General features: G+C 44.9%; 2 protein-coding genes and 1 long non-coding RNA gene across 10 annotated transcripts; 1 reads left to right on the top strand and 2 right to left on the bottom strand.

The window, feature by feature from the left end:
* Nucleotides 1-49,753: 49,753 nt before the first annotated feature.
* FHL2 (four and a half LIM domains 2) lies at nt 49,754-116,390 on the top strand. Of its 5 annotated transcripts, XM_027621838.2 has the most exons (7): nt 50,029-50,048; nt 91,428-91,515; nt 94,112-94,291; nt 102,452-102,626; nt 109,709-109,878; nt 111,914-112,100; nt 115,734-116,390. In XM_027621838.2, exons 3-7 carry the CDS (start codon nt 94,136-94,138, stop codon nt 115,883-115,885), a joined length of 840 nt encoding a protein of 279 aa, XP_027477639.1. In that variant the 5' UTR covers nt 50,029-50,048; nt 91,428-91,515; nt 94,112-94,135; the 3' UTR covers nt 115,886-116,390. The 5 variants fall into 5 exon arrangements, with proteins under 5 accessions (XP_027477638.1, XP_027477639.1, XP_027477640.1 ...); XM_027621837.2 differs by lacking the exon at nt 91,428-91,515 and having other exon boundaries at nt 49,754-50,048; XM_027621839.1 differs by lacking the exons at nt 50,029-50,048; nt 91,428-91,515 and adding an exon at nt 82,957-83,085.
* LOC113937498 lies at nt 100,935-102,544 on the bottom strand. Its single transcript, XR_003524628.1, has 4 exons — nt 102,427-102,544; nt 102,089-102,152; nt 101,529-101,561; nt 100,935-101,104 (listed from the first exon to the last, which is right to left on the bottom strand). It is a non-coding gene; the product is annotated as an uncharacterized LOC113937498 (long non-coding RNA).
* Nucleotides 116,391-124,337: 7,947 nt separating the features above from the next.
* On the bottom strand, nt 124,338-138,282 carry C8H2orf49 (chromosome 8 C2orf49 homolog). Of its 4 annotated transcripts, XR_003524747.1 has the most exons (6): nt 138,021-138,282; nt 135,452-135,618; nt 131,882-132,257; nt 129,445-129,519; nt 125,324-125,535; nt 124,338-124,484 (listed from the first exon to the last, which is right to left on the bottom strand). XR_003524747.1 is itself a non-coding variant. In XM_027622746.1 (5 exons), exons 1-5 carry the CDS (start codon nt 138,117-138,119, stop codon nt 129,463-129,465), a joined length of 573 nt encoding a protein of 190 aa, XP_027478547.1. In that variant the 5' UTR covers nt 138,120-138,277; the 3' UTR covers nt 126,348-129,462. The 4 variants fall into 4 exon arrangements, 3 of the variants coding, with proteins under 3 accessions (XP_027478547.1, XP_027478546.1, XP_027478548.1); XM_027622746.1 differs by lacking the exons at nt 124,338-124,484; nt 125,324-125,535 and having other exon boundaries at nt 126,348-129,519; nt 131,882-132,004; nt 132,131-132,257; nt 138,021-138,277; XM_027622747.1 differs by lacking the exons at nt 124,338-124,484; nt 125,324-125,535 and having other exon boundaries at nt 129,490-129,519; nt 131,882-131,984; nt 132,131-132,257; nt 138,021-138,278.
* Between the last annotated feature and the right edge of the window lie 5,897 nt (nt 138,283-144,179).

The following is a 144,179-nucleotide window of genomic DNA, read 5'->3' as shown; positions in this document are numbered from 1 at the left end:
CTGGGTCTTGAGCAGTGCTCAGTCCGCACAGCAAGTCCTGGTGGTCCTGGTGAGACCAGAGGCTGGCCAGATGAGGGTGTTTTATACCTGCTCAGAAGTGAGAAGGGTAAGAGTGGTATCAAAATCTCAGGAAAACAATACCAATAACCACAACCAGCTACCTCTGAATGTAATCAGATTTAAAATCAACCTATTTGCTAGACTGTTCTAAATTATACTGTACTATCCTAATCTTGAGGTTGACTCTACATGTAGATGAGACTAACTACACACCGATAACAACTTTCTACTGAGTCAATATGTAATGTGAGGTGCCTTAGTCTCCCAAATGCTAGACACTCAGAAATTTGATGGCCATGTTTATTGTCCCTTGCCCAGGACTCATTCAGTGGTTCTATCATGAGGGGGAGAACAAGTGGAGTTAAGAGGGAGGTGGATAATAGGGAGTGGGTGGGAAATCAGAGGACAGAGGTGCTGACAGCTGAGAGGAGTTGGTGAGCATGCGTCAGGGGCAAGTGCAGACCACTCACACCTGTCTATTTTTATATGAACACTTAGCTGCCTGTGTCACTGAGCTTGGAGGGCATCGGCACCCAGCGTCCCAAAAGCCTATTTTAAGAGACTTCACTTCAGCGACTGATACCAACATCATGCAAATTCTGCAAAATGACTGACCAGAAAGAGGGTCTGCAACAGCTCTCATAACTGGAAAAGCAGAAATACTGCCTCACTACAAGTATGTAGACTTCAGGGGGAACTAGCAAGAAAATCATCAGAAAGAGGTCCCAGGGAGAAGGTTCATTGTGTCCTGTAATACATTTTATACCCTCCACTCCTTCCCCAACATGGCTTAAGTATCTTTGGTTTTTATTTTCCTGTTATCTTTTAAGCTTTTTAAAATAAGTGGTATGTCTCCTTTTGAGGCAAAGATTTTGTATTTGTAAGAACAAATAAAGGTGCTGGGGCGCCTGGGTGGCTCAGTCGTTAAATGTCTGCCTTCTGCTCAGGTCATGATCCCAGGGTCCTGGGACCAAGTCCCGCATCAGGCTCCCTGCTCAGCTGATGGCTGATGAGTTCTGAAGATTCACGGGGCTTGGAGGCGATTTGGTCAGCATAATGAAGAGGACACTGGATTCTCTTTCTGGAATAGGATACATGCCAAAATGTTCCTCTTATCACTAATACTTTCTCACATCCAATCACAAAACTGAGTTTGCCAGGCTCACTTTAGACTTGGAAACAGGGTACACTGCTTATCAAAGCACAAATGAAGCACAAGGGTGCCATTTCACTATCCTTCTGGCAGGTGCTGACTTTTGAGTGTTCTGCCCATGCAAGGTCTCTCCAATAATGATGATGTCTGATGCACGGTAGACGTTGAGGGTTAAGGGAAGCATTTGTGACCACACTGGAGAAGAACCACGGGACCGGTTGCCCTGAGTGACCAGTCAGGAGACTGAACAGTCTGGTTTCCCTCTCCAGGCCTCTACACGCTACACCAGGCAGATTCTCGGGATGAGTAAAGGGTGGTCCTAGCAGGTGGCCTCATAGGTGCTGAATGTCAAAGCAGTTGACTAGCATCTTCCCTCACTGGATGGCCTTCAAGGACAATGTCCCTGACCCTAAAAGGCTCTCCAGCCCTGCACAAAACCTGAGCGACTCAAACTGAATACTTGGAAAGAAAAGGGGAAAGTAAACAGGATTTAGATAACTGTGGTTAGAAAAATAGCTTCAGGATCATTTGGCCCGAGTGTTTAGAAGACTCAGAGGGCCTGAGGAATGCGGTGGATTCCGGGAAGATGGATAGGAACACACATTCCTTCACAACACCCAATTACCAAGCCTTCATTTGTTTTCTTGGAACCAATCATGTCTGAAGAGAGGTCATCCTCTCTGAGGCTGGGGAGCAAAAAAGGGCTCGAAGGTCCCAGTTAGACAAGACAAACAAGGGAATGGAAGAACATCAAATAATCATTTAGACTATCCAAATTTTAATTCTAAGGCAACAAGAGGCAATGCAATGAATACTCTACTGAAGGAATCTTCACAGGGACCCCACTAGATACCCAGCCCCACAGTAAGACTTAGGTACCACGGCAAGGTCTGACCCATAGCGTATAGCAGTGAAGCTAAACAGGTATAATAGGGAGTAGTGGGGAACCGAGGTGAGCTGGCAAGCACACGATCTGGCCCAAAGAGCAGCCCTCCTCAGCACCAGTGGCCGCAGGAATGTTCCAAGAAGGTCCACGGTTGCCAGATCTCCTGTTGTTTCAAGAGTCACTGAATCTACAATTTTAAGTAAAATCTCATAACATTGGCAAAACATTTTTTAGAATAATATTATTGAGACTAAAAACACATCCCCTGGCTGGATTCTGTCCACAGACCTCTGCTTTACAATGTCTGACCTATATAAATAATCTACAGAGAAAGAACAGCAAAACTAGAAGCATCACACTGATTTCAAGCTGTATTACAAAGCTGTAGTCATCAAAGCAGTATGGTATCGGCATAAAAACAGATGTGTAGATTCATGGAACAAAACAGAAAACGCAGAAACAAACCCATTCATATGTAGTCAATTACTTTACAGCAAAGGAAGCAAAAATATACAACAGGAAAAAGACAGTCTCTTCAATAAATGGTGTTGGAAAAACTGCAAAGCCACACACAAAAGAATGAAACTGGACCACTATCTACATCATACACAAAATTAACTCCAAGTGGATTAAAGACCTGAATGTAAGACCTGGAACCACACAACTAGAAGATAATATAGGTAGTGAGCTCCTTGACATCAGTCTAGGTGATGAGTTTTTTATTCTGACACTAGAAGCAAAGGCAACAAAAGCAAAAATTAACAAATGGGACTACATCAAACTGAAAAGCTTCTGTACAGCAAAGGAAACCTTCAATGAAATTGAAATGCAACCTACAGAATGGGAGAAAATATTTGCAAAGCATCTATCTGATAAGGGATTAATATCTAAAATATATAAAGAACTCATACAACTCAATAGTAAAAAATCTACAATCCAATTAAAAAATGAGAACTGCATGTTTTTCCAAAGAAAACATATATACATGGCCAACAGGTACATTTAAAAAATGCTCAACATCACTCATCATCGGGGAAATGCAAAGCAAAACCTCACACCTATTAGAATGGCCATTATCAAAAAGACAAGAAATAAGCGTTGGCCAGCACGTGGAGAAAGGAGAACCCTTGGGCACTGTTGGTGGGAGAGTAAATTGGTACAGCCACTCTGGAAAGCAGTATGGAGGTTCCTCAGAAAGTTAAAAATAGAACTACCCTATGATCCAGCAATTCCACTCCTGGGTATATACTGAAGGAAATGAAAACATTCACTCAAAAACATAGATGAACCAGTATGTTCACTGAAGCTTTGTATACAATAGCCAAGATATGGAAATAACCTAAGTGTCCATCAGTAGATGAATGGATAAAGAAAATGTGGTGTGTGTGTGTGTATACTTATATTATAATATATTTATAATATAATCTATATTATATATTAATATATAAATATATCTGATGTTTTATTGTATTATATATTACATTACATATTATATGTATATATTATATGCTATAATATATACATATATTTATTTATATATTATATATTTATTTTCTATTACATATTATATGTATATAATATATAATATATTATAATATGTAATATATATTATATATTTAGGTATACCACATATTCTTTATCAAATCATATATTACATATAATAACATATATTTATGTATCTTTATATACTTACATATAATGAAATATTATTCGACCATAAAAAAGAAATGAAATCTTGCCATTTGTAACAACATGGATGGACTTTGAGGGCACTACACTAAGTGAAATAAGTTAGCCAGAGAAAGGCAAATACCATATGATCTCACTTATACATGAAATCTAAGAACAAGCAAAAAAAACCCTCAACAACAACCACCCAAGCGCATAGAGACAGAAAACAGATGGTGATTGCCAGAGGCAGGGGGGGTGGTGGGGTGGGTCAAATGGGTGAAGGGAAATAAAAAGGTATAAAATACGTTTCAGTTATAAAATAAATAAGTCATAGGGATGCAACACATATTTGAAAGTTGCTAAAAGAGTAGATCTTAAAAGTTCTCTTTACAAGAAAAAGAAAATTCTGTAGGCGTGTGTGGTGATGGATGTCAACTGGACATAGTGTGGTGATCATTTGCAATAGACACAAATATTGAATTATTATGTTGCACGTCTGAAACTAGTAAAATGTTGGATGTCAATTATACCTCAATTAAAAAAATAATCCACAACCTATAACTTTATGAGACAACATATACATCCAAGAAATGAGGCACAAATGATTCAATTATAGCTTTTTTGGGAATGGAAAATTACTTAGGTTACCAAATCAATCCAATTTTTGAATGAGCAACACAGACCCCAGCAAATGGAGCAGGCACCATGTGAGTAGCTGGGGGCAAGATGAGAACTAAAAACTCCATCTTCTGTCCAGTGCTCCTTCCTCTACAGTAACCACCAGCCAGCACCCAAGACCTGAGAGCCTTTGCCCTTCTCTTCTCAAAACCAGCTGGTGGCTAAGCCCTTCATTCTATCCTTCATACTCGCTATATCTTCATTACGAAGGCAATGGTGGGATGGCGCTGACTGTTGAGAGAATAAGGAAGTTGGGAGGCTGTGGGCACCATTTCTGGCCAGAGGGACCAGCTCTTAGGCCGCATGATGCCCTTTCCTGCAATGCTATTAGACTGCACATTTGATCCCTACCCATGAACTCCAATTGGGCTCCACCTTTCCTAGGGAAGCCCTCAGACCACCCGGCTGAAAGTGATCTCCCCATCCTCTAAGTGCTCCAGATATTCTACAAACCAGTGATTTGGCACTACCTGTCCAACTAGTCGGTCATTCCCAGGCTGGCACTCCCAGCGCTTAGGCTTCACCCTCACCCAGTTAACTCAGACTCTCCGGCACCCTGGTTGTTCTAATGTGCAGCCAAGGTTGAAAACCTCTGACCTAATCTTTGAGCCATTTGAAGGTGAAAATGCCCAAGAGCAGGACCAGCTACATAATTTGCAGGACCCACTGAAAGCAGAAGCCCTAATTTTTTCTAGAGCAATCTGGTCATGGGTTTATCAATTTTAGAAATCTTTTCAAGATATGAGCTCATGGGGGGCACCTGGGTGGCTCAGTCAGTTAAGCATCTGCCTTCGGCTCTGGTCATGATCTTGGGGTCCTGGGATGGAGCCCCCACAATAAACCCCAGCACCAGGCTCCCTGTTTAATGGAGGGTCTTCTTCTCCCTCTCCCCCCTGCCCCTCCCCCCCAGCTCATGTGCATGCTCACTCTCTCAAATAAATAAATAAATAATTTTAAAAATATCTATATATCAGCTCTTGGCCTTGTTGCTTTTCTTTATTCATGTTTGTTTTACATTTCATTGATTTATGCTCTTTATAATTTTCTTCCAATTAGAGCATTGATTTTTTTTTAAGATTTTATTTATTTATTTGACAGAGAGAGACACAGAGAGAGAGGGAACACAAGCAGGGGGAGTGGGAGAGGGAGGGAGAAGCAGGCTTCCTGTGGAGCAGGGAGCCTGATGTGGGGCTCCATCCCAGGACTCTGGGACCATGACGTGAGCCAAAGGCAGACGCTTAACAACTGAGCCACCCAGGCGCCCCTAGAGCATTGATTTTTTGACATTTCTGCTTTTTAAATATATATATATATATATATATATATATATACATTCAATCCCAGGTATTTTGGATTTAAGTTTGATGTTTATGTCCAAGCTTCATGAGAGAAAGTGTTAGATGCTTGATTTTCAGACTTGGTTCTTTCTAATACATGCAGTTGTAGCTACATATTTTCATCTAAACACTGCTTTAGCTGAAATTCATAGGTTTTGATATGTCGTATTTTCCTTATGAGTCAGTTCAAAGTGTTTCTAATTTGCTTCCTAGTTCTTTTCTTTCCAAATATTTTGCTCCTTTTGAGTTGAGATTTCCTAGATTTTATTGTGCCCATGGGTTATTTAGAAACATGTTTCCTAACTCCAAATGTGTGTAGATCTTCCAGTTAACTTTTCTTTTTCTAATTTAATTCCACTGTGGTCAGAGAACATATTGTGTATGATTTCAGTCTTTTGAAATTTGTGGAGGCTTACTGGATGACTCATAGAATATGGTCTATGCTGGTATATGTTCTTTGTATCCATGAAAAAATATGTAGTCTGTCCAATCTTCTTTGTGTTATTATATGTAGATACCAAATAGATGAAATCATTTTTTGTATTGTTAATCCTTTGCATCCTTACTGATTTCTTGTCTGCTTTTAACAGTCCATGAGAGATGTGTGTTAAAATCTCCAGCTACGATTACGTGTTTCTCTATTTCTCCTTTCAATTCTGTCACCTTTTTTTTATATATTTTTAAGGTATTATTTGGTGCATAGAAATTTAAGATTGTTATATTTTCCTATTGATCTTTTTATCATTATGAAATAACTTCATTTCTAATAATATAGTTTTTTCTTAAACTTTACTTTATCTGTTGGCAATGTATGTTTACTAGCTTTAATTTTAGTGCTTGCTTGGTATCTGTTATAACCACTTACTTTCATTCTGTCTGTTTTTATACTTTAATGTGTCTTCTATAATCAATATATAATAATGCTTTTATTCCAATCTGCTATCTGTGTTTTTTCATTTAAGTATTAGTCCATTGATAATTAATGAAATTACGTTATATTTAGTTTTAAATCTATCATCTTGTTAATTTTTTCTATTTGTTCCCTCTCTATTTTTCCTTTATTGCTTTACTTATTAATCAAGAATTTTTATTATTCTATTTTAATCTATCAGCCTATTACTTATTCATTCTTTTATTATTATCTTAGTGATAATCCATGAGATTAAAAATACATCCTTGAATTAGTGTAATCTATCTTGATTTAGTACATTTGCCACGTCCTGAACAGTGCATAAACCTTAAAATAGTTTAACTTCATTTACACTGCTCCTATTCTGTTTTGTTTTCTTAATTTGGTGCTATTGTTCTCATATATGTTAACTATATTTTATTTTTTAAAGATTTATTTATTTATTTTATTTAGAGAGAGAGAGTATGAACAGGGGGAGAGGCAGAGAGAGAAGGAGAGAGAGAAGCCTCAAGCAGACTCTCTACCAAGTGTAGAGCCCCTCAGGGTCTCAATTCCATGACCCTAAAATCATGAGCTGAAATCAAGAGTCGGCCGCTCAACCGACTGAGCCAGCCAGGTGCCCCATCATTTATGTTAATTATATTTTAAACCCCATAATCCATTATTAATTTGTATCTACCTTCATATTTACCCTTTGGGGTGTTCATTTGTTTTTACGTATCTGTACTTCCATCTGAGATCATTTTCCTTCTTTTTGAGTAGTTCTTTTCAGTAGTTTTTTAATGAGAATTTCTCTGTGTCTCAAAGTGTCCTGTAAACATATTTCTTTCAACACCATACAGATGTCATACCATTGTCCTCTGGCTATTAAAAAGATCAGTCATCAGTCTTACTCTTGCCGCCTTGAACACAATACATCTTTTTATTCTGCTTGCTATTAAAATGTTCTCATCTTTCAATTTCAATTCTTTCACTGTGATGTGACTCAGCATGGATATCTTTGCATTTACCTGCTGACATTCTCTAACATTTTGAATCTATGGTTTGATGTCTTTTATTGTGTAAACAATATTTTAAAAAACAAGTACTTTCAAAAATATTGCTTCTGTCCCACTCTCTCTCTGTCCTCTTCTCTGGGGAATCCAATCCATACATTAAACCTTTATATCATGTGTCCTATCTTTTGTGCCCCTTTTATTATTTTCCATCCTTTTTTCCCATTCTGTACTTTAATCTGGATATTTGTATTGTCCTTTCTTTAGCTTACCAATCCTTTCTTCTGTTAAGTCTAATCTTATATTAAAACCATTCATTTAACTATTAATTTTACCTAGAGTACTTTTTTCAGTTTTAGAATAATCATTTGAGATATATGGAGATGGTATGCACACACACACACACACACACACACACACACACACACACGTAAAATTTTCTGTCTTTCCACAGTTTCCTTGAGGATGACAATCATAGTTATATTAAAATCTCTATCTGATCGAACCATGAGAGACGACGGACTCTGAAAAACAAACTGAGGGTTCTAGAGGGGAAGGGGTGGGGGGATGGGTTAGCCTGGTGATGGGTATTAAAGAGGGCACGTACTGCGTGGAGCACTGGGTGTTATGCACAAACAATGAATCATGGAACAATACATCAGAAACTGATGATGTAATGTATGGTGATTAACGTAACAATAAAAAATTTAAAAAAATCTCTGTCTGATAACTTAATATCTAAGTAACTCGTGAGACTTTTTATTTTGATACTTTTTTCTTAGTTTTCAGTCATTTGATCCTAATTTTAGTATGGCTTGTGGTTTATTTCAAGTTCTGGACATGGCCTATGAAAGACTCTGGAAGATGTTGTTTTCCTGCAAGTTGTATTGATGTTCCATCTGGCAGACAGAGAGCATGCGCACTGATCACCATGATCCTGTCATGGGCTGATTTTATGCTGTCAGGCTTGGTCTGTTTAAGCTTTGCCCTTTCTTCTGTGACATAGCCTTTATTCCTAAGACTAGGCTTTTCTAGGAGCTCAATCAATATTCTGTATTATTGACCAATGCCTCTCTTCTTTCATGGGTCTTAAACTCCAGTCTCTCTCTCCCCGGCGCCGTGGGGCTGCTGAAATCCCTAGTCATCTCTCTACATTCCAAGCTGCAACTTTCGGTTGGTTTCAGGTTTGCCTGGTGCATGCTCGCCTTAAGAGAGGGCAAATGTTTCCAGGGAAAAACGTGTGTAGAATTTTCGGTTCCTTTCTCTACAGGTCCTTTCTTTATGCAATCTTGCCTCTTAAGCATCCACTTTTGTAGCCCTGAACTCCAGCCTCTGTCTCCTCAACCCAGTGGGACACTCACTGAATGCTGTGACCCTGTCCACCCATGCAGAGAGCTAGCAGCTGCTATCAGGAAGGAGCAGGACAACTGTGGAACTCACCCTGATGTGCTCCCTTCTCTCAGGGACTGCCGCACATCTAGTCCTGCCTGCACTGATTGCATTCCAATGCCTTCAAACAGTTTATATATTTTTTCCAGCTTTTATTTTTTCAACAAGAGGGTTAGTCCATACTAGCCACTCTATTTATGGCTAGAAGTGGTGATATGCCTTCCCCCACCCCAAACCTCCCTAACACTTCAATTTAAATAGATATTTGTCATCGGTAATATTGTTTGTCTCCTTCTGAGACACTTCAGCTGCATATTCACAAAGAGAGGAAAGATGGGATCTTTCCTTCCTGATGTTTTTAAATTGACAATTATTTAATTTAAGGAAATCCTTAAAAATTGCATAGCCACAGTTTGCATCCCAAGAATTACTAATATCTGTACCTTTAGTGGGTAACAGTACATTCTCCCGCAATGGCGAACCAGGATGGTCCAGGCCCACACTACTTCTGATAAAAAAAAAGGCTGGAAAAAATATAGGAAAATGTATCTGGTGTCATTAGAGAACTGCTGAGAGTGAGGACTTGAAACAGCAAAATTCAGGGGCTGCGGGTGAAGGGGAGGGAAGCCAGATGGTGAGCCTGATGCTCTGTGCCACTTTGCCCTTGAAGCACATGCTGATTCCAAAGCGAACGGGCAGGACTCAGTAGCTGGTCCTTGTCAATCTTCACTGGAAAAAATTAACAAAACTTTAAGTACCAGCCTCTGGGACCCAAACTCCTGCCTCATGACTCACGTCATCAGATATCCAGAGCCCAAAGGATTTATTCTCTAATTCACTAAGAAAATATCTGGGGCTAGAAGATGGGACTTGCCTGGGCCTTGCCCAGCAATCCACAGTAAGGAGCAGCCCAATCAGAGACAAATGAGCTGTCGATACCGCCAAGGGAATCTGAGGGTGAGCTTTTACAGGGACTAAGCACAGACATCACAGCAGTAAATATAGTAGCTGTCATTGATCGTGTGCCCACTACCAACCCGGTGCTGGGGGAAGGGTCTTAGACCCACACTTCTCCAAGGGAAGGCCCCAGGTCAGCTTCACCAGCGTCACCAGGAAGCTGGCCAGACAAGGACAATCTCAGGTTTCACCTAGTGAGTCAGAACCTGCTTTCGCACAAGATCCCCAGGTGATTCATATACAAGTTAAAGTTGGAGAAATGGTGACCGAGACTCATTGTTTCTTTTTTTTTTTTTTATGTTATGTTAGTCACCATACAGTACATCATTCGTTTTTGATGTAGTGTTCCATGATTCATTGTTCGCGTATAACATCCAGTGCTCATTGCAGTACGTGCCCTCCTTAATACCCATCACCGGGCTAACCCATCCCCCCTCCCCTCTAGAACCTTCAGTTAGTTTTTTGGAGTCCATAGTCTCTCATGGTTCGTCTCCCCCTCCGATTTCTCTCCCCTTAATTTTTCCTTTCCTTCTTCTAATGTCCTCCATGATATTCCTTATGTTCCACAAATAAGTGAAACCATATGACAATTGACTTTTTCTGCTTGACTTATTTCACTTAGCATAATCTCCTCCAGTCCCATCTATGTTGATGCAAAAGTTGGGTATTCACCCTTTCTGATGGCTGAGTAATATTCCATTGTATATATGGACCGCATCTTCTTTATCCATTCGTCTGTTGAAGGGCATCTTGGCTCTACTGAGACTCACTGTTTCAACCCTCATAATGACTCTGTGAGGGAAATACTATTCTTGTCTCCATTTAATAGATGTGAAAACAGCTTCTCATGTGTTTCTCTTTGGCAGGCTATCCATCTGCCTGTGGCTAGCAAGAGTGGAGCCGGACCTTGCACCCAGGTCTGTCTGACACCTAAGTGACACACGTCACCATGACACACTTCCCACTGGCTCCTTCTACTCTTGGTGTCTGCTGGAGTCGGACATCATGGAGGTCCAGCATCCTTTGATTGTTAACATTGTTGTTAAAGTTTCCTTGCATCTAATTTTTTTTTCAAATTTTCATTTAAGTTCTAGTTAGTTCACATACAGTGTAGTATTGGTTTCTGGAGTGGAATTCAGTGATTCATCACTTACATACAACACCCAGTGCTCAACACAACAAGTGTCCTCCTTAATGCCCATCACCCATCTAGCCCATCCTGCGCCTACCTCCCTCCGGCAACCCTCAGTTTGTTCTCTATCATTAAGAGTCTCTTATGGTTTGTTTCCCTCTCTTTTTTTTTTCCTTCCCATATGTTCGTTTGTTTTGTTTCTTAAATTCCACATATGAGTGAAATCATACGGTATTTGTCTCTCTCTGGCTGACTTATTTCGCTTACCCTAAGACTCCCTAGCTCCATGGGCGCCTGGGTGGCTCAGTTGGTTAGGCGACTGCCTTCGGCTCAGGTCATGATCCTGGAGTCCCAGGATCGAGTCCCACAGTGGGCTCCCTGCTCAGCAGGGAGTCTGCTTCTCCCTCTGACCCTCTTCCCTCTCGTGCTATCTCTCATTCTCTCTCTCTCAAATAAATAAATAAAATCTTTAAAAAAAAAAAAGACTCCCTAGCTCCAACCACATCCTTGTATTTATATTTGAATTGTGTTATGGTCTGAATTGTCCGCCCCCCCACTCCAGATTCATATGTTGAACTCCTGACTTCAGTCCCAGTACCCCAGAATATGATTGTATTTGTGGATCGGGTCTTTAAAGAGGTCATGAAGGTTAAATGAGGTCTATTAGGTGGGTCCATAATCCAATATGACTAGAATCTGTGTAAAAAGAAAATAGGTGTTATGGACTGAATGTGTCTCCCCAGAATTCATATGTTGAAACCCACCCTCCAATGAAATGGTGTTAGGGGATGGGCCCTTTGGGAAGTAAGTAGGAATAGATGGGGTCATCAGGGTGAAGCCATCATGAATGGGATTAGTGTCCTTATAAGAGTCCCAAGAGATCAGGCTTCTGCTCTCGGCTCTTTCTGCCATGTGAAGACACAAGGGGAAGTTAGCTCTCTTCACCTGAAAGATGGCTCTCACCAGTGCATAACCACGCCAGCACCCTGACCTCAGACTTCCAGCCTCCACAACTGGGAGAAATAAGTTTCTGTTGTTAACAAGCCACCCAGTCTGTGCTACCTTGCTATGGCCGCCCTAGCAAACGAAATACAAATCAATGGATCTATTTCATGGCCCAAGCCTACTGATCTATTCTAATTCGCACAACCGATTTAGATCTAGTGATCCATTAGAGACAAACTTCAGGGTAAGTTTTGCTATGTCATGGTTACTGTAATTCTATATCCATATATAGACTCACAGGTTGATGAAAAATTCATTCATTCAAATCTCAGTATCTGGAGATCAAAAGATAGCTGTATGATTATATTACATACCAAATATGACGCATTTTTGCCTGATCGAGTTTCTGGGCTTTGCTGATCTAGACTTAAGAGGAAATGACAGACCTGCACCCATAAAGTATAGGCAGGAAGAAAATGTGGCTTTGGGGAGTGGGGCCCCAGAGACTACTCAGGACTTAAAACTAGCCTTTCCATAATAAATCACCTCTTCTAAGCATGGTGTGTGTGTGTTAAAAAGAAAGCATGTTCCATTATCTCAGGAAGCTAAAAGTTAAAAGGCTTAATTTAAACATTTTAAACATTTTAAACAATTTAAAAATTTTAAAACCTAATTAATGGCAACAAGACAAGTGTGGATTTGATGCAGAAAGAGCCGGCTCTGTAGACCAATTTGACATAAACGAACAGTGCAGATTCTTTAAACCCCAGTGTCATCATATGCAGTGTTCCAGATACAGTCACGTGAGTTTAGTGGGACAAATGCAGAAGTTCAGAGGCAAACTGGAGCATGAACCTTCCAGGTCTCAGGTAGTGCAGGAGGTGGCTTGGTTCCCATGATGGGCATGGGACCCCTCCAACTTCATCATCACTCAAGGCCAAGCCAGCAGAACAAAACTCAGCTCCATTGTGTTGTCTGGGTCACCTCCTGGGCTACGTTACCTCTCAGAGCCTCACCTCCCACAGTGACAGTGCCGGGGATATGACAGAGAGCTCTCACCAGGGGTTAACGCCCTTTGTTCTTAGGACGTTGGGAGGAACAAGAGGTAGACAGAGTACAAGTATGCACAGTCCTATAAATGCCCTGCCCTTTCGTGTGTGTGTCCTGCAATTCCTCACAGTATAGCAAAGGACTAGTTTCCCCTTGATCTGGCATTCTGGGTGCAGTGTTATTAATGATCCTCTCTGGAGGTGTGCCCTGAACAGGAAAGGGAGAGGGTTTTATCTCCAAAGCCACTCCTGAGGGAGGGCACCCACTCGATCTTGGGCAGTGAAAACTGATAATCCAGAGTCCACCAAAATGTGCTTGGTGTTGGGGTTACTGTGAAGTTTCTCCAGGCATGTAAATCACTAGCTAAGCTACCACTGTGTCCATTTTATTTTTAATTTTCTTTTCCTAGTTGTTTTTATCTCTTCATTCTATTTTCATCTATCATGTAAGTTTTGTTTCCATTTTTCTTGTTTATAAAACATGTTCCTAAGGTTCAAGTCACTGAACCTCAAAACCCAAGTAAAATGGCCGCCTCATTTAAAGCACATCCTGAGTTGTGCTTCTTTTAAAAGACAAAAGTGGGGAGTAACTGGAACCCTTGTGTATTGCTGCTGTGAGTGTAAAATGGCACAGCCTCCATGGAAAACAATATGGTGCGTCCTCAAAAAGTTAAACATAGAATTACCATATAAGCCAGTAATGCTGCTTTAGATATATGCTTCAAAGAATCAAAAGCAGGAATTCAAACAGATATGTGTATACCCATGTTCATAGCAGCATTATTCACGATAGCCAAAGATGGAAGCAACACAAATCTCCATCTGCAGATGAATGGACCAACAAAATGGTCTATCCTTTCAATGGAAAATTATTCAGTCTTAAAAAGCATGTTTTTATGCAAGCTGCAGCATGTATGAACTTTGAAGACGTTATGCTTGGCGACTAAGCCTGTCAGAAAAGGACAAACATTTGATATGATTCCTCTTGTATGAGGTACCTAAAGTTGTCAAGTTCATAATGACAGAAGGTAGAATGGGGGATGCCGGGGTTGAGGGGAGAGAAGTGGGGAGTTGTTGTTTAAAGGGTACAGACTTCCAGTTTTGTAAGATGAACAAGTTCTGGAGAAGGTTGCATGATACTTAATGCCACTAACTGTACACTTGGAGAGGTAAGTTTCATGTTATGTATATTTTACCATAATTTGGAAAAGGCACAAGTTGGAAGCCAACTGAGGCGGTTGTTTGATGAATGACACTCTCAGTTCAGATGGGACACAGATGTTTCTGTGGCTGTCATGGACGAGAGCTAGTACCACAGATGGATCTGGTGGGAAGTGTGTGTTCCTCTGAGCGCTCTTCACATCAAGCAAGCAAAGTAAAAAGGGCAATATATATTTTTCTTTCAGTTACTTAAAAATAGAGAAGTGAATCTAGGTCAATGTTCTTGATAGCTCTGTTTACTTTCCATCTCAAAGAATTCCTTCCTGTTCTGGGAGAAACTAATGAACGTTTTGCACGCATTTCCATGTTTTCGGAGCATGAAGAATGTGATTGATGAAGGCGAGGATGGAAACTGCCAAGTCCTTAGGAAAGGTATGTTTTGAAACTAAACCCCATCACTTAAAGTCCTTTTCCTCTGTCTGATACTCAGACATAACTTATTTTATTTTAAAGATCTTATTTATTTATGACAGAGAGAGAGCCCAAGAAGGGGGATGGGCAGAGGGAGAGGGAGAAGCAGGCTCCCCACTGAGCAAGAAGCCCAACGTGGGACTCAATCCCAGGACCCTGGGATCATGACCTGAGCCGAAGGCAGACACTTAACCAACTGAGCCACCCAGTTGCCCGGACATAACTAATTTTAACCAGCCAGAAATCGTCAAGGGCATTGTATGTATGTGTAGCTTGGTGGTTCTTTCACACCCCGCCCCATGTCAGGATTTCTATGTTCACACCCTGCAGTGACAGAGAACATTGACCATGATTCAATTTCAGCATGCTCTTTTCATGAAAGTTAAAATCTTGGACCACTTCAATGAACTTGAAGTCAGAGTTTCCATGCTAGGGCTTCAGAAAAAAAGTGTTTGGTGACCAAATATTATATGTGATTTTGTGCTCCAAATTTTACTCACAAGCCCTAAGAGCTATTTTCATCTCATTTTATTGATCCAAATGTGAATACTGGATGATAGAAAGGCACAGAGTATGGGTTGCTTCTGAACAACGGAAATGTCCTCGGGCTGCTTGGCCAAAATGCACAGTGAACAGAATTTTAGAATCATCTCCTTTTTGCTAGGTTCTAAAACTGGGAGTTCAAAGGCGCTTCTAATGGGAAGTAAAGCAGAGGGCCGGTTGCAGTCTGGGACGAGTTCAGGCAGGGCCCCTTGAGAAGAGTTAATGGGCCATCTGGTTTCACACAGGCTGCACTGAGTGTGGAACAGGGCAAGGTCATTGGGGGCAAGGAAGGCGGCCTACATGGACAAGAATGTTGAACAAGAGCTGTTATTCCCCTCGCCAGTGTAGACATTTGTGAACTCAGATTCTCTTGATTGCACTAAAGTGGCCTGTTAAAGCACCCCAGGGAATGGAACGGTTCACTGAAATGGCCACCCTTCATACTGGGGCCTGGGGACAGGCACCCAAGAGAAAGGGCAGATGGCAGAAACATTAAGAAACTGGGTTTCAGTCTCTGCCATGTATGATTGTGGGACTATTAACAAGTTCCTGGACTTCTCCAAGGCCAAGTTTCTTGATCTATAAAACAGGGACTGCCTACCTCATGAGCTCTTGGTCGGGATGGAATGAGATAAGGCAGGTAACACACAGTACACAGCAACTGGTGTGCAGTAAGGTGCGTGCTGGTTATTAGGTCCAGGTGTTCTTTCGGCTGCCATGGGCCACGGGCGAACCCCCTGTCAGCCAGGCAGCTGGCATTTACGGGGTACCTGTTGGTCACCCAGCACCCTGGGAGGTGCTGAGAGGTACATGCCTGGGAGACAGGTGACCCTGGACTCTACAGACCAAAGAAAGAAAGAAGACATCTATTTAAATGTGTGTTGTGATGAATTACATCAGCATTCAGAGAGGACTTGGAGCTGCACCTTTTTGGGGGGAGCCTCTGAGAGGGCGGGTAAGTCCCACTGGTCTGCCAAGCCTGTTCTTTCCTGGCCTCGTGCCTACAGGCCTCATCCAGACATGGCAGAGCAACTTTGACATCAGGACAAGTAGGGTCCACTTTAGGGTGAAGATCCCCGATCAGGAGGTGAGGACAGGGGCGCCTGAGAACAATTATTTCTTGGCTTGACATTGGGCCACTCTTGGGGCATAACCATGGAAGGGAACCTAGTCCAGTGGTTACTTTGTTGCCAAAGAAATGATGCTCAAGAACTGTGATCTTGTTCCTTCTGTTCCTTGTGGTTCGCTTGCTCTATATGTCCACGAATTCAGGTTGAATAAAAATTTGTACCCAAAAAGGTGACTTACTTTCTTCTTATGCCCAGCCTCCTATGAGGTATGTGTCCTTGTGTAGCATTGAGTTTTACATTCGGTGGGGTTGCCTTCCCCCTGTGCAGAGCATGTACACTGATGGGCCTGATCCAGACTCCAGAGAAGACGGGGGACTGGGCACACGAGGAACTGAGCCAGGCAGGGGGCAGGCAGGAAGAAGACAGCACTCTGAAGGAGGGTAATTTGCAGTGAGTTTAACAAAGGGACTCTTTTTAGAAGGATGTCCCGAAGGGACAGTGAAGTTCCTCAGGGCCAGCAACAAGGGAAAGCGCTCATCCCCCCAGGATTTGGCCGGGGGGGGGAGGGAAGAAATGGCCGCCAGCACCCAGAGAGAGAGCTGCTAGTGGCAAAGAAAGCCACCTGGCAGGAGCTGGGGTTTTCCATAAAGAAATACAGAATGAACAACAGCAACCTGGCAGGGAGAGGGAAATAAACACCACAATTTCACTCTCTCTGTTGTCCTGCCAGGGTTTCCCATTGGCCAAACCCAACTGGCAGCCAGGTTTATGGAGCCCATTGAGTCAGTCCACAAAGGCTGGCCTCCTGGATAAAGAACCGGCCGGGGACCAGGGGAGGCGGGGATCTGGAGGGAGAAAGGGAAAAGATTCAGCACAGGAAGCTTCTACACATTCTTCATTGCATGAACATGGTGCATGTATTCAGATTAAGAACTTGCCTCAAGTAGTATTTATTATGGAATAGAATTCCATATATAAATGGGCCCATCTTCACATCCAGTAAAGAATAAATGATGAGATATTCCTGAAATCCTTTAATTGTTCCCATTGGCTTCCATGAAAATGTATACAATGATTATGCATACGCAGTCTCTAAAATAAGTTTTTATTATATAAATAAGAAATACTCATTGTTAAAGAAAGGAAACCAGAAAAAATATTAAGATACAAATTAAATTACCTGCAACCTTATCATCCAAGGATGACATTTTTAAGAGCTTCCTGCAAATCTTTTCAGTCGCTTTTCTGCACACATGTGCAAGTGTTTTTATACAACAACCATGGGATTGTGCTCTGTGTCCATTTTCATCTCCAGCTTTTTCCACTTAATGTAACTGGCAAGCATATTCTTGTGTTCCTGGCCACATGGCTCCTATCTTAAGCGTGTATCGTAATTTACTTAGACATTTCCTATTATTGGATATCACTAAATGTCCAATTTAAGCTCTCTCCCATTTTTTGCTGTTGTAGTTAACCACCACGAGACTACGCGCAATTTTGAAAAACGTGAATCTGGCTTCTTAAGCTTGCTGCCCACACCCTCCGAAGTAGAGAAAGACACGGGTTTTAAATACATCTTAAAAGTACACAAAGCAAACAAGCATTTGCCGCTCGTTCATGGATTGTGGCCACATTATTCTCGCACGCGGATTAAAATGGGTGTCCTATCAAGAATCCTAGAATCTCTGTCTTCAGGGGTTCTCTGACACACAGCAGGGGAGGTGACCCTGGAAGGCCCGCGTCCCCACTGCCCCACAGGACAAATAAGCAGATGTGGACCCACCACAGAGCAACGGGTGAGTGGGTCACTGACCTGGGAGACCAAGCACTACCTTTCTAGTCACCACTGTGCTTGACCTTCACTGTCACTCTTAAAGCCAGGCTGCTGGGACAGGACCAACTTCTGCACACGATTACCAGCGACTGTGGGCACCCCCAAAACCCAAGGTGTAGGGCATCTTTGGGATGATCCCACAGACTCCCCCTCCAGCCACAGCTCATCAGTCTCCCTGCTTCTGTTTAAGCAGGTTGTCCTCTTGGCAAAGATTTAGAAACAATTTATGTTTGCTGGGGGGAGAGAGGAAAAGAACCAGAATCAAAATAGAACAGTTAGCACAAAAATTTTTTCCTACCGAGTGTTGTCTGACATTGGGTTATCTGGAATCCATCTACTCCCAAAAGAATTGTAAAAATGTCAGGGGGTCAGGAGGTGGGAGTTCAATTGGGGAAGTTTTCAAGTTTGATCCGAGGCAAGAGAACTTGCCTGCCATATGACAGAGGGCCAGCAAGGGGACACTTAATACTAGGTCCTGTGTGGAGTTCAGAAAGCACATCATAGACATGCTCCGGGGGTCACATGAAATCCTTCAGCCAACGCCATATGGCCACTTGGGCGAGTCTTAGTGATTCACCATCAAATAAGCCTCGGGCCCAGCATTCCGGTGCTTGGGGTCTGGTTGGCCTAGAGTCTTCACCACTATATAAACGAAGACATGCTACACCACATCAGAAAGGCCACGGAAAGTTATGTCCGGTGTTCAGAATGGGTCCAAAGGAGGGAGCAAGGGGTCATGTCTACCAACAGATGGGCCAGCCCTCCCGCCCCCCGCAGATGATCTGCCATCCCAGTCCTGGAAGGCAAGTGACAATGGTGTTGAGTATAAAGACTGTTAGCTGAGCACTTGCAGGTGCCATCACTGTGCTCACCCCAGCCAGGGTCCTGGGAAGCCAGCTAGGAGCTCAGGGCACGGGCTGAAGGAGGTGCTCCCCCACAGCTCACTCAAGGGCAAGGTTGGCACCTGAGGGGGGTGCCAATCCCCCTCACTGCTGCCCAGCATGCCCCCCGCCAGTCCTGCTAACACTGCATTCAGATGAGCACCTCTCAGCTGGTTATAAAGTGGCTGCTCGGGGCTCCTAGGTGGCTCAGTAGGTTGGACGGCTGCCTTCCGCCCAGGTCATGGTCCCAGGGTCCCGGGATCAAGTCCCGCATCAGGCATTCCACTCAGCGGGGAGTCTGCTTCTCCCTCTGCCCCTCCCCCTGCTTGTGTGCTCTCTCTCTCTCTGTCAAATAAATAAATAAAATCTTAAAACAAAACAAAACAAAAAAACTGGCTGCTCTGTTCACCCCCGTCTACGTGAGGAATCTGTAAGGATGGGTTAGTTGCTCATAACAAGCCCAGCTGGTATTGGCACCCAGGTCCTCTTCCTGCAGAGCTGGGCCACTGACCCGGCCTTCCCCCGCCCCCAGTCATGGGGTATTAGAGTGTCTTCCAGGCATGAAGAGGAGAACATTCCAGGCCTAAAGGGGGGACAGCAGCAGCTCCTATCCAGAGGCAGTAAACCTGTGGCTCGCAGCCCAAACCCAGCCTGCGGATGGCTTTGCTTCTGCTGGCAGAACATTTTTGAAAAATGTAGGCCTCTATTTAGAAATGAGTTTTCACATAACGCCCTAGATGTCCGGATTCTCTCGACACCTGAGAAGAGCTGGCAACATGGGGCCCGTGTGTCCACAAGGAAGAATCGGAAGGGAGGAGAGGATGCCTGCCCTGCTGCCCTCCGCCCCACCCCCCCACCCCGAGCGAGGTCTTGGCAGAGTCGTCCTACGTACTGCACCTAGATAGTGTGGGCGCACTTCTGACCAGGGAGGGGGGTGCAGGCCTGAGGTCGATGGCCAGAGGTTTCTGAAAGCCTCTTCCTTCTGCTACAGTCGCCTGCTTGGCAACATGAGCAGTGGTGGGACAGTCCGCTCGCCAGGAGCGCTGGTCACTCACACAAAAATTTGTGCTAACTGTTCTATTTTGATTCTGGTTCTTTTCCTCTCTCCCCCCAGCAAACATAAATTGCTTCTAAGTCTTTGCCAAGAGGACAATCTGCTTAAACAGAGGCAGGGAAACTGATGAACCATGGCTGGAGGGCATCTAGCCCAAACCAAGGAACCCAGACCCGTCTGTGGAGGCAACCAAGAGCCATTTGAGGATTTTTTAAAAGATTTTATTTATTTTTATTTATTTAAGAGAGAGAGAACATGAATGGCAGGGACAGAGGCAGAGGGAGACTGAGAATCTCAAGCAGACTCCCCTTTGAGCACAGAGCCTGATGCGGGAAATCAGTCTCAGGACCCTGAGATCATGACCTAAGCCGAAACCAAGAGTCAGGAGCCCAACCAACTGAGCCGCCCAGGCACCCTTTTCTGAGGGTTTTAAACAGAAGAATGACAGACTCTGATGGAAGTTCTATGGAATGGATGGGGTAACTGGCCCACTTTTCTATCATCTGGCATTTCTCTGTCTTCCTGCGGTGTTCCACATTGCACCTCGGGGGTCTGACAGAGCTCACCAGCTCGGTGGGGCAGGAGTGAGATGCCTCCTCTCTTTGTTCTCCAGCTCCCTTTCTCCTCCGTGTCCTCAGCTGATTGCCCTGGTTCTTATTTCAATGAGAAAACAGAAGCCATTGAGAAGGGAGATACCACATCTTCCCATCACCTGCCTCTTGACCCTGGTTGCTAGAGAGACACCCTGCTCTATTCCTAGCCAGCCCCTCATGTGGTGTGCCAAGCCCCAGCCCCTCTGTCCTACCCCAGGACTTCACCTTGCATTCTCCGCATCTCTGGAATCATCCTGTCTTTCCTTTCTACTGGTTCTTCCCAACAGCATGCTCACTCTATTGTGGGTTTAAATATAAAAATAAATAAACTCATCAAAAAAGTCCCCCTTCTCTATTTTTCTACTCCCCTTAATAGTAGAACTCCTTGAGAGGGTTGACTCTGCCCATTTCTTCACTTCCTCACTTGCGAGTTTGACTAGACTGTCATCAACACATTTCTGCCGGGACCCCTTCGTCAAGGTCACGATGCCCTCCACTTTGCTATATTCCATGCCTTGCCTTTTGTCTTCATCTCTGTAGCACTACACACCCCGATCCATCCCTCCACTGGAAATGCCTCTTTTGCTTGGCTTTATGGGTACCATGCTTTCTTGCTTTCCCTCTTCACTCCATCACTCCATCAACATACACACCACTCTTTCAGTTCTATGATTTGTTTTCTTGGGGTTTGGTCTCTCAACTAAGCTTCGAAGTCCTGGAGACGGGGACTGATCTGGGCCATTTTTTTCTCTCTCCTGAGCATTCAGACGAGTGCCTGGCACTCAAGAAAGTTTCACTGAAAAAAGAATGAGTAAATGGGTCATCAGTCCTATAGTGCCCCCACAGAGCACAGGTGTACATACGAGTGAGCACCTAATGAGTTCATTCATTTCCCAAGGCTGCTGTAGCAAATAACAATAAACTTGCTTAAAAGGACAGAAGAATATTCTCACAGATTTTTGAAATCTGTCCAACATCAAGATGCCATCAACTTCCTTCCAAGGCTCTAGGGAAGAATCTTACCTTGGCTCTTCCAGCGTCTGCTGGCTCCTGGCCATCCTTGGCTTAGGAAAGCACAAGTCCAATCTTTGTCTCCACTGTCTTCTCCTATGGGTCCTTCTGTGTCTCTCCTTCCTCTTATAAAAATACCAGTCATTGGATTTGGAGCTGACCCTAAATCCAGGATCTCAGAATCCTTAACTAATTACATGTTTCCAAACAAGGTTATATTCTGCTAGACATGAATTTGGGGGTGGGGGGAGACACTATTGAATAAGTTTACATCTCCCTTGAAATTTAGATTGTCTGAGTACCCAAAACAGCTACTAGAGATTCAGCTGTTGGAGCCCAGAGAGTTTTAGTCCAAGTCTTTCTTAGAAAAACAATGTTCCTAAATTGGTGGAACCGACAGTGGAATGACATTTTCAATCTGTAAACACAAACATGTAAATATGTATCTTCCTTTATTTTCTTAGATATGATTTTAAATTTTGACCTTGAGCTCCCCTTCCACCTAACGGAGAAGATGTAGGGGGTCATGTCCAGGTAAGTTCAGGTCTCTTCTTCAGTCATTTTAGCTTGAAATACTCTGAGTTAGAACTCCCATGCCCAGCCTGATCCCTCTCACATCTGCTCTCATCCAGTCCTAATGGGCTCTACACAAAGGGTCTCTGGGGTCTTGTCTGAACTCCTGGGATATCTCTCAGGACTGAGTGCAAGGGCCCCCTGACCACAGACCCACAGACCTACTGGCAGGCTGTCCCTTGCGGGTGCTTAGCAAGGACTCCGCACCAGCGTCTAACTTCCTTGTCCCTCTCCTCTCTGGTCCTTCCTTCACTTCTTCTAGACCCGGGGAATAGAGGGGGCTGTGTGGATAGGGGACAGCCTAGTTCTGCCTGATTGCACTGGGCACAGATTTTCCTTTCTCAAACCTGGATGGAGAGCATTTTGGTTTGGTTTGGTTTGGTTTGGTTTTCATTTTTTAACTGAAAATTAAGAACTGTCTTTCTTTGACCTAGGCTTCCATCAGGACTGCTCTTCTGAGATGGTGACTCATGTTTGGGAGTCTGTCTGTGTGAAGTGAAGGCCCTAGGGCACGAATGAGGAAGTTCACTAAAGCAAAGGTGGGGACCCGAGTCTTGGTGCCAGGACAACCCTTACATTATACCATCCACACAAGCAAGAAGAGATCGCCTGTGAGACTGCACCCAAATATTTCCATTCACAGCACCTTCAGAGTCCCGGAAACCACTTCATGGTGGCTCAGGCCAAAGAAATACCCAACAGTCTGTTTCTTAAGTAGTTTGGTTAAAAAACTTCATAAGTGTTCATGCCCTAACAACACAGCAGCCATTTGAACAAAATAATACCTATATATTGAAAGAAAAAGTAATTTTTTATTTCATTCTTTAATAAACACAATTTCTTATTATTTAGATGTATGTCTGTCGGGCACTGAGCAACTTTTCAATCAGAATCAAATTGGACACCATCTGTTATGCACCATGTCCCCAAAATTCATACGTTAAAACCCTACCCCCCACTATATCTATATTTGGAGGCAGGACCTTTAAAGAGGTAAAACTAAATGAGGTCATATGAGTAAGGTCCCAATTCACTAGGACTGGTGTCCTTATGATAACAAGAAAACACACCAGGGATGTGCGTACACAGAGAAAAGGTCATGGAAGGACAGAAAGAATATAGTGTCAGAGAAGAAAAACCTTTCCTCTACTCTTTTTGGTTGAGTGACTAGGACCTGCAAATTAAATGAGCAAAGGACAGATATTAACAAGAAAAAAGCTACACAATTTTTATTAATATTTACATTCAGAGAAAAGTTTGTAGAAAAGAAATAAAACTCAAAAAAGTCATTAGACTTGGAGGTTATATACCATCTTAGCAAAGGAAGGGGTATTTTAGCTTCAAGGAGTGATAAATAGCAGGGAAGTGACTAAGAAATATATAGGAGAGCTAATGGAAGATAGGGGTTATGTTAACAAGATCTGTTTATGAAAACTCATGTTGGTGTGACTCCCCATCTCTGGCGTTAAGAGTGCCCTTCCCTCCTAGTGGGCACTGTGGGGGATACTTTCACAAAGGGAAATGCATGCCCTGCTTTTGGGGAATAAAGGAGGGCAGACAACTCTTCCTGCATCTGCTCACTTTCAAGGGCCTTCAGCTTAAAATAGTCCATGTCCAAAGTGGCATATCTGGGGGTGACATATCCTGATCCCCTTCGACAGTCATCTGCAAGTCAAAGAGAGAGGCTTTGGGAGAAGTCAATCTTGCTGACCTCTGGATCTCAGACTTTCAGCTTCCAGAAAAGTGAGAAGATAGATTTCTGCTGGTTAAGCCACCCAGACTCTGGTATTGTATTACAGTAGCTTTTGCAAACTAATACACCATCATTCGCTTCCTTTCTTTTAATTTTATTTTATTACAGTAACTTTCACTAAGAACAGAATTCCATCTGGCACTAAAACTACCAATGTCCTTGAGCTAGCTGTCTGCATGGCTTGGGCCAGATGTGAAGCCTACAGTCTTCCCCAGGAGAAACCGGAAGAGCCCACGGACCCTGTGAGGCTGCTTCACCACACCTGGGCATGTCATCCAGAGTTTGGGAACCAGGCCTTCAGACCAGAAATCTTCAATCTTTCTCCTTCAAGAGGCACAGCTGTAGCCAGATAGGTTGACCATTTTCTTCTCACACGTGTTAAACCTTCCTACTCTATTCTTTTGACAAATAATTTTTCATCTACAGAGTACTATAAAACTGCGGGGTGTTCAGTATTTTCTCTCAACCTACAGGCCTAACCCAAGTGTACCAATTCAATAGCGTTGAAAAAGAGAATGTCAATGTTATGAACCCCCAAAATGGAGTAATGGAATCACTGAAATTCGAGCAGTGAAGGGCAGGCAGAGGTGGAAGGTGGCGTGTGGTTTTTATTTTCTTCCACTTACCTCATGGAAACCAGGAGGAAATGAGGAAATGCAATGGAATAAAAACTTGAAGTTTAGGTACATTGCTGAAATTATAAAAGTAGAATGGATACTTACTTAAAAATAAGTATTTTGGGGGGCGCCTGTGTGGCTCAGTCGGTTAAGTGGCTGCCTTCGGCTCAGGTCACGATCCCAGGGTCCTGGGATCGAGCCCCGCATCGGGAGCCTGCTTCTCCCTCTCCCTCTTCCTTCTGCTCTGCCTGCTTGTGCTCGCTCTCTCTCTCTGTCAAATAAATAAATAAAATCTTTAAAAAAATAATAAAATAAAAATAAAATTAAGTCTTTTTTAAATGGAGAAGGGCGGGAAAGATGGGGGAAACAGAGAGCCACATTCCTCACCCACACTATGGAGAGTGAACAGATACAGGCTAAATCTGATAAATCACCAAACAGAAGAATAAACATGTGTTTTCTCATTGTTTCAGAAGAGCAACAAACAGGTAAACAAACACGTCTCTCCCTGGGGCGGGCTACTGTGTGTATAGTGGGGATTCAAGCCAAAGCAAGATACCTTGACTTTTTCTTTACTAGCGTTCTATTTTATGGGATTTTTTAAATGATTTGCCCTTATTGCTTTTATAACTAAAGTCTTGTTTTCTAAGAAGAAAGTGTTCACCAAATGTTAAGTGGAAAGGACAGTATCTAAAACAGAACACAGTTGCCTTTGAACAATACTGCACAAGTGTTGATTTGAACTGTGAAAGCTCCAGGTATACACAGATTTTTTTCCGATAAATACAGTACAGTACTGTAAATGTATTTTCTCTTCCTTATGATTTTCTTTAAAATTTTTCTTTTCTCTAGCCTACTTTACTGTAAGAATACAATGTACAATACATATACAAAATATGTGTAAATTGACTGTGTTATCAGTAAGGCCTCTGGTCAGCAGTAGGCTGTTAGTAGGTAAGTTTTAGGAGTCAAAAGTTATTTTTTTAAAAGATTTTATTTATTTATTTGTTTGACAGAGAGAGAAAGAGAGAGCATATGCAGGGGGAGCAGCAGAGGGAGAAGCTGACTCCCCCTGAGCAGGGAGCGCAACGGAGCTTGATCCCAGGACCCCGGGATCATGACCTGAGTGCAAGGCAGATGCTCAACCGACTGAGCCACCCAGGTGCCCCTAGGAGTCAAAATTTATATGTGGATTTTTTACTGCATGGGGGTGTCAGCACCCCTAAAGTCCTGTGTCGCTCAGCAATCAACTGTACTATATAGTATGGTGCCAGTATACTTCATATATCCAATTATAACATGTTACAAAAAATATTTGAAAGCTATAAAACACACTGCTAATAATGGCTAATTGTGGACGGGAAGAACATTGGCATTTTTAAGTTCTGAAAGTAAAATCAGAAAATTATCATTTTCAGAAGCAGAAAGAGATTTTTATCTTAAGAGCTGGTGCCAGAATTTTTCTCAGGGAGACAAATTTTCAGTATATGAGTGTTTTAAATTAGATTTTTTATTTTATTTCCAATATAGTTCACATACAGTGTCATATTAGTTTCAGGTGTACAAAATAGTGATTCAACAATTCTATGTATGACTCAGTGCTCATTATGACAAGTGCCTTCTTAATCCCCAGCCCCTCTTACACCCCCCCCCACCTCCTCTCTGGTGACCATCAGTTTGTTCTCTATAGTTCTTGGATGGGAGTAACAGAGCCAAGGCAGGGATACCCGCCAATACCCAGGCAGTGGTGGGAAATCGCTCTATACCCCCTCTCAATCTGCAGAGCCAGCTCATGCTTGAAGGCCATGCCCTGGTGACAGAGACAAGTCAAACCTCTGAATGACTACTTTCCCATAAACTCCTTTTCTACCAAATTCCTAGACGATACGGTCCCCACGGTGGCCTTTGTATCTCCGTAAGAGTCTGAAACCACCCCTGACTAGAAGGATGGGTGTCATGGAAGGTCTCCATGACTGCTAGGAGGGAAATCAATGTGTGTAGATTGATATTCAGAGTGTATGTGTTGCTGTGACAGGTGGGACAGGAGGTGTTGGTTCTAGTTGACAAGAAAAGCTCTAGTTCAAGACTCTTTTGACCAAAGAGTCTCCAGAGGACCCTATAAGTTCTCGTGCTGTGAGGGTGGAGTAGGCTAGGAGTCACTGGTGCGTGGACATGCATGGTTTGACCACCTGGACAAAATGAAAACTGTTTGTGCAAGGAAGCCTGCCAGCTAGAAACCCTGACTGCCAAGGTCGCTCTGGGATGTACTGGAGGCAGCTAACTTTCTGTCCCTGTTCTTTTGTGTCCCTTTGGAAGCTTCGCAGACCGAACTCATTACTGAGTTTACAGTCTTTAAGAGAGCATCCAGGGATTGCAAACTCATATGCCTCAAGCAGCCAGGCAGATGCATGAAAATGCAAAGTAGACTGCTTGAGGCCCTCCGTGACAGCGGCAAGTCCCTGAGCTGGACCGATAGAACCATAGAAACCATGGGCAGCAGGACTCAGCTCTCTAGCTGGAGGAGAATCCAAGGCCCGTCTGATCAATTCAGATCATGAAGTCACTGGAGAATCATGCCAGGACAGGAAGCATCGGCTCCAGCAGTGCTAGTCAAGGTTTCCAGACAAAACCTTGGGCAGAATACTAGCTCCACCAAATCAGGTTATATCCATCAACATTTTGCTCAATTGTTTGCTCTACTTTTTCTCCTTCTCCCCTCCCTCCTACATTTTTCTTTTCAGTTTGAGCAAAACAGACCTTGAGTTTCTTGTGTCTGGAATGTTACAGAAAACAGCTTACTCAGAAAAGCTTACTTTCCATAAATACACTGCTTTCCAAACGAGCGAAGATGATAACCGGAAAGCTGCAGACATTCCTAATTTGTTTTTCTCTGTTTGCTTGACTTTCTCAGGGACATGATCATCCAATGCACACATTCTTTTCTGATCTGCACATTAGTTATAGAGAGTTGAGCACAATTCCTTAGGCCAAAGGAGTTTGCAATCCACAATCCTTCCAGAGCCCACTGACAAAGAAAAGAGGAAAAATTATTATTCACATAAAGAACATGGAGTTGATGACACTCAAGATTAAAATTCCTCTTTTTGTTTATGCCTAGATATGACAAAACAAAAGATTAAAGCAGGAAAAATGACCTATCTTGAAACCTCACCTACTTATCTACAATGTGCTACCACAGCTGGAGGATTGAAAGTTCCAGAATAAAGAACTAATTGATAGAATTCACCAGTGAAGGCATCTGGTCCTGGGCTTTTCTCGGTTGAGAAGCTTTTGACTATTGATCCAACCAATAACTGATTTAATTCAGCCATCGACCCCCACACTAGTTACAGGTCTGCTCTGATTCTGTACTTCTTTATGATTCAGTCTTGTTAGGTTGTGTGTTTCTAGGAATTTATCCATTTCTTCTAGCTTTGCAATTTGTTGGCATATAATTGTTCATAGTGTTCTTTTATGATCCTCTTTATCACCAATCCTTCACAAACTCTTCCAAAAAATTGAAGAGAAGGAAACATTTCCAAACTCATTTTATGAGGCCAGCATTACCCAGATAGCAAAGCGAGAGACAAAGATGCCACAAGAAAACTACAGGCCAGTATCTCTGATGAATACAGATGCAAAAACCCTCAACAAAATACTAGCAAATCTAATTCAAGAACACATTAAAAGGATCATACACCACAACAAAGTAGGATTTATCCCTGGCATGTAAGAATGGTTCACTATATGAAAATCAATTAATGTGATACACCACATTAAGAGAAAAAGGATAAAAAACACATGATTATTTTAATACATGCAAAAAAGCCACTTGATAAAATTCAGTACATTTTTATGATAAAACTCTCAACAAACTAGAAATAGAAGGGAATTATCTCAACAAAATGAACATATAGAAAAAGTTTACTAACATCACTTATATTAGTGAAAAACTGAAAGCTTGTCCTCTAAAATCAGGAATAAGGCAAGGATACCCACTCTCACCACGTCTATTTGACACAGTACTGGAAGTCCCAGCCAGAGCAACTAGACAAGAAAAAGAATCAAAAGGCATTCAAATCAGAAAAAAAGAATTAAAAGTGTCCCTGTTTGCAGACAACATGATTTTATGTATAGAAAACCCTAAAAACTCCATTCTAAAAAAACTGTTAGAAGTAATAAAAAAGAATTCAGTAAAGTTGCAGGGTACAAAATAAACATATAAAAATCAGTTGTTTTGCTATACAGATGGTCCCCAACTTACAGTGCTTCAATTTATGAAATTCAACTTTATGATGATGTGAAAGTGATACGCATTCAGTAAAACTGTACTTTGAATTTTGAATTTTGATCTTTTGCCGAGTGACTCATATATGGTATGATCCTCTCTCATGATGCTGGGGGGCAGCAGCCGGCCGCAGCTCCCAGTTGGCCACACCACCACAAGGGTAAATGATCAATACACTTACAACCATTCCATATCCAGGCAACCATTCTCTTTTTCACTTCCAGTACAGTATTAAATAAATTACATGAGATATTCAACACTTTATTATAAAATAGACTTTGTATGATATGATTTTGCCCAATGGAGGCTAATGGAAGTGTTCTGAGCATGTTTAAGGTAGACTAGGTTAAGCTATGATGTTCAATAGTGTAGGTGTATGAAATGCATTTTGACTTATGACTTGACTACATTTTGGCTTATTGGGACATAACTGTAAGTCAAGAAAGATCTGCATACTAACAATGAACTATCTGAAAAGGAAATTAGGAAAACAATTCCATTTTAAATAGCACAAAAAAAGAATAAAATACCTAGGAATAAACTTAACTGAGAAAATAAAAGACTTGTATATCAAAACCTACAAAACACTGATGAAAGAAATTAAGCAAGACACAAATAAATGGAAAGACATCACATTTTCAAGGATTGGAAGACTGAATATTATTAAAATGTCCGCACAATTCAAAGCAATCTACAGATTTAATGCAACCCCTATTGAAATCACAACAGCATTTTTTAAATAGAAAAAAAAATTCAAAAATTTGTATGGAACTACAAAAGATGATGAATGGCCAAATCAACCTGGGGAAAGAAAACAAAGCCAGCGGTATCACAATTCCTGATTTCAAACTATATTACACAGCTAAAGTAATCAAAACAGTGTGGCACTGACATAAAAACAGACACATAGATCAGTGGAGCATAACTTGGAGCCCAGAAATAAACCCATGCATATATGGTCAACTAATACTTGACAAGGGAGCCAAGAGCACTCAATGGGGAAAGGTTGTTTCCTCAATGAATGATGTTGTGAAAACTGGATCTTCACATGCAGAAGGAAATTGGACCCCTGTCTTAAACCATTCACAAAAAATGAACTCATGATGGCTGAAGACTTAAAAGCAAGATTTTAAATTGTGAAACTCTTAGAAGAAAACATAAAGAAAAAGCTCCTTGGGGCTATATCAAACTAAAAGTCTTCAGCACAGGGAAGGAAACCATCAACAAAATGAAAAGGCAACCTATGGAATGGGAGGAAATATTTACAAATCATTGATTAGAAAGACAAAATTTGACCAAGTAAATTTGAAGATCTTACCAGTTTTATTAAGATTCATGAATCAGGCAGCATCCCATCTAGAAAGTAGAGAGGAGCTCCAGGAGCTGTACACAATGGAAGGTTTTTAAAGGAAAAGAGAAGTCAGAGAAAAGGAATTTATTAGCAAGGAATGCATTGTTTCAGACAAGGTTGCCTTCCTAAGGAGAATGGAAGGGGTCTCTTGGGGAATTGTCTTCTAGTGTTGACCAGGAAATTCCAGTTTGGCTGGTTAGAGATTATGATGTTCCTGGCTGGGGGTGGGGGAGTGGGGGTGGGTAGGAGAGGAGGTTGAAACTGTGGTTTTGTTAGGTAGTAAGTCTTGGTTTACTGTAACGGAACCTTAACTAAGTGACACCATTTGGGGCCTGTGGTTTTCTTTTTAACACCATATACCTGATAAGGGATAAATTTCCAAAATATAAAAGAACTCCTGCAATTCGATAGTAAACAAACAGAATAACCCAATTTTAAAAAATAGGCTACAGAGGGGGCCCCGGGTGGCTCAGTCTGTTAGGCATCCAACTCTTGGTTTTGCTGCATGTCATGATCTCAGGGTCGTGAGATCGAGCTCTGTGTCAGGCTTTGTGCTGAGTGCACAGCCTGCTTAAGATTCTCTCTCTCCCTTTCTCTCTCTGCCCTTCCTCCCCACTCTCACACACTCTCTGTCTCTCTAAAAAAAAAAAAAAAAAAGGCCACAGACTTGAATAGATATATTTTCCAAGAAGTATACAAATAGCCAATATGTATATGAAAAAACAATATCAGTAATCATGAAGGAAACACAAATCAAAACCACAGTGAGATATCACCCCACATCTGTCAGGATGGCTATCATTTTAAAAAGAGAGACGAAGAGAGAGAGAAGTGTTGGCAAGAAACGTGAAGAAATTGGAATCCTTGTACATTGTTGGTAGATACAGCTACCAAGGAAAACAACATGGAGGATCCTCAAACAAAAATAGAACTACCAGGGGCACCTGGGTGGCTCAGTCATTAAGCACCTGCCTTCGGCTCAGGTCATGATCCCAGGGTCCTGGGATCGAGCCCCACATTGAGCTCCCTGCTCTGCAGGAAGCCTGCTTCTCCCTCTCCCATTCCCCCTGCTTGTGTTCCCTCTCTCGCTGTGTCTCTCTGTCAAATAAATAGATAAAATCTTTTAAAAAAGAAAATAAAACTACTATATGATTCAGCATTCCACTTCTCAGTATTTATTCAAAAGAATTGAAATCAGGATCTTGAAGAAATATCAGCACTCCTCTATCCACTGCAATACTATTTACAATAGCCAACGTGTGGAAGCAACCTAAATGTTCATCAACAGATGGATGGATAAAGAAATTGGGCAACATACATACAGTGTAATATTATTCAGCCTTAACAAAGAAGAGAATCCTGCCATATGTGACAATATAGATGAACCTTGAGGATTCTATGCTAAGTGAAAAAAGCCAGTCACAGAAACACGAATACTGCATGCTTCTGCTTATATGAGGTAGTTAAATAGTCAACTTCACAGAACCAGTGAGTGGAATGGTGGTTGTCAGGGGCCAGGAGGAGGGGTTACTTATCAGCAGGCATAAAATTTCGGTCAAGCAAGATGAATAAGCTCTAAAATCTTCTGTACAACATTGTACCTATAGGCAACAAAACTGCATTGTACACTTAAAAATTTCTTAAGAGGGTAGGTCTCACGTTACGCATTCTTACCACAATGAAATGAAAAATTAAAAAACAAAAAAACTGAACCGAACACCCAGCTTATCATGGTAAGGTGTGTGGTTTGATACCTAACAGGTAAAGCCTCACTTTCCTACAGATTAGCTGTCTTTTCTATCCTGGCTTGTAGAGCACAGAGAAGTGACCCTTAGCCACACTGCTCAAACTCGCCGACAGCTGGCTGCTGGACCCTTTCCTCAGAGACTGGTTTTCGAAAGACAGAAATAAGGTGTTTTCATCTTGCCATTTGGCTTTTATCTGATCTCCTTCCTCTACATCCTGCCAACCTTAAGGGTTTTAAAACCAATGAATTTCTTCACAACAGAAGACAAATGTTGACTCCTTGCTCAAAGTCTCCCTGATTCCTGCCCAAAATAGAATAGTAATTTGGAATGCCTCTTTCCTCATGATTTTTTACGACAAAACTAGATGATGGTGAAAACACAGGGTAAAATATTGTGCATTTTAAGAGTATGTGTGTCATGGGGCGCCTGGGTGGCTCAGTCAGTTAAGCGTCTGCCTTTGGCTCAGGTCATGATCCCAGTGTCCTGGGACCGAGTCCCGCACCGGGCTCCCTGCTCGGCGGGGAATCTGCTTCTTCCTCTGCCCCTTCCCCCTGCTCATGCTCTTGCTTGCTCTCTTTCTCTCTCTCAAATGAATAAATAAAAAATCTTTAAAAAAAAAAAAGAGTATGTGTGTTCAAATAGATAGCTATCCCTTGTTAAATTCCTGCCTTTTTTTTGGACACAGTATAAAACCCATATGTGAGAAAACAAGGGTGTGTGGAGAAAGGGGAACCTCTTGGGTTAGTTCTTTACCAAACCCTTAGTTAGAAAGGTTCACTATCTCCTTTATCTTTTGACTTTCCCTTTGAGAAGCAGCCTCATCTTCTTGCCAAGTTAATGGTTGGGGAGTTTAATAGAATTTTCTTGATACATTTCATTTTGTGGCTACCTTGTAAATCAGGAAGCGATGGCTTTGGTCCCATTTCCTCCTGGCTGGGCACCTTTCATTTCTTTTTCTTACTCCCTCAGCTCCCTCCCTCTGTTCTCTCCCACTTCCTCCCCCACATCCTTTCTTTGTGCTCCCCCCTCTGCACCTCTCCTCTCCTCCCCTCCTTAGACCTTAAGCCCACAGTTCCCCTCCTGGTGGTGGGGGTCTAGCCAAAAATGACTGCTAACCTCTCCTCACCACCTACCCCTCACCACCTGGGTAAGGTGTCCGTTCTCTGTGCTCTGTTAAAATGCCTTCACTGCAATACCAACGAAATGTCAAAGAGTCGGTCAATGCCAAGGTCATGTCCTGTGTGTCTGGAGAGTTTCACTGGTGAATTTGTGGTGCCTTAAAACCTTCCATGTTTTCATAAATTACACTGATCCAGCACCATAAAGTGAGTTAGAGGTTAGGGCCTCTGGTTCTACGTAGGTAAGAGGTTCGGTTCAAGGGGAAGTTGACAAATATGGTAACATCTGGATTTTGTCAAATGTCACCAATTATTTTTCAACTATTTTCATTCAGCAAAACCAAATCTTTCCCTTCCTGGACTTTCTAATTCATGTATACTTTAGGTGAACTATAACCTCTGTGTTTCTACTACATTTGCACTTAATACAGCCAACTGTGTGTGTGTGTGTGTGTGTGTGTGTGTGTGTTTTTAATGTCCAAGAACACTTTCAGAGATTTTAGTAAGCCTCTTTTAAAAGTTTTTCTTCCTCTTGGGCCCCCAAACGGGAAATCGTATCTTACTAAGGGTAAACAAATTTTATCATTCCAAAGTTCAAGTGTGGTTTCATGCCAGCACGCAACATGATTAAAGAGGTTTCTGAGTTTGATAAAATGTGCTCTGATCGCTCTGGTTCAAAGTGTGTATACGTGAAACTCCCAAACAAGTTTATATTTATCTAGGTTATTATGCATACATACATAATTATATCCTATGTATACATAATATGTACACATTCATAGCATATAAATAATTGTATACATAATTATGCACATTATAATCATCTCTATATACATAAATATATTAAATAATCAATATATTATACATAATATATATTGCTTGATGGGGACCACTCCCTTAGATTTTGCATGCTGGGAGGCTCAATACTCTCCTCGCAGAACAACTCCACAATTTTGTTAACATGTTACTATTACTCAACACCTATGTACCTAAAAATTCAAATTAACAATTTTCCTGCATAGATATACAGATCTTTGTCAAAAACCGTCACCCCTCTTTTCACCTTTCATGGTGTCTCTGGAGACTATAAAAAGCATGACCAAGAAAAGGCGGATGGATCATCAAATACACAACCTTAAGTCAAACCCTGCAGCATTCCATCAAGCCTGTCTCCTAATGACCCTTTGCTCCCTTAAATACGGTGATTTAATCGGAAATCTTTGTGCATCTAATCAAGTGGATGTGGTTGTTACCACGTACTCCAAGGCTTGAATCTAATCTTTGCCCTGCTTTAACAATCCAGCTGACTGGCTAGCTCCTTCCTCCACAGCTCATCTCTGAGCTAGGACAAGATACAGGTCCTCAATTCAGCCCAGCTGGAAGATTCTGAGGCTCCTCCAGTAAGTCTATGATTTCCTGGCCGAATCCCTTGGCTGGCAGGTTCGTGGAAAGTGATTCTGGTCAAAATGCTCCCTTTTTGTGTGTGCCAACAACACACTTAGGAAAAGGTTCACACTTAATTCCTGAGCATTCCTTTGTACTCTGGAGATGTGTGTGCTTAGACATGCGTACACACACACACACACACACATGCACACATGCACGCACACACACACAAAGGTACACGCATACACATACAGCACATAGAACATTTTCTATCCATTCCTATGTGTCCATGAACCCAACATGCCTTTCATTCCATCCCACGAAAGGGCCAAAAGCTGACTTCAAAATTTTAGCACAATTATTCCAACCTTAAGAAAGAGGAATGTCACTGTGTGACCTGGGGCCCAGGGCTACCCCCAGGTAGTTTGAATTTTGTAATCCCAGGGAGGATTTTGTTCTCCAATCCTCCAAGAATCTAATTCTTGTCCTCTTATCTCCCCTTTCTGGTATGGCTAACAGCCGGATCTTTGGATCTTTGTCCTCTGAAGCAGTTATCAAAAAGGAAGGGAGAGGCAAATGCTGGAGAGGAGTGGTATTTGTTCACAGGTTCCAAGGAAAATCATTCACACTAATGCTTCATTATTAGCATTTGTTTCCTAAAAGTCCTGAGAGCATTTCCCTAGTGCTTGGCAACTCCCCACCTCCCGTGTGTCTTGCCCATGATGCCGCCCTGAAGATATACACCCTCGTTGGAAATGGCAAGAATGGAAATATAGGAAGAGAGTGAATGGACCTTAGGATAGTTGTCTGAAGATAGGAGAATAAAAATGAAGTGAAGAAATGCAACTCATTTTTGTATGTTGATTTTGTATCCTGCAGCTTGACTGAATTTCTTTACTAGTTCTAACAGATTTTTGATGGAGTCTTTAGGACTTTCTCTAGACTGTGGCATCTGCAAACAGAGACAATTTTATTTCTTCCTCTCCAATTTGGATGCCTATTATTTTTCTTGCCTAATTGGTCTGGCTAGGACTTCCCAAACTATGTTGAGTTTCCATACACAAACTCTCTGAGAAAGAAATAAAACAATCCCATTTACAATAACATCAAAAACAATAAAATAGTCCAGAGTAATTCCAAACAAGGAAATGAAAGATCTATATACAGAAAACTTCATGACATTGATGAAAGAAATTGAAGACAGAAATAAATGGAAAGGTATCCTGTGGTCATGGATGGAAAGAATTGGTGTTGTTAAAATGTCCATACTACCCAAAGCTATCTATAAATTCAATGCAATCCCTATCAAAATATGGCATTTTTCACAGAAGTAGAAAAAAACAATTGTAAAATTAGTATGAAATCACACAACACTCCCAAATAACCAAAGAAATCATGAGAAAAAAGCTAGAGGCCTCACACTTCCTGGTTTTAAATCATATTACAAAGTGAAAGTAATCAAAACAGTATGGTACTGGCATAAAAACAGAGTCATAGAGTCATAGACCAATGAGAGCCCAGACATAGACCCATGTATATACAGTCAGCTAATATTTGACAAGGGAGCCAAGAACACTCAATGGGGGAAAGGGCAGTCTCTTCAATAAATGGTGCTGGGAAAACTGGATATTCGCATGCAGAAGAGTAAAAGTGAACCCCTATCTTATACCACTTACAAAAATTAACTTATAATGGCTTTGAGGAAATTAAATCATTATCTCAAATTAATATCTGCACCCCCACGTTCATTGCAGCATGATTCATAACAGCCAACACATGGAAACAACCTAAGTGTCCATCAATGAATGAATGGATAAAGAAAGTCAACACAAATGACCCTTGAAGGCATTATGCTAAATGAAATGTCAGACGGAGAAAGACAAATACTGCATGATCTCACTTATATGTGGAATCTAAAAAAGCTAAACTCATAGAAAAAGAGAGTAGATTAATTGATGGTTGCCAGGGGCTGGGGGTGGGGGCAGTGGGGAGATGCTGGTCAAGGGGTGCAAACTTCCAGTTATAAAGTGAATAAGTTCTGGGGATCTAATGTCCAGCATGGCAACTATAGTTTATAACACTATATTTTATATTTGAAAATTGCTATTAGAATGGATCATAAGCATTCTTACCACACACAAAAAAGGCAACTATATGAGGTGATGGATGGGTAATTGATCTTACTGTGGTCATCATTTTGCAGAGTATCAAATCATCACATTGTATATTTTAAACTTGTACAATGTATATATGTCAATTATATCTCAATAAAGCTGGGGGTGGGGATGAAGTAAAGATTCACAATTTTAAAAAGAAATGAGCAAAACAGGAAACTGACATGGAATAATAGGCTGAACAAATCAAGATAGACATTCCTTTTTTTTTTAAGATTTTATTTATTTACTTGACAAAGAGAGAGAACACAAGCAGGGGGAGGAGCAGAAGGAGAGGGAGAGGGCGAAGCAGCCCCCCCACCAAACAGGGAGCCTGACCTGGGGCTTGACTTGGGGCTCGATCCCAGGACTCCGGGACCATGACTCGAGCTGAATGCAGACGCTTAAAGACTGAGCCACCCAAGTGCCCCCAAGATAGACATTTCTTAATAGAAGCTTCTTTTGTTCAATCCATGATCTTTGGGCTTGTTGAAGATCAGATGATGTGTCAGGGTTATGGATCATAGATTCAATTGTCTTTAAAACACTTGCCTACCCACTGCCTGACTTCTTTCAGTCCCGGCCTAATGTGATCAGCTTATAGGTTTTGGTGTATTAGAACTTGAAGCAAATATATTGAAGTGCTAAAGATTAGTGACTACAATTAAAGGAAGCGGTTTCAAGTTTGCAATTAATGATCCAAGTTACTGAGACCCATTTGACTCACACTCTCTGAAATGACCCAAATACTGGTTCTACTTGACTAGATTCTCCCCTGAGTACTTAGTGAGAAATCTGAACTAAAAACACAGTTTTCAGGACGTGTGGGTGGCACAGCTGGTTTTAGCTCAAATCCTGAGCTCAGGATCATGAGACCGAGCCCCGCATCTGGCTCCACCCTCAGTGCAGATTCTGCTTGGGATTCTCTCTCTCCTTATCCCTCTGACCCTCTCTCTCTCTCTCTCTCTCAAATAAATAAACAAATTTTTAAAAAAACCTCAGTTTTCATTTTTGAAATGTAAGCCTGGTGACTGTACAATTATGACAATAAGACAGAAAACAGCATCCAAACGCAAAATCAAGACGTACCATCTGGTTTTTAAAATATTGAAATTCCTTGGGACACCTGGGTGGCTCAGTGGGTTAAGGGTCTGCCTTCGGCTCAGGTCATGATCCCGGGGTTCCGGGACCAAGTCCCTCATCGGATCCTTGCTGAAGGGGAAGCCTGCTTCTCCCTTTCCTACTCCCCCTGCTTGTGCTCTCTCTCTCTCTCTCTCTCTCTCTGGTAAATAAATAAAATCTTTTAAAAAATAAAGTACTGAAATTCCTTATCCATTGGTGACAGCAACTTTGCTAGCTCCCCACATGTCCCCCTGCTGCCTTCAGATGCTTAGGTGCTCCCCAAGAATCTCCTGACTGCCACATCATCCAGTCAGCTGCACCCAGCAGTAACGCAACAAGAGCCTCTGGACACACACTTCTATCTTGGTTGGGCAGCCATTACCGTTAGTGCTGCAAATCTTTGAACATTGTTCCCACACAAATCCTGGTGAATTCCGTCTTTGGGAATCCTTGTTACTACAATTCAAAAAAGACTGAGTGGAACTGGAATCAGGCTACTCAATCATGAGGTTGCCACATGAAGCAGAATACAACAATTGTGAATTTTCATCAAGAGAGATAAAAGTAATTTTTTAAAAAAGATTCAGTTTTGGGGCCCCTGGGTGGCTCAGTCGTTGGGCATCTGCCTTCGGCTCGGGTCATGATTCCAGGGTGCTGGGATTGAGCCCCGCATCCGGCTCCTTGCTCAGCAGGAAGCCTGCTTCTCCCTCTCCCACTCCCTCTGCTTGTGTTCCCTCTCTCGTTGTGTCTCTCTCTGTCAAATAAATAAATAAAATTGTTTAAAAAAAAAGATTCAGTTTTTTAAATGTGGGCGTCTGGAAGCCTGAACATGGATCATTAAGGGAAAACTAGATGCTGGGTAATATGATTTAAATTGTTTTTTGGCTGATGTCAAGGAAGATGGCTGCACCCTCCAATTATTAGCTTGGTACTTCTGTGAAAGCAGAATGTTGAGCTGGGAATGATGTGTCCACTTGGATGGCAGACACTTTTGCCATTGTTGTCATTGTTGATATGGTGGTGTTCAGAAGATGGGGAAATTTTCCACAAACTGATGGAGGGGGACCCCAGCAACCACTGTATTTTTCAGCATGGGAGCCCCAGAAGTTTCTGGTGTAGCATCCCTTACCTCCCGCCATACTAACCACTCAGAGGCAGAACCTAAGGCTTTAGGTTGTTGATGGAAGGTAAAGCAGCAACGCAAGAATGTGGGGAAAAGACTGGACAGAGAATCCAGGAAGTAGAGGTTATATTCCAATCCAGCCATTGAATGTCTATGAGGATTTATTATTTTGTTAAAATAATTTTCCTTTTTTCTGATCAAAAATTATATGTGCCCATTATAAAAAAAATCCAGAAAAGTATAAAGCACGAAATAAAAATTACCCAATTTTCCATCCTCTACAAATGTTCACATTCTACTGGGCATCTCTGGACAGCTGTCTCCAGTGAGCACGTGTAAACACACAGCAGAGAAGACACTCTCTTACGTCAGCAGAATCCTGATTTTCACGCTATTTGAGAATCTGCTTTTTTAACTTCATATATGTTGCAGATATTTTACTTAGTATATATAGCTCTATTTCATCTTAAGAACTGAATTGTGTTCAAGTTGTTACATTGTTGTTAATGTATAGTAATTCATTTAAATAAAACTCTAGATGAGCCTTTAGGTTGTTCCCATTTTTTCCTACTGTGGGTAAGTCTGTGATGAAAATCCTTGCATCTAAACCTTTTCAGAATTATCAGGCATCTCCTTAGAACAGAGCTCTAGAAAAAGAGTACCTGCATCAAATGGCAGGCTCGTGTTAAATGTTAACATTGTTGAACTGCTTTCCAGAACTCTGAACTGATTTATACTCCCACCCACTATGCACAGGTCTTGCCATTTCATTCATTCATGCCATCGACATTGGTGATGGCATGAATGAATGCTCAAACTCACAACCCTGAGATCAAGAGTCACATGCTCCACCGACTGAGCCATCCAGGTGCCCTAACTAATGACAACTTTTGATTTTTCCCAATCTAGTAGAAAAACATGACATAATCAGTTTTAGTTTTATTTGCATTTCTTTTATGATGAGTGAGGTCGTGCACATTTTAATAATGCCATGGGCTCTTCCTTTGTTGTTGCGTGGTCCCTTACCAGCTTTACGAAGTTGACCCACTCTCCTATTGGATCGTTTACCCTTTATCATATGAATCTATACATCATCTATTTTCAGGATATTAATACTTCATCATAGCGATTGTGAATATTTCCTTCAGTTTGTGTTTACCTTTCAACCTCCGAATGTGGTATTTTCTGCCACCCAATGTTTTCTTTTACAGTTTCAATTTTTCGTGTGTTCCCTTACCTCAATAGTATGAACAGAGTCCCCTGGATGAGTTTCAGCACCTGACTATGAGTTGGACGTCCAGCTTCCAAAATCAGAGACCGTGTGTTTTACTTGGTAACTCACCACTCATTCTCTGCCTTGCCTCTTGAACCAGTCTCCACTCCCGTCCGCAAATTCTCTTCATAGTGCTAAGCAGATCAAAATAAACCTATTCTTCTCACCATAGTTCTAGAAGCCCGCCATCAGCACTTGGCCAGGCCGGTGCCAGGGCCTGGGGTCACAGGTGCCAAGAGTGACTCCGACATGGTCACAGAAAATAAACATCAGTCATCACAGCAACAGCTGTTGAGCTGTGCTTCCAAGACTTCTTTCTCACTTGGGTCCACATGTCTTGAGCGGCACACATGTGCTGAGCACAAGCTGATGTCCCGGACGGACGGCAGTCTGAAAGGTTAGCCCTCCTGGGATTTGAAAGCTGCTAGTTGAAAGCTGTTTGTTTCTTTGTTAACAGTTTCAGCTACGTGAAATAATAGTTTCCAAACGGGACTGGACCCAACTTTTAATACTCCACCAAGGCGAAAGAGTGAATAGAGAGAACACAAGGTGATTCAAAGTCAATTAGAGGGGTCAGGAATGAATCACTAAACACGGATTTCATCTGGAAATTTCTCCTTAATATGGCAAAAACAGAGGTTTTATAAGCTAAGGAGAAGCCACTGTGTGAAATGAATACCGAGGGTCGTGTGTAACGACGTAGCACCTTGCACTTACGAAGCAATCTGAACGGATTTGTTGAATGCACAAATGCACAAATGACCGAAGGAACAAAACTCTCAAAGTACATTACTGTTGGATAGAGTAAGACTTCAATAATGTACCTACAGCATTTCAAGATAAAGGAACACAAGGGATTCTGCTCTCTAGTTTTTTCTTAAGTGAGGATGTTTTAAATGCCTTTGAGAATAGTTCTCCGATGGAGAAGTTGGATATGGAAGCAAAAATTCCTTAGAACTACCTGAGCAGCTTTTTTCAACTAAACGTACTCTTGCTCCTTCCAGATACACGGTCCCACCTCCCCGTTCTTCCTTAATTTGGGGTACATTTAGCTAATTCCACCTACAACATACTAGTCACTGATTAGGGCTAAGTAGGGAAACGGCCTTCTTGAAGCATCGTTCTCCTGCTCTTGGAGGACGAGGAGCTCATCTAAACAAAAAAAGATAAATGAGGTCAGCCCCCCCTCTTGGCCTGGACCAGTGTGGACAGCATGCTGTGGGCGCTGAGGCCACGGCAAGCTCCCTGAGCGTGGGGCCAGGGCTCCTCCCCGGTTCTGCCACTGGGCCTGGCAGGGGACCAGAGAGCATTCCATGTCTGTTGGATTGAAAAAATGACAGTCTCACCGCCCCTTCCAGAGTGTTTACATAGGCAAGGTCTTAGAGATAATGACCCTCACAGTGTATCTTTAAACAAACTGGTTTCTCTTCCCTACCTGGTATTGGAGTGTTTAAGGTAGGGAAATATTCGTGGAACTTCTACTCTTCTGACATTTGTCCTAACTGAGCCACAAGGGTGGGACTCTTCTGATTCTTAAATTATATTCATGCATGTTTATTCTAAAGAGTATGAGATCGGGGTGCCTGGGTGGCTTGGTCAGTTAAGCACCCGAATCTTGGTTTCTGCACAGGTCATGATCTCAGGGTCATAAGATGGAGCTCCATGTCTGTTGGGCTCCGCGCTCAGCAGGAAGTCTGCTTGAAATTCTCTCTCCCCCTGCCACCCCTCTAAAACAAATAAATAAATATAAAGAGCATGAGATGACTTAACGAAGAAAGCAAATATTTACCTCATGCCACCCAAGTCTCCATCCACCAATGAGCGGATCTACAAAAAGTGCTATATCCATACAATGGAATATTATTCAGCCTTAAAAGGCAGAAAAATTCTGACATCTACAACACAGATGAACCTTGAGGACATTATGCTACGTGAAATAAGCTGGTGTGTTTGTTCCCAGCTCTTTGTTCCCTAAAACCCTTGTAATTTCTAAGTGATACGAGCAAAAGGAGCATCTTTTGTTACAGTATTTAGTTTTTGTCCTCAGTTCCTGAAATAGCTCCTTTGGAGCATCTTTTGTTATTCATAATCAACCCCTTTCAACCACATGTAAGTTCAAGTTAATGAGGTGACTTTTGGAAAGCCCCTAAGGATTGAGGGGGAGAGGGGAGCTGGTTGCCAGGGGAAGCCACCAGGTGATAAGAAGGTTAGAACTTTTAGCCCCACACCCCAACCTCTGAGGATGAGAGAAGGGGGTTGGACCTTGACTTAATTCCCTACGGCCATGATTTAATCAATTGTGCCTACATAACAAAGCCTCCAGAAAAATCCCAAAAGGATGGGGTTCAGACATCTTCTCAATTGATGCACACATGGAGGTTCTGGGAGGGTGGTGCCCCTGGAAAGGGAGGGCATAAAGATCTGTACCCCTTCCCACACACCTTGCATCTCTCCCATCTGGCTGTTCCTGAGTTGAATCCTTTATAAGAAAGGGGTAAACATAAAGTGTTTCCTTGAGTTCTGTGAGCTATTCTAGCAAATTGCAGAACCCAAGGAGAGGGGCATAGGAACCTCTGATTTATAGCCTGCTGGTCAAATGTCAGTAGGGAGCCCAGCCCTGTGACTGGCATCTGAAGTAAGGACAGTCTGGTGGCTCTGAGCCCTTAACCTGGGGGATCTCACATTAACTCTAGGTGGACGGTGTCAGAACTGAATTGGGTTGTGGGACACTCAGTGGGTGTCACAGAGTGTTGGAGGACCGGCTGGTGTGGAGAAACCGCACACATTTGGTGTCAAAAGTGAAGTGTTGTGAGCATATAAAGGAAAAAATTCGTTTGTTCCCTCCAGACAGTGACAAGAGGGCAAATCCTGTCGGATTCTGTTTGCATGAGGCCCCGAGTGTCTTCTAACTCAGGGACAGAAAGAACAGTGGCTTCGAGGGCTGGAGGTGGTGGTGGGGGGGAGGGGATATGGGATGGAGCCGGGGAGGGGTCACTGTTCAGCAGGCACAGAGTTCCAATTCGGAAAGGCCAGAAGTTCCAGAGGTAACCGGTGGTGAGGGTTGCACAACAAGGTGAGACTTACCACTTAAAATACTAAATTTCATATTATGTATATTTTACTACATTAAAAAAATTAAGACTAGAAAATACATATTTACCTCGCAGTTTTCCCCCAGAACTTGTAACCATAAACCCAGGCATTTGGGACATTTCAAAATAACCTTTGGAAGTCCAATATAAGTCAGGAAGTTCATCATGCTTTGAACAACTCATAAAACAATCTTGCTTTACAATTGGCTGGACAGTTTGGCCTTTTGAAATAAGGTGACACCTCCCTGGATCCTAAGGAAGGCAGGCCCACTTCGGTGGATCTAGACCAGGAGAGCTGGACACACTTAGGCTGACAGGAGACACCACATTAATAACACTAATAGCACATTAGTCATCTGGGAAAGGAGTGAGGAAACAGGAGACAAATGATTCTTTTCCTCACTTCCTTTGTGCTGTTTAGTTTCCACTTTATGAGTGAGCAGCACTGAAGGGTCGGCTACCTCAGCTGTGGGAAAGAAAGCATCTATCTGCTGAGGGGCAGGTTGGCTGAAGGTCCGCTGTCTCTCCCGTCTGCCTTTTCTGCCCACGAGTCAGGCTTTAGGATGTCAGTCCTAAAGAACAGTCCCGGCAGCCTGGGTAGTACCTGTCGACTGGCCAGCCTCCTGCTCTTGGAAACCCCTGTCTTTGGGTTCAAGCTGGATCTGCCTTCCTACTCTCAGACTCCTGCAGCTTCCAGGTCCCCACAGCCCCCTCTGTAGGAAGAAGAATAAACAAACAGAGTAGAATAATTGTGGAATACTGACATTGAACATTAACCCCATGCTTCCCAAAGATTAGCTTACCGTAACAATTGTTATATGTGTTCCACATATCCACCGAGAGAAGGGGACAGACAACATGGCATTTGCAATTGGGAGATGTGAGTTTCAAGGCCACATGTTGCCTGCCCAGTCTCTACCACAATGCCAGCTTCCCGCCCCCCCCCCCCCTTAGACAGTGTCTCACACGTCATAAGACCTCAATAAATGGCAGGTATGTGGTGATTAAAACATGTGCATCGCAGTCTAGAAATGCAGGTTACAGGAAATATTGCTTGATCTTCCTTAAAAACAACTTCATTAGGATGCTGGGTACCCACTATCACCAGCATGGTAGGACATTCCTTCCTTGGCATTACTGGGTTGTCCCCTGTCCTTCGTGACACCAGAATCTGGAGGCTTATGTGGCCCACACAGGGAGCACCAGACAACTCCATCATCCAGGGCAATCCCTTGGCCACATCGGCAGCAGCAGCACTGTCTTCCCCCCGCCTCAGAGAACCCACCCCCCATTTTCATTCACAGCTCTGTGGGGTGAGGCCTAAGGGTGGGACATGGGACCAATTCTCCGGCTCTAACGGCTTCCGAAGATTTTGATCTTTCCCCTCTGCACCAGTTGGGGACCCAGGCAGAAAGAGATGCCACACCCAACAAAGGTAATTGGAGGAGAGTTTTAACAAAGGAACTATTTACAAAGGTATGGGCAGCATTTAGGGAAACCACTGAGGGACGGTGCAGAACCCTGGAGCTGGCAACTGTGGGAAGTCATGATGCCCTTTATCCTTAGGTCAAGGAGAGGAAACTGCTACCAGAGCCCAGAAAGGCACCCCAGCGGGTGCTATGGCCTTCCCCAGAAGGAGACAACTAACCCGCAGTATCCCTGCAGGGAAGATCCAAGCACCAAGGACCTGACCTCACTGTCCTGTCTTCGGATCTCTTGCTGGTTCCTTCTATCAGCTAAACCCAAGCAGAAGCCAGAGAACAAAGAAGCCCTTTGATACTTGTTCACATCAGTCACCTGGGCACAGAGCAGAGGGTCAGGGGTGCCAAACAGAAGACGTTCCTCTGCCCTTCTATTCCAGGAGTCCTAGCGTCACCTCTTGGGGGGACAGGGAGGGTGAGGTGTTTCCAATGGTTCCACCACATGGTACTTGTAAATGGTTTTAGAATTATAGGCTTGCTGACCAGATGACAGCCCATTATCTACAGTAACAGATGGAGTACTCCTGGGTGTGGCTTCATGTATGATACGGGGGCTAGGAAGGTCCCCCAATTCTCCTTCAGCTTCTAATGAGGGCTCAACATGTCACCAGTTAAAGTTTCGTCCCTTTGATTGAAAATGTGGATCCCTGCTGGAGCACAAGTAACTTTAGGCAAAGAATTACCCAGCTGCTATCAACAATGTGAACCATGGGATAAAGATTCCAAGAGCAGATCTGATAGGAACTTGAGGGAGAGAAAGAAAGCACACAGCATCTAAATTTTGGGGGCAATGCCAACCTGCTGGCATATTGTTGTGCAGCATTCTGTGTGTATTTTTGTTACGTGTCTTGAAGCAGAGCGATGGGCTGGATCCAGGGGATCTTAGCTGAGAAGAGCTTAGGCTGGTTCTCAGCCCCCACGTCCTTTCTTCTTGCACCTGTGCTAGTCAACAGGACCCTAAGACCCCAGTCATTACTGAGTTGGCTTCCTGACTGGGTAACTGGGTTTATTTCAACACCCAAACTCGTTCAGCATAAGCCAAGTTCAAAATGAAGAGAGGCCTGGACTCTATCACACCAACAAATGGTGATGCTATTTTTCAGGTTGAAACTTTCCAGAGCTGTTCACAGACGTATTTATACTATGGGATGTTTCTGCAGCCTTTCTCGCCTGTTTACGATTCTGGGAAGTGCAGACAGAATGTTTATGTAGAGATTTCAGTGATAGCAAATGAAGTAGTTAGATCACGAAAGGTATTCATTTGAAAACAAGGACACGGCAGCAGGTATCAGGCTCATCAGCCTAGCTTCTGTAGATAAACACTTTGGAGGCAACACATTTCATAAGTCACTCTCCCTTGCACCCCTGACACACACTGGGTCCACATCTGAGGACTTCTCAGTATAGAAAAACAGGGCTCTTTCCCCCTTGCTCTTCCCGGCCTGCAAGAGTTAATGCTGCTCTATGCCCTCTTTCCTGAAACGGTTCTTTCCAGGCTTCTACCTCTCCTGATCTGCTTCCTCCTCTGATAAGAGCTTCCTCTCCTGATCTGCTCATTCTTCTCTGGCTGCCTGATTAGCTCATCTTCCTCTGTCACAGAACTGACTAATCCAACAAGGGAAAAATCTGTGTGGGGTGAAGGAGACTACTAGCTCCCTCCAGCTAGGGGCAGGTGCATAAACTCCCCACGCCTTCCCACCCCAGGGAGGGTGAGGAGGAAAAGGCAGTCCGAGCCGCAATCAGGCTAGGTGGGCCTCACTGGCCCTGGAGACAGATGAGAGGCACATACTTCCTGCTCCAAGCTCCATGGTGCCAGGGCCTGGCGCTGAGCTCAGGTGGTGGGGAGAGGGACCCCATCCCACTTACAAAACTCAGCTCAGGTAGGTTCCAATAGTAACAGAACCAGCTTCACAGAAAGATCAAGCCTGTCCAATGTGAAGCAAGGAGCATTGGTGATGATGACTGTTGGCAGCAACAAGAAATGGCATCTACAGTGACCAGGAGGGAAAGATGCTCCAGATTCAAGGTGAGGGGTTTAGGCTCACACGATGTGTGAATACTACATATGATAGACTGTAAGCTCCTCAAGGTGAGGCTCTTTTATTTTGTTCAGAGCTGAGGCTCTAGGATCTAGCCATGGGGCTTGGAACATGGAAGAACCTCAGTGAATATTTATTTAAAAAAAGAGAGAGAGAGAGAGAGAGAAAATGAATAGTACTGATGGATGAATGAGATCTCATGACCCCAGGGGCAAAATCCCTGTGAGCATGGGCCGGGGAACTGAGATGCTGGCACTGGTGGAGGCCCTCAACCAGGCTGGGGGCCAGGGATAAGCTCCTGGGATGCTCAGGCCATCTGGGGGTCTCCATCTTCTTGCTATCCTGTGCCTACCAGTTTCTGATTCCTGAGGGGTCGACTCAAGGCCTATCTGCTGAATTGAATCAAAATGTTTGTTCCAGACCCATATGTCCTTTGGTTTGGGTCTCTGAGTTTTTGGCAACAGGACCAAGAAGAGAAGAAAGTGCCACATCCACAACAATTCTCCCAGTCACACCTAGTCCTGACCACAGCCCAGATCCTGGGCCACAGCCCCCAAAGGCAGATGCTGTTCCCACCTACACATGCCTGCTCCGGGGTTGACTCTCAGCAGGCATGGTGTGTCACATCCCACCCCACCCCAAGACTGTGTGCATGCAGTAGGACCCTCTGAAGGGGTGGGGGCGAGTCAACATGGAGGAGGGAGAATGTCACACTGGGATGCTTCCAACAACTCTTCCTGGAGGTCAAGGACGAACCCCACAGGTGGATGGGCCCATACACCAGCCTTGACAGGCCGCCAGTTATGAGGGCCTCAGTGCCTTGCCTCAGGCCTGGATTTGTCCAACCTCTTCGCTTGTGTAGGGAGACTCTACACCCCCACACAGGGGCTGACCTGAGGTCAGAGTCACCCTTCTCACCAGATGTCTGCAGGGCTCAGGCCTGTGAGTAAGCCAGCTGAAATCCGAGGAAGGTGGTTAGAGCTAACACAGACGGAGCTTTAGGGGGACCATCCAGGAAAAGCTCTGGCCCCCCAAGTTCCAAAGAAGAGTCCAGAGGGTTGCTCAGCCTCTGATGCCAAGCTCTGTCCTTGGGTGGTATCTGATATAGAGCCTATTCCTGGAACAGCAATTCAACACAAAAGCTATCAAAGAGGTCCTAGTCATAGAGGGGACTCCCCTCTAGTGTTTACATGCAGAATGGTAGTCATTAGACCATTAGGGTCCTTCTCTACCTCTAACCCTTGGAGTCCAGTGGGAGGGAAACCCCTCTTCCAATTACACGTGTCAGTGGTATGTGCTCCCCTATTGCGCGCTCAGGGTTAGAGGCCATTCTTTAAGTCAAATATAATAAAAAAGCAAGGCATCTTCAGGACATACATATTCTTTAAATACATACATATTCTTTAAATATAGAGCCTTTGTTATGTCCTGGCCAGACCATAAACTGGGACATGTTAGGTCAGATAAAGGTGATCTGGGTGAATGGGTATTTTCTGTCACTTCTATTACTTAAACTTTCTTATTTACAGACTCCTCTTTCTCTTTGTGCTTTTTTTTTTCTTTTTTTCTTTCTTTCTTTTTTTTTTTTTTCCCTCTCTTCTTGACTTACCTTTGCCTTGATGGGGCACTCAGGGACTCAGCATTCTACATCATACTGTTGATATTGGCATGAGAAAAAAAAGCTGCTGACCCCAACATGGGTCTTTCCAAAGCCTGGGGAGACCCCAAGGAGCTCTGTAATCCTAAAATAAATTTGGGTTCATTAATGCAGAAACACAGAAAGTTCTCTTCTGATTTTCAGAAATTGGGTTTTAAATGAAATTAATGTTCTTGTTATAAAAACAATGCAAGATCATTGCAAACAATTTAGAGATGACATATAAGCCAAAGAAGAAAATAACATCAGCCATAATCCTATCATCCAGGCAGAAGGACTTTTCCACATTGAACCCTTATCCTTTCAGAATGTATGTGTGAGGGAACTGTGCATACGTCAAGTTTCCCTTAAAATTGACCTGCATTTTACTACCAATATGCCATAACATGGTCTCTGTTATTAAATATCCTATGGCATTTCCAAAGATTGCAGTGTTTCCTTTATGGCAATACTATTCTTCATTTTACCAGTCTCTGTTGTTAGTCATTTTGGTTGTTTTCAACTTTCCCTAATTATTGAAAGAGCTGCAGGAGATGTCCCTGGAGCTGTATCTCTGCCCACATCCCCGATTCTTTCTCAGGATAAATTCCCGACATGGAACAACTTTTGGTAACACAGATAGCAGTTGCCAAGCAGCTGACCCTGCTTGGCCTTCCCCCAGCCCCAGCCACAGATGCAATGCCTTCCAGAAATAAGAAATTTAGGGGTGAATCAGGTATGGTTGCCCCCCAAAATAGTCTTCTCTCTCCTCTTCTAGCATATGGTTTTAAAAAGCTCCATAAGAGTTCTGTGATTTGTAGTCCAAGAATCCCCCAAGTCATGTGTGAGTGGGGAGATGGGGAGAGAGAGCTTCTCTAAGTGCACTCCACTCCCAGCTTCCCCGATGCCCAGCATGAAGCCGATCCCTTAGAATCTTCCCTGGAATCTTTTTCACCCAAACAAATACCCCAAAGCCAGGGTAGAGGGTTGATGTGCTCCTTCCAAGAGGCAGCGCTGAAAATCCACACCAGGTCACAGAGACACTGTGGTGTGGCTGGGGGTTGGGGGGGAGTCTCCTCCCCCTTCTGTGCCTCAATGCCAGCCCCCTAATCTGAGGAAGCCACGGGCAGCCCGCCCAGAGTCTCTGCCATTCGTCTGATCAAGTGAGATACCTTCCCAGCACTGCGGCTTTCTCCTTCCACTGCTCTTTGGGATTGCTGGAGTATGGGCAGGGCCTGGGATGTCCTTGAAGAGGGCAGGCCAAATGGGGAGCTGGCAGCCCCTGCCCATCTGGGGGCCGAGGCTCCTTTAATTTGGATACCTTAAAAGGCTTTCGGGAGCAAGGGGCTGGGTTCTTATCTCCCGAACTCTGGACGGTGCCTTATTTATAGCCCTGCTGACAAGAGGCGGCAGCCGGCCAGCAGCTGCATACGCAGTTGGGGCCAGCCCAGAGAGCTTGGCCCTGCGCTGCCGCTGTCCCTTTTGGTCCGGCTGCAGGAGAGAAGGACAGAACAGGTAAGCTTCCTCCTCTCCCAGGCCACCCTCCCTTCCGTGTCCGCACAGGCTTCGCTGCCAGAGGTGCAGCCTTTGTGCCCTGGGAGGGAGCTCTCTGGCACTGTGGACCCGCAGACCCCAAGCGCAGACCCAGGCAGCCCTGGCAGGGGGCTCCCGCCCCCGTGGCTGCGCTGCAGGGAAAGAAAAGTACCCCCCTCTCCAAATCTACAGCAGGTGCCTCTGGGAATATAAAGAACATGGAGAGAACTCTTTGCTCATCTGAGTGGGAATCAGGAATTACACTGAGTTTTGAACACCAGAAAGCTTTTTTTTTTTTTAAGAGGAAAAAGAAAAAGAAAAAAAATTATAAAATAAACATTGGAAGGGGGGGAACCACAGTGTTCGGGAGCTTTTGCTGCCTGACAAAATTTCCGGATGGCCTGGGGGTGAGGAGGCAAATTACTGACGAGTCTGATTATGCTGGAAAAGTATGTTTATACAAGATGACTTGTTACGGCTGATGGTTCAAAACGACAGATAGCTGTTGTGTGCTTAAAGGAAATGCATTAATATTTTACTAATTTCTAGAGCAGGATATGAGCAAATGCACAGTACTGAGTAATGCTGGGGCCAATTGCATAATAATGTTAATACCGATAGGATGACATATTATGATAATAAATGTCATGCATATAAATATCCTCTAGTTCTACTCTATGCAAGGCACCTTATAGGTCCAATCTAATAAAAAACATATATATTATCGGATCAGGTTTTTTTAAATAATTCTGAGGTCAAAAGATAGTATTAACACCTGTGTTATCAGCTGATGTTATTTTATCACGTACTTGCTCTATATAGGTTTGTTCTTGTTTTATTTGTTTCTTGAGGAATGTTGTTTGAATTTTGTTTTATTGCTAGGTTTATAACTGGACGTACTGTAATCAAATCTATTTCATTTTGAGATCCATCCAATCTTACGAGAGTTTTTGTTTTTAACGAAGTAGCCAACTACTCAACTCATACGATGACATTTTGGAGGCCTTTTCTAATACTAAGAAAATATTTCAATGTATAGCCTCCATGAAGTGTTGCATAGTCTCCCCGAAGCAGTCCCTGACTGCTAACTCAATCTCGCCTGTCTTTGAACACGTTTTGCATATATTAGAATTCATCATCCCATTTAGTGCTTCCAGAGTTCTCCATTGGTTCCAGATCCCTGAGGCTAGGCCACGTCATACTTCTCTCTGTAATCTGAGAGCTCTTAACACAGGGACCTACACACTGTCTACTGGTGTCTAAAATATTTCATATTTAAAATAGGTGGCCAAAAAACTGAGTTTAAATCATCCTCTCCCCACCGTCAAAAAAACAAAATTCAACTGAGTAAATTGGAAAGATCTTACTGGTTTTATTCAATGATTCATGAATGGGACAGCATCCCATCCTGCAGACAGAAAGGAGCTCTGAGGCGCTGTACAAAATGGAAGACTTTTATAGACAGAAGGGAGCAGGAACAAGAAAGTTACACCAGACAAACAAGTGGGCTCCTTACTGCAAGGTCACTTTAGAGAATGGCAGGGGTCTATCAGGCAGATGTCCTAACTAATGCTGATCAGGTGATTCCTGGTTGACTGGTTTAAAATTCCATTTCTGGAAGAGGCCAAAACTGTAATTAAGTTAAGTCTGTTTGGTGACATGGAGTTTAGTATAAGTGACTCCATTTGGGGCCTCTTCTCTTGTTTTTAACACCACGCAAGAAAGAGGTGAAATTTATTCATAATGTTTATATTTTCTTTTGTTTTCTCTTACTGTACAAATACAAGTTCACCATAGAAAATACAGACCAGCAGAGAGAAGATAAAAAATTATGTGTAGTCTTACTACATCTATTGTTTATCTTAACTATTTCTTGATCCTAAGAGGTCCTTGATTTTAAGACCAACCATTAATTTAATACTAGCTTTACAAGAGAGGAAAAAACATTCTCGCTATGTTGTCCAGATTGATGTATTTTAAGATGCATCCGAAAACAGAAAATTACATGGGGGAACTATAAATTACAATTAAGAAAGAAAAAAATATGTATATAATCAGGTTATTTGGTAATCTACTTTTTGTTCAACTTATGATCAATGTCCTTTTACCATGTATTCAAACTTTAATTCTTTGAAAATTAGTCATCCTTGTATGACACTGCGACTTCTTTCATTTAGCCAGAATATTAAAATACCCATAATAGTTGGGAATAATACTAGTGGGAAGTTAAAAAAACATAAATTGCGCTTCAGATAAGCAATTTTTATCAGAATATAACTGGTTTTAAAGTACAATCTGCTAACTTCTACACTATTAATGCAACCTACTGAATAGTAAATATGCACAATCATCTCATGCCTTGATCTACATGACCCCTAAAAACTTATTTTACTGATTTTTTTTCATTATCACTGATTCATCACCCTTTTATCATTTAGTCTCCAATGTACCCAAATAAGGTTGAAAAATAGAAAGGAACCAACATAAGTTCTGAGCAATCAATTTGATATTTGACAAGATGTATTTCATAAATATCATTAATTATCTTAAGTGTGCTTTAAAAATTAATTTTAACCTTGAGTACACTTTTATAATTTGGGGCTTTGTTGAATTTAAAGGATAAATTTTAGATAGAAGAGGAATAAAAATTCCTTTTAACAGAAGACTTTTGTTACAGTTAAAAAGTAATACTGAAAAGTTACATTGAAGTGAAACCATACCAAGCCAACCACTCATAAAATATAGTCCATGTGTTTTACTAAGAAGGCATGTATAATTAGATTTTAAGGGGAAAGTGCAAGAATTTCTTTTCGGTTTTTAGGAAGTGAGCCTTCTTTCCCTGCCCGGGACCCATCTAATGAGCATGAAATGTATAGAGGAATCTGAAGAGGCAGGAGGAACTGACTATTTTAATGTTAAGCAAAAGGCAACAGAGTACTTTCTGCCTGGGCTCAGTTTTGTCCGATAAATCTAGACTAATTTCAAAATGTCAGTCCATGGTTTAGCATGAACACGAAAAAGAAAAATCTGTGATGTTTATTCTATTTCTCTCTGATTTATATCCCTTGTATTTTCTCTACATTTTAAATAGCTTGCTAAATTCGCACCGAGAGACTAATCATGGAAGTTTTTTTAAATTGCAAAATTCCAGGCAAAAATAAAGCACTTTAGTTATTGCCGACGAGTATAAAAACTGTAAAAAACCAACCAGAAGGGTCAGCCTTTCAAAAAACAATAGCTACAATTTATTGAATGAACACTCTCTCTGGGAACTAGTATTAACTCATTTAACATTCCCAGCCACCCTACAGTCATTATTATTCTTATAATTATTCCTATTTTCAGATAAGGAAACTGGCTTAGAACAGTGTTATCCACTGCAGAAGATGCAACCAAGTTGAAGCGAGTCTGGCTTCAAGGACCCTCTGGTTGGCATTAGAATAACAAAAGAGCAATCTTCAGGCCACAGGCAATGAACAGTGTTTGAATGGCAGGCATGCTCCGTGTAGGAATGGTGGGAGATATTCCTATAGGAAAGACATATATGGGTAAAGATTATACCAACAAAGGTATGGAGCCGAAAGGAAGTAAGGAATTATGAAAGCAGAAACAGGTGGGGAAGAATGTGAACAATATGGAGATGGGACTAAATGGGATTCGCCCTCAGGCTGAAGGGGGTGTCCTACGGGAACAAGATGAGCTCAACGAGTGTGTGTTGGGCAGGGAGGGGTAGCAGTAATGATTTAGGGACAATTCTGCTCTTTGTTGTCTTTGAACATTTCTATAAACCCACGTTTTGTAAGAGGAAACGAAGAGGTGTCCTGCGGCGCCTGGGTGGCTCATTTGGTTGAATGTCTGCCTTCAGCTCCGGTCCTGATCTCAAGGTCCTGGGATCGAGCCCCGCATCGGACTCCCTGCTCAGTGGGGAGCCTGCTTCTCCCTCTCCCTCTGCCTGCTGCTCCCCCTGCTTGTGCTCTCTCTCTCTCTCTCCTCTCTCTCTCTCTGTCAAATAAATAAATAAAATCTTGAAGAAAAAATAATGAAGAGGTGTACTGGCTCCCCAAAGTAAAAAAAAGAAAAACAAACTTCTCTGCCAAGAATCTGAATTGGGACTAATTTCAATTCCAAACTTAAAACAGAATGAAGCTCTGGGCTAGAGAGTTACTGGTAGCTGACCTTTGAGTGCTTGCCGTGTGCTGGGTTGTTGTGAGGAGTACACGCTTGTGCACACGCTCGTGTGATCTGCAGAACCACTCTGTGAGGAGTGCTTCCAGTTTTCTGGCTTACAGGTGAGGACAGCCCGACGCGGAGAAATGAAGTGCTCAGAACCAGTAGATGGGGATGCTGGGATTGGAACCCAGGCAGTACGGCCCCAGGACTGACAGGAATCTGACCAGAGATTGCTGGGAAAATCTCCACTATGGAGAAAGAAACTCACCTTAAAAATGAGTGAGGGAAGTGTTTCCCGGGTGGCTCAGTCAGTTAAGCATCTGCTTTCAGCTCAGGTCATGAGCCCGGGGTCCTGGGATCGAGTCCCTACATCAGGCTCCCTGCTCGGCGGAGAGTCTGTTTCTTCTTCTGCCCCCTCCCTTCCCTACCCCACTCATGCTTCCATGTTCTCTCTCACAAAAATAAATCAATAAAATCTTTTTTAAAAAATGAGTGAGAGCTTTCCACTTACCCTTTATTTTTCTTTTTAAAATTCTTCCTTTACTCCCAGCACCTTCTCAAGAGCATGGGGAAGGTGTTAATCTTCTTCTTCTTTTTTAAAGATTTTATTTACTTAGTTGAGAGAGGGAGAGAATGAGAGAGAGAGAGAGCACAAGAGGGAAGAGGGTCAGAGGGAGACGCAGACTCCCCGCCCAGCAGGGAGCCCGATGTGGGACTCAATCCCGGGACTCCAGGATCATGACCTGAGCCGAAGGCAGTCGCTTAACCAACTGAGCCACCCAGGCGCCTGAGAAAGGTGTTAATCTTCCTGGTCAGACCCCTGAAAGCTAGCACGGTGCCTTACACACAGCAGCTGCCCAATAAATATTTGCTGGACTAAATTGTTGTGTTTAATTCAGGCATAAGAAGTGTTAAGATGCATAGGAAGGAGCCAGAAGTTTTCCTTTTTAGCTAGTATTCTTCCCTTCTGTGATACTGGCTTGGAAACAGGTTTGATATTCCTTTTCCATTCTTGATACACAAGGACATAATTAATGATTGTAATAATGCCTCTTTAAATGGGATTTTCATTGGCCAATAAACACTAATATTTGATGATAATATATCCTTAAGGAGTAAATTCTTTGGCTTGAAAGTTCTTATTCACCTCAGTGTGGTCTGTGTGTATGTGCATGAGAGCACGTGCGTGTAAGTGTGGGGTGTGTGTGTTGAGGGAAGGGAAAGAGGATTGGAGATGCTGAATAAATTCTAGACATGAGGTTCCTTCTTCAAAATCTCTCCAACTTTGTTCAGAATCTCTTGATTAATTTACTAGGAAGCAACAACAATTCTGCTCTCTTTAAATATAATTCAGTGAACAAAAAAGCCGGTGAGAGAGAACCGTCTCCTTATTTCACAACCCCAACTTTAATGACACTGAATAAACCAGGTATTATGTCCTTCCAATCCCTAAATCAAGACAGAGGTCAACGAGACTTTCCAGTTAGGTTCTGTGGAAAAAAAGAGTAATGTGCGCTCAATGTCAAGAAAGCCAAGAGATTTTTGAAAGTGCCTAAGACAAACTCCTTTGAGGCGCCCTTCTCTCTATTCCTGCAAATTGAAAATACAAAAATCTAATGAACAGTTGCAAATGTGTTGTCACTCAAATTAGCCAGCATGGGCAATCATCCAAGTGAGGGGAGAAGTATTCACAACCACAATGCCATGTCTAGAATACTCTCAGATGGAGAAACTCTGAGGGCAGCAAAGAGGTCCGACTGAGGATCTTCTCAATAAAACAGAATTCTCAGTAACTCAGAAGGTTTGGAAATTCACAGTCGCATGTTCAACATCAGCTAAAGAATCAAATTTGGATAGAAGTATCGATAAACCCTTCAGACACTATTATTAACAAGCCACGGTAGTGAATCCTCCAGTCTGGCTGTGAATTAGCTCCGGCAGGATCCTGGCGCCCCGCCCCAGGGCTGTTTCTACTTTCTTACAGGGCACTTCCACTGTTCCCTGGGGAGCGTCGGCAAACCTCCGCCAGCCTCTGGCAGGAGCAGCTAACACAGCTCCGGAGGCCAACATGAGCTCACTTGAACCACAAATCTATCATTTTGTAACTTAAATTAGACCGTGTCTCTTGCCCGCTCAGAACCCTCCAATGGCTTCCCAAATCACAATAAAATCCTATTGCTACGTAACCTGCGGAGCCTGACAAGATCCAGGCCCTGAAATCTGACCTCATCTCCTCCCTTTCTCACCTCCTTTCCCCAACTGTGCAAAGCAGCTGACCCACCCCAGGGCCTTTGCACTGCTGGTGCCACCAATCGATCAGGCTATCCTCCAAGAAAATCACACACCTCCTTCCCACCAATTCTAGCACCACCCTCGAACATCCCATCTAAAATTACACTCTCTAGCTCATTGCCCTGACTTATTCCTTACCTGGATTTACTTTTTTTCTTTTTCTAAAATGATTTTATTTATTTATTTGAGAGAAAGAAGAAGTGAGGGAGGGACAAAGGGAGAGGGAGAAGCAGACTCCCTGCTGAGTGAAGAGCCTGACCCAGGGCTCAATGTGGGGCTCCATGCAGGGCTCCTTGCAGGCCTCAATCCCGGGACCCTGAGATCATGACCTGAGCCAAAGTCAGATGCTTAACCGACTGAGCCACCCAGGTGCCCCTGATTTACTTTCTTTTCAAAGTACTTAATCATCTCACACATATACACACCCACAAAGTGCCATGTATATTGGTGTCTGTCTCTCCCCTAATAACATGCGAGCTCCAATGAAAGCAGAGGTTCTCTGTTTCGTTCACTGACGTATCCCCAGCATCTGCAACAATAGGTGGTGTATAGTAGGTGCTATGTAAGCATGTGTTGAAGGCTGGAGGCTCCATAACCCAATTTGATGTATTTCATTTGAATTCTTAGAAACTTTTTTTTTTTTTTAAGATTTTACTTATTTGACAGAGAGAGACACAGTGAGAGAGGGAACACAAGCAAGGGAGAGTGGGAGAGGAAGAAACAGGCTTCCTACAGAGCAGGGAGCCTGATGTGGGGCTCGATCCCTGGACCCTGAGACCATGATCTAAGCCGAAGGCAGACGCGTAACGACTGAGCCACCCAGGCGCCCCTCTTAGAAACTCTTCCACTGTAATTCATGCCATCAGCCATCACAAAGTGTTCATGTTAGGGTCTAAGTCTAGTTCTCCGGGTCCACAGCTTAAATGTCCTTGCGAAAACTCCCAGTACATCTGCAGTTTGTTAAGGGAGGACAGCAGGTTCTGGGGAGTCAGGCTGCCTTTGCTTGGCTTTTAGCCCTGCCCCTTATAAGGAGCTCAGGCAAGACTGCAACTTCCCAGAACCCCATCTGTAAAATGGGGCTAATAGCAGTAACTTCTTAAAGTACTTGTAAGGACTGAACAAGGCAATAATAATAGTAACAGCAATCATTAATTGAGCACACACCATGTGCCAGAGAGCCCACTGTGTGTTTGACTCGCTTCACGTTGTCCTGTCTTTGCAACAACCACGTGGTATGGGCAGTATTATTATCCCAGTTTACAAATGAGAAAACAAATTGAAATCCAGAAGAGTGCCTTAGCTGAGGAGATGAGTTGATGTATGAGTTTCTTCTATCTGCTGTAACAAATTACCTTAAGTGTATTGTCTGAAAGCAATGCAAATTTAGGATCTCACGGTGCTGGAGGTCAGGAGTCTAATGTGGGTCTCACGGGGCTAAAATCGGGGTTTCTGCAGGGCTCTGCTCCTTCTGGAGGCCCGAGGGGAGGAATCTTTTCCTTTGACTCTTCCAGCCTCTGGAGGCTGCCTGTATTCATCGGCTCAGGGCCCTTTACTCCACCTTCAAAGCCAACAATATAACATCTTCAATCTCTCTTTGATTCTGACTCTCCTGCTTCCTTATAAGGACCCTTATGATTGCACTGGGCCCGCTTGGATAAGCCGGGATAATCTCCCCATCTCAAAACCCTTAACTTAATCACATCTGCAAAATCCCTTCATAAATTCTGGACGTCAGGATGTGAAGAGCTTCAGGAAGCCATTATTCCATCTACCGGTTATGAAGAGGCAGACCTGGGAGGTGAATCCCAGCTGATTTTTTGACCAGTACACTTCTGTAGTACCCAGCAAGGCCTCTGGTATTTAGCAAATCTTTGTCCCTTGCTGTAATGAAGGGAAAATGGGAAGCTTTGGGCCCAGATTCGGGTTTGGGATAGGACATGAAACAGAAAGGTTCACCCCCTTCTGCCCTGCTCCCCGGTGATATAGGATGCCAAAGATTCACAGCTCACTCTAAAAGTCACTTTCTCTTAAAAATAATCTGTCTCGGGGCGCCTGGGTGGCTCAGTCGTTAAGCGTCTGCCTTCAGCTCAGGTCATGATCCCAGGGTCCTGGGATCGAGCCCTGCATCGGGCTCCCTGCTCAGCGGGAAGCCTGCTTCTCCCTCTCCCACTCCCCCTGCTTGTGTTCCTGCTCTCGCTGTGTCTCTCTCTGTCAAATAAATAAATAAAATCTTAAAAAAAAAAATCAGTCTCACCTCGTCCTCAAGCATATTATTGACTTTCAAGAAACCACAGACATTTGATAAAAGTAGGTTGCAAAGTGGAAATGAAAGCCTTGTTTGGAGACAGGCTGCACCTCCCATGGGGGTGAAGGCCCAGGCAGTCCAGGGTGGTCCTGGAGCCAGGATGCCCCACGGTAGGAGGGCAGGTGAGGAAGAGCCTATTGATGCCCCCCAAGTGCTGGGCCAGCCTGGGGTTCCTAGCTCAGGGTGCTCCAGTGAGGCACACACAGCCCAGTGACACAGATGACCTGGGACAGGGAGGGAGGTGGCCCGGGTCTTAGCAACAAGGACTATGGAAATGTCAACAAGCAGCAGAACACCAGGAGGCAAAGGGACGGGGCTAGTGAGACCATGTGTCAGCCCCACGAGGGAATGATGGGCAGGCCCCCGAGTTGGGCTGGCGGCCTCTGATGGTTTCAACCTCTCAGGGTCTGGAAGGAGCTGGAAGGCAGTTCCACGGCCCAGCAAATGAAGCAGTTCGGGACAGAGCCCTACTCCACCTGGGCAGCAAGGACACAAGGCAGAAGCCTTACGTGGTAACAGAAGAAGTGGCATTGCGGGAGGAGACCAGCAGTTGGGAACGGATGGCAGTTTGGGGACGATGAGGTATCCACAGTTCAGCAAGACTCCCAAATCTGTGGCAGTTGAACTCTGTCCAGACCTCACCTCAAGGGGCACAGGGCTATCCTTAAATATACACATATTCCTTCTTTCCACTTGAGGCCAGCTCATGAGCTGCCATGGTAGAAAGGGCTCAGTGCCTCCAGGTGAGCAGGACTGAGGACAAGGCCACAAGCACACTTCTGCATGACAGGTCATGACCACCATGACCTTGAATTTTAGAAGGAGGTACCCATTTGCATTATTCTGACACTTACCTTAAAGTATACACCTCTAAAGAAATTAGAGGTAAATAAACATGTGGGCTCTGTTTTTGTGACCAAGCAATAATAATAATAATATAGATTGTGTGCTATAGATGTACTTTCCTTAATTAGCCATCTTAGGTGACCATAGAATTTGTGGTCCAAACTGCGGCACTCTGAAAGGGAAAGAGAGTGTTTTTGCTAATATGCTAGGTCAACGGGTATAACAAACAGATATAACCTCTGAGCCCCAAGCTTCAGTCACGTGCACCAAGGTCCCTGGGGGAGCTGCCTTTTCTGGAAACACAACAATGTAGAGGGATTATTCAATGCGGATAAGCTTCCTGAAAACTCAGACATTCTTATTCCTTTTGCCAGGAAGATAAGAAACCTCAAAGTAGGATTCCTTATAAGGATGTGATGCTTACATCACTAGGATGTGATGCCTCCACACCGGCCACTGAGTTAAATTCACATGTGTTTCTTTCTCCAAGAGATGATTAGTATCTGAGAGCTGCAGGCCCCACCTCGTAGCCTGATTTCCCTTTGCGACGTTTTCCTAAAATGGGTGCCTGTCTTCTCTGTTGTCACTTCCCAAGTTCATATGGGAACCATGAGTTCACAAGAAATTCCCCCTTGCCTGAGTCTGCTCTAAATGCAAGTTGTTCAAATGAGGGTCCGTTTCATAATTATAGTGAGCCATGATACCTATGTAATGGATTGAGACCTACATATTCCTAACAATAACATAACATTGACTAGATTTAAAAAAAAAGAAAAAGAATCACCTTACATCATAAGGATAAGAATTATTTCATGGCATATTTTGTCAACACTACGTGTGGGGCTATGTGATGTGGTTAGGACTTAAAAATGCACTTCCTAGTGTGGGTGGCTAACAAAGTGTTAGAGATTCACTGCTGTAAACCATATTTGCAGATTTCCTTTCTTCTAAACCCTCACAGTGCCCAGGGCACCTCACTTCCTCCTACCAGCCCCTCAGATGTCTTTCTCTCTCTGCAGACGGCTACTTGATCCTTTAGGCTAAAACCAATGAAACGGTTACCTACTAGATCAGTTGTACACATGTATGTCTTTGTGGAAAAAAAAAAAGAAAAACGAGGGGCACCTGGGTGGCTCAGTAGGTTAAGCATCTTATTCTTGATTTCAGCTCGGGTCATGATCTCAGGGTCATGAGATTGAGCCCCGCATTGGGCTCCATGCTGAGCGTGGAGCTTGCTTAAGATTCTCTCTCCCTCTCCCTCTCCCTCTGCCCCTGCCCAAAAGGAAGGAAGGAAGGAAGGAAGGAAGGAAGGAAGGAAGGAAGGAAGGAAGGAAGGAAGGAAGGAAGGAAGGAAGGAAGGAAGGAAGGAAGGAAGGAAGGAAGGAAGGAAGGGAAAAATGAAAACAGAAGCCTGTGCCTTCACCAAAGATTGAAAGAGACATGTGAGTAGAAATCTCTGAGAAGCTAACAAAACAACTTGGCTAATTATCAAGAACTCCACGCCCTCTCCTGCAACATCTGCCACCCCAGTCCTATCTGGGTCTAAGTGAGGAAGTGTAGATGGTTCACGTAGTGTGGTCTAATCCACCTCACTTCTCTGCCACCGCCTATGTAAGACAAAGCACAGCCTGAGGACCTGGCGTCCCCTTCTGCCTTGTTTCCGGGTCTCTGCAGCAGACACTGGGCTTCCAGCTAGTCCTGTAATTTGGCAGAAGGGCTGGGGGTTGTTTAAGCGGTTAGCCCCACATCAAAGGCTGCTTTTCGTGACTGCTGCCTAAGGAAAGGGGGAAGGGGGGATGTTGGTGCAGAGCAGAAGGAAACCACTCTAGGCAGGATGTCTGGAAGGAGAGATAAAGCAAATTGCAAAGGTATTTTAATAGACATGCTGTTTCCATTCTTTACCATGTGTTTTTCATTCTGTTTTCAGTTACTATTGACTTGAATTATGGGGCTCTGTCTCTTGGTTAAGGTAACTTAGATGCAGCTGCTTTTATACATCAAAATGAACACTGACTTTTTTGGGCGGGGCTGGGGATGATGGTAAGAGGCCAAGACAGAAAACATGTTGCCTTTCAGAAAGCTGGAAATGTTTTCTGTTCCCTCTTCCTTAGGGGAGTGGAGAATGTCTGTTTCCAAGAGCCCAGAGCGCCTTGTATCTGCGATGAAAAGGCAGCCCCAAGGATAAATGGTGTGGTCATTATACTTCCAAGGTGGGTGGGTATAGATGAACAGGACATCAGATAACCAGTCTTCCTGCTACAGAAACGGGGTGGATTTGTCTGAGGTCTACGGCAAGGACTTCCTTTCTTTGTACTGCAATCTCTTCTCCTCTAACATGCAGATAATTATACTGGAAAAAGCCTACTGTTAGAAGTTATGAAAATTGCTTTGGAAATCTTCAGGTGGCTTCTAAATAACTGAAAGTTAGGCTATTTCCGTCATTCAAAAGCCGCCCCCCGTCTTTGCTGGAGCCATGTTGCTCCGTTGGCCCTTCTCCACCTCTGGGTACCACCGGCTACCTCCATGCTGTGGTAAAATACAGAAGAATCATCCTTCCTCTGTGGGCAGAGATCAGAGAGAGAAGGGGAAGGGAGGTCCTGGGGCCACCCGACACCCAGAGCCAAAACTTCACCTTGTCCCCAACTTGTGTCAGCCTACAGGGGGGACTCCGTGGTTTCCCATGTCATCCAAGCTACAGGAAAAGGCAAGAAGAGAGACAAAAAGATCAGTGCCCTGACACTCTTGACTGAAACCTTTAATCTTGTTTCCTCGTTGTCTGGAAAGCATGGCATTTATTGAGTGAGAAAAATCAGAATGAAAAAGGGTCCTTTTGCAATTGTTTTGGTATCTTGGCCCTGACAACTGATCTAGACAATTGTTTTCTCAACCTATCAATCAGCCAATCAAGCCAAGAGGACACAAACACCAACCTAAAGATGTAATTTGGTGGAAATATCACACTGCAGTCCGTATTTCATTTCATTGAGATTTCTTTCATCTGGGCCATTAGGTTGTCAAAGATAAGTCACATCTGTCAGGACAAAAAAAAAAAAAATTGGCAGAAAAACTTATTTTACTAGTCCTGATGTTTTTCAGTGGCTTGTGGTTCAGTTCGTAGATTCATGTCTAATCTAGAGTTACAATCCTGTAATAAAAAAAAGTAAATCAAGCCATGAGGAAACTACAAATCAAAAAACAAAACAAAACAAAACAAAATCATGCTTGTCCTTGTATGTGACCCATTGTTCCCATTAACAATTTTACTTTCTCAGTAGCTTTCTCTTATCAGAGAAGCACCAACTCTCCATCTACACTGGGCCCCAGCAATCCCCGACTACATGGCCATATATAACATTCATCTCCACCCCCCTCTGGCTACCAACTTGGGGAAGCCAGGAATTAGTTAAAGTTCAGAGGACTCTTTGTTATTCTCACCAGTGACATGGGTGTCTAAAAAACCCAAAGTAAAAAAGCAAACAAGTCACACATGAGCACACCAACACGACTTTAAGCCAAAACAGCCATTTCTTGCTATCGCCCCTCCTTCTTGATCCTCTTCACAGGCCCAGCTCACTGCCGGGCCGGCATAGGGCTGCGGGGCCTGCTCGTGTGCTGGGAAGAACAGCACTGTTGGTCCGTGCTGGGGCAGGTCCTCTGGCTGACGCTCACTCAATGATAGGACTCCAGGAGAAGCAGAAAGCCGATGGGAACAAGAAGATTGAGTACCTAACTCTGGTCCAAATTTAAAAATAGTGTGGTGAGGAAATAGAAATGTATTTTCCATTAAATCAAAGAAACAAATCTGGAGAATTAGATCCTAGCACGTTTGAGTCCCTGATGGCAGGGACTGTGATTTATGAGGCCAGCACAGAGCTGTGCCTTCCACACAGTAGATATGCCTTGATTTAACAGTACCATATCCACATAATGAGGCATGGAGACATTTGTCCTGCTGCTCAGAAGTATTGACTTTCTGTGAAGTCACTGTGACTATTCTCACCCAACACCCCACATCCAGTGACCAGGCATGCTGGCCTCCTCTTTCTCAAGCCCTCGCCTGTAACCTCAAGGAGAGCAGAACACCATAAAGCCCCAGATCACTAGCGCCAAGTCACATTTATGAGGACTCTGTCCTATAGGCATTCCATGCGAAGCTGGCCATTGTTCCAGGCTGGTAACAAGCTAGTAACTCTGGGACAGGGACTACATGATTCTCACTTGAGGGCCTTGCTGATCAATGGAGCCCAGCCACATGGATTATTGTAACCAGAATCAACAACTCTCCCATGAGTCTGACCTACATATAACACAGGGCCACCAGGCCACTGGGCCACCACTGGCTCTGCACCACCCCAAGGGCCCCATTCTTGGGTACAGATGGAGCCCCTGCAGCGGGATGGCTCCATAGCTCTGGGAGAAACGTCCCTTCCCTTTTTCTCCCAAACCTTGCCCCTCTAGCTCCTCCTCAGCCAACCCTCTTTCTGCCCATGTCCCTCTGATTCTTCCACATGTTACTATTCGTTATGAGCTGTTTGCTTCTATTATTAGCAAAGGTGTTGTCAGTTGACTTGTGTCCCTCCAGAATTCACATGTCGAGGTTCCAACCCCTGTACCTTAGAATGTGACCTTGTTTGGAAGTACATTTGTTGTAGATGTGATTAGATAAATTAGGGGTGGACCCTAATCCAATAGGACTGGTGTCCTCATAAAAAAAAAAAAGGCATGTTTAGACACACAAACACATACACACAGAATGCCATATGAGCACGAAGAGAGAAATTAAGGCAACGTGTCTACAAATCACAGAACACCAAAGACTGCCGGCAAAACACCAGAAGTCAGAGGAGAGACAAGGGACGGATTCTCCTTTGGAGCTCTCAGAAGGACCCCACCTTGCCAGCACCTCGATCCTGGGCTTCCAGTCTCTAGAACAGTGAGCCACTAAGTTTCCATTGTTTAAGGCCCCCCCCCCCGCCCCAGTCTGTGACATGTGACAATTTGTTCCTACAGTCTTAGCAAAGGGAATTCAGGGGGCATCTCTCTCAGAAGGTAAGGCATGCTCCTCCGGGAATCCAAGCCAGTGCACCCCCGACACCCTCCACTGGATACTCTCCCCTGGGGACCATGTGCATCCAGGGAGGTTGGACTACGTGTCCTTCTGCAGGTCTGCGTGTCAAGTACAAAACAACCTACTTTATAGACATGCATTCAACTAAAGGACAAAATACCCAGAGACATGTACAGCAAGGTACTCCTCGTATAAATACACTTATAGAGAGAGGTGTCCTTAAAGGAGACACAGAACTCTGTACATCGACACAAACCTCATCCACAGTGAAAGCCATAAACACGGCCAAGTGCACACCTGCAACGTGCTCCCTGCATCCTCCTAACTAAAATGAATAGATAACGGGATCTGGTTTTATGGACCCAATTCTGTTGATACCTGCAGCTCTGACCTACCTGATCATCAGATCGTCTTACTCTCTTGGTTCTTTTTTTTTTTTTTAAAGATTTTATTTATTTGACAGAGAGAGACATAGCGAGAGAAGGAACACAAGCAGGGGGAGTGGGAGAGGAAGAAGCAGGCTTCCCGCTGAGCGGGGAGCCTGATGCGGGGCTCGATCCCAGGACCCTGGGATCATGACCTGAGCCGAACGCAGACGCTTAACGACTGCGCCACCCAGGCGCCCTGCTCTCTTGGTTCTTGTTGGTGGTGTTTAACCCATGGGTCTCTATGGCTTATTTTCCGTCGGAAGAAATTAAGTGGCTTCTGTTCAGGGAATGTATCCCTATGGTCCAGGCAGCTCGCACAGGTGCTCACCTGCCTGGCTAGCTCATCTTTCACACTAGGAGGCCAGGGATTCGGGAAGGTCGGCTGGTTCAGCTTGACACCATCTCCATGACGAGCCTTGAGCAGCCTTCCACAGCCACGTGCAGAGTCAAAAATGAGAACCAATGTGCAACACAAGCTCTACATGATTAAAATTATCCCACCCTCACCTCTTTGACAAAACATAAGTGCCCAACATATAGTGGCTTGATTCAGTGATTCTCGATGGGTGGTTCTGCCTCCCTGCGTCCCTTTCAAAGGTTTTGCAAAGTCCAAACTATTTTCTTCACACTTGTTTGCTGTGTGGACATGTATATTGGGCACAAAAGCAGTGGTGGGGGATCTCCTGTGCCTTAGCAGGATTGGAGGTGGCCGATCCTGTAGGGGAGACCAAACTAACCTCTACCTTTGTAGGGTCTCCAGCTGCGCCTGAGAATTCAATTGACATAAGACATTAATAGGAGCAAAGCACCCAGATTCTTACACATCCGTGGGAGCCTCCATAGAAAAATGAAGCCTCCAAGGGGTGCTGGGTCTGGTCTCTGTACCAGGCTGAACAAAGAGAGGTAATTGTGGAAAAGTAACAAAATATACGGGGAGCTTAAAGGGAGATAAGAGGTATTTTAACACGGTCTCCTTGAATAGATTTCTCTGGGCCTGGACTCCCCGTCTGGTGATGAGAATGTTTTTTCCCTCCTGGCATAGGGAGAACATCGTTCACACGGGAGCGCATCTCCTGCTTTCAGGAAGGAAACCGATCCGCATTCTTCTTCACCTGCTGTTTTTTAAAGTGCCGTTGGCTTAAAATAATCCTTATGCCAGAAGTGGCATTTTTGAGTGATTTTATTCGGCCACCCTTCAGACATTAGGTCTAATCATGAGGTGTGCCACCCTTATTCTCACCCTGAAATCTATGTACTTTGGCCAATGGCGAGGAAGCAGCACATACTGAAAACTGGTTTAGAGAGCATGTATTGTACTCACAGGACAGCGTCTCAGACTTGCGAAGTGTTCTCTCCCACCTGGGGTCAAAATTGAGTCTTTATACGTGAGAAGAGGCTCAACATCAATTATCATCAGGGAAATGCAAATCAAACTCACAGGGAGATATCACCTCATACCTGTGAGAATGGCTATTATCAAAAAGATAAGAAATAAGTGTTGGCGAGGATGTGGAGAAAAAGGAACGCTTGCACACTGTTAGGGGGAATGCAGACTGGTGCGGCCACTCTGGAAAACAGTATGGAGGTTCCTCAAAAAATTAAAAATAGAGCTACCCTAAGATCCAGTAATTCTACTTCTGGGTATTTATCTGAAGCAAACAAAAATACAAATTCAAAAAGATAGATGCACACCTGTGCTTATTGCAGGATTATTTACAATAGCCAAGATATGGCAACAACCTAAGGGTCCATTGATGGATGAATGGATAAAAAACTATGGTCTGTATACACAATAGAATATTATTCAGCCATAGAAAAGAAGGAAACCTTGCCATTTGCAACAACATGGCTGGATCTTCAGGGCATTATACTAAGTGAAGTAAGTCAGACAGAGAAGGACAAATACCATATGATCTCTCTTATATGTGGAATCTAAATATATATATTTATTGTTATGTATATTTATATTTTTATATGTTATATTACTTATATATTTGTATATATATCTAAATATATATATATTTACTAAGCTTATAGATACAGATAACAGACTGGCGGTTGTCAGAGGTAGGGAGTAAGAAATAGGTGAATTGCTTTGGGGGTTTTTCTAGTTTAAATAAATAGAATTTAAAAATCCTTGTGCATTTGGCTTTATGTTCAATAAATACATGCCAGTACAGGCTTCAGGTACAAGGTATGTGATATGACATCCCTTAAACTACAGCTGGATCACAGAAAATTATAAGGCGTAGGCTACTGAGCCCTTGAGAAGCTATGGTCAGCTCCATTTAGCTTAGTTGCTAACTGTTAGAGTATCTCCAAGGAGACATGGTGTTCTTCTTTTCTTTAAAAAGCAAGTGGAAATTTTTTAGAAAGAGTGGAAAGTTTCCTTCTTCTGACAAGGCAAAAAAAGTCAGATTTTATGCTTCTTGACCTTGGAAACTTTCCGCCCATTTTTGTCAAAGGATGAAGCAAGAGGGGGAGCCTGGCGAGAAAGGGGACAATGGAGAGGTTTTGCCTTTCTTTTCGCTTTTGAGAGTTTATTTCTTGTGCTAGTTGAAAAGGAGAGACTCGAAGGAGAGGCAGTGAGTGTTCAGAAACTGGTAACAGCCAAATGACTTGCTCGGGAGCCAGTGGGACGGAAGCCAGAGGAGAGGCAGGACCGCAGTCAAACGTGCTCCTCATCTGAATGGGCCGGCCACACCATTGCCTCCGACTTTGGGCACATTAGTTAGCCTCTGGGCCTCAGTTTCCTCTCCGGTGAAACCCACCTATATTGTGTCCTTTAGTCCCATCAGACTTCTTAACACTGACATTGCCACATCCTCAAAGGCCATGGACTCAACCTACTAAAGTTTGGCTTTCCTGTCGCTCCGTGGAAATGGATCACAAAGTCACCAACAGCCTCCATATCACTTCGTCCAGTGGACCCCCAGCAGTCCCTAGCTTATTCAACACTACTGGCATTCCTCCTAGAAGTACTTCAGTGCTCAGCATACCCACCCTCACCCCGCATCTCCCGCCCACCTCCCAGAAAGCCTTTCTCAGTCTTTACGCACCTCCTCCTCCGCCTGCCCCTTAAACCTGAGAGGCTGTGGGAACTTGACTTTTAACCCATTCCCCACAATCCACAAGCCTTCTTGGGTGACTTACTCATTCTACTTGGCTTGTTTATTGTTTGTTTTAAATGACCTTTGGCTTGTGGTTCCCATGTCCATATCTCCAGTTCTTACCTTCTTCCTTGAATCTCGTGTCCATACAAGTTTTAAAAAGCTCTTTGTATGGCTGTCCCCAAAGTGCCTCAGTTTTAGTAGGTCAAAATGGAATTCATCAAATTGGACTTTTTCTATTTTCCTGAAGATGGTGGTAGCTTACAGTTACCTAAGTCGGAAGGCTGAAATTATCTTAGGCTTGTCCTCTGTATCTAATCATCTATAACAATTCCTACTGATTTGACATCTTTAACATATTCTTGCAACTGACACTACCTCCCCATTCCTACTACTACCACCCTGCCCTCTTTTAACAGGACCAACACAGCAGCCCACAGTCCTAGGTTGGGTTTCCCAGGAGGAGAGTCTGGAAGGAAGTGGGAAAATGGGACAGGGAAGAGGAAGAAGGTATAAAGGACATGGTTTCAGGCCAAGTGCCAGCCTCAGCCTGATCCCACAGAGGTGCACTTGAACGAAGACTCTGCCTTGGGTTTGATCCAACTTGAGGAAGGGAGCTGGGCTCTCAACATTCCCACATCAGTCAGTCATTGCCAAGGACACACTGGGAGAAGGAGTAAAGGAGCCCCAGTAGCCCAAGGGCCGTCCACACAGAAACAGTAAAAGGGATCCAAAGGGACCCAACGGGGTCTAGGCAGAACACTGACACCATCTCCTTATACCTCTTAAATGAGCATGTGGTAGATTTCTATACTTCAGCCAAATTTATCTACCAAAATCAAAGATTTGGCCAGGTCAATCTCCCACTTAAACCCTTTCAGTGACTTCCAACCTCTTAGCAGCACTCTGTGGAAACTGGCTTTCTTCACCATCCTAATAGGGTATCAGAATCAGATAGGGGGAGGGCATCTGTGTTAAAATACAGCATGGTCTCCTGAAGATTCACACTGCACACCAGCTCATTAAAGCCTCTGAAAAGTCCTGCAGTAAAGAAACCCATTCACTTATTCGGCCAGGGAATTACTAGCCTTATCTGACCTTAACTTGAGTGCTTGTTTGTGTGTGTCTTCTGAGAGGTACCTCTTAACACACCTCTGTCAGCAGACCTTGGGGGGAAGTGCTGGCCTAAAGGATAAAGTTCCTCAGCATAGCACAGAAGTCTCTCCGTGGGCTGACCTCACCTCCTCTCGGCCTCATCCCTGACTCTAGTAACGCCGAACTGTGTCCCAACCTTGACATACACCTTGACGTGTCACAGGGGCCTCTGTGTCCCATTTGTGCTGTACAAGTGAGCTTTCTGTCAAAGCTCAGGTCTATTGACACCCCTTCCAGGAGGCCTTCCTAAGATCCTATATCAGGCAGGATTCTCCAGAGAAACTGCATCAGATTATGGAGACCGAGACGTCCAAAGATCTGCAGGGTGAGTAGGTATGCTAGACCCTTAGGAGAGCTGATGTTTCTGTCTGAGTCCTAAAGCAGGGGGGAAAAACCTGAGGGTCTAGCTTGAAGGTAGTGGGGCAGAAAAATCTCTCTTACTCTGCAGAGTCAGGCTTTCTGTTCTATGCAGGCCTTCAAATGATTGCACAGTGTCCACCCCATTAGGGATGACAATCTGCTTTACTCAGCCTACTGACTCGCATGTCAATCTCATCCAAAAACACTCTTACAAAAATGCCCAGAATAATGTTTGACCAACTCTCTGGGACCCCGTGGCCCAGGTCAACTTGACGCATGAAGTTAACCATCACAGACCTAAGGGCATTTCTTGTTGTTCCCATCACTTTTTACACATACAATTTCTACATCTTTTTTTTTTTTTTACCATCCTCACCATTTTTAAGTGTACAATTCAATAGTGTTAAGTGTATTCACATTGTTGTGCAAGAGATCTCCAGAACATTTTCGTCTTGTAAAACTGAAACTCTGTACCCATTGAACAATAACTCCCCCATTCCCTTTTCCATCTGCTCCCAGCCCTGGCAACAACCATTCTATTTTTTTTTTTTTTCTCTCTCTCTATGGATTCAATGACTCTAAGAACCTCATGTAAGTGAAATTATTCAATATTTATCTGGCTAATTTCATGTCTTTAATGTCTTCAAAGTTCATCCATGTTTTGGATGTGCCGTCCTTTCTTTTTAAGGCTGAGTAATAGCCCATTGTGTGCATACACCAGATTTTCTTTATCCTTTCGTCCATTGGTGGACACGTGGCAGCTTCTACATTTTGACTGTTGTGAGCCATGCTGCTGTGAACACGCGTGAGCAAACATTCCTTCGTGATGCAGGTTTCAATACCCAGAATTGGAATACAGTTTCCATATCTTCACTCAGACCAGATCTTACTGGACTCTCATCTTGACCAAGCTGCCTTCCTCCCTTCCGGTCACACTGGACTTTAAGCTTTGGAAAGGAGGTGCTGAGCTTGATTCATGCTGTCAGCGTGAGGGTGAATCACCCAGCAAATAATAATTTCCTGCCCAGGAGTTTCCTTGTGCCCAACCCCCTCCACCTGATTTCTCTGAGGAAGACATCATGAGCTTTCGATGTCAGAAGAGTCCCACGTTCCAGGATCATTCACAAATTCTCCATTTCAAAGATTAGGATTCTGGGTGAGCTGGGAAAAAGGATTCTAACTAAAACCAGGAGGGAGAGACAGGGGCTATTAAGATGTGCTTGAAAAGAACTGAGGAAAAAAATGCTGCACGTTACACTTTGTTTTCTTTAAAAGTTGCTCTAAGTGGGACAGCATCGGTGTTTGATAATACTCTTTCTAAAGTTATAATATGTTTTTATTTTTTAAAGTTATGTCTTAAGACTTTAACTCAAAGACAATATTAGGAAATTATGCTGATGGCCTTTAATCTTGTCTAGAGTTTAGGACACAGAGGGTGGCAGTCTGCTTTAATTTTAGGATCAGTTGTAGTGAGCGAAATGAGAATGAATGAGTCTGAACATCTAAAGTGATGATGGCAATATGCACACCTCTGCTCACGGGGGTCCATTTGTAATTCTTCCATGGACGTTCACACTACTGCCCCCTGCCCCGCCTTCAATTTCATGAGGATCTCATCATCAAGACACAGGTTCGGGGCCAAAATGGCAGACATGTTGTAAATGATGAAATGGAATTTGGAAACCTGAGAATAACAGTCTTCTTTGCATGGTCCCGAGACATCTTACCTGAGGTTGACTTAATGTGCAGCGTGCCACTTCCCAAAAGAACGAGGCATGCTTCTACTGTGTAAATTTTTCAAACGCTCAAAGCTGTGACGGCTGCCTCCTGTGTTCGGTTGTGTAGCATGGTGGGTTTCGAGTCCATTGAATGACTCACTTCCCTGCTCCTCTCCTGCGTGCTTCGGCATTTCCCTCGTCCTGTGGGGACCCTTCTGGTTGCCAGCATCACAGAAGCACAAGCCGATACAAGGAGACGCGCATACCATAAACCTCCCTCTGCTTGCCTGTGCCAAGAAATCCTTCTGGTCTGAGTAAGACAATCCAACGCGTTGGGTTTAGACACCAACATCAGCTAGCAGTGTCATAATAGGTGACACGTTTCCCAGAGATGCGCAGTTAGAATAGACTTCAAAAGGCATCGCCATCAGAAATCGTCTGGCAGGTAGCTTACCAGCCTTCAGAGCACTGTCTATGGAAGGACTAGCCCTACCAGACACACTCACTTTGGCTTTGTGGCCCCAGGTCCAGTTGGGGTTATTTCCCTCGTCTGGGCACATGCCCGTTATTGTCAGGGTCGTAGAAGGAGGCAGACAGGCCGGGCTTCTAGAAGGCGGAGGAGTTGCCTGGGTTTAAAACTTCTCAGGTCTCCTTCCAGCTGGCAAGCTGTTTCTGTTTGGGAGACAAAACTCTGATGCCGCCCTCCCACTTTCCTGTGTCCTGACCCTGGTGTGAGCATTCATCTCTGGGTTCTGCCTCCCCCCCGGAATCACACATGTGGCTTCCAGACCCGCCGGGGGGACACGTGGTCATTCCGGGATCCCCACCCCAGCCTGGTAACCAGGCCAGGGATCCTGGCATTCCTCATCCTCTGGAATGTCCCTTCATTCTGGTTAACTTGGCCCCAAGGCCTTGTGGTAGAAATGAGGCAGGAGTCGGCTTGTTCATCTGGCAGGGACACCAGGGAAGGCTCCTGCCGAGCTCTAGCTTGGTTACCTGCTCCCACGGAAGAGTGAGCCACGTGCTATTCCAGTCGGCCTCCCCAGGCAGCTCCGGGACACCAGCGGAGTCCACGATGGACCAGAGGCAGCTCCTGGGTGACTCTGCTTATCACCCCCTCTGCCTCCTCTTCCTGGGACCAAGAGCCTTGATGGGCATTTAAACCATAACATCACATTATCTACTGAGCCTCATAAATAGGACTCTCTAGAGTAGCAGACCAAATGGTAACTTTTGCTAGTCCTACACACAGTGACTTGAACAACTCTTGTACGAAATGTGCAATTTACCATTACCTCAGGGGCTGACCTAAGAAGCTGCCCTCGGCCCTCCCCTGCTTTGCTCCCTCGCTGGGCTTGTAATGCCGTGCGTGGCCTCCCTCGGAATGGCCGAAGCTGAGTGTGCAGCTGGGTCATGGAGAGTTTGGGAGTAACTTCAGCGTCTTCCTCTGAAACCATTCCTGACTTCCAGGGAATAGTAGCCTGAGCCTTAGTTGTCCACATGAATTAACCAGCTAAGTGCTGGTGCCTTGCCTATTTCCCAGGTGGAAGGAAGCCTACTTTTACCATGTCTTTCTTCTTCGCTCCCTCACTTCTCTGTTTTCTTACACACAGTGTCCTTTCCTTCTCCCTGGGACTGTTCTTCCCAGCAGGCCTCTGCAGCCCCTTCTCTCTGTCCCAAAGCTTCGTTGCAGAGACGTTTTCCTCCTTTGAGCCACAGCCCCCTCTCTGCCTCCTTGGCCCAGAGGGAGGCACCCCGCACTGTGGGGGGCTACCGCAGGCTCTCCTGGCCTCCCCTGCACCAGTCCGCTGCTCTGCCCCAGTACCATGCGGGGTGCAGAGCCCCCTAAAACAGCGTCTCTTCCTAGAGTCTGAGACAGAAAGAAGAAATGAGTCTTCCAAAGACTCTGTGTCTAAATCCACACCCACCTCACTTTCCTACACAAAAAATGCCACCATATCAGCAATCAAAGACAAAAGACAGAAAGAAAAGGAAACATTTGTTGTAACAGTGATAATGAACGATAGCTCCTCTGAACTCTGCATTCCAGAATCTGGGATGTCAAGTTTACATTCATTGACTATCAGCCCGATTAGTTCTGCTCAAACAAGGACTCTGTCCTCCCTCTGCTTGTGCATGCGCCTTGCAAGGGAGCAAGAAAGACCCATCTAAAGTAAAGGAGTCCTCATGGCAAGCCCACCTGGCCACATGAAAGGGTACTTCTCCCAAGTGAAAGCACGATTCTGCAAGACCAGGGTGCTGGTCCCCATCTCGGTCGGGGGTGTCCCCTCTTACTGCCTGGTGATGTGCAAGTCAAAATTAGGACCGCATGACTTGGAAAGCTGCATAGTCGTCTCTGGGAGTGTGGATGGCCAGAGTGAAGGCAAGTACAAGCTTAGGAATCTGGTCTACCTTTGGGAAGGATTATCCATTAACTATATCAGTGAATGAGGGAAAGACACCAGTTTTTCTTTCTGAGTGACTCCACCATAAAACAGTATGGTTCGAAAGGGATGAACTGTGTGCTCCTACATGGGCTCATCTCTGCAGCCTAGTGATCTAATGCCCGCTTTGGGGGTCAGGATGCCCCTCTCAGAGGCTACAGCAGAGCTGTTATCACTAAAGAGGCTCCTGCAATTAGACCTGCTTTGACAAACGGCCCACCAGACATACTCATGCAGCTGCAGAGGACAGACCTTTACGAATTTCCCTGGGAGACAGAATTTTTGTTTTGTATGCTCCCGTTTGGACAGACAGACTGTCTTAAAGTATTTAATAGCGATTCAGGCATGCCCCGGCCATAATTTTAAGACATGAATTCATTATATTTGGTTGCTAAAAATGGAGGCTGTGGCTTTCGTTGGCATGACCACTTCCAGGTCTTCCCTCAGGGAGCTGCCTTCTGTACCTAGGGCCCAGGCAGGGGTGGGGCAGGGGCCCAACTGGGGCAGTCCCCTCCTCAGGAAGAGCTAGACACTCAGGGGCAGAAGTGTGAAGGTCCACGGTTTGGCCCCTGCCACCTGATCTCAGCTGCTCACAGTACCTGTGGAAGGTACTCCTGGGGGGACTCCAGCTCATGCAGGAAGAGCAGCTCCTGGCTCCCTGCCAGAGAGGACAGGCCCTCCACTTTTCTTTTCTTCTCTTTTATGATTTTATTTATTTGTCAGAGAGAGAGAGAGAGAGAGCACAAGCAGGGGGAGCAGCAGGCAGAGGGAGCAGCAGGCTTCCCGCTGAGCAGGGAGCCCAATGTGGGGCTCGATCCCAGGACCCTGGGATCATGACCTGACCTGAAGGCAGATGCTAAACAAACTGAGCCACCCAGGTGCCTCTCCACTGAGCTTTAGTGCAAGTGCTTGCAAGTCAGATCTCCATGCAAAGCCCAGATAATGGAAACGCCCAAATGAGCAATAGGGTCGATTTGTTTGGTTCAAGTAGGCCCATATGAGCCCTTGTATGGCAGCCCTATCTTGGTTTAGGCATTTTCAGGATACCCGAATTGAATTCAGACTACTGACCAAGATGCAGAGAATACAGAAATGAATGTGTCCAACCCTGCCCAGAAGGGGCTCCCACTCTTTTGTTTGTTGTTATAAACAAGGGAAAGATGAGACAGTATGGAATGGTCAAAAACAAGGGATGAGTACTCGAGGTAGCCTTCGCAGGGGAGAAGGAGTTCAGGATGCCGAACAGAGTGTGGAAAACTCTCTTGGCTCAGGGGCAGAGGTGGAGCATGCAGGAGCCAAGAGACCGGGTGGGAAGGGGTCTCAAGGACCTCCTGACTTACATGGTAAGCCCCTGTTCTCCTGACTTGATGACTTTCCAAACATACTCTTCAAAACAGAAAACCTCCAAGTATTTCCATCCTTTGCTCTCAGCCTGACCTGGAAACTCAAGGGACCGGTGACGATATAGGGAAATAGGCATGCCACACAGACAGGGTGGGAGACAGAACTGGGTCCCTAAAATGGTAACAAGGTCAGGGAGCCAGGTTGTGGAAGGCCATTGGCAAGAGGAAAGTGTAATTTCAGACTGTTGAACTGAAAGCAGAGAAAGAGCCGGGGGGGGGGGGGGGGGGGGGGGGGGGGGGGGGGGGGGAAGAAAGAAAGAGAGAGAGAACAGGAGGGAGGGAGGGAGGGAGGGAGGGAGGGAGGGAGGGAGAGAGAGGCAGGAAGGCAGGGAAAGGAAGAAGCATTTACTGAGTTTAAGGACAGCTAATGAACAATTTGGGTATCTGACAATGATTTGCCCCTGGAGCCCCTCCATCCCTGCAGGAGGCAATGACTAATCTGGAACAGTTACAGAGTCATTCCTCAGCATCTCTAACTGCGCAGAAGTTTCCAAAAATATGTGTGCGGTTAGGATGGCCCAGAATTTGAAAAGATTCTTTGGGGGGCAAATAGTACTGCCAGCATCCTGCGAAGGTCAGACATTTTAGAAAATCTTTTTCTGGTCTCCCAGCCATCAAGGACCATTGCAATGCTGTCCAGCAAAGCCTGCTTGTCCCAGAAGCTCTGTCGTGACTCTCAGGCCCCATGTTAAAGCACCTTCTGAAACAGGTAGAAGACAGCCCTTCACTTGTGTTCTTAGCAGAACATAAAGCAACAGAAGGTATAGTTCTTTGTCACATGCACCTCACCTACCACACTGCACGATCGTTTCTATGGTATGAGACGTTTTGGAAAATTTTCAGGGATTGATTAACCATAAAAATAACTTGATGAAGGACTAAATAATTTCTAATAACCCTTTAAGGTGCGAAGAGAGGCCATTTTTTGTTTCAGAGGTTAAGTAAAGAGGACATACACTTGGGTGGTGCATGCACACAGCTCCGCAGGGGTGCCTGGGCTGGAGCTTGGTGCTCCCCTCCCCTCCTGGCAGCCCAGGCTCTTCCTAGCTAGATTTCCTCTTAAGGACCCTGATCCAAGTGGAAATAGTACAGAGAGGACTTGAGTGGCAGGGAGGGCGCACTGGGGATTTTAAAGTTATGGTGCTGACTCATAAAGTCAATTCACAAAGAACACTTGTGACTTCAGTGTGGTTCAAAATCCACATTCTGAGAACCAAGTGGGCATGAGATGCTCCCATTTCAGGGACTCCAGGAAGAACTGGCAGAGGCCACCTGGAAAAGCACTTCAGTGATTTTAGGGAAGCAAACATGGTTCATTCAAAATAGGATTTTGCTAGGTTTACGCAGACCTCGGGCGTTTACACTTCTTTCAATGGGTTTTGGAAAAGCAGACAGAGGGAAAACAGAGTAAAACTGTTGGCAAACAGAGAAGTGACCGGGTTATTGCAGAAAAGGGCTGAAATCAGAGACAAAAAGGTCTCAAAGAAGAAGCAAACGTTTCCAGGGCCCACTTGAGAAATTGTTTTCATCCGAAATAGTTCAGCAACAGTTCCTGATCCACAAGTGGCCTCCGAGCCTCACAGAAATGAACCGCAGTGTGAATGGTTTCATTTTATTGGCCGTGAGGCTGCCAGATAGAACCTTTCTTAAATGACTTATCAAAGCCACAATGGAAACTTGTATGAGACGCTCCAAATCAGCTTTAACCAATGATGACAAACTCAGAAAATCACGGAGTTGTTTGTGGATTTGGCTCCATGTCAGGCATGTTTTGAGGTTTTAAACGTGGTGACTATTTGCATCCATTAAATCAGTTTGTAAAAAAGAGAGAACAAAGAAATGGGATATGGAAACTCTGCGTCTTAAGAAAGAGCCAAGCTTTTCTCCCCTAACCAGAGCAAAAGGGGGTGGAGAGGCAAAGAGTGTGCATTTCCCGAAGGGCTGGGCTTTTCCTGAAAGTCTTAACAGGCACAGGGGCAACGTTTGGGCACCTACAAGAACAAAGCTGTAACCAGACCAAGTTCCTTCGGTTTGCTCCAGGGGACACCGGCACCAAGCTCAGGGGCACAGGAGGTGAGCGCCCTGTCTGCACGGTCATCTTTGATAGAAATGTTCTCTCTCCAACCAGGCAAATCGTGCTTTTAGAAAAAGTGAGCCCAGATGTCTGAGCCAGCATACTGGGGTGGTGCTGTGTCATGGGGAGGCGTGCACAGACCTGCCCCCCACCCTGCTCCCTTCCCAGGAACAGAGCAAGAACTCAGGGCTTACTGCCAGCTTTTATGATCTTAGACACTCACCCTCCAACCATCTGAGGCAATTAAGAATGATTAACTCTGAATCAAGGGCAAATCCTCCAACAGCTTCCTGCTCCGGGTTTGAGTGGTTAGAGCTCCCCGTGAGAAGTTCTGCTTCTGAAATGGGAGGAGTGCTGTAAAAATCCTCATCAAAATGGTCAGTTAGGGTAGGGGACATAGGGACATCTGAACTTCCGCCCCTGTTTTCATGGGTTCCCTTTCTCCCCGGTGCTGGTGAGGTCTCCTAGAACCTGCCAGGTGGCCAAGGTCAGGAGGAGACCCCGGCCTGACCGCCCCCTCTCCCACCTTCTCCCCCCCTCTCCCCCCCAGGTCTGACCACACTTCTAGAAGCTGTGTCTTCCTCTCTGGGCCTCTGGGAGGAGAGAATTAGGTTTCAGCTTTGGTACCACTGACACACAGGCTGCAAGGATTTGCCTTGTAAGTTTTGTACTTTGTGTTTCCCTCCCATGAAGTACCGGACCGAGTAATACTTGTGATTGGATTTTAGAGTTCATTTCTACCTGTGCTTCCCTCCCGTGAAGTATCTGGCAGAGTAAGTAATACTTGTAATTGGATTTTAGAGTTCCAGATCCCAGTCTGTATTTAGCGTATCTGTTTCCACGCCCCACCCCCACCCCCAGAACTAAGGTCTGGGTTTCTGGTAAATTACTGAGTCCAGAGTTGGAATCCCTAGGGAGTATTTTACCTCAAGGCACAATTAGTCATCAGAATTACCTGCAGGGCTTGTTAAAACACGGGGAATGTTTTACTTCTAATCAGTTTCTGGGTGATCCTGACGCGGCTGGTCCAGGACCACATTTTGAGAACCACAACCTATGCCATACAGCTTTCCCTTTCTTTTCTTGCTTCTTAGCTACCCCATCCCTGAAACCGCCCCCCATGAGAGAGGAAGAAGTCAGGGTGATGCTGGCTGGTGGGGGAATTACAGAATTGAAATTAACAAGAGAAGCTTGAATTACTTGAATCACCTATAGGAGTTGCCTCTATGCCTTTCCCAGGAAATAGAATTTCTTAATTTTTTTTCTTTTACGAATTAACCTTTTACCCAAAGCAGATAATTTTTCTGTCAAAAAGACAATCTTCTATCTTTAGAATACAATCTCAACTTTAATCCTTCCTTCTGATGAGAATTAAGTCCGTTTCCTTCCTTTTTTTATTGAGATATAATGAACATATAATATTACGTTAGTTTCAGGTGCACACCATGATGATTCGATAATCGTAGATATTGCTAAATGATCACCACAATAAGTCTAGTTAATGTCTATCACAGTTACATTTTTTTCTTGCGATGAGAGCTTTTACGATCTACTCTCTTAGCAACTTTCAAATATACAATACAGTATTATTAGCTATAGGCACCATGCTGTGCATGACCTCCCCAGGATTTACTTATTTTATAACTGGAAAATTGTACCTTTTTACCACCTTCACATTTCCCTCTTATTCTGAATTCATCTCCCCTTTATTGTCAAACAAAATACCCATGGAATAAAAGCTCATGTTTACTGAGGTCCTACTATGTGCCAGGGACTTCATTAATACTGTTGAGTGATTTACACGAGCCATCTCAAAGGATCTTCCCAAGAATTTTGCAAAGTATATGTTATTCACCCATTTTACATATGAGTAGTTTGAGGGTTAGGGAGATTTTGTGGTTGCCCGAGGCCACCTCAGTAAGTCCCAGGTGGAACAAGGATTCAAATCCAGACCTGATTCCAGAGATCAAGTTATATTGTCATAGCATTCTATTTTCTATAATATTTATCTGCTATACTATAAAATAATCAACTACAAAATGAAAGATTTGCCACATATTAAACAAGTCTGTGATCCACCATTCATTCAGTATCTGTTTTTATCAAGTACATACTATGTGCCATGTGCTATAGTTAGGCCCTGCGAATACAATGGTATAAAAGATAGAACTCTTCAAAATACATTTTACCAGACTATCTTATAAAAATGTATTTTATTTTATTTTAAAGATTTTATGTGTGTATTTATTTGAGATACAGAGAACGCATGCACGAGCACACAGGGAGAGAAGCAGAGGGAGGAGGACAAGCAGACTTCTGGCTGAGCAGGAACCGGTAGTGGGGCTTGATCCCAGATCTCTCCACCCAGAGATCAGGACCTGAGCTGAAATCAAGAGTCTGACGCTCAACCAACTGAGCCACCCAGATGCTCCTAAAAATTTATTGTTTTAAAGATTATATTTATTTATTTGAGACAAAAAGAGAGAGCATGAGCAGGGGGAGGGGCAGAGGGAGATGGAAAGGAAGAATCCTCCAGCTGACTCCCCAGTAAGCGAGGAGCCCACATGGGCTCCATCCCAGGACCCTGGTACATCACCTGAGCCAAAGGCAAACGCTTAACCGACTGAGCCACCCAGGCAGCACAAATTTTAATTTTAAAAGAGTTCGTCCTTGAGACACCTGGGTGGCTCAGATGGATAAGCGGCTGCCTTCGGCTCAGGTCATGATCCCAGGGTCCTGGGATTGAGCCCCACATCGGGCTCCTGGCTCAGCGGGGAGCCTGCTTCTCCCTCTCCCTCTGCCTCTCTCCCTGCTCATGCTTTCTCTTCTCTCTCTCTGTATCTCTGTGTCTCAACTGAATAAATAAAATCCTTTAAAAAAATAAAAAATAAATAAAATAAAATAGTTTGCCCTTTGATTCAAATTGTTCCCAAAAGTACATGCCATTCAGCTCAGAATTGTATTCCTTCTGCCTCTATTTCTAGCAAACTTCCTTGATGTTCTATAAATTCAGTTTAACAAACTTTGTTTCCTATTTGTCTTAAAGGAGCATGTGTTGCTTTAATTTTTAAAATATTTTTATTTTTTGAATGAATGATATATTTATATAGCTCAAAATTTAAAAGAAACAAAAGGGTATAGAGTAAAACTTCATCTCCCACTCCTGGCCCCCAGCTCCCCAGATCTCCCCAGAGACAACCACTAGGATATGTATACATTGTCTCCCTCCCTTCCTTTCTTAACACAAATATTTGGTTACTATCTACTTTTCTTTCCATGGACATAACTTGGAGATCATGCCAAATCAATAAATATAGTTACCTTCTTCTTTTTAACAGTTGAGTGTAGAAATAACTCTAAAATGTACCATATAATATTTAACTAGTCCCCTGTTGATGAACATATAACATGTCCAATATTTTGCTATTAGGAAGAATTCCACAAGGACTACTCTTGTATGTTTATCAATTTACACATGAGCAAGTCTATCTGTAAGATAATTTCCTGTAAGGGGAAGCGCTGGGTCAAAGTCAAATGGTATGTGCATTTGTAATTTAAAAAATGTTCCATTACAGAGTTTTTCAAGCATTACAAAAGGAAAGAGACTAATATAATGAACCCCTACACACCCGTCACACAGCTTCCAGTTGCCAATAATCCATGGCTGATACTATTTCATATATATATATATATGAGGCCCTATTCATTCCCCCCACCTCAAATTATTTTGCAACGATTTCAGACATAATGTTATCTCATTGGTAAATATTTTGGCATTATTTCTGAAAGCTAAGGGCTTTAAGAATGTGTGTGTGTGTGCCATTTCATTATCACACCTAAAATAAATTCATAATAACTTATCAATGTCATCCACTATCTTGTTAGTGTCACACTTCCCCAAACCGTCTCATGAAAATTTATTTCTGAAATGGTGTGTTCTTTGTTTCAGAATCTATTCAAGTCCACCCTATTCATTGCAGCTAGTTAAGTCTTCTGGTTCCCCCGCCACCCCCAGCTCTCCCTCTCTCTCTGTCTCTGGAAGATCATTCTGTAACTTGCAACTATACAGACAACAAAGCTAGATAACTGTCAGAGGGAAAAGGCTTGTCTATGCACACTTTGCTCAAGATACTGGCCTGCTTTGACTATCATTGGGAGTACAGGTCTGGAGCCCACACTTCTGTCCTTGGTGAGAACCTGTCAGGTTCAGGGAGGAATGGGGGACGGAAGGCTGGGTTCCCCACATCCGGTTCTGACTGGGCTCACTGCTGCGGCCACTCTCAGCGCTCTGGAGGGCAATGGAGTGAGGGGCATTTCCTGCCCTGCACGCTACTCGCATGGCTTTGCCATCTGACAGACTCCAGGTCAAATCCCAACCAGGTCAAATCCCAACTGGCATAATAATTCTCAGGAGGCCTTGAGCAAATCTCTCTGAGCTGAAGTTTCCTCACCTTAAAACTCGGGTATTAATCCTTATCTTCAAGGGGTGAGACTCAAACGATAGAACATGGAGAGCTAGAGCTCAATGAGTGTAGCTAATAGGACTCGCAAGTTCTGTGATTCCATGATGGAGACCCACAGAGAGTCTCAAATACCCCCAGACATTGAGCGTCAACCAAGAGAAAAGAATCAAATAGCTCTTCTTTCTCTGAGGCCCACTGATTGTTAATTATAACATGCCTTCCCACGGCACTCCCGCTCTCCCTCTGCTGTCCTCTCCTCCGCTCATCTTCCCCGGAGTCGTCAGGGGAGGCTGCCACCCACTCGAGAGCAAACATTTCTATCCTGATGCCCGCTTTCCTGCGGGTTGAGGGGTGCCATCTGTCCCTACTAAGTGTGGGCTTCAGGCCCAGGGGCCAGACTTTCAGTGTGGGAGGCCCTCTCTGCAGCTCACCTTTGTTTTCTCGCCCCGAGGGAACAACAGAACGTCTGAACAGCCCCCTGGCCCCAGTCTAGCGGAACAAAGAACCTGGCATTATTCATTCGCTCTGGCCATCTGCTCGGCTCATTTCGGGACAGAGAGGGGTCTGCGGGGTAAGGCGAAAAAGCCCACGGTGCACATACATCCCAGGCACTGGCCTCCTGACGCTGCAAGACCGGATCAGTGGTCCCGGTTCCGCACCCCAGCCCACCCCCACCCGTTCTCGGGCTTCGGCTGGCGTAGCGTTCCCCGGACCCGGGCGGAGAGTGCGGGCGTAGGGAGACCCCTGCCACTCCGCCCCGGCGTGGAGAGACCCTGGGTGGTGGCCGCAGCGACCCGCGCACGGCCCTTGCCCTCAACTCGGGCCTATGAGCCCACGCCAGGCACGGAGCTCCGGTAACCCCCGCGCGTTAGAGACCCAGGGGGATCGGAGCCCAAAGCACACAAAGAGTTGGGGTCCGCTTGCGCCCCCGGCCACCGGGAGGCCGACGGGCGCCCACCCCCCCGCGCCCCCACGCCGCTGCCCGCGCGCCGAGCCCGCGCCGCCGGCGTCTCAGAGGCGTGCGTCTCCTTATATGGTCAGATGACACGCGGGGGTTCTCTCGGGCGGGAGCCGCGGCGCTCCACCCGGCCGGCCGCCCCGCCGCAGCCCCGCGCCGCCGCCGCCGCCGCCGCCACCGCCCCGGGACGCCTGCCTGGTCCCCAGAGCCCGCCCGCGCCGCGCGGTGAGTGCCCTCCCCCCGCGCCACCCGCGGGAAGGCGACGCCTTGGGGACTAGGGGCCTAGCCGCGGGAGAGCCGGGGAGACTGGAGCCGAGACGTGGGGGAGACCCGGAGAGGCGAGCGGAGATGCGGGGGAGACCCCGGGAAAGGGGGACCGAGCCGAGAGGGCGACCCGGGCGGAGGGGAGCAGAACCGTGCGGACGCCTGGGAGGGGGAGCCAGGCCTTGGAGGCGACCCGGAGACCGAGGAGCCGAGGTGCTGGGGGAGACCGGGGACTGGGAAGCTGAGCCCTGGAGAGATCCGGGGAGAGGGGAGCGTAGCTGCGGGGTGACCCTGGGCAGAGGGGAGCAGAACGTGAGGACACCTGGGAGAGGGGAGCAGATCCGTGGGTTACCCAGGGAGAGGGGAGCGGAGCCGCGCGGGAGACCCTGAGAAAAGCCGGGCAAGGGGAGCAGAACTGTGGGGACATCAAGGAGAGGGGACCCGAGCCTTGGGGGAGACCCGGGCAGAGGGGGGCAGAACCGTGGGGACACCTGGGGGGAGGAGAACGGAGTTGCAGGGGAGACCCGGAGAAAGGCAGGGTAGAAGGGAGCAGAACTGTGAGGACACCTGGGAGAGGGGAGCGAGCCTTGGGGGAACCCAAGAGAGGGGAGCTGAGCCTTGGGGACACTCGGGGAGAAGGGAGCCGAGCCTTGGGGGAGACCCCGGGGGAAGGGGAGCTGAACTGTGTTGGGGAGAGCCGGGGTGGGGCGGGGGGGCGCTGTAGGCAGGAGGGACCCACCAACCCCGTGTCCGTGTCCGGAGGGAAGACCGAAGTCCGAGTCCTGGCCAGGAGTGGCCAGTGGCCAGTCCTGGCCACAGGGTGGGAGCGGGGTGACTGACACCCACGGGAGAGCCCTGGGCAAAGGCTGGCCGCAGGTCCGAGCGCAGAGAGGTGACAGCCCCTGCCCTGCCAGGGGGCCAGAACTCGGGAGTGTGAGCGAGTTGTCCCGTCGGCAAGCCCCAGGGTTGCCATCTGCCTGTGGGGGTGACCCACGCATTTCCCTGCGGTCCAAAGGTGTGGAGCTCCCGATGTGGCCTCAGGCATTGACTCGTGTAGAACTTAAAATACTGAACCATCAGGTTTAAAAATGTGGGCGTATTTTAAACGAGAAAAATTCTGATTCTTAAGTGGTGTCCCAGGGTGATATTTTAGCATACCTGAAATTTTGGGAAGAAAGTGTTCAGTGTGGTTTCCTATTTAAATTAAGAATCAATCATGCCTCTTTTCAGATCCCAGTTTGGGTTTCCATTGGAAATAGTCTAACCCAGTTTAAATGAAATGTATACAGCTGCCTTCCATGATGTGCACTTATGGTGTGCACTCCCTTGCACTTATTTTGGGAGGTAATAAATCACAGGTGGAGCTTATAATCAGGAGACCTGTGTTCGAAACACAAGGCCAATATACTTCTTGCAGCTCTGGCACCAAGTACTGGGGACATACCTGAATATTTCAAGGAGGCCTTCTGCTGCATATTTTGACTCACAATTGCTTGTTAAACCACCTCCAGTACTGAAAAAAAGTCTGAGTTGCAGACAAACAAAGCCCTATAGGATACTGAAAAATAATTAGGCTGGACATCAGAAGGTCTGGGTTCTTTTTTTTTTTTTTTTTAAGATTTATTTATTTATTTTTTTATTTGAGAGAGAGAGAGAACGAGGGGAGGGAGGGGCAGAAGGAAAGGGAGAGAATCTTAAGCAGACTCGCTGCTGAGTGAGGAGCCCAACATTGGGCTGCTCTCATGACCCATGAGATCATGACCTGAGCCGAAACCAAGAGTCAGATGCTTAACTGTCTGAGCCATCCAGGCGCCCTAGGAGGCCTGGGTTCTATCCCTGTTCTGCATCTGAGGATGCATTACCCAGCCTCTGGGGCTAGGGTGGCTTCATTTGTCAACAAGGTGGCTGGAGTGATGCCTCAGATGCCATGAGATACAAAGTTCCTTGAGCTTGAGTGAACAAAAAGAAATATTGGATACTTCCTGTGTAGTTTTATTATGAGAATTCCAACAAAGCCCATTTATCATGTGGAATTATACTGAGAAGCCACTTCCTGAACATGGCTACCTTGGGCAAAATGACCAGGCTCTTCTCTAGTGACCAAGAGCCTAGTCTTCCAGGAGACCAAGCAGGCATTGTGACTTTGGGGTGAGTCACCAGGTACCTCTGTTGTCTTGAATTGTGGATTTCGACCTTGGCCCCTATGATGGTTAATTTTATGTCAACTTGACTGGGCCTCAGGATGTCTAGACAATTGTTCAGACATTACTTCTGGGTGTATCTGTGAGGGTGTTTCTGGATGAGACTAACATTTGAATCTGTAGACTGATTGCCCTTCTGAATATGGGTGAGCCTCATCCAATCTGTTGAAGACGTGACCATAAAGGCTGAGCAAGTGGGAATTCCTCTTGCCTGGGATATCAGTCTTTTACAGCCTTCAGACTCAGACTGAAGAGAAAACTAAGTTAAGAGTGCACTCCACCTGCCTGACTGCAGAGCTGGGACATTGGTCCTTTCCAGCCTTTGGGCTCAAACTGAAACTCGGCTCTTCTTGGGTCTTGGGACTGCTGGCTTTTGAACTGTAACTTACCCCATTGACTGTTCTGGTTCTCAGGCCTTCTGCAGATCTTGGGACTTACTAGCTTCCATAATAGTGTGAACCAATGCCTTGTAACAAATCTGTGTGTGTGTGTGTGTGTGTGTGTGTGTATACCTATGTATATATCCTATTGGTTCTGTTTCTCTGGAGAACCTAATACAGTTCTCTAGTAACTTTGCTTAAAAATTCTCCTGCCAGCAGGGCACCTGGGTGGCTCAGTCAGTTAAGCATCTGACTCTTGGTTTCATTTCAGGTCATGATCTCAGGGTTGTGAATTCGAGCCCTGTGTCAGGCTCCACACTCAGCACGGAGTCTGCTTGAGATTCTCCTCCTCTGCCCCTCCCCCTGCTCGCTCTCACTCTTTCTCTCTCTCTCAAATAAGATTTTATTTATTTATTTATTTGAGAGAGAGAATGAGACAGAGAGAGAGAGCATGAGAGGGGGGAGGGTCCGAGGGAGAAGCAGACGCCCTGCTGAGCAGGGAGCCCGATGCGGGACTCGATCCCGGGACTCCAGGATCATGACCTCAGCTGAAGGCAGTTGCTTAACCAACTGAGCCACCCAGGCGCCCATCTCTCAAATAAAATCTTAAAAAAAAAAATTCTCCCACCAGCAAACTGTCTTGCTTTTTAAAGACTCCATGACTACTTGGCCACTGGTGGTGTTGCCTTTCCTCTTGCTGTAAAATACGGCCCCCCTCCTGGAGATCTAATGAGAGGCCTGGGGCAGCATCTGGGGCCTCAACCATTAGTTCAGTTGTTGTGAGTGATTCTCACTTGGACATCATGTGTCATCACACTCGTCCTTGGCCTTCGTAATCCGTACGTTTCCTGCCCTGAGTCAGTCTGCGGCTTAAGGATCTTTAGGCTCGTGGTACTAAGTGAGGCAGGTGATGTCTGGGCCGGTAAGAGAAGAAGCTGCCCTGTTTTTGTGGGTAAAGAAAATGAATATCCCAGGGCATCCTTGAAGTCTGGAGATATTTAGGTTTACAGTCAAAAAGAAAATGGATCTGTCCGTGTTTGATGATACAACTTTTGGAACCAATGAGAATTAGCGAGCCAATGAAGAAGGAAGCCGGAGATATGCAAGCCTGTCCTGACAGGATCCCGAAGCAGTATGCTAAAGCAGCACCATGAAGGAACAGGACAGGTAGAAGGAAGAAGCCAGCCCATCATGGACACACTGGGCGTCGCCATAGGAAGAGGCCGGTTGGGGCTCATAGCAGATGGAAGGCCAGGCAGACAGAAAGTAAATAATGAGCTGCCTTTTGGAGACTGGGGGAGACTGATGAGAGAGAGTGAGCAGATTTCATTTTGTTCCTGTGGAAACAAAGCATAAATAATGTGTTCACATGTTCCCAGGAAGGTGGTGGTAGAGCTATGGGGGGGGCTCCCCCAAAGCCCCCTCACTGGGGTGATTTATGAGCCTGAGTCAGCCTGCCATTCTAGCTGGCATAATTATGCTTGTCTTTTGTTGACTGAACTGACATGTTTTGAGATTAAATGACAAGATGGTATCTTAAAGGTGATTTAAATTCTTTGGGGCTAGAACTATTCTGGAACTCTTTTAGAGATTCTATGTTTTTGTCCAGCCACCCACTATCTAAAACAGTACGTGGAGAATAGTGGTTACTCAATACATTCTTATTGACTGGTTTTAAAAGCTATAGGACATCAAACCAGTGTCATCATTCTTGTATTCATGGACTTAAGGTCAGAAACTTTGCATTTATTATTTTCCCATTTCTTTTCATTATTCAGTATTCCAAAGATAATCTGGAAGATAGTGGTTTACCTTAGTCACACATTGTCTCTCATACAAAATGTTCCCTTTTTTTCAAAGATTTATTTATTTATTTTAGAAAGGGGGGAGCCCAAGGGGGTGGGGGAAAGAAGGAGAGGGAGAGAGAGAACCCCTGAGCAGACTCCCCACTGAGCACAGAGCCCGACGATGCTGGGACTCCATCCCAGGACCAAGAGATCATGACCTAGCTGAAATCAAGTGCAGGCCGCCCAACTGACCGAGCCACCCAGGCGCCCCTCAACACAGAATGTTTCATAAAACCATCAGAGACAAATCAAGATTTTTTTTTTAAGTTTTTGGAAGTTACCTGTTTCTATACCAAATTATAAAACATCCCTGACCCCTGCCCATATACTCTGAAAAGGCTCATTAAATTAATCCAGACGTTTATCACGTAGTAGTAGGCCTAGTCAATCTTACATTTTACCAAGCATCTAAAAATCAATTTCACGGCGCCTAGGTGGCTCAGTCAGTTAAGCGTCTGCCTTAGGCTCAGGTCATGATCTCAGGGTCCTGGGATCATTGAGTCCCGAGCCCCATGTTGGGCTCCTTACTCAGTGGGGAGTCTGCCTCTCCCTCTCCGTCTGCTTCTTCCCCCACTCATGCTCTCTCTCATGCTCTCTCTCAAATAAATAAATAAAATAAAATCAATTTCAAGTTGATTCTAAATACATACCTATATTCTTTAAAATAGCAAACTCCTTGAACTTGCACCTCTCTTTTGTTCACCGGAATTTTTATTTAAAAGAAACCGTTTAGCTAGACTAATAGAGTGTTAGAGGTGAACCCTGTTTGTGCGTCCATACGTCTATGCACAGGAAAGCAAAGTGTGTGTGCTACTCTCTGGCTACAGCTGCAGGGGTGAGAGCCCAAGCCCTTGGACAGAGGATGTTGGATTATAGGCAAGCTGTGTCCCTGCAGAACATCCAGGGCCTTTCCTTGATATCTGGAGCCTGTCAGGGGATCTAGCACATTCTTCGCAGAGATGCGTGGAAGCATCTGGCTGGTTTTTGCTCCTTGACCTGACCAGGCCTCTCCTGGAGGTGCAGCTGTGTGTTCACAGGGGTGTAGACTCCAAACACAATAAGAAAGAGTCTGCCCGCTGTGGAAGCAGCAGTTTATCTGGAAGAGGGAAAGAGGCCAGAGACACAGGAGAAGGAATGAAGCTCGGGGTCTGTTACATTAGAAATTTTAAGAGCGTTGGATGCCAAACCACATTACATTTCAGGTTTGGTATGCAAAGGGGATGGTTCACATAAAACATTCCTCATTTTCATTCTTGATTTTTGCCCACATGTTTGTACTCCCCATCCATTTGTCCATTCATTCCAAAAGTATTTATCAAGCGGCTGACCCTGTGTTTATCACCTGATGGCAAGACCCCAGCAATATCCCTACCTTCACGGCGCTTATGGCTCAGAGGGGGACACAGGTGGTCACGGTGTCGCATGGTGGCATGAAAACATTGCATTTTTAAATGCATTCTTTTTGAAAAGAGCCCACATGCAGCGGGCTGATTTTCTGAATTCTCTCCAAAAAGTCCTGACTGTTGATAAGCAATGGAATTTCCCACCGGGGTCATTTAAAGGTGGATGTGGTTTCAGCAGAGACTGACTGACTGACGCTGTTGCGCGTGTTGTGGGAAGGATTTGGGAATATTTGCAGATTTCTTTTTAAGAACTGACTACATTAGAAACGGTTGTAAAGCAGGGCTGATACAGAGAAATACTTGGGTCTTGAGGAGGAGGTGGAGGAAAATGGCATCTCTGGGGTCAGATCAAAGTCAGTATCTGAATGGAGCTTTGAAAACAATGCTTAAGGGAGACCTCTTTTGCAACTCAGGCCTTTTTAGGCAAGCCCCTGGGGCCCACCAGGCCTCCCTCTGGGAAGGACAGGCCAGGTACCTCGCACTCATGGGCTGGCCAGCCTCCTCCCTGTATACCCAAGACATCTCTCTGGTTAAAAAAAGGAAAGAAAAGAAAGTGCATGAGCTTCTGGTTCCTAGCATTCTTGTGTCTTTCTACCTTCTTTACCCTCCTTTCTTTCTCCTGCCTCTTTCCATCTCTCTACTTCTCCTTACTCTCTCCTTCCCCTTCCCATTCTCTGTGTTTCTCTTAGGTGTGCCCAGCTCTGACTCTTCCCCACCTCCTCCCCCCTGCTTGAACTTTGTTTCACGGTTTTTAAATCTACAGATAAAACTAACCCTCATTTATAAGCCTGGGGACGTAAAATAATAACGTTGTCGGTACGTGAGCCTGTGCATCACTGCTCCAGGGCCCCAGGAACCTTTCTTTCTCTACCTGCCCCAAAGCCGGGCCCTCGGGAGACCCCAACCCTGAGAAAGAGTCTGGTGCCTCCCCGCCTGCAGCCCAGCCCTCGGTGCCCCGGGGCTCACCTCACCCAGAGCAGTTATCGGAGCCTGGAGCCACCCCTGTCCCCTACTAGCCAGCTTTGTCAAATATCCTACTTGCTCAGAGCCCAAGGGGGAATGACATCAGAGCCTGAGTTAGCCCTGGGCAGGGAGTTCAGGGAGGAGAACTCCAGAACACAGTCATTTGGACAACTCCAAATGGAGTTCAAGGAAATAGCAAGTCAGCAGCCACGCCTCGTGCTCAGGTGCCTCCTTGCATGCCGCAGCTCACTGCTCGGAGCACTTCCTGGGTCCCACATGATGGACAGGACCCTGGGCTAACCTGTCAGGAGGATGCGGAGCTTCAGACGGGGGAGGCGATAGTACTCGAGCAGGTTGAATGAGAATCCTTACAGATCCAAGATGTCCTATTTTTATTTAAAGAAATGACTCAGAAGTAGACCCCGACACCCTGGAAACACGTTTAAAGAGTCACTGCCCTTGAGTTTTGTCCTTCTCACCCCCACGTGGCAAAATTGGGACTTCACCCAGTAAACTCTCAGCTGGGCCTCATGATGATACCCGTTGTCTACAGGGCAGAGCCAAGTTCACGGTCAAGAGTGCAGGCCCTCCTTTCTTTGACTACCTTCTCAGCTTCCTGTGCTGTTCGGCCTCTGCTCCTCATCACGCCTCTGCCATCTGCCCGCCGGCCCGCAGGATCACCTGGCTTATCCTTGTTCAGTGCAGGGAGACATCTCTGGGGAGCCTGCCCTGCCTTCCCATGGGACCCTCTGTGTCTCTCTCTGTCAGTGCCCTGAGTGTGGAGCTTTATAATCTGTTTGATACACCATTGACCCTTGAGCAACAGGGGTTTGAACCACGCGGGTCCACTTACACACAGATTTTTTTTTTTCCCAGTAAACATAGTACACTACAGTAAATGTATTTTCTTTTCCTTGTGATTTTCTAAATGGCATTTTCTTTTCTCTAGCTTACTTTATTGTAAGAATACAGTGTATAATACATATAATATACAAGTATGTGTTCATCGACTATTTGTATTGGCAAGACTTCCGGCCAACGGTAGGCTATTCGTAGTTAGGTTTTGGGGGAGCCAAAAGTTGTATGTGGATTTTTGATGGCTCAGGTGTTGGATTTTCAAGGGTCAACAGGCTATCGGTTTTCCTCCTAGACTACAAGTCCCTTCAGGGAGGGCCTGTATTGTGTTCATCTTTGTATCTCTAGCATTTTGCATACCATCTGATACACAGTTCCAGCTCAACTGATGCTTCTGGAATGAATAAATAATCAGGTGTTCTATAGGATTAAAAAATGCAAATTCATGGGGACCTTTTAATGTAGGACGATAAATATGTTTTTCCCATTAAAAAGAAGCTTAAGATAATATAAGTTTAAATACACACTTTTTAAAAAAGAATATTCTATTTGGTAGCATCTACTTAAGAGAGACTTGGTGTTAAATACTTTGTGATAGAAGGGAAGCCCTTCGTTTTTTATTTTAGCTTTTGGTCTACTTCTTTTGACTTTCAGGGTCTGTGCTTCATGTAATTCTCTGGGAATCCTGAAGAGGACCTTCTCTGATCAAGTGTTATTCGGCCGTGTTCCTCCTCAGTGACGGGTGCTCATTTTACACCTTAACACATTGGTTTGACAGAAGTGCTCTCCTAACCCTTAGAACTGAAGTGACTTCTTAGAGAAGATAAGGAACCAGATGGGAGAGAACTCCACCGACAGGAGAATCTCTCCTTCAGTCCCTCTGGGCAGGTGGCCGCCGCTGCACTAGTCCTGCAGGGAGGAGGCATCAGGGCTGACGGCATTTGTCCCCAGAGAGCCTCCGTCATACTTTGACTAGATGCAGGGCCTTCCTTGTTCTCAGAGTTTACTCCGTTAGATTATTTCTGTCCCCGTCCCGTGGAACTAGGGAGTTGAAAACATATATGCCAGGTACACGAGCAACATCGTGATCATCACGTTGATGAGAGAAGTTCACCCGTTTCACTGGCTCAAGAACATAGAAATGATCTCTGAAGAGATGACTGGCATAGTCTGTGTCCCTCCCCTAGTAGGATCTGTACTTTGAGCCCCCACGGAGCCACTTTTTGACTTAGATTGCAAAAAAGATGGCTTTTTTGGGGAATGCTCACGTGGATCTTCTTTTTTCACTAATATTCTTGGGCCCTGGTTTCTCCATCCATAAAACGAGGTAGTTGTAGATAATCTCAGGAATTGTTTCCAGCTTTTAAAATTCTACTTTGTAGCTCTGTCTCCTTTTGTTGTTCGTATTTCAAATTCTCGAATCATTATTCTCTTATTTTTGTGAGAACAGGCAATCAGTGTCCAGTTCCCCACAGGTAAATGGCAGCCTTTATTGGAAAATGTATATGTTGGAAAGAGAGTTCTCAATTGTGATGACATAAACAATTGCCACTCTCAAGGACCAGTGACTAAGGAATTGCAGGAAAACACTGAATCTTCTGCCAACGTAACTGCCTCAACCCGAGGTGGCCTGAGTACAAAGGATATTTATACATTGGGTTTCAGAAGAATAATTCAAATGCACAAGAGCCTCATCTTGTAATGTTATCACAAGAATTGTCCAGACAATGTTTTCTTTAACTCCAGGAAGAGCAATTTAGAAGGCTAGATCCTGCCACATGGGTCCAGCTGCATGTTTAATACTCTTGGAAAAAATTGTTCTATAAACACAGAAATCACCAAGTACAGAGGCTTGAAGGATATTTCTTTCTTTGCTCACCGTTTTCAGGACCTTGTATACACAAGAGCACAAAATTAATAAACACTATCAAATTTGCTGTTATCATAAACCAGGCAGCAATATTTTATTTACACCACAGGCTATCCTGGAATTTCACTCTTACCTGGTTTGAAAGCACTGAACATTGAACCAAGTGTAATTAGAGTTCGCAAAACATGGCTCAGAGTTACATAGTCAGTCTCCCTAGTGAACAATTTGTAAAACTTTTTACTTTTAGCAAATTAAATATTGCCACTTGAGAACATATTCCTGAAGAAGACTGAGTCCGTGTTTTTAACACGCCGGGGGCACATCTGCACACCGAGTACGCCCATGACCTCGTTCCTTCCAGCAGTTTCAGCAAGTTTGTATGGGGACAGCACTTGAGGCTGAGAACCCACCTCCCTCCACCCCCTCCTCATCCCCCACCCCACCCCTGCACGCTCTATGCGCACCCTGGAAAAAGTGCAGGGTGACTGGCACGGAGATGCATTCCTGTTCCTCTATGAAAGGCTTGAGGTGCTGCCTGGAGAGCCATTGACCGTGGTCACTGCCTTTCCCACCGCGTGATAATCTGTTTTTGGGAGCCAGGCTTTCCCTTTATCCTGCTATCTGGATACCTGCGCAGCAGAAGGATAATTCCCCAGGGACATAGGGCAGTTTTTCTAGTGCAAGGGCAGATTGTGCTTCCCAATGTCACATCAAGGTCAAGGGGAATGTTCTTTTGGCCTCTCAGGTTTACCAACTCCGACACCCCCTCCTTCTGGACACTGGTTTCTTACTCTTCAAATTTATGCATCATAAAGGGAAAATCGTGGAAAATCTTTTTATAGAAATGAACATATTGTTTCTATCCCAGCCTGTCTATTTTGGGGGCAGCGAGAAAGGGAAGATGTAAGGCAGCATCACGTTTGAAGCGGACACACAGCCCTGCCAGGATGAGAGCTCTAATGCTGGTTCACCCTGGATCCAGAGCCCACATACCTTTCTGTGACAGGGTCAACAGTGGGGACTTTGAAGGAAGTGAAATGCATTCAAACAACAAAACTGCCCCCAAGCTTTTTTTTTTTTTTTTTTTTGTAAGTATTGCTGAAAATCACAACTGTTAAAAGGGTGAGTTTCAGGGGCACCTGGGTGGCCCAGTCGGTTAAGCGTCTGCCTTCCGCTCAGGTCATGATCCCAGGGTCCTGGGATCGAGCCCCGCATCGGGCTCCCTGCTCCGCAGGGTGTCTGCTTCTCTCCCTCTCTCTCTCTCTGCCTCTCCCCTCAGCTCATGTTCTCGCTCACTCTGCTCTCTCTCTCTCTCAAATAAATAAATAAATAATCTTAAAAAGGGGGAGGTGAGTTTCAGTTCTTCACCCAGAAGGGATCCCATCCCTTGGCTAAAGGTGACAACAGACAGCAGGACGACGTATCAAGTGTGCTCACAGGAACCTGCTCTTTCTCTTCTTGTTGACAGGCTGTTGAAGAGCCGGGCGTCACGATGACTGAGCGCTTTGACTGCCACCATTGCGAAGAATCTCTCTTTGGCAAGAAGTATATCCTGAGAGAGGAGAGCCCCTACTGCGTGGCATGCTTTGAGGCCCTCTTTGCCAACACTTGCGAGGAGTGTGGGAAGCCCATCGGCTGTGACTGCAAGGTACCCCTGGGCCTCCCCCAGGTAGCGCCCGCTACTCCGGGATCCCTCAGTGCTCCCCAGAAACCACGGATTTTTGTGTGGTTTGTGCCGAAGCTCTGACCCTTAGTGCCTATTTAATTCCATCTCTTGAGCCCCCTCTGATGGGCTTCTCCCCTCCGGCCAAGAAGTTTTTCGGAGCCTCCTCCTTCCACTCCTAATTCCGTAGCACTTGGAGAGTGCATTTGCAGGACATTCACGCTGTGTCCTGAGCACACTTCTTAGGTTCTGGCTATTGGTGTCCTGATCGAACACCACCCCCACCCCACCACCGCCCGCCGCCTCCCAGTACTGTGGCTTTCTAGAGGGCGACGCCGTCTCACTCATGTTTGCCCCGTGCTGACTCAGGAGCAGCAGGTGCCCCTGAGTCAATAATGGGTGAGTGAATGTGCACATGAGTGACCCGGAACAGATTCCCTGATAAATGGGCAGGTAAAGCGCTAACTTCATTGGAGCATTAGGGGCTGTCTTCTCAGTGGGAGAAGATCAGGATTGGTAGCGTTTCTTTTTCAAGGGGAAAGGCTCATGCCTAAGGGACCAGCTTTCCCTCTGTGGATGGCAACAACAGATTCAGAGGAGGCTGCGGGCCATTCGTGCTGACTGGCCGGGGTTGAGTGCTGAGGACCCTGGCCTGCGCTTCTCAGCACATCTTAGTCCAACGTGGACCACCCAGAAGTCCACCTGGAGGTGCGCCCATGTTGCTAAGATCTCTGATATCTTCACCTGCTAACCAGTTGCTAAGACACACTTGATAAGACTTTAAGGGGCTGCCCTCCTCGGAGCCACAGAATTGGTACACACTGGGGTCCCTTGGGGAGCTCCAAAGGAATCCCCAGCTGAATGGACTTCAAGGCGATTCGGGGCATCTTGGTATCCCTTTGCCGCTCTCTTCGTGGTCATGAACATCTGTACGTAGCTGCTGCCCGACCGGGTCAGGCCGTGCCTGCATCGGGCAGTTGTGACCCAGCCAGCACGCGGGTGTGACGTTTTCTTTCCTCTGTCACATCATTCCCAGGAAGGGCCGGAAGTGGAGGGCCGCACCGTCAGTTTCTGCTGCTGGGTATTTGGTGACAGTTGGGTCATAACTTCCATCCTGTGTGGAGGGCAGCCTTGGCCCCAAGCAGAGACAAAGGCTCTGCAGCCTGGGCCACTTAAAACCAGGCCACAGCCACATAACTTTTGGCCACGGAATCAGAGAGCCCTGCCTAAAAGAACCCGAGCAGCTGCAGTCCTACGTAAACTTCAGAATGTGCGGAGGTGGGGCTGCCCTGAGCAAAAAGTGGCTGATCTGGCTTGTCTAAAAAGCGAGATACTGTCCGGTCTCTAGCGCTGTCTGATGTAGGTCTCACTGTCCCTCGTGGGTTCTTAGAAGGCTCTTCGTCCCTGTTCCTTTATTTCTGAGGCCAGGCATAAATGCTCTGACCCCAAACTGCCCGGTTCTAGTCCTGGCTCTGTGTCTCACTAGCTGTGTAAGCTTGCGCTGATTACTTGACCCCTCTGTGCGCATCTTCCCCTTTATGAAATGCAGATAAAACAGGTGCCAACGTGATGAAGTTATTACCGCAGGTGGATCCCAAGCCTCAGCATTCCGAATAGCAGCCAGTGGTCTCATAAACTCCATTTGACTACTTCCCTATTCTTTCTGCAACACGTTCCCTCCACACACCCCCTGGGAGCTTCGCCCTCCCTCTAGGTCAGTTTGCATTATGGGAACATCAATAAAAATGTCTGGTTTGAAGAAGAACCAAGAGACAGAGGGGAAAAAAGTGATCTCTTTTAAAAATTTAACCTGGAATGGGCTTAAGTAGGTGAAAAGCTCAGATATTATTTGGACAAAGAATAACCCTGGTTTAGAGGACACGTTTTGGATATTTGGGGCTAGTCATCCTTGACCGGTGGCTAAAGTAAAAACAAAAGAGCAGTCCCTTCTCATTTCTACAATACGATTTAGTGCAAAGACCCTTAAAACTAGTTACCCTTTGGCACACACTTGATGAGCAGATAAACAAGAATCCCCCAAACGGGGCCAAAATCAACAAGACTGCTACAAAGCTAGGCATTAATCATGTTGAACTTTTCAACCCCGATTCACGTGTTACTATACGTGGAGTTATGCCATGTGGCTTTCTGCATTGTGGAAGGAAAAGGGATGCTTCCTTGAAGTTCGCCTTGGCTCTTTGGGGCTCTTGTATATTTGGAATGGTTTGCTTGACTGTCAGAAGTCATTATGTCATTGACTTTGGGGAGGAAGCAATGATAGGAAAAACATTTCTGTTATTTCAGGAAGTAAAGCCCAAAGTCCTGGCAGGTGGGGCACTCGATAGAACCACTTGAGCTGGCAGATCTGGTGGCCCTTCCCTGGGCTTAAAATAGAGGCACCAGGAGCCCCACGCAGCTTCTCCTCTGAAGGACACATGAGTGTGTATAGACTTAAAATCTTGGCACGCCAGTGGGAATCAGGCTCATTTTGCGGGTATTGACTTTTATGTGATATAGTTGGGACTTCAGGACCTGTTTCGGTAGTTAGCTCACATAGGTTTGAAAACGTTTCTATGTACTTAGTTGTATTTGCTATTTCTGTTTAGTTACTCTGGGGAGATGTTGTGCTCTCAAAGGGGAGAAATCATTCATTTTAGGACCAGTGGAATAGGTGAGAACAGGTAATGCAAATAAACTTTCATGCTCCTCTAACATTACCCTGTTCCTGAAATTTTTCTTGGACGTCTGTGGATACTAGCAAAGAAAATTTTTGGCCCGATGACAGATATTTTTGGATGGCTCTACTTCTGTTCTGGGCTTCAAAAAAATCAAGAAACTAAGGAAAATGTAGGTGGGGCCCCTAACTCAAGACAGCTGCTACTACTGTGCACTTCACAAATCAGGGACTTGAACAAACTCTGGGCTGCATGGCTAGCTCAGTGTGTTTCTAGAACATACTTTCCAGCTTCTGAGTAATTAAGTGGGAAACATCGAAATGATAATCAGTTTGGCACAAGCCCACCCACCAAACTGTAAGTTTCTCAGCAAACGTCTGTAAAGTTCTCAAGGATCAGAAAATCTCTGGGGTCCTTGGACTGAAAACAGCCAGGGGACTGAAAGGGGAGGTAGAGGCTCTTACCCCAACACGTGAAATCTAGCTGTCTCTGCTATACTTCTAGAAGCCTCCTGACCACGGCCGATGGCCGGTTTAGGAGGCATGAGGTCCGATTGGAAACACCTGTGGGTCCTGCCCTCGGGCAGGACTCAGGCCTCCCCGGCCCCACCTCTGGGCCGTTGTGGGAAAGGCTATTATTCCAGACATGTTCCAGACCCGTCCTCACAGTCCAACTCCCACACCCCGCACTTTTTTATTTGTGGAGGTGATTTTTAAGTGCTTAGTGAGTGAAGCGTCTTTTTAGAGTTTCCAAGTAATTTGTCTGCAGTGTTTGTAATGAGCACTGAAAATATGTCTATTTATGTGCACATCCTCCCGTAAGAGAAAAATCTGTTTCTAGAGGGAAATGAAGGCAGCAGGATCCTCAGAGCTGGGAACGAGGCCCACCAAGTGGGTCACGCAGGAAGGACTTCTCAGGCCCTGAGAAAAAAAAGGGGGGCACGCCACACTCAGCAGCGATACCTCCCCCTGCCAAGGTGGGCCTCGAGCCACACATGCCTGGTCCACCTTCTGTCAGCTGAGGCGTGGAGACATTTATGTCGCCTATAAGTCTCTGTTTCCACGTCTGGAACGGGGGTGGCCTGCCTCGCGACTGTCGAGGGAATTAAGGTGAGTTACCACGTTTGGGACACCTGAGACGGGGCGCCACAGAGCGAGCGGTGTCTTTTCTGCCACCATCCATTCTTTGGGACCTTTGTTCTTAAGTATTTGAAGGAACATGAGGTTGAAAACATGATACCCTGGCAGTCTCAAAGCATCGGATATCTGTTCAAAGTGCAGAGCGTGAAGGGCTCTGAGAATCTATTTATCAAGTGAAATCGCGGGGATTTGAGGAGGGGTGGGTTTGGGAAATTCACATCTGAACTTCCCCCAGCCCAGGAGGGGTGGCCCCAGCACCAGCCTCAGTCTGAGCAGCCCTGCTGCCCACCTCCCCCCCCCCCCCCCCCGCCCCCGCCGCCGCCCCGGGGCCATCTTCAGCTAGCCGAGGGCTCGAGGGTCCCGCCAGCCACCTGCTTGTCCCCCTGGCTCAGCTGGAGTCTCAGTGAGGGCAAGTTCGGAGCCAGGCAACGAGGTTTTCCCATATTAGGAGTGTTTCTGAAGTGGAAAAATAATGAGATCTGAAAGGAAGTGTTCGGGCCTAATCTTACATTGTTTATCAACATTTTACTGCAATTTATGACATTTCCATGAGCACAAAATTAGCCTTGGTATGTTTTCTGGGATGTGTAAAAGAGCTATCCTTTCTTTCTCTCTCTCTTTCTCTTTCCTTCTCCTTCACTCCCTCTAGAGGACTTTAAAACCACGATGTTTCAAGGACATTTTGAGGTTCTTCAATGTCAGTGAGTCTATACTTCTTAAACTTGTACCTCCAGCATTGAAACTGTGGCCTTTGGGGACCGTGCGGTGTACTCGATACATAACAGAATTAAGCTAGATGCACTAGTTGGTCCTAAGAACGAAAACTAACCATCTCTGGAGCTGTGCACGCAAGAAAGGAGAAGGGCCTCCAGGTACCGAGACTTTGGGAGAAGGATTCAGTGTGACGTGAAGCTCGGGGCCAGGCACGCAGGTGTGGTCTGCTGTAATAGCCTCGGGGCCTTTGGGTGGGTAGTTGCCAGCCCACCTCTCAGCTCCGGGGACTCCTGTGCCTAAAATCCTGCCCCACGCCGAGACTCAGAGGAGAATGTCATCTTGGCCAGGAGCCTCGGCATGCCCTCAGAAAGCCGAACTGGCAGGGTTTAGTTACCGTCCTCTTGCCATAAAGTCTTTTCTCACTTCCTCTCTATTGTGGGCTTTCTTAAGAAGTGAGTCCAAGAGGAAGCTGGGACATGAATTTATTAGCTTAACTCCGACTTCCAAAGAGAGCACAAGCTGGGAGCCCAAGAAAGAATTACAGGGAAACCTGATAGCGGAATGAGTTAGATAAGGCTTTCCATGCAGGATTTTGAGAAAGCTGTTGACACAGGCGCGTGGCCGCGGTGGGCTCACTGGGGGCGGGCAATGACCCCCCCCCCTCCAGCCGGGGCAGCTCTCAGAGCAGGTGGCATGCGGGCTGGGCCTTACAGCTGAGCAGCGTTCTGCCAGTCGGAGAGCCGGGGCAGGGCCTTCCAGGGCCAGGCCCGACGTGGGCTGGGGCGCAGAGGTGTGACGGGCTGGGCCCTGGGCTTCGGAAGGTCCGGAGGGCTCACGTTGATGCCTGAGGTCTAGTGAAGCCACGTGGCTGGTACCCCGAGCAGGGAGGAGCACATTCTGGTGTCGTGACTGCCAGCACACCAGCTTAACCTGTAGCTGCCGTGCACTCAGGTTCACTGGAGGAAGAATGGGTGTCTGTGGTGCTTCCGACCCATGAGAACATTGAAACGAGCTTTTCTGCGGCTGTCCATGCATGCCGACCACTCCGCCATTCCTTCCTCCCATCTGGGGCCTCGCTAAGCAGGGTGGAGACCATGGTGACGTCTTGGCTTTGCTGTCATGATGTCACCCGTAGAGGTTTCTCCCTCAGTTTTTTGAAGATCAGCCCGGGAAGTCAAGTTTCCTTGAACCCGTATTTCCTTTCCTTCTTGTCTCACTAACACGCTGTGTAGCCCGTCTGTCGATGCCGATGTCCTGGGCAGAGCCCACATGCAGTGCGAGGCCTGGGACTGCCTCCCCTTGGTCCTCAAGCCCTCCCTGGGCTTCTCTTCTCAGCCAGGCTTTGGGCGAGTCATGGAGCATGGAAAATGCTTGCAGCTTTTCCACAGGGGCAGTCCTGCCGAGGTGTCTGGTCTGCACAGAGGGCACCCACCTAACATCTGCAAAGGCTTTTCCACCTGCTGTGTAATAGTCAAGACCTAGTTTTTTAGTTGCACTGAAATACACATAAGCTGAAATATACCATCTTCGCCCTTTCGAAGAGTGCAGGTCAGTAGCGCCACATGCATTCACATTGTTGGGCGGCCAACCTCCCGGACTCTTCATCTTGCAAAATTTGAGACTCTGTCCCCAGGAAATACTAATTCCCCGTCCCCCTCCCCCAGCCTCTGGCTCCCACCACTCTACTTCCTGTCTCTGCATTGGACCACTAGGTACCCTCGTCCAAGTGAACTCATACAGTATTTGTCCTTTTGCATCTGGCTTATTTCACTGAGCGCAGTGTCCTCAGGGCTCCTGCACGTTGTAGCACGTGTCAGAATTTCCTTTCCTTTTTGAGGCTGCATAATATTCCCTTGTGTGTACATACCAGATTTTTCTCTTTTTTTTTAAGATTTTATTTATTTATTTGACAGAGAGACACAGCGAGAGAGGGAACACAAGCAGGGGGAGCGGGAGAGGGAGAAGCAGGCTTCCCGCCGAGCAGGGACTCTGATGAGGGACTCGATTCCAGGACCCTGGGATCATGACCTGAGCCGAAGGCAGACGCTTAGTGCCTGAGCCACCCAGGCGCCCCATACCACATTTTTCTTATCCGTGCATCCGTTGATGGACACTTGGGTTGCTTCCACTTTTTTTGGTGCTGGTGGATAATGCTGCTATGGTTACAGGTATACAAATTCCTGCCTTCGATTCTTTTTGCATATATCCAGATGTGGAGTTGCTGGATCCTATGGTAACCCGATTTTTAAGTTTTTGAGGAACTGCCAATACTGTTTTCCATAACAAAAAATAATGTTAAATGCATTTATTCTGATTCCATTATCACACTGATCATGATCAAAAACTCCCAACTCTTCTTAAATGAGGCTGACTCCCCTTCTTATCTGACAGGGCTTTAATGGCTTGTTTGACTTTATTCAGTCTCAACAAAGACAGTGCTGAGCTGCATTCATTTACGTACAAAATGTGGCATTATTTCTGAATGTTTTCAGTGGATATGTACAGATCTCATCAAGGGTACAGTTTTTGAAAGCAAAGAGTAACGCAGGCTCGACCAGGAGTTTACCTGGAATAGCTCACTGCAAATAGCTTCTGAATCAGAGGGGACATGAGCTTGAACCTTGCTTGGCTCAGCTACGTGCGTGCCCGCGTGTGACTGTGGGCACGCTACTGAGCTTCCGTAATAATGCTTACCTTGCAGGGCTGCGCGGTGCCCGAACTCACAACCTGGCAATGAATATCATGATTGGTGTCCCAGAAAGAGAAAAATAACGATTTCTTCCTGAAAACCACAGGCTTCACAGTTTATGATGAGTTTGTCTATATAGTCGCTAACTCAAATTATAGCAGTTTCTACTTTGTTTCATTTGTCAAAATAACCGGTCAGGCACGGGTGTTTTTTCTCCCCTCCCATTTCAATAGTTCATGCCCTCTCTGCTGCCTTCAGGATCATCTTAACCTCCTCCCTCCCGCCCCAGCCTGGACTTGGATTCCCCCGCCAGGCCCTGGGCTGTCCCTCCTGCCTGACCACACCTCTGCCAGGGACCCCTCTCTCTCACACCTCTGCTGTGCTCATGCTCTGTCTCTGCCTGAAAAGTCCCTCTCCGGCCCCTCTGCCCACCTCCCTGCTGTCCAGGGACTGTCCACACCAGAAGTCTCTCCTGACCCCTTCCCTCCAGCTGAAACCAGAGCCCTGTCCCTGTCCTCTCTGAAATGCCCTGTGCTCTGAGCCCTGTGCTCTGTTTCTCTCTCACCTGTTGCCAATGAGAAGCAGTAACGAATTGCATGTTCTGTGTTCCTCTTCCTTACAGGTCACACCTAAGGGAAACCCATGTGTTTTCGGAAAACATCTCTTTCTCACACACAGACACACACACACACACACACACACACACCCCCATCTAAATGGTCGCTCCAAAATGCAGCCAGAGGAAAGCAGCCCAGCCCTCCTCATTTCACCAGCAAGGTCACGGTCCAGGCACGCCCACAGGCCCCGGCCCCACTCTGCTCCCTGTCTGCCCCGGGATGTGTAGGACTCCCCTGGGCTGTGGGTCAGGCACAGCAGCTGCGGCCCCCGCCCCGACCCACTCACTGTGACGCATGCTCTGGGTCTGCAGGACTTGTCCTACAAGGACCGACACTGGCATGAGGCCTGTTTCCACTGCTCACGGTGCAAGAGCTCGCTGGTGGACAAGCCCTTCGCTGCCAAGGAGGACCAGCTGCTGTGCACAGGCTGCTACTCCCACGAGTACTCGTCCAAGTGCCAGGAATGCAAGAAGACCATCATGCCAGGTCAGGACGCGCCCTTCCCCCCGCGGCGCCGCAGAGCACGCTTGCGCTTTTCTTCCCTTCCACTTGCTGAATCGGTGCTCGATGGGCTATTTCAGCAAATGGGCATTGTGCCCGCTGCGCGGCCGGCGCTGGGCTGGGAACCGGGGGGTTAAGGAGTCGTGAGGGGAGAGGCACACCCCGTCCCTTGTCCTCCTGGACTCCGTGTCCTAGACAGACGTTCATTCTCAACAGACCCAGACTTGATCACAGCTGGGTCAAGTGTTAAGACGAGTAATAAGGTGACTTGCTGGTATGGGGGAGGATGGGATGGTGTCCCTTGTTTCTTGGGCAAAGTTGGTTCTGTTTTGTGGGAGAGAGGAAGCTCTTATTTTTAAAACACTGAGTGAACAAAAGTATATAGAATTTTTAAATATGGCATTCAAAAAAGTCTTGCTAGGCACATCCAGAAATGAGGGCAAGGAGAGTAATCACCAGGAGAAGAGCCTGAGATTTGGACTGTGGGCCAGTGAAAGGTACGCATTTCGGCTGCACCTGGCTCACAGGCCACGGACGACCCGGGGTCCCTGTTGTCTGCGTGGCCAGTAAATCGTACCAGAGGGTAGATTTGCCGGAGTCAGCAAATGAAAATACGGACTCCTGGTTCAGTCTGAGTTGTAGGTAATTTTTTAGTCTCTGGGCCACGTGGGACGTCTTAAAGTTGGCGTCCCTACCAGAGAGTCCTAGGAACGCAGGGGAGAACTCTGTGCCGTGCACGTCTGCCGGGGGGGTGGCCCTCACAGAAGGCAGCCTCGCATGAAGCAGCTGCCAGTCCCCTGGAATCCAGTCACGTGGCTGGGACCCAGCCTGCTGTGAGTAAATGGAGGGTTTGGAGAGAAGCGGCCCCGAGGCCCCCCGTCGGCAGGCGTTGGCAGAGCTTCTCCCGAATCAGGCTCAGGGTGGCAGGAGGGGCGCCAGTCAGGCCCGGCCTTCCAGCTGCCGAGAAGCTCCGACCCAGCTGGCCGATGCACCCATCGCCCAGGAGGGTGCCCACCTTCAAGACAGCCGCTGAGGATGCAGCGTGGAAGCATCCTTCATCCCAGGGAGGTTTAGAATTAAGGGCAGACATAGGAAGAAATCTAATGCACAGTAATAATGTGTTCAATCTGACGAAGTAGGTGTGAAGGTTTAAAAAAAGTGGTGTAAAGAGTAAATTAAAGTGCACGTGATTGAGGCTTGTGATTTCAAATGGGAATTTCCTTAATTTATCACCTGTTGTGATGTTCAGGGTATCTTACGTTTCGTCATATTCACAAGCTTAATTCGTTTCAACAATCACTTAAGGACTTGAAGTTTGGTTTATTGGTTGAGGTTTTTAAAAGGGATATGAAGTATGTTAAGCGTTTAAGTATAGTTTTAAAGGAGTTGAGGTCTGGGGGAGCCTGAGTGGCTCAGTCGGTTGAGCATCTGACTCTGGATTTGGGCTCAGGTCATGATCTCAGGGTGGTGAGATCGAGCCCCATGTGGGGCTCCACACTGGGCATGGAGCCTGCTTGAGATTCTCTGTCTCCTTCACCTTCCGCCCCTCCCCCACGCGTGCACGTGCACACTCTCTCTCTAAAAAAATAAAATCAAGGGCACCTGGGTGGTGCAGTTGGTTTAGCGTCTGATTCTTGGTTTGGGCTCAGGTTATGGTCTCGGGGTCGTGGGGTTGAGCCCTGTGCCAGGCTCCAAACTCAACGAGAAATCTGCTGGAGTTTCTCTTTCTCTCTCCCTCTGCCCCTTCCTGTGCACACATGTGTGCTCTCTCTCTGAAATAAATAAACCTTTAAAAAAATTAAATCAGGGAAAAAATGAGTTGAGGACTGCACCTTAATAAATAGAAGCAAACACAAAGCTCCCTTAAAAGTGATGTTTAAAAATTCACCATATTCCTGAATGCTGTGATAAGATGTGTCAGATGAACTGGGGTTGAGGGTTTTGAGCTGCTTGCATCAACAGATCGAATGTCAATTTTTAAAAACCCCCGTAGCCGGCTGGGTCACGGTATTTCACACAGTAGCTGGGTTCACGCTTAAGTGTGACGGGAATTAGGGGTCCCATGGTCATTTAGAGCCAGACCCTTTAGTGGAAGACTGCTTGCCGTAGCCCGGAGTTTTCCTTTTATTTTTGGTTTGCTTTGTTTTGGGCAGTGAAGAGATACTGAAGTTTTTGAGCGAGAGACTGACATGTGGGAAGTGTTATTTTAGGGAGCTATATTGGATAAGAAAGAATACGTTTTAAAAAGGCAAGGGCATAATAAGGCCTTCAGTAAGATGACTTCTTATTGCTGCTACATTTCGCTGCTTAATACATCTTGAAGATAGCTGACTCCGCGCTATAACAAGGAACAAAACCCGCAGACCAAGGCCTCTTACAGAGTTGCGTCAGCATTGCAGATGGGGGACAAGGGCCCAGCGTGGGGGCCGTGAAATTAAAACCAAAGCCCACGGAAAGCCAGGCTTGACCCCTGGTCCTGTGCCACAGGGAGTCACCCACGGAGACAGAGTAGTCCCGACACAGTGAGAACCACGAAATTAATTAAAAGCAAATTAAATCTTTACTGGGTTTTCATGACAAGAGCCCAAGGGAGTTTCTGTTCTGCCTCATAGCCGACTCTCTCCATCCCCTTCCACACTTCCCTGGGTCCCAGGCTGCCAGAGACCCCTGCTCCCCTACAGCGGGCTCTTGAGGCCCACTTTCTTCTTGCTCACTGCCTTTTGTTTGGTTTTGCTTGTTTGCTCGTTTGCTCCCCCTCAGCAGTGCTCTGGCCTTTTGCAAGGAACTCCTGCCGGCCCGTCTGCATCCCCCTGCCCTCCTCAGCAGACCTGGAGGACCAGGTGGGAACAGGCTCCCGCCACGCTAGAGCTCTGGGGTGCAGTGGGAGGTCACGCATATACCTGGCATCTGCACCTGCGGGCCTGGCCGCGGGCCCTTCAGACAGCTGCGGGAGTTTACTGTTCGGATAGTGCACCGTGTGGGTGCTGAAGAGCGCCCCCCCCCCCCCGCCCCCGCCCAGCTCAGGCACTTGTAATGAGAAGCAGCCAAATCACACACCACGAAATTCTGAGAGCACTGACAGTTTTACGCTTAAATGACCTTGAAGTTCACCTGTCTTGTCTCAGCAGCGAAGAGACCAGAAGTTTCTGTGGCGGGCCCCTGGCTACAGTCAGTGGCCTGGCCAGGATTAGGACCTTGTCCAGTGCTCTGGTCTCAGAGCTTCGATCTGCCTTCTCAACTAGGTGAGAGAAGGTGGACCAGGAGCTGGCGGGTATGGATGGTGGTTAATTCAGAAGGTGGGATAACAGGCCACACAAGACAAACCTTCACGGAATGCGGTGCTACAGCCTCCCTAGAAGGAGGACCAAACAGCAGCGTCGGCATCATGTCCATTTCAACAGCTTGGTGTAGTCCAAGTGCATTGGACGCGGGGCCAGCAGGCTGGCGGGGGTGGGCTCCCTCTTTGCTGCGCAGTAGCCGTGTGAGCGTAGCCACTTGGAGCTGGGGGAGCCTTGGCCACCCCGCCCCCACCCTTGCCAGTCTGAGTCACTTTAAATTCAAAAGCAGCCCTGCAAATGTCATTTTTTCACCGTAGTGTCTGTCCAGGCTTCCCCCTCACTGTGGCGCTCCTTCCCTGAACCAGCAGTTCTCAGGGAAAACCTAGAAACTGATAGGTTGGGGTTTCAGCCTTCCTGTTTTCTGGCTCTGACTTGTCACCGGCCACCGCCCCTCACCGAGCCCTCACTAGGGAAGCCTGGCTCATCCCCGCCGTGATGGAGGCGCGGGCCCAGGGCAGCAGCGTCGGGAAGGGACCCCGGGGAGGTCCCGTTTGAGCAGGCTTGAGGGATGAGCTGGGTTTCACCCGATGCAGAAGTCCCAAAAGGGCACTTCTGGCAGAGGACATGCGCTCCGTGCCCAAGGCAGAGTGTCTAGAAGAAGCCCGGTGAGACAGATTGAGAGAGAGAGAGAGAGGAGGGGCGGGGGGGGTGGTGGGGGAGGAAGGGATGGGAAAGAAAAGAAAAAGTGCTGAATCCTAGTACTGCCTTTCTTTGGTCTGATTTTTTTTTTCCTCATTAAACTTTTGTTTTAATGGGTCTCGAAATTCTGTGACAGATTTTTGGTCAAGTTGTTTCCATTAAAAAGTACTGATTTTAGGGGCGCCTGGGTGGCTCAGTTGGTTAAGCGACTGCCTTCGGCTCAGGTCATGATCCTGAAGTCCCGGGATCGAGTCCCACATCGGGCTCCCTGCTCAGCAGGGAGTCTGCTTCTCCCTCTGACCCTCTTCCCTCTCGTGCTCTCTCTCATTCTCTCTCTCTCTAATAAATAAAATCTTTAAAGAAAAACAGATTCTCTATTTAAAAAAAAGACTGATTTTAAAAACTAATAACTTAAAACTGCCACACACACACACACACACACACACACACACACACACACACACACACACACACAGAAGTGCTACCACGAAATCACGATGAATGGACGAATGGGGGTGCGGGTCATCAGCTTGGCTGTGGCAGTGAACTTAGGTATACAAAACAGGAGGCTTGTGCCAACTGACAAACTCGCCCACTGGTCCCAAACCTGACAAAAGTCCCCGGAAGTAGTCAGGAAACCAGAGCCCTCCACAAGCCACAGGGCTAGGGCTCCCGGCTTCTCAGCTACCACACGCTGAGCCTCTGTTCGCAGAGGCTTCTTGCAGGTGCACTACTTCCTCTGAGCAGGCTCATGGGAACTAACCCTTCACCACTGTTGCTGCTTCCTCACTTGTTTGAATCAGAAAAAGACACCCCTGGTCAGGACCCTGTATGCCCAGCCGCGGGGGGGAGCTGCGCGCTCTGCTGCCACCTGCTGGTAGTGTTGTAGGATTAAACTCTGCGGGCCCTGGAGGCTGCTGGGAGCCGTGCCTCCCAGATGTGCGGTGCCTCCCAGAATGTGCGCCCACCACCCCTCTGGGCTGCAAGTGCCCGCCGCCGGGTTCCCGACTAGAGAGGAGACAATTGTCTGAGATTGGTGTTGGTAGAAGACCGTATTCCCCACCACGCCGGGAATGCACTCACGCGGTCTTGCTTGCCGTCTCTAGTGAGAACACAGCTGCCCCCTGTTCATTGACAAGATCCTTTGGTTTTTGAGCTGCTTCATCAGGGGAAGGTCAGAGATTAAAAGAGCAAGTGGCAAAAATACATGTGGGAAGATAAACCCCTGGAGACAAAGAAAATCATTCCAGATTTAGATCACAATTCTTCCACTATTTTTACCTGAAATTCCGTTGCTCAGTGTAATTCTCCTTGTATCGGGGTTCATCACCCCACGACTGGACTCCACAGCCTTGAAGATCGTTATGTGCCCCACCATGAATGCCCCCCCACATCACCTCCCCAGCTTCCAGCACCTACGCACACCCTGAGTATTGTACATACTCTATGGGAGGTGGTGCCCAAATGTCCTGGCTTGGAAACACAGGAAGCTTCAAAAGTGACCCTAAAGTGACAGTGAATAAAATAATCTTGCAACGATTCTCTGCACATACCCTAATTTCTCGAGAGGTGGACATTTCTTTGTCAACCTTGCAAGCAGCCAAAATGCAGCTCTTAGCCTGTCATGTTGACCCTATGATCTTTTTGGACTTAAGCTAAAGGCGAGTTTCTAGACGCCTGTGTTTGGCTGTCAGCCACCACCCTGGTTCAAAGCCGCCGCCCCAGCTCACTGCCTAACCCCCTGCCCTCATCCCGCTGGGACATCTCACCGCTGCGTCCTTCAGGCCTCAGCCCCAGACTTTCAGTGAGCCCACAGTTGGCTAACATGGTTCCAGAAAGAACCAGACAAATATTTGGGGCCTCAAAGGTCACGGTTTCTGTCTCAACGACTCATTTCTGCCATCGTAGTGTGAAAGCAACCGTAGGCATTTGAAGTGAGGGAACAGGGGTGGCTATGCTCCAGGAAAACCCCGATTGTAACTCGGGGTAGTGCAGACCGCAAGCAGGTCGCAGGCGGTGTGCCCGGCCCAGAGCTAGCTCAAGTATTGGGAGCACTTTCCTTTTATTCACTCCTTACCCTCCTTCCCCCCTGCCCCAAACTTACCTTGGGCTGCATGCAAAGGGGGCTTGCATATCCATCTGTCTTGAACCATCTCTTTCTGTAAATACACATACTTTTATTCTCTTGGAAGAGTATGGGAAAACATCAACAAATACTGAGTACTGTGACTCCAGCCTGGTGGTGGGGGGTAGGGGGCAAACCAGACAGCATTTCCGCTCTCTAGGACTTCTTGATCTACTTGAGGAACATGTGGCTTTTATTTTTTTTTTTAAGATTTTATTTACTTATTAGAGAGAGAGCACGAGCAGGGGAGAGGGGGAGAGGGGCAGAGGGAGAGGGAGAAGCAGACTGTCTGCTGAGCAGGGAGCCCGACCCGGGGCTCGACCCCAGGACCCTGGGATCAGGACCTGAGCTGAAGGCAGACACTTAACCGTCTGAGCCACCCAGGCGCCCCTACTTGTAGCTTTTAATGACAGCACTCAGATACCACTTTTAATGATAGGCCTAAGACACATCACAGCTTGGTTTCCACGGCGGGTCACATAAAGTGAGGGCTGTGGAGGCTCCTCTCAGATTCAGGCTTGAGGCTCTAGGTTCATGTACGCCCCACCGAATTCTATCCCGTTGCCAAACAGAAGGGTGTTCGTTAACAGGCCATTGGTGCTCTGGAACTCCCACTCCGTCAGGACTGGTCTGAGCTCTGCCAGAATTCTCTTTCTGTTTTGCAGTACTGAGAGACAGAAACAAATACTTTTTCCACTTCATGTTCATAACCACCCTACGGACAAATATATACTGAGCACGCACAGAGACTGTCCTGGGAGCTGGGTGTGCAGCCGCGAACCCAAAAAGACGGAGTCCCTGCTCTCTCCAACACGGGCCCGTTCCGAGGCGAGCCTTTGAGGGCTAACGTGACTTGCTGTAGTGACAAAACTAGCGGGGGCTAGGTTCTCGATGTGGACTGCGGGGCCTCCGGGCCAGTCTTGTCACCGGCTCTGCCCTTTGCCGCTTCTTGACTCTCATGACAGGTACCCGCAAGATGGAGTACCAGGACAGTAGCTGGCACGAGACCTGCTTCGTCTGCCGCCGCTGCCGGCAGCCCATCGGCACCAGGAGCTTCATCCCGAAAGACAGCCAGAACTTCTGCGTGCCCTGCTATGAGAAACAGTACGCCCTGCAGTGTGTTCAGTGTCAAAAGGTAGCTCTCATCCTCCCGTGGACTTTGTCCGTTCCAGCCCATTTGCCTCCACAGCCCTTGGCTCCAGCCCTCCTTCCCCGAAGGGACGGCACCTGCCGTACCTAAAGGGCACAGGAGTCTGCTGGGCTGGCCCTCCACCCCCAAATTCTCACGTGCACGTGCGCATTTATCCACGGGACGGACCCCTGCTCCAGGCCTTCCTCCCACAACACGAGCGCCCCTGTGACCGGACATAAAATCCTGTGGCCCTCCCTCCTTCTAGAACATGGCCAAATATTTGCTCCTGTTTATGACGTAATGTTAAAGAGGAGGAAACCTTATACCTCAAAGCGGTCCTGTTACACTGCCCTCCATCAGTGAACAGGAAACCTGACGGGGGCGGGGGGGGGGGAGGCAGTGAGAAGCGAAGGCAAGTTGTGCCCCGTGGACAGGGCCCAGGTCACTAGTTTTGCACTTGCCCACTGGGTCCGGTGCCATCCTATCTCGGCCGTTGGGTTAAAGAGGGAAAAGGAGCCCGTTGTAGAGTGATTGTGCACCCTGTTTGGCTCGGGCCCTATTAGGGACTCTGCTGTTGGGTCTGTGGGGGCCAGCGGGGCCTCCAGTGCCCATCCTGCCGGCATCTCTTCAGAAGGCAGAGTAGTACTAACTAGGATTTAAATTCCACTTCTCCCCATTCCCGCTTGTAAGATTATACTGTTTATCTACTGTGTATCCCTGCCTCCTTGGATGAACTGCTCATTCCTACGTTCGTATCAGGAAGCCTCTTCTCTGCTCACTCCCTCTCTGTTTGGTTTGCTCCTTCTCATCAAGATCCAAGAAAAGTACACGTCATTTGCTTTTCTTCCACTATGTTCCTCCCTACCTTATCGCCACTCTGTTTGCTTGCGGGTGAAGGTAGTGCATCCTCTGGGAAGCCCTTGTGTGTGTTCATTGGGCACATAAAAGCATCCATGCCAGAAACATCCATTCCCCACCCCCCACCCCTCAGTGAAGGAGGCCCTCGGGGCTACTAGGGTCTGGGGGGAAATGCACTCCAATGGCAACCTTTAAGTGCTTATCGACAAGTGTGTTTTTGAGAACAGAGCCTTAGCGGAGTGTATATGGGGATGATCTGAACTAATCTGAGGAGTGGGAGCCAGGCTGGCGTTTAGGGAGGGATGCTCTGAGAAAGTACCACCCAGGAGCAGGTCTGAGCTAGCCGGGTGATGGGGGTGAGGATGGGGGACATGGAATCCAGATGCAGGGAGGACAAGGCGTGTATGCCAGGCAGAGCAAACCTCTTACTACACACACCTTCTGTATCCACACAGATACCTTGCGACCAAATATATGTCGCATACATTCTGTTCCAAGGCGGAAATTTATAGGATGATCATTAATGCTTTACGGTTTAGTGAAAAGAATATACAATAGAAAGAGTCCTGAACCCCGGCACCTGCTTTGTTTTTAGCTATGAATTCTTAGGCGAGTCCCTTCATTTCTCTGGGTCTCAGTTTACTCACCTGTAAAATGGAAATAAGGTCTATATTATGTAAGGGCATTTATACAGTTGACCCTTGAAAAACACGGGGGCTAGAGGGTACTAACCCCCCTGTGCAGTTGAAAATCCACGTGGAACTTTTGACTCCCCAAAAACGTACCTACTAAGAGCCGCCTGTGGAGCAGAAGCCTCGCTGATGGCATAAATAATCGATGCGCACGTACATGGTAGGTTCTCTGTATCCTGTGCTGGCTTCTTACAATAAAGTAAGCTAGAGCAAAGAAAACGTGAGTCAGGAAATCCTAAGAGAAAACCCACTGACCGTACCAGGCTGTGTTTATGGGAAGAAGTGAGCGCAGACGCCGACCCGCGCCCCGCAAAGCCGTGCCGCTGGTGGCTCGGCACGGTGCCTTCTGTGAGGACCAGAGGCGCCCAGGCCCTTTCTCCGAGCCTTTTCCAACACACAGCGGCAGGTGCTGGGGGGTGGGGGTTCTCGCGCCATGCAGAGCCCGCCGCGCCTTGGGACGCTGACCACGGCCCCCTTGCCTCCTGCAGCCCATCACCACCGGGGGCGTCACGTACCGCGAGCAGCCCTGGCACCGGGAGTGCTTCGTGTGCACTGCCTGCAAGAAGCCGCTGTCGGGCCAGCGCTTCACGTCCCGGGAGGAGTTTGCCTACTGCCTGAGCTGCTTCTGCGACCTGTATGCCAAGAAGTGTGCTGGCTGCACCAACCCCATCAGCGGTGAGCGTGCCCATGGTTCCTGGCTCTTGCTTTTGGCTCTTTGGTTTGGGGATCTCATGGTTGTGAGATCCAGCCCCGTGTGGGGCGCCACCCTCAGTGTGGAGCCAGCTTGAGAGTCCCTCTCTCTCAAAATGAATAAATCTTTAAAAAAAAGAATAAAGGTGCTCCCTAGCATCTTAGAGGGACTTGCCGACCACAAGGCCATAGCTACACAAGGGCAGAGGGCAACATTCTAGGTGGTTCTTTCTTATCCCGCAAAGGTGCAGGCAGAGCGAGAGCCCAAAGTCTGGTTGGCTGCAGACTGGCATTGCACGAAACTATTAGACATGCCAAGAAACTGAGTGTGGAAGATAGATGGCTGGTCAGACTCCAGGCCTGTAAACGTGCACCATGCATCACACAAATCCGTGACTGGGCTGGAGGGAGAAGAGAGTTCCATAAGGACACAGGCAAAGTAGCGGGATGTGGGATTCCCAGCTCTGCCACATTCAGGTGACTGATCCCTGTCAATGGCAGATGGCGGACACGTGTAATAGAAGCACGGCAGCCAGGCCAAATGGCATCCCCGTGTAGCACTGCAGTGTAAGCGCACACGCATTCTACAACCTCTGTGTGCTTGGCCCTGACTTGCTTTTTCCTCGGGTCTAGAACTGGGTGCACCTACCTCAGCCAACTCGCCCGATGTAGGAAGCCCCAGGTCACCAAAATCACCCTTTCATGTGTAATCCAGAGCTCATAATTCCATATGAAATTAAAATATAAAGAAAAGCACCACAGCATTTAAATTTTTCTGTTAACCCGATTCCAGCCATTTATATACCAGATTGGAATCATTCAGAGGGAACAAATGCAGTCTTCTCCCCTAACATATCAATCTTGAATGCTGTTTTCACGGTAACGTCTATGGAAGTAAATGTTTATAATGTTAAACTTTATAAAGCAATATAATCTAGATAAAAGCACTTTTAAATGTAAAGTATCAGAAATGTGTTGTTATTCCCATGGTAGCACTAAAGAAAAGAACACAACCTGAGGAAAACAGTGGACACTTTCCTCCAAAAGAGGAGAGTTACTTCTCTGAAACACAGAGACTAATGTTCTGGAACTTACAGAGGAATTTTGAAATTGCAGCTAAAATGTACTTGTAGCCAAATCCCCAAACAATTACATGAGATTGTGACTTTAGATTGGATTTTTAATAGATCCTTACTTAGCACTTTCTCTTTAGCAAAATTTAAGTGATTTTTGTAAATGAATCTGAAGTTCTACTTCCCAGCATTCTGTGTGCTGTGATGCAAAATTCACACATAAATACAGTCAGTCCTCCGTACTCAGAGTCCAGATCTGCAAATCTGCCCACTCACTAACATTTATTTGTAACTCCAAAATCAACACTCGAGTTGCTTTCTTGGTCATTCCTAGACACTCACAGATTGGCGCAACATTTGAGTTGTCTGATGCATACGCTCCCAGCAGAGGTGAGGCAGGGGAACCCTCTGCCTCCTCATTTCAGTTCTCATCTTATAACCAAGGGTCCTCTTCGTGGTCTGTTTAGTGCCATGTTGTTTGCATTTTTGTGCCTTTTGTTGGGAGTTTTGCTGCTGAAAGTGGCTCCCAAGGGGCGGTGCGGACATGCTGTCTGTGTTCCTAAGCAGAGGCAGGCTGTGAGGTGTCTCACGGAGTAAATGCACCTGTTAGATGAGCTCTGTTCAGGTTGGAGTTCTGGGGCTGTTGGCTATAAACCTCAAATAACACTAGTTGACTGTGTATGCCTCTCACCTTTAGGAGGATTTGTCCTCCTTGGGTTGTTTTTGGCTCTCATTTCTGTGACTTGCCCCGTTGGTTGGCATTTCAAGGAAACAGTGGAGTTTCTAAAAGGAGGCGGTCCCCTGGGACGGCACCCTACACAGCACCTCCCACTAACATCCTTCATCCTCCCCCAGCCAGTGCTCCTCCTGGCCCCAGGTCTCCAATGTAGCAGCAGCACTTATCAAAGGTGAGAGAAAGGAGAAACATGGAATGGCAAAAATGCTGGGGCATCCCAGCCGCTTCTCGGCTTTTCAGTTTTCTCAATGCTGAGAAGAAAAACAACTACCTTTTTGCAGTCCCTGCCCCTAAATCAAGTGTTGCCTAAATCTCTGGTTTTCAAACTTGGCTACATATTCAAAACACCTGGGAAGCTTAAAGAATTACTGCTGCCTGGGTCACGATTTAATTGGTAGGGGCTACGACCTGGGTGATTGATGAAGCTTGAAAAGCTTCCCAGGTGATTCAAGTCTGCAGGAAAGTTTGAGACCCACGGGCTTAAATCATTGGCTTGGTGCTGCCTCACAGCCAGCGCAGGAGCTATGTGATCACAGCCCTTAGGAGTCCCCGGATTCGTAAAAGACAGTGTTTTAGTGGCGTTGGACATTCGGTGTAGCTCTGCTTTTACAGCTGTGGGATATTCAGGAAAAGAGAGCCGAAAAGCTCTGCCAGTGCATACCCCACCTGCCGCAGGGCTAAGGTGGCACTGGAAGGAGCACTGAACTTGCACTGCTCCAGTCTCTAACTAGCTGAGGGGGACTAGCTTGCAGGTCTCCCCCAGGTGAAAGACTTAAGGCCCCACGTCAGCCTAGCCAATTCTGTTACAGAAGGATCTAGCTATTTGGTGTGTTACAGACTAATCAGGCTAGCCTGAGACTTCAAGCTGTTATAAATGGAGCGGTCAGTATGGTTGCTTTCTTTTTACTGTGGTAGATTGAACCATTATTTCTGGAAAGAACTCTTTGTAACTGGAATTCATTGATCCAGATTTCACCAGAATCGATCACAACTCTGAATAACCCTGTGTATTCCAATTGATTTCTGGTGGCTCAGTGGCAGGACCAAGCAACCATATTGTTATAGAAGGCCAGTGTACCTTAAACATTTGATGAGAATTAGTCATCAGGCAAGAGTCAAGCACCAAACTGAGTTACTACTTTTCTTGTTTAAAATCTGAGATGGTCTTCTCTACTGCCCACACACCATCATGCGCTCCCACACACCGTCATGCGCTCCCACACACCACCATGCGCTCCCACCCACCTTAGCAGCCCACCTTCCCCCTCTCACACCTAAGTCCATGCTTCTATACCTTATCTCATGATATTCGCTCTGCAAGAATGTCCACCCCCCACATCCACGGGCCATTTCTTTTGTGAGGCCTTTCCTGGCCATTCCAGAGCAAATTCGTAGTTTCCTCTTGCCTCCCTTCAGCACCTCATTGATTAAATCACAAAACACTTGAGCAGCAGACATGAGGCAGCCAGTGCAGGAATGAGAAGTCAGCTCCATATCTCCTGGAGTTTCATTCTCGTGGAACAAACAGACACCATCACCCCTCCATAATTAGAGCACTGATCATGTCGTTTCAGAGCTAGTTTATATGGCTGTTCCTGCTGACCCTTACAAGCTCCTCAGGGGTGTGCAGGGTGTCTGATTTACAGGTGGATCGCCAGCACCCAGCCATTAGAAACTCACACTCTCCAGACTACACAATCCAGCTTTGAAATGGCTCAAAGCAGAATTCCTTCATTGGTCCTGGGGGCGTTCTACCAGCAATGTTCCCTTTCTCTCTCCACCCCGGTGTTCTTTCTTCTCTGTTAACAGGACTTGGTGGCACGAAGTACATCTCCTTTGAGGAACGGCAGTGGCATAACGACTGTTTTAACTGTAAGAAGTGCTCCCTCTCGCTGGTGGGGCGAGGCTTCCTCACAGAAAGAGATGACATCCTGTGCCCTGACTGCGGGAAAGACATCTGAAGCCCACACAGCTGCTTGTGACGCGCACGGATTTAGACACACTCTTTCTCCACCAGGCAGTACTGTGTCTGGTCTCCACCCGCCACCTTGAGACTTTCCTCTTGTGCTTCTCAGTGATAGTCACGTTTGTTTAAACCCTTTAATCCTTTGTACTAGCTCAGTCCCAGGGAAGGAGGAAACCCTTCTGTAAACCCTCGGGGGGAAGATGGTCTTGAATTTTTGTAATCGAGCAAGGCAAATCCAAGTGTAAAAGTCCTTTTGAATGACATCTTTATACATGTATCTTTCTTTCACTGCGTATTTAATTTTTAAGTGCAATTAACATGTCACGAAATTGAGTTTTCCAAACTACAGGAGATAATGAAGAGTGGGCATTTACAACTGTGTAGCTTCCTGTCATGTAAGATCTAGAGCAAGATCATATAGCTTACAATAAAGTTATCCAGAACAAAATCCTTGGCCACACACAGCGTGTGAAATAATGATTAAACATCGAGATTCTGAGCATGGTGGTATAAAGCACTTTATGTTCCACTGATCACTGTATGAAGTGCAAGTTCAGACGGGCTGGGGCAGCATTCACGGGGATCCATCACACCTTTCATTTCAAAGAAAGCCTTCAGTCAGCACCACAACCTCTTCCTGGCTCCCTTCTCTGTGTTCCTCTCTCCCAAACACTCTTTCAGAATTTAATGCTCTGCATTGGATGCAGTAACAGAAACTCTAGAATATGAGCAGCAGAATATGAACTAATGACAGTGAAAACAGTTTGGGGGTCGCTTTTCTTAGCAGAGCTTGGTGCTTTCCCATTGCCACGGGTCCCTAACCTACCCTGACCTGCTTTCTCGTCCATAAAGTGAAGGATCACAAAAGGACACAAGCACCTCGAGCCCAGAGATGACCTCTTGCTCATATGTGTATTCCCGATACCCTAGCAATTTAGGGCATGCTTTGGAAGCCTCCAGTGTTTCTGAAAGGAGAGGAGAGAGAGAGAGAGACTCCCAGCTATAAAGATCTGAACTCCCGGTTTGGCAGTTGTAAAACCATCCGTGAAAGCACGCTATACAATTGGAAAGCACTGAGCCAATTTATGAGCTAGGGCATTGCATATTTCCCTTTTAAGAATGCTAACAGTAGTGACTTGTGTCCTTAGTTTTCTAAGACAGTGCAGTACCATAAAACAATAGGCCGTGCAACAGAAAAATCTGGTGGAAATCAAGTCCCAGCCATGCTGAGCATGTGTGAAGTCAGTTTCCTCATCTGAGTGCTGGACCACGTGAGAATTGTCTGACGATGTCTGAGACAGGCCTTCAGAGAACTCCATGGCTCAGTAGTTGTCTTGCCTTCTCCTACGTCATGTTTTAGTGAAAGCATTCTTGCAGGTGTGCTTTTTAAAGTGAAAATAACAAAATTCAAAACAAAAAGGCAAAAGCTTTGGAAATGTCATTGTGGAACACCTTACCTGTTCCTTATTAGAACCACAGATACACCGGAGGCACCTGACCTTAAATTAATGGAAGGGGGGAGTTCCACTTCTAGTAAGTAGCTCCTATTGGACTCTAGTAATCTTCTGGACAAAATATTTTTAAGACTTTTGAAAACACTGGGGCATGATCCAAGGCAGGAATAGTTGGGAGGGGAGTGGACACTTGAAGAAGGAAACGGCAATGGGTAGGTTTCCCATTTTTATGGCTTTTACCCAAGGCCAGGCCCCAAAAGGGGAGCTAAAACTGTTAGAAAACGTGCAGTCTTAACTGGCTTGAAGAACCAGAGGCCAGAGCTTGGGACAAACAACATCTGGAAAGTTAAGAGGGAAAATGGTATGGGAAAAGAACCCCAAGTTCTTTGTATGAAAACCCTATCCATCTCTGGCTGACAAGTGAACCACACATGCAGAGGCTAGACCCCAAGCAGCCCAGCCAAGGCTCAAAGGACAAAGTGGGGGGGGGGGGGGACGTCAGGATGGTGGTGTGCAGAGCTCAGTGACTGTCTTCCCAGTGTGACAACCATTTAACTGGGAAAACTGTGTGTGTGCGTGTGTACACATACCAAATAAATACCTTCCAATCTTAGAAAATTACCCTAAAGGTGTGTGGCAAATGGAGAAACATTCAGGGAAATCTACATGTTAATAAGAAGAGTGAGAGTCTATGGCACTTGAGCCATGGACTGATCCACCCCACCCCCACGCCCACCCCCAGTTTCACGTGACAGAAGCTCTACTCTAAGAAGGTAAGGGCTCCTACTAGGGTCCAGGGCTGTGCCCCAGGCATGACTGAAAATGCTGGGGCTCTGATCACTCCTGTTGCAGCCTACCCATAGGGGGGAGGTTCCACATTAAAAGGGGCAATCTGAGAAGACCAGAGGCTACCATGCTCCTACGAATAGGACTGTGTGAAGACATTTATTAGGATGATGTTGGCACATTCTGCTAAGAATACCAGCCTTCCCTATCGAGCACTTACTCGCAGAGGAGTGTTGCTCCAGGAGAAGCAGGACGCTGTCCAGACCCAAGGTGTGGGTGGGAGTGGCAGCTCCGTGAACTAGTAGCTCAGCAGCTCTGCAGGAAGGGACTATTTGGTACCAAGAATGGAGGAATCTGTGCCTAGGGAGATTATCAAAAACAATGGAGATTTTGGTGGCAAGCAGTTGAGAGGGGGCTGCTAGCTATGTGATACGGGCAGCAAAAGGCAAAAATGGCAGACCAGCCAGAAGTTTAACAGAGAGCCAGGGAAAGAGACGGCTAGGAAGAGCCGTCCTGGGATCCCATTTATCACTGGGGGTCCAGGAGACTGTGGGCATGGACCGGGTCACACCCACTCAGGAGCAAAGAGAGTGGGACATGGAGTGGATTTGAAAGCATTCTCTATGCCACACACAGATCATCAGCAAAGAGCAGAAGTCTCATTAGCTCAAAGTGCTTAAGCAGACCCTCTAACCAAACACTGGCCAAACATATAAACATGTTCAAAGAATTAAACATGTATGATAGCAATGTTCACCAAATAGAGAACACCAATAAAGAGTTAAGTGCTATAAAAATATCAAATGGAAATTCTGGAATTGAAAAGTATAATCACCAAAATGGAAAATTCACTGGAGGGGATCATACATTTGAGTTGAGAGAAGAAAAAAAAAAAAAATCCGTGAACTTGAATATAGACCAACAGAGATTATGAAATTTGAAAAATGGGAAAAATGAAGAAAAGTTAACTTCAGAGCAATATGAGATAGCCTTAAGTGAACCAACATATGTATAATGAATAGGAGCATCAGAAGGAGAGAGAAAAGGGACAGAAAAAATACTTTAAGAATGGCTGAAAACTTCCCCAAATTTGATGAAAAATTTTTAATCTAAAAACACATCCAAGGGGCACTTGGGTGGCTCAGTCGGTTAAGTAACTGCCTTCAGCTCGGGTCATGATCCCAGGGTCCTGGGATTGAGGCCCGCTCAACGGAACCCGCTTTTCCCTCTCCCTTTGCCCAGCCCCCGCTCGTGCCCACTTGCACTCTCTAATAAATAAATAAAATCTTAGAAAAAAAAAAAGAAAACACATCCAAGAACCTGGACAGACTTGGAGGAGAGAGTTTGAAGTTTGAGTCCAACCACACACAAAATCTGGGTCTGTCCCCAGCCCCACACTACTCAGCTCTCTATCAGTTGGGAATCATGACACTGCAGGTATTTCTGACTGGCTCTATAATCCTTTTTATTAAGCAAGACTTGATATTAAATCGTGAAATAAAATGTTCATAGAGGTGCATAATACAGGTGTCAGCAGGTAAAACCAAACTATAGAGACAGAAGTCAGAATAGTGGTAACCTCTGACTGGGAAGGGACGTGAAAGAAGCCTCTGGAATGCTGGAAATGTTCTGTATTATGATTGGCGAACTATGGTCCATGGCTAAATTCTGCCCACTGCCTGTTTTCTTAAACAATGTTTTAATGGAACACAGCCATGCCTATTCATTTATACAGCATGTGGTTTTTCCAGCAGAATTGTTCCTTACATTTTAAAAAGGCAGAGCCAGCTTTTTTCTCTACTGTTTAGTATAAAAAAAACCTAACTATAAACATTGTTAATTCCTCTCTTTTGTCACATAGTCTACAAAATCTAGACTTATGTTGATTTTACCTCCAATTTTAATACCTTGGAGCTTTGATTTAAAAAGGCATAACCACCTTGTAGAACAAATTATATCTTTATTAGAATTATATACTTAAACTTCACAGTAATATTTCATATTGTATTACTTTATTGTATTACAAAATTTACATATTGCATACTGTAAAACTCTTAATTAACTAGTTTGCCTTCGGCCCAAACCATAAAAATCCAGTCACTGAAGTAATCCAAAGCAAAAAGTTTTCCTTATGAGGCAGTCACCTGTTGGGGAAAGTCAGAAAGAAGTGACTGCCAGTTGACACGAGTCGGACCCAGGTGCTCGGTGGCTTCTCAGCCCCTCCCCTGTCCACGGCATGTGGGAGTGTAGCTTGCCTTCCTGCTCGTGGAGGCTGCTCCAAGGACACAGCCTTGAGACAGTGATGTGGTGTTGAGAACACCTGCACAGTATACGTGAATGAACCCAGTTAAGGCCACTTTATGAACTTTTAAGATTTGGAGGGCGGGCACAGGGATCCATTCGTCTTGGGGCCACCCAAGATAAGCCTCGTGTGTAAGCTCCCTCCGCTTATTAAAACTGTCACCTACCCACCTCGAGGGGCCTGCCTTTCTCTTTTCAGTCTGCCCTAGCCCTCCTAAGGGGTAAGGTTTCAGATGACACCCGGGAAGCTCTCACTCACATCACCTTGCATGGACCTGGAACATAGCAAACAGCTCAGTAAATGTACCTGCTCTGATACCAGGAGCCCCGGAACTAGGCCAATGACTACAGTCTCAATACTGTTCTTAGTGTCAGCTTTATCTCTGGTAAAACTTCAAAGAAGTGTCTGCAAAAGACCTCAGCGCTGTTGGTGAAGTAGAGCCCTAGAGACTTAGGAGCAGAGAAAGCGATGTCATCAACACAGGTGAAGCTAATGTATATTTAGAACACATCAATGATGACTGGCCACAAATGGACACAACCCAATCTCTCAGCAGACTGCCGTCCTCACGTCATAAATCAGCCAAAAAATAAGTCCTAATTCCTTTTTTTTTAAAGATTTTTATTTATTTATTTGACAGAGAGAGAGAGAGGGGCAGTGAGAGAGGGAACACAAGCAGGGGGAGGGGCAGAAGGAGAGGGAGAAGCAGGCTTCCTGCTGAGCAGGGAGCCCGATGCGGGGCTCGATTCCAGGACTCTGGACCATGACCTAGCCGAAGGCAGACGCTTAACGACTGAGCCACCCAGGGGCCCCAGTCCTAATTCCCTTTGAGAAGATTTTTTTAAAAATTAGCTGTACTAAAGGAGAATAGAAGTGAAATTAACTTGTGTCTCAGTTCATCATATTCCTTTGGGAACTTAAAATACATAAAATATAAAATCAATTTTCAATCATTCTTAGTGATGCCCATTCAGACCCAAGGGCCCCTCTCATATGCTGACAAGAGGAAACGGGAGTGCAGAAAGAATCAAGCTTACTCAAGACTACGCAGAGGCCTACAGGCTAGAACCCGGGTCTCTTGACTCCTAGCTCACCGCCCATTCTGAGAATTTTCTGATGGCAGTAAAAAACCAGCTGTTATACATTTTTGTAGTATATCCCTTCTCTCCAGCAGCCAAGTTGACTGTCCTTCTGAATAACTGCTTTTCTAAAAGCTGGGACCATTGTGCACCTGATTCCCTGGGCAGGGTAGGGCGTGGCTTCTAGAAAGGGACCTGTCTCTGGTTTCCTATAGAAGAGCAGATCTAGGTTTTAGTCGCTGATCTGCCACCAACAAACTGCACGCCTTTAGAGAAGTCACTCTTCCTCTAGGCCTCAGCTTCCTCTTTTGTAAAATCAGAATGTTGGATTAGATTGTATCTACAGTCTGAATAACCTCCACTGGAGAAGAATTAGAAAAATCCATAATGTGACTTACTTGATAAATTTCAGGACAGGTATTATATCTAAAATAAAACACAGATTATTTTCTTACATGTAGAGAAGATTATGGGGGAAATGCCATCTCTGAATAGAGAGAGGAGTTTTTCTGAAATACTGAGGAAATGTCCAGGAATGCATATGCCGAAATGTACATAAACTAAGAAACTGACCTTTTTAAGATTGGCAAAGAAACGGAGTAACAAATAAAACCCTGTTACAAAATAAGAGCAGTGTAACTTCATCCCCAGACACCTATTAGCAGTGACACAATTAGAAGCCTACGAATAAAAAAAAATCTCCCAGGACCAAAACCAACGGCCAAACAGCAACAAAAACCAGCCACGGACTCATAGATCCCAATGGGCAGTTGCCAGTGGGTAGATGGGGAAAATAGGTGAAGGGGACTAAGAGGTACAAACTTACGAAGTTAGTCAGTCATGGGGATACAATTACGGCACAGGGAATACGGTCAATAATACGTAATGACTTTGTATGGGGACTATACCTATTGTGAGTGTTTTATAATATACATAATTGTCTATCACTATGTTGTACACCTGAAACGAATATAGGTCAGCTATCAAAAAACCACACACAAAACCTGAGCCTCTCTTGCTTCTGCCCTTTTTCTCCTCCCCATCAGAGAGGTGGCAGGGAGGTCAGAGAACAGGAGAGGCTCCTGCTCAGGCCTCGCCCTTCCCCACCCCGTCCCCGCCCATGCACGGCCACACCTGCACATGTGGGGCCTTCAACTACCCAATCCAACACTGTCCTATATTTTTATGTTTCAAATAAACAGAGGTCATGTAAATTAATCTTTTTAAAAAAATCCCCCAGGTTCTGAGGAGATCTTCTAAAAGAAAAATCCATTCTGTTTTGGGCTGGCTTCCTCAGGTTTCAAGGAATTAAAAACATAACAAGTAAATTAGTACATAGATACTGTTGACTTAAATTATTCAACGTTCTTCAGATTCCTTCTCAAATTATTTGAATATTTAAACTCAAACAATTGAGATTAATAAAAGGATAAAGCCCCTTGAGAGCAGGGACCATGTCTTATTCCAATTCCTTATTAAGAATGTGAAAATACTATAAACACCTATTGAATGAAAGATGTTTTTCCAGGGAGTTTATTTTGTTTGTGATTAATAGAGAAAAGCTATCATGACATTCTCTTTTTCATTAAAATGGTAAAACTGCAAACATATTTTTTAAGCCATATGACTTAAATGACACTAGAAGTGAGAGGAATGTGTAAAAATAAAGGCAAAAGGAATCATACATAAGCACTGTGCTCCAGTTGATAAAAGTTTTTGGTACATGGGTCCAGGTTAACAGTTCTAAAGTTGCTGTACTTGTGTACTGGAATTGAACAATGAAGTAGATGGTGGATTGTTGGGGTGGGAAGTTACAGACAAGAAAGGGAAGTCTAGAATGATCCACATGGTAATGGATTTGACTTGGAGACACCAATATGAACTCACGTTTAGCTTACTGTAGATAGTTATGTATAGAAATATTTACAGACGTGTATATATAGGGTTAGTATACACACATATATATTTCCTTGCTCTGTCAGTTGAGATCTAGAAGCAATGACACCCCCACTCCTAGCTTCCAGATCTTGCTTTCTAATACCATTCTTCAGTAAAAGGAACCAAGGCTCTGTGGAGAAGTGGCTGGGTTTAGGACTGGGGCAGGAAATATATAAGATGAACCTGGAGCATCTGGAAGTGCTAGAAAGTACGGAAGTGCTCCAAAGAAACCACAATGATGAGGTAAGTTAAAGGGACACAGGAGCCAACTTGAGTTTCCAACGGCCAAAGCTGGAACAATTTGAGAAAAAGGCATCAGATTATAACCCAAAGAATAAGATTCTGAGTCCACACTGACATAACTTATTAATTAAATAAAGGAAAATAGATAAATCTGCACAGAATTACAAGTAATTTATGTAGATACTTGGCCCATAAGGTGGAGCGTAATTCCCTACTCAAGTCTTCCTTCCAAAGAATACAGTGGAAAGAGGAGGAAAAAGAGTAGCTCTATATGAACCCGACTGACACAGTACCTCAGCCAGGTGACCCTTTGTACATTGTAAGCAGTAAGTCACGTTGATGGTATGTACCCTTAATATGGGATGAAAGTCGCATTTTACCTCTGCGATGTTCCCTCCAAATTCCATAACCCCGGTCTAATCATGAAAAAAACATTAAGACAAATTCAAACTGAGGGACATTCCATACATATCTCATCAGAAGTAAGTGGATGGTGGATTGTTGGGGTGGGAAGTTACAGACAAGAAAGGGAAGTCTAGAATGATCCACATGGTAATGGATTTGACTTGGAGACACCAATATGAACTCACGTTTAGCTTACTGTAGATAGTTATATATAGAAATATTTACAGACGTGTATATATAGGGTTAGTATACACACATATATATTTCCTTGCTCTGTCAGTTGAGATCTAGGTCATCAAAAATTCAAGGAGAGTCTGGGAAACCGTCACAGCCAAGAGGAGTCTAAGGAGTTATGACTAAATATAAGGTGGTGTCCTGGATGGGACCCTGGGATGGAAAAACAACATTAGGTAAAAACTAAAGAAATACAAGTAAAGTTACAGACTTTGGCTAACAATAATGTACCAGTATTGATTCACTTCCATTGAACGTGCCATACTAATGTATATCAGTAACAGGGGAAACTCGGTGTGTGGTATATGGGAACTCTCTGTACTATCTTGGTGATTTTTCTACAAATCTCAAACTTCCCTAAAATAAAAGGTTTATTTTTTTTAAAGCTTATTTTAGAAAACTACATAGCAGGACAGATTTAACAAAAAGCTTAGCTAGATGTAGTGTTTCTATAGTTATGAAAAATATCTTTTGGCATAATTGGTGTTTTAGTCTCCTAACATTTGTCGAAGAAATATAAATATTTTAGTTCAAATAAACTGAAAAAGAAAACGAAAAAACTTGGATAATTTTACTAGAGAAAAAAGTTCAGGGCTATCATATACTTACTTAGCTAGTCTTACTTCTGTCCTATGGTTAAACTAAATGCTTGGTTAAGTCTGAACATAGTTAACAGCTTCCAACTGCTTGTAGGATCAAATCAAAAGTCCTTACCATGGCCTAGGTAAGATCCTAAATAATCTGGCTCCTGCCTCCCTGCTTTGGCTTCATTTTATATATTCTCCCGGCTCTTTTCACTGACTGTGGAGCCACACGCTCTTTCTGTTCTCAAATCCTATTAAGCCTTAGGGCTTTCACTCTGTTCTTGTCTGGTATCTGTTATCTAATGCTGGGTAGGGTAGCAAACCATCCCCAATACTTAGTGTGGCTTAATACAACCCCTATTCTGTTCACTCAGGATGTTCTGAGTCAGATATTTGGTCTGGCCTCACCTGGGACACTCATGGAGCTGTGGTCAGCTGGCAGCTAGTGTGGGGATGAGGGGCTAAGTCACATCTGGTGGTTAGTGCTGTTTGCTGATGTTTTTCTAGCAGGCTTTTTCAGGTGGCTGCAGGAAGGGTTCCAGAGTGAAAGAAGCATTTATTTGATGAAAGCAAATTACAAGGCCAGTCCATATTCAAGCAGTGGGAAACAGACTCCGTATCTGATGGAAGGAGCAACAAATTATGTAAACGTTTAAAATCTACCATATATATGATGCTTTTCCTCATAGCTTTCCAAAACTGTCTCCCCTTAAAAATAACCTCTTCAAAGAGGCCTATCCTAACCACTACATTTAAAGTAGCTCTTCACCCTCCCTTCCCTATCTCTATTTCATTTCTTGGTTTTTCTGTCATTACAATTATCCATTATTTCACTGAGCAGGAACGTAATTAACTCACATCTTTATTTTTCCTGCCACAATAGGATAGACAACTAGGTTTAACAAAAACTGGAAGAGCAAAGCACTTCAAGTAAAAAGTGCTTTAGTAAAAACAATGAAAATAATTTTTGTCCAGACAGAAAAAAAATGACCTATTTTTTTAAATTCAAGGTAGAAAGTAAGCTGCAATGTTTCCAAGTCAGTAAATTTAGGGCTTCAGTCTCCAACATTAACATACCAGTTTAGAAGTATACTTTTTAAAGACCACCCCAGACACAAATAAATAATCCTTCAACTGAACCTCTGGTTTGCTCCAGTGTGTAAGAGAACTCACTCGGGATAAGGTTCGAGGGACTTGTTTCCACCCATCAAAGCATTGTGGCAGTCAGTGTGGCAGTCCCTGTGGCCTCAAGCTATCCAAACCCTGGGCCACTCTAGCCCATCACCGCCTCACAGTGGGGGCCCTGAGACGTGGCCAGACGACTGGCATCATGCCTGATCCCAATCAATCCTGGTACAGAAGGTTGTACTATAAAGCATAACACTTTTCCACCATATTGTCTGCTCAAATAAAAAGAGATCAAGTCGTTACAGAATGTTTTTCCATTTTATTTTTTTATGAATGACAGATCTACTCAATAATTTTATTCAGTTTATTTAAATAAGGCTAAGGCTACTTAAAAGACCTTTTACATACAAAAATGTACATTACAAGGTTAAACTTTCTGTACTGAATTACAAAACCTGCACAAGCATTTAATAAAAGAGCACACTTAAAAACATTTTGACCATTTTGTAGCCTCTAAAAATTACTGAAGTGGCACAGTAGTAAATAGAGGAAGCTCTTAGATACATATGATTTAATCTACTGGCAGTTTTACTTAATGTAAGTTTTTAAAAAGGTCATTGCTATTGAGTGAGTCTCTAGACCAGTTTTAGAATCCTCGCTCAAAACTTAAGTCAACCAAAATATTATTTCAAATAATAATTACAATTCTGAAGAATTTTAATACTAGCAAAAATATTATGGCCCCATAGTAGTAGTTGAACCAACTTTCCAAAGTGCCTGGTAGCTGTCGAGATTAATAAAGCTATTTTGGTAAACTGTACTGCCTTTACAGCCACTGGGAAGCAATTTAGGGCCCCTGGTGCTGCAGGGGCTTGAGATTTCCAGAATTCACACAGCAGTCTATGATCCCTCAAATGTAAGAGGACCCGGGGTCATCCTGTCTTCACTCCTCAATGAATGGATAGGGCCAAGCATTAGGATGTACAAACCTAAGCCTGATGCTTAGGGTCTGCAGAAAGGAGGATGGAGAATGGAAGCAAAGAAAGTCAAAATATGGGAGAAGGGAGTAAGAAAAAAGAAAACGGGGGACGAAGAAGAAGGGAAAGAAAAGAACAAGACCACCTGCCAATGGCAGGAAGTAGTAAAGTGCCTGTAACTACACCTCAGAAGCCACTCACTCACTGACTTGACCATTCAGTTGCCTACCGAGATAATAAAAAAAGGTGGCTCTGTTGGAATATGAAATCAGTAGCAACAACATTAACCCATGCTAGTGAGTTGAGGGTATTCCAAAGCTGTTTGCCATTCAAATCGAGTCCTTCTAAACTTCAAAGCACAGCACAGCAACCCTTCAAAACCTAAGATTCCCGACACTTCTGCTTCAGAGTCCCATCATTCGGGAGGCTTCATCAAGTGGAGGAAGACATTTCAAGACAAGCTCTATCTATACACCTGGAGAAGGCACAGCGCTCTAAGATGTCGGTATTACGTACTACACAGTACGTGGTTTAGCACTTCTCCACATTTCAAACGCAAAATAGCTCAAGAATATGCTGCTCTATTAGCATTGATTCTGAATGTTCATAATATAAACTTCAATTTGAAGCAACAATGTTACACAGTTCAGCTGTTATTACCAACCTACTCTGTAAGTTAAATATACAAATTAAAAATTAATTTTATTGAGTAACTAAAAAGTTTCCACTGACGTGAAACTGTCAAATGGCTAACTCTCTCTTAACTAAGAGAGAAATGCAGATGAAAGCAGAAGGGACAACCGAATTATCAAATATAATTTGTCATCCTACCCTAAAATCTGTACTTTTAAAATCTTCCTTAATATACAGTTCTGTAGAGGGTTACAGTTGTCCTTCAGTAATATCACACATATCAGCACTGCAGATAACTATATATTCACTCATCTGGCATAACATCAGTAATTTATGCAACACAGAGTATGTATCAATTTTGTCTTATCTGTACAGATTTATAGTCTGGATAAAGGCAGAATGGGTAAAAACTGTAGGGTTCAAGTTTTAGTACAGTACTTACCTGACAAGCTGAATGAATTTTTTGTAAGGCTATTTAATAGCTGAACTAAAATACTTGTTTTAACAAATCAAAAGAATCATGAGACTGCTGTAAAAAGTTAATGAAAAGGAGAACCCCAATTTGAAGATCAGTCATATAAGGAAAAAAGTATAAAGTATCCTTTGCACTTAGAAATACAAGGCAAAAAAGTGGACAGGAGGACGTGTGGCTCTAAGGTATATCCTATGTTCCCACTGACTTCCATCATACGACTGGGATGATAACACTGCTTTAACCCAAGACCTCAGTGGGTACTGTGTGTGTGGCAGCCCTGTGGGAAGCTGCCTGTTACCCCAGCAGGGAGCCCCGTCTGGCTGGTATTCGTCTCCTACGCGGTCATTCTGCAGTGACTGCTGGCTTCGGCCATCTTCTCTTCTGCCTACTCCAGATCATGCTAAGCTTCCTCTCTCCCCACCGCTATCCCTCCTGGACTCTCTCAAGTGCTGGAATTCCATCCCCCTCCTCCTAGTCTCTAAACCTTCTGCCATCAGGTACCACCTCAGACATGACTACCTCACCTGAAGATTTTAAAGTTGGTTTCTTTTTGAAAGGATGAAGCTCCTAGGAAGGAGTGACACCTGAGCTCCCAGAGTGGGATCACAGACTGCTCATGAAAAGAGTAGTGAGGACTGCTGCATGACAAGGACATCTTAAAGGGTGGACCAGCTCTGAGACTGACCAGTCGATTCCTAATAGACCAATTCTCCTATGACTTCAAGGGAAGGAGCAACAGCAAGCACTGATTTCCCTTTTGATTTTTATGGGAATAAGCAATGTAAGCACTTAAAGAACAGCAATTTCATCTGTATATTCTGAATAGTTTATTGGCAGCACTACAAATATGCTTTTCTTGGTGAACCTTGAGGAGTTTGGCAGTATTTACTAAAATATTGGGATAAACTGTTAAATTCTTTTGCTAGGGAAAAGAAATAAAAATTGTGAACTTCTAAAATATTTTGAGTTTAAACAAAATCTCAAATTTCCCCAAACACTGAAACAGAGTAATGAAAATAATTCCTAAAATTCATCAGATGCTTTATATCAGACTTGCAGCTAATGATTGACTAGGATCAATATAAATGACTTATACTAAGTCATCTGTTTAAAAAGAAATCCTTTCCTAAAAAGGGCACAAAAGGCAAAAATTTAAAAAAAAAAAAAAAGAGGAAGGGAGGAAGGGGAAAGGAAAGACTATTATTTTAAACCTAATTTTAAACCTCTTAAGAAAATTCCACAATAATCAGGATCTCTGTAAATACTGTCAATATATGTGAACTTGCTTGAAAAACTACAGTTACAGTTATATTTACATTTTTGGAAACTTTCCTTCAGGGCCATGTAACATGTTGTATCTTCCTCTTTGCTTCTGGGGGCTTCAGGTTATTCTGAAAAGACATGAACAGAGACCAGTTTATACTTGCAGAAATGTCAGAGGATAGCTTGAAATGAGCAGTTTAAACCACCAAAGTTTACTACTAATAAACGAATGGTAGATCACTGCTGCCATCTGGTGGGAGATTTTAGGAGATTAAGTGAAAAAGCAAGTCTCCCCCGCTACCCATTTTTTCCAACTGTGGTTCTCAAATGTTTGCATATTAGAATCACCCACAGCACTTATAAACATGCCCAGACCTGAGCCTTATCCCAGAACCAATTAAGTCAGAATCCACACAAGGTGGCCGGGTTGAGGCTCTGACTTCTGTCTGGGTTTGAGGGGGTTGAGGCTCTGACTTCTGCCTGGAAGCTCCCCCAGGTAATTCTAAAGTGCATTCAGAACTGAAAACCACTGAGGACTCCAGATCCTGCTTCTTCCCTGCCTACCCCATCGCCTTCCTCAACCTCACAATCCAAGATCTTACTACTAGTAAGAAAACAGTAAAATCACACCTCTGAAAGAGTAAAATGTTTCTGAGTAGAAAGATGTGTTTTAAGAGACCGAAAAAAAGATCCTCGAGGCTCTTATTTTAATATTTGAGGTCTAGGTTATTCTTCCTTTTTTTTCCCTTCCCCACCGACACCCTCCTCCTCCTTCCCACAAAAGTGACTGAAGTAAGTAGAGAGGCAGCTTGGTGTCATTAGAAGTTCATGCACTGAGGTCAAATGGGTCCGTATTCAAACTGCAGCCTAGCCACTTACTAACTCTGAAACCCTGGACAAGTTTATTTAAACTCTGAGCTTCTATTTCCTCATCTGTGAAATAAGAAAAAGTACTGTGCCATGTCACAGGGTAGCTGAAAAGATGAACTAATGGAAGAACTAAGCACTGGCCAGATTTACAGTAGTCCTCTTTCTACTATTTTAGAATGTCTGAACTACTCTGAGTTTTGATCCCTTTGACACACAATTCTAAGAGGATAATAATGTCAAAGTATACCATAGAAATACTATAGACTGAATGCGTGTGTCCCCTCAAAATTCGTATGTTGAAACCTAATCCCCAACATGACGGTATTAGGGGGTAGGGTCTTCGGGAGGTGCTTAAATCACAAGGGAGGTGCTCTCATGAATGGGTCCTCAGAAAAGAGACCTCAGAGAGTTTTCTTGCCCCTTCTACCACGTGAGAACACACCGGGAAGCAGCCAAGTATGAACCAGAAAGTGGACCCTCACCAGACACTGAACATGCCAGCACCTTGATTCTGGACTTCCCAGCCTCCAGAACTGTGTGAAATGCATGTCTGTTATGCAGGTCATCTAGTCAGTATTATTTTTGTTATAGCAGCCTAAACAGACTAAGACAAGGAATAAAACCTATAAAACCGCTGGATGTTTAAAAGTAAAAATCATGGGCGCCTGGGTGGCTCAGTTGGTTAAGCGACTGCCTTCGGCTCAGGTCATGATCCTGGAGTCCCGGGATCGAGTCCCACATCGGGCTCCCTGCTCAGCAGGGAGTCTGCTTCTCCCTCTGACCCTCTTCCCTCTCGTGCTATTTCTCATTCTCTCTCTCTCAAATAAATAAATAAAATCTTTAAAAAAAAAAAAAAAAAAAGTAAAAATCATTTTCTGAGGAGCATAGGGAAGAATCAAGTAGGTTTATGTGTTTGTGTGTATATACATATAATACATACATGTATACACATGTATGTATAAACACACACGTATATATACATATACATATATATACCATCTCATAAATTAAACTCTAAATAAACTCTAAATTTATTGCCTATCTGTACCAAATTTGCCAGTATATGAAATCCAAGCATCCAAATGCTTAACTATAATACAGTCTAACACAGTACATCTCCCAAATTTCCCCTATCCCTCCAAGGACAGGTAAATTTGAGGGGAAGGGGAGGTCCATGATAAATCCTGAACACTCTAGTGTGGTTTTAAGGTAAATGTAAAACAGACAGACTGAAGGTCAAGCTCTCAAATGCTACTTAATAAATATATGACTCAACAAATCGCTTAACATTCTGAGCGTTACTAACAAGAATTATTTTTCTCTTTTAGTTCCAAAAATGGTTAAAGGATCGAAATGAGAAAGTCTAGGAAAAGTGCCTAAGACATTTTAAGCAGAAATAAATTGAGTGGACTTGAAAAAACGTTAACTTATCATCATGGATTTTATAATTGCCAAAGTCAACAGGAGAAAGGACACGAAAGAGTCAGAAAGGACACGAAAGAGACCATTTAAGAGTTCAAGACCTGCCTGTGGCCCAGCTCGCCCACCCCAGCTCCGCTACCCGCTCAGAGACTCCTCCATGCCTCTCTCTTCCTAGCACGGAAGCCGCCCCGCACTTACCACAGCCTCAGCTTCTTCTTTAGGGGCCGCTCGCTTTAACTTCACGGGAGTAGCTCCAACAGGGGACAAAGGTGGGGACTTCACAGGACCCAAAGGACTTTTCCTATGCGTTAAGTCATGGTTCTGTTTAGTGTCATTATTATTGTGTTCCATTTTATTGTTCATAGGCAAATTGGAAGACAAAATTAGGGGTGAAACACTTGAAGAGGAATTTGACAATTTTCGAAAGGCATTACTGGTAAAGCTTGCCTGAGGGGGAGGCCTGAGTCGGTCATTATCTCCATTCTCTGTCTTTCTCACTTTGATGCTTGTACTTGTTGAACTTCCATCAAACACAATGAGGGGTCTTTTTCTTAACCCATCTACAGTGCTAGTCCTGAAATCAAAGAGATGCATTCTTGAAAAATACCATCTGCAAAAAATGGCAAACCGTCTGCAGGAACTCAAAGCTAAAACAATGACGAGAAAACATTTATTGGTAAGACTGATCTATTTTAAGTAGGACTACTGGGAATGAAATATTCTATGTTCACCCTAAATGAAATGATAATTTTCTAATGCTTCAAAGTATAAGATACTTATTAACAAGAAACTTAGGTTAGCTTTAACGTACACACAAGATAGATTATTTTTAAAACATCAACTAATTAACCCTAGAACTTAAAATAAGATTTCCTAGTAACTAAAAAAAATTTTAAGTTTTAAAAACCACCCCATCTAATTGATAGGGTTATCCTGACTATGTGTATCAGTTATTATTTAAAAAGGATAATGAACTATAAAGCTATAGCAAGACTACCACAGTCATAGTCTACAATGAAAACATTCTATTCTATTTATCAATGGTCTCTAAAGCCAAGGCACTCTCTAAATTCTACCTATAACATTTGTGTAATGTTAATTTTAAAATTTGGCAAGTCTTCATTTTAGCTTCTGAAAACGTAATTTCCACTCTGAATCAGAAAGATAAATAATAAAAGCATTCACTTGTCCACTATTCATTATACCTCAAGTGAAACAACAGATTTATGGGGGGGGGGAAACCTTTTAATTAAACATGTAACAAGAACTTGAGCAGTCAGTTATTAGGAAGAACACTTCAGCCTTGCTACTCAAAGTGTGGTCGATGGACCAGCAGCATAATCATCACCTTGGGAGCCTGATAAGAAATGCAGAATCTGGGGTTTCAACCTGTATTGACTCAGAATCTGCATTTTAACCAGATCCTGGGTGACTGGCCAAACTCACCAATTCTTAGGTCACCACTGAACATCATCTGGTAGAAGATATAAAATGAGTTTCCCATATACACACTGCCGCTATGGAAGGGAAACAGAGGGCTCATCAGAGAGAGCAGGGCTCATCAGCTTGTAAGAGTTCAACCTAAGATCCCAGAGGCACACTGAAGTTTGAGAAGCACTGCACTGTTGATCTGGGCCTAGCTCTATGTGACCTGGGGCACATCACAACACTTCTCTAATTCAACAATACCTGACGATGTCTTAGATCCTTCCAGCTTTAATGTTTTGAGTCAAGAGTCAAATTTGTCATTTTTTTCAAAAAGTCACAAATCCGGGGTGCCTCAGTAGCTCAGACGGTTAATAAGCCTCTGCCTTCAGCTTGGGTCATGATCCCAGGGTCCTGGGATCAAGCCCCACGTTGGGCTCCCTGTTCAGCGGGGAGTCTGCTTCTCCCACCCCCTGCCGCTCCCCTGCTTGTGCTGTTAAATAAATATGTAAAATCTTAAAAAAAAAGTGTCACAAATCCTTTCCAAAAGGATACTGAGGAGCTTAAAGGGACTGTCATATGAAGTAACAGATTTGAAGCTTTGCTTAGGACAATGTGCCTGAATGTGCAGATCAAGAAGAAAATACTTTATTAAGAATCAACAAAAGAAAGAGGTGCCTGGGTGGCAAAGCCGGTTAAGTGGCCAATTCTTGGTTCCAGCTCAGGTCATGATCTCAGGGTCCTGGAATGGAGCCCATCGGGCTCTGGGCTCCGTGTTCAGCTCAGGGTCTGCTTCAGGATTCTCTCTCTCCCTCTGCCCCGCCCCCCCCCCACGCTCTCTCTCTAAAATAAATAAATCTTAAAAAAAAAAAATGAATCAACAAAAGTAAAATGAAGATGTATTTGGCATAATCCACAGATTTACAAAAGCTAACACTAATATGTAGCCTGTACCAATATATAACCATCAAGCTAAAATGATGCCCAATCTGAACTGAATGTGTTCCTGATCAAAAGACACTTTCTTTTCCAAACACCTATGAGCATACATGTTATATTCTTCAACTGTTTTCATACTTGGGGAATACTCTATCAATAATGGGTTCTTCTTTGTAACTAGAGATTAACACCCCTCATCAACTCAGAGCCAGCATTCTCCCTCACCCTCAGCCCTCATTCCACCTTCTCCCACAATCACTGGTGCGCTGCCAATGACAGTACCTTACAAACAGAAGGCTCTAAAAATAAATTCAGTAATTAATCAATAGCACCCACTTGTGATAAAATAGACACAGGAAAAGCAGTAACTACCCCACCCAGGGATCTTAGGACACTTTGTCCTCATTAAACCATTTATCACTGTTAAAGAAACATAACCTCCTTTTAAAAAGGAAATTCATTTGCTTGTGGTTTTATGAAAAATTTTCTGAAATTTAAAAATCTTAGTGTCCCTGAAGCCATATGACAGTTACTTCATTTCTTTATTATTCAAAGACCTTTAAGTCTTGACTCCACTTTTTTCTCACAATTCAGCAAATCTTTTTGGTTCTACCTCCAAAATACATCCAGACTCCAACCACTTCTTACCAAGTTCACTACTTCGGTCGAAGTCCCCACCATCTATCACCTGGATCACAGTACAGCCTCCTGAATGATTTCCCTGTTCCCCTCACCCCACCTTAAATCACTTCTCAGTACAGCAGCCAGAGTGATGCTGTTAAAATGCACATCAGATGATGTCATCACTCTGCTCAAAATCTTCCAATGGCCTCTTATCTCAGAGCAAAGCCGAAGTTCTTACAATGACTAACAAAGCTTTACGCGATCCAACCAACAATCTCCCCTACTCACCTCCAGTAAACCTCTTTTCTCTACTTTCCCCTTGATTCTCTCCACTTTGGCCTTGATGGCCTCTTGTTGTTCTTAGTTTATGATGGGCACACTTCTGACCCAGGCTCTTGTATTCTGTCTGGAATGCTAGCTTGCTTTCCACCATCTACAGGTTTCTCTACTGAACTGTCATTTCTCAGTGAGGTTGTTCCTGACCACTTTACCTAAAATGGCAATCTGTATCCCTGTTTTACTTTTCTCCTTAGCATTTATGTTTATCACTATGTAACATACCATATATTTTACCCATTTTTTTAAATTATGTTTCTCCCAATTAGAGTATGAGCAGGGAATTCTGTCAGTTTTATTCATGCTATAAGCACAGTGCCTGGTGCTCAATAAATAGTTACTGAGTAAATGAATTTTTCTTACCTAAGTTTACCTGGAGAAAAAAAAAAGAAAAGCAAAATTGTTAAGTCATATAAGATAAAAACCAGAACTGCTAAAAATTACCTTTTAGTCTCATTTTTCATCTCATGTTGCTCTCTTTTCTTTTCCATCATTTTCCCCCACCTATTCTTTGGCAAATCTCTTTGAGGCAACGGTATTGCGTGCTGAACATAAAGATCAGTGAGATTGTCTTTGTTTATTCTTATGTCACTTTCAACAGCTATGTTCTTCTGTGGAAAAGGAAACAAAAGTAATTTCAAAATAACAAACTTCATAATTACTACCTACCTAACAGGGTAGAACATTCCTGCTTAAGTAACAAATTTTATAATTATAAAGTTTAATAATTATATATTTTATAATTTATTTGCAACTATACAATTTAATAATTATATAACTTATTTACTTATAATTTATATTTAAAACTTAATATAACTCATAATTTACATTTATAATTCTATTATACAATTATTATGTATTTGCCATAATTATAGAATATGTTATTTAAATGAGTTTGTTATTTAAGTTGTATAGGGACTTATAGGGACTTCAAGTACACTGCAGTCCTACATGGTCCAGCAAGAAGCAGTATCACAGAGGTTAACCTCTGCAAATATTAGGTTCAGCCTCATCTTAAAAGACAATGTCATATGTTCTCAGCGTGACAAGGACTGTAGTCCACAACTGGTCAGCCAGTGATCAGGCATGGAGACCATTTCCAGTAGCATCATCTTAATCCATGAAGTAAACTGAAAATGGGAGACTGCCTGGGGAAACCAGACAAAAAAAAAAGCCAACAACGATAACAATTACTACATGCTGTCAAAAAGTTACCCAGAGTGTGACTATCATGATCAAAGTAGTGGGCTAGAGGTCTCACCCTATATATTGTTTCCCATGTCTCCCTAATAATGCTTCTGAAATTGAAGTCAACTACCAAGATTTCAAATGGCCCTACAGATGGACACTGCAGTCCCCTTACTTATGACCGTACTGATAACAGTGCATCATTACAACCTGCCCCTCATGTTTTCACCAGTCCTTTCAAGTAGCTTCCAGTCACTGTCCAACCATCCCTGTCTAAATTACCTCATTCTCCCACACTTTCCAATTTGCTCTCAACATAATGGAAAACACGTGGCATAAGGAAAAGAAGTAGTTATGGATAAAGAGTTTGGATTTAGGAAGGAAAATGAGGATGGAAATAAGATCATGGACTCTTCATCTGCAATTCAGAAAGGCTTGGAAACATTTATGTTGAGTTTAACTAGCAAATCAAGCCCATCTACGTCCTCTGATAAACTTATCCCGATTACTTTCTTCTTCAAAATTTAAAAGTACAAATATTACTTCTCTCTCTTATACTTGACCACCATTTGTTATCAGTTTTCACCCTCTATTCACTCAGAGATATGGAAAAACCCTGGAGAGAACCCTGGATAACACTCCCAGAGAATTCATAGGCACCTTAGTTTGGGAAGCACTGCTCCAGGGTGGTGGTTCTCAAGCTATGGTCCCTGGGCTAGCAGCAAGAACGTTGAAAACGCCAATTTTCAGGCCACACCCTGGACCTACTGAATCCGACACTCTGGGGATGGAACCCAGTAATCTGTGTTTTAACAAGCCCTGGGGGTGATTCTGACATACCTAAAAAGTTTGAGAACCGCAGGTGAAAGGTAACAGACCTCAACAAATTCTACTTAGTAGGGCTTAGGGAAATTAGAGAAAGAGTACTGAGGGGTAAACACAAGGAAAGCAACAAAACATGCTATTTAAAATCACAAGGAGGAGCGCCTGGGTGGCTCAGTCGTTAAGCGGCTGCCTTCGGCTGGGGTCATGGTCCCAGGGTCCTGGAATCGAGCCCCACATCGGGATCCCTGCTCGGCGGGAAGCCTGCTTCTCCCTCTCCCACTCCCCCTGCTTGTGTTCCTGCTCTCGCTATCTCTCTCTCTGTCAGATAAATTTTAAAAATAAATAAATAAATAAATAAATAAATAAATAAAAATTAAAAAAATAAAATCACAAGGACACTTTCAGTAATTCTCTACCACTTTAAACCAGTTTCATCCTTCTTTTGTCTTATTTTTTGTTGATTATCTGAGGCCACATTAGCTCGAAAAGAGGAAATGCTGCATCGAGAGCCGGGAGTCCGGAATTCTCCTCCTGCCTGCACCATTTAGCGATATGGTGTCACCTTAAATAAGTCACTTTACTTCTCTGAGACGCAGTTTCATCTTTAAATGAGGTGAGAATATAAACAAAGGGCGATTTCTCCGATGCTTTCCAGCCCTGACAGTCCCTGATTACTACCCTTCATTTCTACTACGACTTTTCCCCCGGCCCTTGCTCACATACAGGCCCCGGGGGTCGCCTAGGACTCCTCTGTAGGAACCATCAAAGACCCAAAAGGGTAAGTCCTGATTCCCAGGAATTCCTGATATCGTAAGGACGTCTCTTTCCCGAATAGGGACGTGGGGAGACCTAGTCGGTCCGTGTGGAGTGGAGAGTGACACAAACCGGGCGGTACGGGCGACGGCGGCGGGTGTGTCCGCTCTCCACTAAGGATTACTCGGGGCCAACTCAAGTCCGAAGCCCTTTCCCAAAAAGGCCCACCCACCCGGGCGCGCCCGACCTGCTCCAAGGTGAGGAGAAGGAACTCCTGGGACAGCAGCTCCGGGTGCAGCAGCAGCTCCGAATCCGTGCAGCTGCGACCGCCCACATCCCCCGCCATCGTCGTCGCCAGGAGACCCCGGCCGGCTACCCACAAGGCTCCACGAAGGAAGCGTCCCGGAAGTGACGTGAGAGCGGAGCCTTAAGTGTGTCGTCACCCCCGTTGCGCCGCGCGTCCCCTTCCGCCTCTGGTGGCGTGCCGGGATGCTGGAATAGATCTTGCTGAGGGAAGACTCCCGTGGCCTAAAGAAGTGGAAGGGACGTCTGCAGAGAAAACGATTGGCATTTGACGTCTTGCAAGAAAAGACAGGAAAAACGAAGTTCCCAAAGCGGGCCACGATTGGTCGCGCTTCCTGTGACGTCTAGTGGCAGAGGCCAAAGGGATTTCTAGGGCAGTCTCGCGGGAAAGAGGCGGGGCAGCCAGATGTCCTTTACCCTATAAATGGCACTGATAGCGTCTGAAACTGTTTTGGTCTTTTTTCAACCTGCTTTGTCTTCTAGTCCTCCTTAAAGACGTTGAAGATCTTAGGCCTGAGACTTGAAATCCTTGTAACCCCATGGCCTCACACATAGTAGGCGCTCAAGTACTCCCTGAAATAATACTCCGACTTAACCTGCTCACGTATGAAAATAGTAAAACCGCCAGTGAAACAGCCAGACGTTTGTTAGACATTAACGATGTGCCACGTACTGGATTTAATATGTATAATCTTGCTCCTCAGAACAGCACTCTGAGATATATGTTACGAGAATGCTTATTTTCCAGGTGAGGAAACCGAGGCATAGGATAATTTGCTGAAGATCAGAGAATGAGGAAGTAAAAGACTGGCACTCAAGTGCGTTTTCTCTGCACTTGTAACTACTGTGAAGTAACAGTTTTAAACAAATTCTTGTAGGTTTCAATGATGATCTAATCCCTGGTAATTCACCAAGAAATCTCTTCTACTATTCTTTCATCTTTTGTGGAAGAGATATACATCCCAAAATATTCACATTTAAAACTTGCAGGCATGTTCTAAGTGCTTACTGTTTGCAAACTGTATGATGTATCATCTTACTGGAAATTATTGCAGTAAAACATGTGAACAACTCTGAGGATGCTAAAAGAAACCTTGAAGAAGCATTGGAAAATAAGTGAGATGCTAAATCAAAAAGATAAGGTAAAGCTGAGAGGTGTTTTGCAATTTTTCTTAACCATTTATGTATATGATACTTTATCTAGAAATTGAATTTCAGAACTGGGCAGAAACTTCAGTTAGTCCAGTTCTTTCATTTTAGTGTTGAGGAAGCTGACCTGAAAGACATTTAAATGACTTGCCCAAAATAGAACAGTTTTAGACCTGAGCTGAGGCAGATATTTGGATGTTCTAATTTGGAGTTAAGTGCATTAACTTCATGGTATTAGGATCATGGTATTTTATATCCAAAATCTGATTACGTTTTCATAACAATAGTGAAATTAGTGTGACTGGTATTATCCTCATTTCCTTCTCCAGAAGGCACGTTGTTTAATTGGCAAAAGCAGTTGTTTCGGAAGGAGTCTGGGCTTGAAAACTAGAGCTAAGTTCAAATTTTTTTCTGCTGCAAAAGGAGACCATGGATGAGTTACTTAAGTCTCTCAGCCTCAATCTTATCAGAAAAAAAATTGCTATGCTAACATCTGTGAAGAATTATCAAAGGAGTACAAGATTATATAGAAAGTATTCAACCATAATTATGAGGCAGTTTAGAAAACTGGAGAAAGGGCAGGCTTTGGAGTGGCCCGGACTTGGATTCTGACCTTGGCTCCAGCACTGACCTAGGACAAATATTTCATGTCTCCCCACTGCAGTGTCCTCACCTGTGAAATGGACATTGTAAGGCCACCCCACAATGTTGTGAGGTTGGAGCTAAAGTATGTAAAGTGCCTCCTCTGTTGCCACTATCTGGAGATTTGTTGTAGCCTATTGACTGTCATCAAAGGAAGCAAGTGGTAGGATGGTGGTGTAGGTGGGGAAAAAATTGAGTTTAAGAGTCTGAAAATATGATTATACATCCTTGCTGTGCTCTTTTACCCTGTGGTTTTCTAGACTAATCACTTAACCTAAAGCCTCAAGCTTTTTATCAGCAAAAATGTTTTGTGGCAGGTAAGAACTGTTCTTTTTCTTCTGTTTTTCTTAAGTTCCCAGAAGTACTACTCCGGTTTAAAACTGAATCCATTAAGATAATTCCAGTTGCCTCTGAACCAAAATTCTCTAGAGGGAGTGTCCCCTCGGGCAGGGAAAAACATCAAGATTCAGAGAGGAGGAAGTAGAATGAGATTCTAACACTCCCCAAAGGAAAGAGACTATTTGGTAAAGCCTGTCCCACCCTATCCTGGGCAGAGCCTGGGAGAGTGGAGCCTCAGAGAATTTGTGGTCAGGTGACTGTGCTTTAATCAGAGTTCTGATGTAGGAAGTTGGGGTGGTGGAGAATTTGCATTTCTAACAAGTTGTGAGGTAATGTTTCAAATATGTCTGGGGAGAAGGGACACCTCACAGAGATTTCTGCCACATCACAGGGCAAGGAAGCCACAGACATTTCCCGACCCTCAAGCTAGGCAGTCGCCTGGATTGGAAGGACCAGGCCTGTCAGCACTGAAACAATGAGACTGAAAACCAAACACTAGAGTGGACAGAGAACATCTCAGAATCCCTGTGGGGACCAGTGTTGCTAGGACCTGACATCTCCTGCTTCCTATCTTGGTATTTTAGAAATTCCCCAACCTGATTAACACAGCCCAGGGAAAGAGAGAGGGCCTCTGTTGATAAGATCATTGTCACTGCAGCTGAGTGGGGGCTTGAAAAAGAAATAAAACTCAGTTACAGAAAAAAAATTCTATTTGTTACACATTTGAGTTTGTATACTGAAGTTCATTCCTGCTACCCTGTTACCTGTGAGTATTCTATTGTAACCAGCAGTTTTTATGTTCAGTATTATAAGAATTTTCCCTTTACTCGAAGATCATGAGGTCTCATTCTTTAACATTTTTATTTGGTGCCTATAGTTGACAAAAACAAACTGAGGGACACCAACAAACACTACCATGCCTGGCATCATCACCTCACTGGTTTATGAGTTCCTGTAGGAAAGGGTCCATACATTTCCTTGGAATCTCTCACCTGGTCAGTAGCACACACGATGGTTAGTAGGTACTCAATAAACATTGAATGAATGAGTCATGAACAAAATATGTACTGAAAACTTTGGGTGTTGATTCTTCTTGTTGGTAGTGTAATATTCAAGATACTTATGTTACAAATATTTTAGCATTAGTTGTCAAAAATATATTTGAGCATAAATAAAATTAAGGAGCTTCAAAGTGAATATAACAGTTTAAAGAGTACTTCACATTTTGACCTGTGTTTTTAGGTGTTTAGAACCACAGTTCTGCTTTGAGTTTCAAATAACTACTTTTGGTACCACAATAATAATGGTTATATTTTTATTGTCATTTCTTATTCCTTTTACAATCATATCATAATAAAGATGCATTCGCCAACTTCAGCTACCCATCCCATAGGTCACCCCTTCATGAGCTCTTTGAAATGGGTTTTGTCTTTGAGTTCTCGGTACCCAGCACAGTGCCTGGCACACTGTATAAGACCAATAGCATGTGGTGAATGAATATGAGCAAACCTTTCCTGATTCCCAGGCACTTCCTAAGTGAGCTCTCCTGTGACCAAACTTCTAGAGCACATTATTTTTTGCCTTAGGATCTGATTAGGTGGGTCTTTCTTCCACATATTCCACTAAATCAGGGGTTCTCAAAATTGAGTATTAGAGTCACCTGGAGAGCTTATGAAAAACTGTTTGCTGGGCCCTACCCTGCAGTTTCTGATTTAGGAAGTTTGGAGTAGGGACATGGGAATTTGCATTTGCAGGTTCTGAGGTGATGTTGATACTGTTGATTATCAACCATACTTTATAAACCACCGCACAAAATTAAGTTGCTGGGGGGGGGGTGTATTCCTCATCTCAGGATCCCCAGCAGCCTCTGCCATAGTACCTGGGACATGGGAGTAGCTCAAGAAATAGTTGGCTTGAATAATAGTTCAAAAAGTTTATTTTACTGAATCTAGATTACAGGTATATGGATATACATATATATATATCCTTAAATGAGCTAATACACGTAAAAGCTCTTAAAACATGGCATGTAGTGAGCTAAGTTTGCTTAAAAAATAATAAATGTTAATCTTTCTTTGCTTAACTTCATCTTCTAAAATGATACCCAAACATTCAAAAGATGTATTCTCAACAAGACTGCTTATAAATGAGAGTAGCAGAATGTTAGCATTAAAAGCCTCTTTTAAAGATAACCTGGTTTATTAATATTGAGCATCAGGAATTTTCAGAATTGGTTACATGCTTCCTACATGCAGATAGACACAGCAAGAACATGGTAGACCCACACTTTGCCCTCAGGAGCTTATAGCCAGTGAGGAAGTGAGGAACCCAGAGGAAGTATGAGGAGGTCTAAGTAGAGGATATTAAGTTTGGGGAATGGCTAGCAACTACGGAAGTATTCACGTGTATCTGTTCAACTCCTAATCATCACTAATCTGTTAGAACTCATCTTTTGCACATTCTATAAAATACTCTTAACATGTTCAGTATGGGCCCAAGGGATATTTACTAAATATTAATAAATGAAGTTGAAAATTCCTTTGAAAAACATATGACTTTGATTATTTCTTCTTCAGTGTAACCAATCAAAACAGCATGAGGAATTTAGAATTATCCTGATGCAGATATTTGCACGTTTATGGAATAGTTATTTACACCCAGGTGTCTGTCATATGTGAAACAGACTTCTCAGAAAGTTCCAGGAAGGACAAATGTTTCTAGGTGGAATCATGTGCACATGTGGAACTTGCCATTTTAAGAATCCTATGGGAAATCCTTTCACAAAGGAAATAATTATTTCTGAATTATCTTTTTTCCCCTCTTTTTTGTTAATACACATTTTGACTTCTAGATTGTTTAAAGCAGAACACGAATGCTCCATTAACTACTCAATAGAACGTAACTTTATAAAAAAATTCACTGTGCTGTTGAATTCTGGATTCTTTTTCCTGCTCTATTCTTACCACCATAGAATTTGGGACAAGTCTTTGGGACTTTGCCTCAGTCAACTCACCTATAAAACAGAGACATTACTCGTGCCTACATAAGGATATGGCAAGGCTTAAATGAGATCATTGCTATAAGACCAGCATCTGGCATTGGGCAGATGGTCACCTCTGTAACCAGTTTTGCATAGCTCTCCATGTGATGTATAGGGCACTAAAATGGAAAAGCACAAATTCTAGGCCCAGCTGGGTCAGTGATTAGCTGATGACCACTCACATATTCTCCCAGGGCCTGGGTAAAATGAGGAGACTGGGCTGGATTTGCTCTGTCTTTCTGCTCCCTGGCTCCACTGGCTGCTGGCCTCCTTAGATTTGAGTCCATTCACTACCACTTGCCCTTGAAGGGCAACTGCTGGTCATAGCTCTATGCTTCTGGGAAACCCATTCCCCATCTCGAGGCTAAGCTGGTTCCACTGGGCAGAACTGAAGCACTGTTTCGGGGTGGGGCATGTGTGTGGCCATGAACTCACAAAGGAGGTGGGGTAAAGGACAGGACACAGAAGATTGCTTCTTCATGGTTCTTTATTTCCTTCATTTAACTTTATTGGGGTGTGTGTGGGGGGAGGTCATTTGTTCTTCTCCCTTTGAAACAGAAGACCACAGAGTAGAATCCAGTATTTGCCTCCAGATTCAGGATAACGTCTTTGTTTTACAATCCCTTGAGGCGGGGAGAAGAAAGCTGAGGCCACAGGTCACTGGTGGGTTCTAAAGTCTGGGAAAATCATTTAGAAAATTTGCTGTTTATACGCTGACAACCCTGGAGGGAGCTTCCTAATTGTTTCATCTTAAAATTGGATTTTGAGTATATATTGAAAAGAGAGGTTCATGGATTCATATAGTACCCCAGGATTCTTCGCTGTGGCTGGTGACTCAAAGCAATAGCTACTGATGGACTTTTACTAAAAAGAGTAGGTAAAATAAACCCAGGACTCCCTTTTAAAATAAATACGTCATGCAAATATACAACT

The sequence above is a fragment of the Zalophus californianus genome, chromosome 8, assembly GCF_009762305.2.
Source record: "Zalophus californianus isolate mZalCal1 chromosome 8, mZalCal1.pri.v2, whole genome shotgun sequence".
NCBI lineage: Eukaryota > Metazoa > Chordata > Mammalia > Carnivora > Otariidae > Zalophus > Zalophus californianus.
The sequence above is the reverse complement of the archived record's forward strand: the minus strand, read 5'-3'. Positions and strand labels throughout refer to the sequence as shown.

Bases quoted from the DNA above. Each gene is read 5' to 3' on its own strand.
- C8H2orf49 (XM_027622745.1), bottom strand. From the start codon at position 138,119: ATGGCGGGGGATGTGGGCGGTCGCAGCTGCACGGATTCGGAGCTGCTG. The intron at 132,258-135,451 runs GTAATTTTTAGC...CTTTGATTTCAG, and splicing joins ATGAAAAATGAGACTAAAAG to GACTAGCACTGTAGATGGGT. The intron at 129,520-131,881 runs GTAAGTGCGGGG...ATGTCTTTTCAG, and splicing joins AAGAAGAAGCTGAGGCTGTG to AATAACCTGAAGCCCCCAGA.
- FHL2 (XM_027621836.2), top strand. From the start codon at position 83,209: ATGCGGGGGAGACCCCGGGAAAGGGGGACCGAGCCGAGAGGGCGACCC. The intron at 94,292-102,451 runs GTACCCCTGGGC...CTGGGTCTGCAG, and splicing joins CCATCGGCTGTGACTGCAAG to GACTTGTCCTACAAGGACCG. The intron at 109,879-111,913 runs GTAGCTCTCATC...TGCCTCCTGCAG, and splicing joins AGTGTGTTCAGTGTCAAAAG to CCCATCACCACCGGGGGCGT.